Source organism: Hesperophylax consimilis, chromosome 19 (assembly GCF_061612785.1).
Source record: "Hesperophylax consimilis isolate HC1 chromosome 19, BYU_Hcon_1.0, whole genome shotgun sequence".
Classification (NCBI taxonomy): Eukaryota; Metazoa; Arthropoda; class Insecta; order Trichoptera; family Limnephilidae; genus Hesperophylax; species Hesperophylax consimilis.
In genome coordinates, this window is record NC_142854.1 from 13,466,767 (window position 1) to 13,602,561 (window position 135,795).

Here is a 135,795-nt window from a genome sequence, read left to right on the forward strand (position 1 = left end):
TACTAGAGTAACTGATAAGACAAATTCGTGTATTGATCACATATTTCTAAGAACAAAAAAAAATACCCAGGGGATTGTGTATCAATCAACCGTAACAGACCACTTTTCAGTAGCAATTGGCCTTATGCACAATAAACCCATTACCGCAACGTCACGTAATAATATAAAAATGAAAAAAATTAATTTCGAGAAGCTAACTTCTAAATTAGAAAATTGGCACTCCACTTTAAATTCCAACGATGTAGACGTCGCTTTTAATACTTTTTCTAATATCCTCTTGCAACATATATAGGATGTCATCGAAGAATCCCGTTTGAATAATTCAAAAAACTGAAACCATGGATCACAGATGGCCTAATTTTTTTGTATTAAAAAACGGGACAAGCTCCACAAAAACCTACTCAATAATCCGGACACTCAAGCCCAAATACTTCATAAAAAATACAGAAATATATGTAATAATCTCATTAAAACCTCAAAATAAAACTACTACAAAGAGAAATTGTCCAGAGCCAGTAATAATAACAAAAAATCTGGCATATTATCAAAGAAATATCTAATACCGATCACCCTGCACAACCACTCAATAAATTAAACATCAACGACCAGGACATCTCTAAATGACCATCAAAAGACATGAACCGATGAACATGCTCTTGCCGACATAATCAATCAGTCTACCAGTGAAACAGATAATATACTCACACTAGACCCAATTAACTTTTTTGTTATGTTTTATGTTTCATGTGAATTAGAACACCAGCAGTCTTACTCCAGAAGGTCCAATGCTCTGCCAGTGGTCTGAGGATTTGATTTTCTTCAAAGACTCAGTATGTCCAGGTGCCACCATTGCAGTTTGTTTCAGGTTAGTTTCTTTACTAATAGCAGACAGGTGGTTGTTTTAATTTGGTTTTTTATATTTTGCCCGACTCCAGAATTGCCACTTTAATGATAATTATGTTTGTAACGGGATAATAATGTTCCTTTGACCAGTTGTATAATTCTTACTTACAAATCTTCATGATTTCAGAGGAAATTTTGGTTTTGATCATTAGATACTTAAACACTTTAATCAAAATTTATAGCGTTAAGCATGATGTGTTTTTTTTAAATATAATTTAATGAAAATAGACCAAAGCCGAAAGAGACAACGAGGAAGCTCGGCGCGCCTCCGTGCCGTGCACTCCCGGGCCTTCGACATCGCCCTCAATGCGGTACTGCCCAGCCCCGATAAGGTTATGATGGAGTGGAGCGCAAGGAAGCCATCGAAGGTGAAGTATTTGTCTATATAACTCTGTGTTAGGGCCTTGGAAGCCCAATGCAAAGAATAAGATGCCTCATTGCCTACCTGGGGGATCTCTACGTGGCTTCCCCATAGTCATGATATGATCACGGTGAGGTCTGACTCCTATAGGCGCTGAAATACAAGCAACGTTTTTGGAAAATTTCTTGCCGGGTAGGTTTCCATATTGTCAGTCAAGATTGTCATGTGTATTGCCCATTCTTATCAATGTATTGCCCTGATATTGTCTTGACGGGAGTTCGCTCGGCTTCCGATATTTTGACAATGTTGCCGATCCAGATATATTTTCTTCTCGCTCCGTTACATATGTGTATGTTTAGAAATATTACACAATGTACACAAATTCTGACTTTCTGACACCTTCTTTAAGAAATATAACGAAACGAAAGATATTTTAAGGAAAATACATATGGTAGAATATATACCATTTTTTTAAATATACAAACATATTATCTAGCAAGACATACAATTCAAAAAAAAATCATTTTACGAAAAATAAGAAAGTTATTACGAAAATTGATGAGCAGGCGCACGGCAAAACGCAGTGTCAAAGAAGAAGGCGACGCGTCGTTAGAATTCAATGCAATGTGGAGCTGGATTTGACACTTCCATTCCAGCCAGCTTCCTTCTGTCTCCCTCCAGTTCCTTGAGCTCAAGGATGTTTTCTTGGTCTTCATACTGCTTAAGATAAATACTCTCCAATCATTGTGACGCAAGGAAAGTCAAAAGGTTGGAAGCCCAAGCAAAACAATTCGTAAAACAAATTATTTGTAATATTCAATTAATATAAAAAGTTTTTAACATTGCATGAGTACAGTAAAATGAATAATCTTTAGTGCGTTTTTATTTTGTTTTCTCGATTAATTAGTTTTATTTATTTATGTAGATTTTGTAGAACACATTCAATATATAAGTAAGTAAGTAATAATAATATATTAAATTGATGATTTATGTAGAAAATGTTTGGCTTTTCCGGAAACTATAAAACATATTATATCGGGATGTTTTATATTAGCACCGTCCGAGTATACATTTAGGCACAATCAAGTTTTAAAAATAATTCACCAAAGTTTGGTAATTAAACATAACTTGATTGACTGCCGTAATATAATACCATATTATGAATACGAACCAAATTCATTTTTAGAAAACGAATTTTATAAAATATATTGTGATAAAACTAACAGACCGAACGATTAGTCATAATAGACCCGATATAGTTTTATATGACAAAATTAAAAAAAAACTTATATCATGAAAAAATAAGAAAATACACTAATTTAGGAAATGAGATAAAAATAATTTGGCATTATCAGACTATAAAAATATTACCATTCGTTATTTCGGCTACTGGCATTATACCTAGCTCTCTCATTAAAAATTTAGGAGTATTAGATCTATCAAAAAATTTATATATAAAAATGCTAAAATCAGTTATTTTAAATACATGTAGGATAACGAAAGTTTTTTTAAATATTTATGTTGAGGGATCAGTAGGATTTATAGGCCCTGTTAGGAATTCTACGGAGCCGAACCCTCTGATATGAAAATATCTGAAGTCGGTGAATTATTTTCCCATTTGATCTCTGGTGAGTTGACGTGTTGTTCTTGTATTGTTTTGTATTTATTTTGCTTATATAATACACTCGCATAATTTTGATTGACTAGATGATCATTTGTGGAAAAGTGTATGGAAGAGTTTAGTTTTTCCTATGGGAAAGATTTAACCCGGACATAAAATCGGAAAAGTAACAAAAATTATAATATGTGACAATGTTTTTTACAAATAAAACTTAAATAATTAAAAATGGAGGTTTACAAATATATCTATAAACAGTATATATATTGAAATAATAGATAATAGTGTAATCTAATATATAATAAATTGATAGAAAGGTAACGATGTCAGTTTACATAAGATTTCAGGCAGTGAAATATCAAGAAAGTTTTTATTTATCTCTTCAGTAAATAGCAATGATTAGTTTTGAATTCTGAGTCTTTGTGATGTTTTTTTAAGACCCTAAATATAATAACAACGACTAAGGTGACCAAATTTCCATGCAAACAGATTGTAATTTTTGACATGTCATGACAAAGGACATGATCGTAATAATTATGCGCTGAGATATTATTCAATAATTGTCCTGCACAAAGGACAATTGGTTTTATTTTCTAGCCAACGGTCTAAGCAGGCGTTGTGGAACCCGTGTTTGCAAGAGATCGGCTTACACTTTGTATCTCTCTTAATTTGCTCAAAACAGATGGTACAGGTGACAGAGGTGGCGTTACTGATTCTGAGGCATGTGGCGCAATCGCTCTCGGTGATCTCGTGAGTTGAACATTTGGCGTGGTACTCGTGTCCACACTTTGGTTTGCGCTTAATCTGCGATGGTAGGACAGGCTTGGAGCAAACGGAGCAACCGTCTCGGCTGTAGATAGTCTCCTTGCATACGGGACAATCGTTGGTGGTGCACATCCACAGCTTGTGGCAGTTTTGGTGGCTCTTGTGGGCGCAAGGAAGATTAACGTACATGTCTCCATTCCAGTTGAATGACTTTAGACAGAAGACACATTTGTCGGTTACGTCTACCCAGTTGATGGCGTGGTCACAGACGGGACATTTCTTCTTCTCTGGTAGGTATCTATTCATGCACTGATTGTGCAGAAGATGTCCGCAGATCGTAACTGTTGTAGGCTGATGACTGCTTTCAAATCTTTCATCGCAGAACTTGCAAATGTCTTCGTCCTTGTTCCTGGGTTTCTCTGAATTCGCAGTTGGTACATCTAATTCATCTGTCATTTCAAATAATGGTCTGTGATCAATCGTGAGTTGTTCTTTAAAGAATTCCGAATCAAACGAATTGATCGATGTAGATATATTGTCAAAACTATCTGGTTCTAGAATGACTGGTTTTAATGCCATTCTTTCAGATCTTCTAATCATGGGTAGATCATTTAAGAATTCTGAATCAAATGAACTAAGCAATATAGCTATTTTTTTCAAAATTATCAATTTCAGAAATAGCTGGGTGTAATTTAATTTTTTCAGATGTCCCCCTTGAATCCACATCAGAACGATTTCTCGGTTTGGTATAAGCTCCCTTATTATCAGTTAAACTGTTGGACGAACTGGATGAAATGTGTCCACTTCGCATAAATTCTGGATGAGTTAAATGACGCATCTCAATTGTGGAGAATCGACAATCCTTATGCATCCACAGGTGATTTACATTGTTCCACAACAGCTCACTTTTATCGACTGTCTTACCACATGGAATATGACGTGCATTCCAACCATCTGATGCAGATGTTTGCTGGTGACATGTTGGACATTTGTCTGTTTTCTGCAGAAAGTTCAGAATGCACAAGATATGGAAAAAATGGCCACATTTCGTCTCGGCGAGCAGCGAGTCGTCCAAGTCTTTCTGGCAATCAGCGCAGGTGCTGGCGGAGATGGTTTGCGGAGTTGCTTCTTTTGCCGTAACCTGAAATTAAGGTTTTGATAGAGTTAAAAAAAAATTGCTAAAAAAACTACACCAGCATCATGGTGGGGTTGGGGTGTTTCAATCACTGTCAAATTTGACATTGTCACATTTTACATTCTCATATTTGACATTGTCACGTTTTATATTCTCATATTTGACATTGTTACATTTGACATCGTCACATTTGACATTGTTACAAATTAGAGACATTTTTCATTTATTTTGAATTTACTTTTGTCAGGAGGAGGAATTATATTGTATATAAGAAACAAATTTGAATTTAGACTAAAAACATTAAAATCAATACATTTTGAAAATATATCAGGAAAGCTCATACTCCAGGACAAAACTAAAGTCAATATAATAGCTATCTATAGACCTCCTAATTTCAGTAAATCTTCATTTCTGACGGAATTATCATCATATCTTGAGACAATTAATAGTAAGGAAAATATTATCTTACTTGGAGATATAAATCTTAATTTGCTTGATGAACAAGATAATATTGTAACTTCGTATGAAAACTTACTTACTAACCATTATTTAACTAAATGCATCAATGTAGTAACCAGAGAAGCTGTATCAAATGGACAAATTACTCGCACGTGTATTGACCATATATTTGTCAAATTTAGAGGCAAGAAAATAACAGCTTGCGTCTGTGAAAATAATATTGCCGATCATTTTATCACTGCTATTAATATAAAATGTCATAAACGTCAGGTAGACTTTGCAAATAAGTATATTCAAATCATCTCACAAAAGGATATTGATAGACATATCAGAGATTATAACTGGAATAAACTTATAGAGGATAAGGATTGTATTTCATTATATGAAAAAATAAAATCTTTATTTAATAAATTTTACAAGAGTAGTTCTAAAACGATAGTGCAAAACCCGAAAACACGACCTTATGCAATAAATGAATGGGTAAGCAGTGAATTATTATGTCAAATAAATAAAAGGGATAAACAATATAAAAAATGGAAAAGTACACCAACAAACAAAACATATGAAACAGAATACAAAAAATCACGAAACCTTGTCAATAAAATTATAAATAAAGATAAAACTAACTACTATAATAATAAATTTAAAAACTGTTTTAATGATACAAAAAAAACTTGGGATGTGATAAATAATATTTTAGGACGTAAACCCAAAAACGATTGTGATGAAACAATAACACGATATATGTTAAAAGATAGAACTGAGGATTCTGTGTCAAATGATTTTGTGAATTACTTCTCGGATAGCATCAGCAACATGTTACATAAATGCAATCACAAAGCTACTAATATTGTACTGGAAGAACTGCCTCACAGTTTATTTATACCAAGAGCTACTATAACTGATATTGAAAACATTGTTAAAAAAATGAAAAACTCTAAAAGCACAGGTATTGACAATATAAGAATGTTTGATTTAAAAAGAAATATAAAAACTCTTGGGCCAATAATTACTCATTTAATCAATACGATAATAAAGCAAGCAAAAATTCCACAAGAATTTAAATGTAGCATTACTAGACCAATATTTAAAGGTGGAAAACACATTGAACTGGGAAATTATAGGCCTATTAGTATACTACCTGCGTTAGAAAAAATTCTCGAAAAATTTTTATCAAATAAATTAAATAATTACATAGAAAAATTCGCTATCATAGATCCAAATCAATATGGCTTTCAAAGAAAAAAAAATACTGAAAAATTACTGCAAGATTTTTCCAATTACATAAATAATCAATTAAATAATAAATTACATGTTATTGTGTTATTTATCGATAACTCTAAAGCTTTTGACACAATTAACTTTAAAAAACTGCTAGAAACCTTAGAAAAAATTGGAATAAGAGGAAATGTGTTAAATTTATTTAAAGATTATCTTAGAAATAGAAAAATATGTACCAAAATAAATAATACTTTTAGTAAAACAAAGAATGTATCTGCAGGAGTTCCACAAGGTTCCATATTGGGACCTACACTATATATAATTTATGTAACTATAATGAAAAAACTTTTCTCTTTTGTTAAACATTTTGTATTTGCAGATGATACGGCATTGGTCATATCACATAAAGATCTAAAAATTGCAATTGAACTCATGCAAATTGACTTTAATCAACTTTGTAAATGGTCACATGATGCAGGACTATTAATAAATGCTAACAAAACCAAAGTTATGCATATAAGATCACCTAATGCCAGATTTCAATTCAATCCTAATATTATTTCTCATAGTTTTAATTGCATCCATAAAAATATCCCGACTAATTGTAAATGTGAAAGCTTAAAATTAGTTACAGAATATGTCTATCTTGGTGTTACAGTAGATTGCTTTTTCAAATGGGACAAACATATTAAAAAAACCTGTAAAAGACTCAGATCAATTGCTGGCAGAATGTACACATTAAATTTTTTCCTATCAATTGAAACACTTAAAATAATTTATATGTCAATGGCAGAATCTATTATAAGATATGGATTAACCATATGGGGAAATACTAGTACAACCAATCTGAAACAAGTCCAAGTTGTACAAAACGCAATTGTAAAATTACTAGTCGTCCCTAATATTTTTAAACAGAGACATAATACACCGTTGCTGTTTCAGAGTGCCAAAATTTTACCTGTTAAGGCTATACTATGGCAAAAAATCATAATTCAGTATATATTTACCCCGCAGCATAAAGAAAAATTAGAACATAAATACAGTACTAGATTCACGCGCAATGACGGGTTAATAGTTCCGAAATTTAATAATAAATACGGACAGAGAACGTTTGAATACAACATACCGAAGATATTTAATTTATTACCTGACACTATAAAGCAATGTAAATCTATGAATAAGGTTAAATATATGGTGAAAAATTGGCTATCGGAAAAAAAATATTTATTTTAATATGTATGAAATATTGTATGAAAAAATTGTTAATTCTGTAGATATAAGATGTAAATTATAACTTTAAAAAATGTATTTGAAACTAACTTTAAGCACCTGTTGACAAGCCAATTCAATCGGCTTAGCAGGACTTGTTTTTTGATATTATGTATTAACTATTTATTCAATAAAAAAAAAAAAAAAAAAAAAAAAAAAAAACTTCAATATGTGATTCAAGATGTGTTTTTGATGGTATGTGGCCCATACACCAAAAGCGTACTCTAATTTGACCTGTTGTAAATTTAAGTATAAACTCACTAAGTATTAAGTAGGTATACCATATTTTTTTTGCATTAAGAAACTTCAGTGAAAAACTCTTTCCACATGAATTACTCTTAAAAATAATCTTTATCATCCCTTTTCTGAATAAAGTATTTTACTTATCTACTTTAACTACTTACACTTATATCATATCTACCACACTGTAATGTACTTACACGTTATACCTATCATATTATTAATAACTACAATAATGTACTCTTTCAAACATAAGCTAACGGTTCTATGGAAGAGTAGTAATCAAATCTCTTAATATGTAGAAACCCAATGTTAATAGATTTCAGGTGTAATTACTTTATTTCTTTAAAAAAAAATAATTAAAAAATATGATGACTTATCTATATTCATCATTCGACTTATATTTTTCAGGTTATTAGGGTTTAGTTAGGGTTATTTTAATAATTTACCTTCAAACCTAACTTTGATTAATAAATGGAACTTTCATGCATCTTTTACCATCTCGTTACACGTGAATAGTTATTTCGTGTAGACATTAAGTTGAAACCAAGTGCTGTTTATATATTTATTGCGTATTAAGGGGGTGACAGATTACGCTCCACTATACGCATTAGAGCGGAATATCATTTCTTTGTATGGGTTCTGCCAACTTGACATCTATCATCCATATGTGAACCACTCACTAGATCGATATCTTCGGGACATACCACAGATATGGCGGTGATGATAGACAAGGTAAAACAAAATGTTTCTATTATGCCCATCACTAGGCCGAACACTCGAAACAAATAGGACGACTCAAAATACTAATTATTACAACGATGAATAATATGCTATCTAATCTTCTGGTGTTGAACTATGCTATCTAATGCTATTTAATTCGAACAACTAATTATTTTTATTATTTGTACCTTGTACCTAGTTGACAACATTACCGAGTAAACTGAAAGGTAATTTTTTAATTTTTCTAAGAAAATTTCTTCTGAAAGCTTATCACTTTGTGATGTCATTATTTATTATATTAAAACACAAATAACTTTGTTTATACTTGCTCCTGATGAGGTGAACTTTGTTCACGAAACATGTAGAGGTTATATGAAAATTAATCCCATAATATTTTTTTTTCGTTTCAATTATCATTTTTGCGTATTTTTTAAAAACTGAAATGAAAGATGTACCTACATTGAAATCGTAAAAACTTCTTTGAAACCTTTCTTTAAAACTTTCTTTTTTTTAGATTTACCTGATTTTTAATGCCATCACAGAGAGAGAAAAGACGAAGAAAGAAGTATAGTTAGATGTGGTAATAAGCGACTGTGCTATTTAACTTTCAGGTAATGAATAAGTGACTGCTATCTAATAGAAAATAATTTAACGTAACACCCTTATGAGGTTATAAATAAACAAACAATGAAAAAAAACAGTCGTATAAACAAATTCAAGTATGTAGGTAAGTCCCTAAAAACTGTGTTACCCGGTTTCAATAATTCATTAAAGATTTAAGTAACTGAACATTGTCGGGAGCAGAGCTTGCAAGCAATATTAAATCAAACGGTGATGCTAATTTAAACGTACAAAAATACGTCATTGGAACATTGGAAACCCGAGAAAATGAAGAACATACATCTTATTTCAATATGTGCATGACAATACATGATGGCACAAGTGCACAAACTTCAGGAAGTGATTCTACACGATAAAACAAGTGAGAAAGAGAAACCACTCTTTTCGAAATCTCAACGTTTTCAAAGGAAGCTACAAGACAAAAATGTGTATATTCTTGGTATTCCTTATACTGTAGGTAATAGGCATTCAAATCGCTTGACAAACGGAGTCTAAAAACTTTCGATTTCAAGCACAAAACTGGTTTTTATTTATTTTGTAAATAATTTTATAAGAAAGCAAAAAAGTTAATCTATTACAGATAATCTTAGTTATAATACTGTATTTTTTAAAGTTGTTTCCATTACGCGTTCATACATTTCTATTGAAAAAATATATTTTTTAGTAGTTCAATTTATATTTGTTATTGAGTAGTTTTTTTTATTTATATTCGACTCAAGCGAAACGATAGGAAAACCTTCAATTTATCTAAAGCTTATTTTCTTATTATCATAATGTACACCAATTCGCTATAAATATTAATCAAAATAGAGATTTAGCATTAAACTTCGCCTTAAGTTAGTTTTCAGGTACTAAAGTTGAATTGATTGTATTGAGAAAATAATACTCTTCTATGGAAAAATGTTTTTGTACGGGAAAAAAAACGAAATGTAGAAAAAAGTTATTTGTCTTTTTTAATTGTACTATCATGTAGAATCTCCTCCCGAATTTTGTGCACCATACCCGGACATCCTGTATACAAAAAAGGAAGGTGATAGTATTTATGATGCAACGTATTTAATACAAATACAGTCAACAGAGTATAATCTGAAAACCGTTAACCGTCTTCAAACCCCCTTTTTGTCGACAATCAGTTAACTCGTGAAGTAACGGTACAAGAAGGGAATTAAGTGAAAGAGCTTAGAAAGGTAATTAAGTGAATGCAATGCGTTACCTCTTTGGCCCCTGTGTCCTTTGATCCTGTGGCCATCTTCGATTCGACCTGCCTGTTGCTGTGTTGACGTGGATCACCTTGAAATTAAGAAGTGAAAACATTTATAATTCATTGCAAAAAACTACTCCGCGCCTTCTGGGGTCGAGTTGATTCTCTACCCGTTAGAGCTTGTAAATTGCTAGTACTGCCCCGGAGGAACAGTGTATACGAGTATTTTCCACATGTCCTGTATTGTAAAATGTTTTAATATTTTTGAGTAAGTAAGTACAGGCAAATCATTTCAAAGAGGTCACGTTTAAATTTATTTGTGCATGTAAACAGATGGTATGGAAATTTGCTGGACGCGTAGCAAAAAAATGTGCGTATCAAAAAAATGACAACGTTCTGTTTTATTTATTTTTTGTTTCATTCTTCAGATTCCTAACTAAACAAAATATTTTTTTAGTTAAGTATATTTTATGCATCCTGAACACCATGGATAAACAAACAAGGATCTCTTTAAAAACATTTATCTGTATTTGTAAAAACCTCTTCTAGCTGAAATAAAAAAAAAATAGCTAACGCAGAAAACAGCATTGTCCCTGAGACGCAAGATTGTGACAATTTAACTTATATAAATTCAATCTTTAACAATAAAATCTTCACAATGTTGAACATGAATATTAGAAGTATCCAGACAAACTACGATAAATTCTGTATCCTTTTAATACATTATCTTTCCAACTAGATCTGAAAACACTGCAACCCAAATGCTAGATGCTATGTTCTGCTTTCAGTTTACCTAATTTGAATATCTTTTCAATATCTTGCTATAATATGTATGTAGCCACTTTTAAATTCTTTACAATGATGCTCAATCTATTAAGTTTACTATCATTTGATACTCCTGCTCCATGTATTGTATTATTTGTTAAGTATATTCCCGGCGACAACTTTATTATTATTTTTTATATATTTATATTTGTGTTTTTACAATAAATATACAATGTTTACAAGTCATACTGGTTTAATTTATACTACACTTCCAGTATTTGCCTGTGGATGGAAGAGGAGTGTACATTTGCGAAAAAATAATATAACTAGGCTAAAAAGTAAAAAAAATACAAAATTAAAATCAATACAAATTATTGTATTTGGAAGGAAGAAAAAAATATGTATTATGGAGGATAAATAGAGTATAGTGGGAAATTTTGTGAGATTTTCAAGTGAAACTGGAATCAGTTTTTTTGTTAACGATTTCCCTAAAATATTTTTTTATAAAGTACAATATTTGTGTTTTATCACTAATGCTTCTAATTTCGTTTGGTAATTTATTGAAGAAATGTTTTCCTTGGTAGGTATAATGGGGCTGGGCAAAAGAAGTGTGTAGTTTAGGGCATGCAAAAAACTGTTTTTTATTTATTTTGTAAATAATTTTATAAGAAAGCAAAAAAAGTTAATCAAGTGAAACTGTTACAGATAATTTTAGCTATAGTGCTGTATTTTTTTAAAGTTGTTTGCTTTATGCGTTCACACATTTCTATTGAAATAATATATTTTTTAGTAGTTTACATTTATATTTTTTATTGAGTAATTAATTTTTTATTTGTATTCTACTCAAGCGAAACGATAGGAAAACCTTCAATTTATCTAAAGCATATTTTGTGGTATTCATAATGTACACCAATTCGTTATAAAGATTAATCAAAATAGTGATTTGGCATTAAGCTTCGCCTTAAATTGACTTAATTGTATAGTTTTATCAGAAACGCATTCATCGAGTGAAATTAATTATCAAATACCAGGGTTTTCGTACTACGCCACTTCAAATAAAATAAACAAGAAAACAGTGTTGCCATCATCATATCAAATGTTTACGCTGTCACCAGTAGAAAACATGTAGATAAGTTTTATGAATGAATTCTTTTAATATCTTTGGTATTTATCGCACGCATTCTTCGGAGATATAAATTTAAACATTGCCAATGACGTTTCCTCTAACAATAAAGATATTTATCTAAATCTGTTAGCGGAAATTAATTCTTACAAAAGAAACAAACATTCTCCGATAACGCCCTTCCTGCATCGATCAATTATTTACAAAAAATGACATCTGCCGTAATAAAAACATCCATTACAGATCATTTTGCATGCATATTTAAATACTACTACAAAAATCAGAACTTACTTCCACCAACTGCAATTACCCTAAATAAGAGTGATAAACACAAGTTCAGTATTAATATAAATTCTCTCAAAGTATTAAAAATGGCAAGATTTATATCAATGTAACGACGCAGAAGAATGCAGCAAAATATTCGATAACAATTGAGTTTACACATAAATGCCTGTAGAAATATTACAACAGAAAAAATATCATCAAAACTTTAACCAATTAAACCACGGATAATCCACGGATTAATCGTTTCAATTAGACACAAACAAACACTTTAAATCACACTAAGAAATGTACAAAAAAAAACCGGAAAACATAACATTACAAAAAACAAAGGCGTATTAAAAAAAACTTGCATATTTGATAAAAACACAAAAGATAATTGCTATAAACAAAAACTGGAACTAACCGAAAATGACAGTAAAGGGACTTGGTCCATCATAAATGAAATTATCGACAAAAAACTGGAATTTACTGAAAATGATAGTGAAAGGACTTGGTCTATCATTAATGTAATTATCGACAAAAAACTGGAACTAACTGAAAATGACAGTAAAAGGACTTGGTCCATCATAAATGAAATTATGGACAAAAAACTGGAACTAACTGAAAATTATAGTAAAAGGACTTGGTCCATAAATCAAATTATCGACCAAAAACCTTTGAAAAATAAAACAATCAACTACATAAACCTCCACAATTTTAAAATTTGTTACAAAGAAAAACCATTTGAAGCCGCTATTATATTTAACGATTTTGTAAAAATCGTTGGGAAAAAACCTCGCTAGCAAAATACAACAAAACGCGAGTCCCAATAAACCCAACTCTGTAGTAAATAATGAGGATAAAATTAACTAAAGTGAACTATTTCAAGCAACAACACCAGAAGAAATCGAACAAATCATCGCAGGTATGAAAGGAAGTTCTGCCCCTGGTTTTGACGGGGTTGCAGTACTAACACTGAAATGTATAAAATCACAAGTATCGAAACCTTTAACTCATATAATGGCGTACTTAGTTATTTAGTATATTTGTTGACCTCCAAAAAGCTTTCGACATGATATCTCATGTCAAACTAATACAAAAATTACGTGTAGTGTATGTGATGATTTGAAATTCCTCAAGCTAAAACCGGAAAAAACCCACCCCAACAATAGAACAAAACAAAATTTAGATGATAGTTATTAGATTGACAGAGATTTGTAATTAGATAGACTTATTGTACGATGTAACTACGAATGTCTTATTTACTGCGTGAAATATCATAGGGGCTCGTGGTGTAAGAAATGCGTACTTGGTATGCAAAAAGGGTTGGTGACATGAAGAAGAGTCATCCCCTAAATTAGACAGCAGAGGTTAGGATCATCACATTAGTGACGTGAACAAGAGGATGGGTGAGAAAGTTCTCCTACCGCGTTATTTAAGCTAGGTATAAGAGATAAGTATAATATAAATGAAAAAATATATAAATATTCAAAAACCACTACTCAAATTAATTTAGTCAAACCCAAATTTATTACATGTATTACTTTTAACTCCTACACCAAACTCAAGAGCTAGTTCTCTTAATTGGTGTGGAAATACTAAAAACATATTTTTTCTTCTTATGCATTTTTCACCGTGTATTTTTGTAACAATATTATAATTTTTTGTATATATGTTGTGTATTTTAAAATAATTAATTGTAAAATACTTATTTCCAAATAAAAAGTATTGTTTGCTGCAAGTATTGTTTTTTCATAAATTTCTTAATTTTAAACTATATTTTAAAATGAGTAAGTAGCTACCTAGCACAGATTATAAATGAGGGTTATTACAATGATAATACAAAACCTAGCGAAACATACAACATTAAATAAATCCTAGCGTAGAGGACAGTATAATTAATGAACAACTTAAATAAATAAGTAGCTACCTAGCACAGATTAAAATCGAGAGTTATTACAATGATAATACAAAACCTAGCGAAACACACAACATTAAACCAACCCTAGCGTGGAGGATAGTAAAATTAATGAACCACTTAAATAAATAAGTAGCTACCTAGCACAGATTATAATCGAGGGTTATTACAATGATAATACAAAACCTAGCGAAACACACAACATTAAACCAACCCTAGCGTGGAGGACAGTAAAATTAATGAACCACTTAAATAAATAAGTAGCTTTTTTTATAAAATTATACGTAACAAATGTACATTGTGAATAATAAAAACTCATTAAAAACAAAAAATGTCCAAAAATTGTTACATAGTGAATGCCAAAGAAATACAAAAAATAAGTAGCTACCTAGCACAGATTATAATCGAGGGTTATTACAATGATTATACAAAACCTAGCAAAACACACAACATTAAATAAATCCTAGCGTGGAGGACAGTATAATTGAGTAACTACTTAAATAAATAAATAGCTACTTAGCACAGATTATAATCGAGGGTTATTACAATGATAATACAAAACACAACATTAAACAAACCCTATCGTGGAGGGCAGTATAACTAATGAACTACTCAAATAAATAAAAATGTTATGCTTTTTACCTTTAAACATTTCAAGGGCTCTAGGTAATTTAACGTTATTAAAACTGTTCGCTGGTAAGGTCAAGTCAAAACTGAATGGACAATAGAAGGGAGGCTTGCTCTATACAAAATAATAATTAGAAAAGATAATCAGTTTCTTAGAAACATAAAAACCTACGTCATCGGTTTGTGATATTTCTGGATATAATGACAATTATTCTTATTTGATAAATTAATTCGTAGAAAGTTCTGAGAGTAGTTTATTAAAGAGGTTCCCAAAGTAGGTGCCGCGAGGAGCCCCTCATGTCTCTACTAGAAATCTAAATTGACATGAATACAAACATTTTATTGAAAATCACCCGCGTGGCAGGTCCGTGGCGTCGAGTCAGTACGGAATATTCTAGTGCTCAGGGAAGTCTCGAGGTCAAAGTATCTCGCTAACGCTCCCTGCATAGGCCAGAGTGGGTCTTGTTCTTATTGAAAAGCCAGCTGTTCCTACTCATATTTCCTAAAAACGGATAGATTTTTGATAAACAAAACCAATGGTGCAAGTACTGCTGATCATGCATCGACAAGTGGCGGGCGAGGATGGGCGGAAATGCCGCAAATACGACAGCCACTTGGATTTCGGCTTCACTTCGATAGAAGTCTACAATGAAGAGAGACCGCAGTATGTGCTCTGTTCAAAAGTTCTGTCATCCAACTGAAACCAACCTTTCTGAAGTCGAAGCGGCGCGGCACCTTGAAAAAACGCATCCTAACATGGTCGACAAGCCACATGATTTTTTCAGTAGAAAATTGAAAGATTTGCACCGACAAAAAAATGTCTTCACTAAGCAAGCGTCATGCCAAACAATGCCTTGCTGACGTCATTCAGGGTGGCATATAGAGTAGCGAAGTGTAAAAAACCCCACACTATTGCTAAGGATCTGGTTTTACCGGCTGCTGTGGATTTCGTTAATATAATGATCGGAGAATCTGCGGGGAAACTGCATTCAAAGATTCCCTTGTCGAACAACACCATCAATCGAAGAATTCAGCACATGGCTCAGGATCTGAATGAACAATTAATAGAAAAAATGAAAAAAGCGCATTTGGACTGCAACTAGATGAGGCCATTGATAGCAACAAGGATGCACATCTCATCTGCTATGTACGTTTCCTTGATGGTAGTACTATTGTTGAAGATCTTCCGTTCTATAAAAGCATTACTGGAGGTGCAAAGGCTCATGATCTGTTCGACATCCTTGACACATGTTTAATTTTGTCATTCACTAGGGCGAGACCTGGTATTACCGGTATACAATGGACGCCCGAAGTTTAAAACGTGTCTCAACAATGAAGGATCTTGGAATCATGTTCGATGGTAGGCTGACATTTCATGCTCATATTGAGACGGCATGTAGCACTTAACTGAGAATTCTGGGCTTTGTTCTACGCACTGCAAGGAAATTCAGAGATAACCGGGTGCTTATAGTTTTATTTAATTCCTTAGTAAGGAGTAGACTTGAAAGTGGGTCGGTGATTTGGAGTCCACACCAGGTCAAGTATTCTCTCATGTTGGAGAGAGTTCAGAAGAAATTCTTGAGATTTCTCTACATGGGGGAGTATGGCTCTATCCTACTGACTTTCTTTTGGGTATGCTCGCAATGAACTATTTACGGGTCAGGAGGGATGTGCGCATTGCTACACATTTCTTTAGACTGATTCGTGGATGGTTTGAAAACTCGGTCATCATGGAGAGCATTCATTTCTATGTTACCGATAGTTATCTCCGTCACCGACAACATAGACTATTCTATCTCCCGGCCTGCAGGACTAACTTGCCAAAGGTCATGCCTGTGGGGAGAGCAATCTTGCTGTTGAACAGAATCAATTCGGATATCGACATTTTTAGCATCAATCAAGCTTCCTTTATGAGGCAAGCTCTATTACTACAGGTATAGTTCATATACACACTGTTTATATTAATGTAACAATTCTTATTGCCAGATGTTTTTTAAAAACCCATTAAAATTAACAATTTTGTAATGTTTTTTAAAATGAATAAATTTTTTAAACTGAATTGAATTGAATTGACACGTTTATGACGGAAAATAATTTGGAGTGGAGAAAGTGCATCTGTATGTACACTGATGGTGCTCGATCAATGCCTGGTTGCTACGGAGGATTACAGGCAATTACAGACAATTACAGACAATTCGCAGTAAAACCCCTGATGCTCTGTGGACCCATTGCATCATCCACATAGAAGCACTCGCATCGAGTCCGCCACTGAATCTCGTCCTAGAATGTGTAGTAAATATAGTAAACTCATTGGTGTATTATGTTTTATTATAATTAGTCAATGTCTAAACCATATAAAAACTTCGACACTTAAAGCAAGATATTGATTTACGAGCCGAGTACGCGTCTCTTTTGTACTACGCGGCAATGAACTATCTCGTACGTTTGAACTGCGACAAGAAATTCACACTTTCCTGGAAGAAGATAATCGTGTGAACGCCAACAATTTCACGGATGAAGACTTTCTGCTGAAACTGACGTACTTGTGCGACGTATATGAAAAACTGAATGTCTTAAATCTGTCTCTGCGGGGCCATAACATGTACATAATTAAGCTTGTAGAGAAGATTCCATCATTCAGGAACTGTGGAAGAGAAAAATGAGTGATAATGGAGGCAAAGATTGTTTTCCAATATTGCAACAGTACACGGCACATAGTAGAGTTAAGGTTTCACATAACTTTTTTATTATTATTTTTATTTCTTTCTAGAGGAATCCAGGTGAATTACAAAATTGTAGGACGAGAGGAACTTACAATACATAGGTGGGAGTTAATAGGTACAATTTTAAATTGGTATTTTGATATCAGAATTATAAGTTTAACATACTTAACTGTACAAAAATAGAAAATATCGTATTTATAAGTTTCACATACAAAACAGGACACAAATAGAAAAACAAAAAAGAAAATAGACAGGGATGTACACACACATAAGCACAGAGCCAAGGTAGGAATTTAGAAGTACTTACCCACTTCTAAATTCAGAGAGAGAGACACAAAACAAAGTACAACTGACCCTGTTCATAGAGCACCTGTCACAGTTAATTGACTGGTTTACAAAGTTCTACGCTTAAAGACCAAGAGGAGAAGTTTGTTTGGATCCAAGATCCATTCCCTGCTGTAGTGCAAATTCTGTAAGGGTCCTCATTCCTTTTGCGACTTCATATCTGTGCTAAGCTGAATTTTCAGCGGAAAAAATGTGGAAAAAGAAATAACTATAATAGTAGCTGTATCAAGCCTTATTCCCCGACTCGAAAAATTGTGCAGTGAGTAGCAGGCTCACCCGTCGCACTAAACACACACACCTCGAGAGTAAGTGGAAGGTTTTTGTAATTATATTTGCATTTTCTTTGTATTTTCACCCATGTTTTCCTACCAATAAATGTACTTGTTCATTTTAAATACGAGTTGTATTAATTTCTTACCTGGTTTCTTCTTCATTGTCGCAAAAATATGAAATATGGCTACCACAGATAGATATTATATGACTTGGATGCCGTGAGAAAATTCAAATTTTCAAAGTGTGCCACGACTTTGGAACAGTTTGGGAACCACTGTATTAAGGTATTTATTATGAGTCGCATGCCACCGACACCTGAATTTGATTATCAAAAAATATTTATGCAATGTATCACAAAATGGATTATGTATTACAAAACTTATCTAATATCATTGGATTTACGATTATATTTCACAATAGTTTTTTGCAAGAAAATCTGTCCGACATTTCTCATTGCACAATCGTTTGTAAGTTCATACGAGATAATCTTTGATTTCCCGGAATCTTCGAGTTTCAAAATGGAACAAACAACATGGCGTACTGCCTTATTTTTATATGAATACAGCACAAGAGTTTTAACTGCTCCCAACCGTCTGGAGTCACTAGACTATGCCATCCCCAATTAGGGTATGTTGTGAGGCAGAAGGGAGATAGATTGGGAAGAGGGAGTTAAAGGAAGTACCTTGCTATTCAGATCTAGTTACGTTTCAATTCTGAATGGTGGTCTTTCGCCAGGGCGATACCGAGAGTATCGTACTCTCTGGAACGTGCCACAAACATATTATAAAGCGGGATCTCTTGCAACCGTTTCCACAAACATTAGCGCAAACATTATTTGTTTTCGTGCACATTCCATCTCCTACCTTCGTTGAAACAATTGGCGTACCTCACAATGAACTGCGCTGTAAACCGTTACCTTACTTCCGGACTTTACTTTTCTGCGCGGCGGCCTGATGCGGCGCGTGGTACCGCCGCTCCGGAGTGTACGACGTACGTGTGGCAGAGCCTATTTAAGCGCGGTGGGCGTGGTCACAAACATTTTATTTAATGTTCTGTGTTGGGTCTGTGGTTGGTGAAGGTGAAGGCGTATAAATAAATATATTATTTTATGGAAAGAGGGTGATCACTATCACTATAACGATGGCAAAGCTAAAATAATGTCCCTGCGCAAGCCTAGTTTTGCATAGGGGAACTTCAAATGCATTATTTACTCTACTGCTGTAGCGATTTTCGTTTTTTATAAAGTACACTTTTCGTAAAAATACATATTTCAGACATTGCATACGGTAATTTTTTCTTATTTCTAAGAGTTCAGCTTCTTGGAATAATTGCAAAGAGGGATGTGTAAAATTTTTATGCAACATTAATTTTTGAGTTATTTCTGGTGGCTTAATGTGGGTATTATAAATACCCACCCATCCAATTATTCCATAAGATATTGATGATTGCACCAATGCATGATAAACCAATTTCATTCTTTTGATATCAACTATGTTATTTAATCGTTTAAAAATTTAAGTTGAATGTCTAAGTTTATTTACAAGCGTTGTCTGTCTATTATAATTCCTAGGTATTTAAATGTGTTCCCCGAATTCATTTCTACACAGTTAGAACACAAAATAGGGTTGCAAAATAAGTATTGTTGTGAAACCTTATATTTAGGTGAGTTAAGGGTGCCACCCTTTTGTTATTATAGAATGGAATATAAATGGTTTTTTCACAGTTCATAGTTAGAAGGTTTTGGTTGAGCCATTCTTTGACAATGGATGTGCACTTATTTGAATTTTCAGAGACTTCTTTCCAAGATTTACCATGGACTTTGATTGCAGTATCATCAGCATACGAGAATAGATTTCCCGGGATACTAATATTACATAAGTCATTCATATAAATTAGTAACAATAACGGACCGATAACTGTTCCTTGCGGAACCCCATGTCTCGCAGATTCTGGGTTACTAATATTATCACCAGTTTTTTGTACATTCTCTGCGATCAAGTAAATATTTTTTTAATAGTGACAGACAGTTATTTTTGATTGCTATATTATTGAGTTTTCTAATCAGTTTACTATGATTAACGGTATCAAACGCTTTTTTCAGGTCTAAAAAATTTTTAAACTTTTCACATTTAAGTCAAGATTGGTGTATATATTTTTTGTTAGATTAAATAAAGCATTATCTGTACTAAGTACCTGTTCTGAAACCATATTGGTTTGGGGACAAAAACGCATTTGATTCTAGAAACTCTAATACTTGTATTTTAATATTTTTTCTAATATCTTTGCTAGTTGGGATATTAGCGATATTGGTCTATAATTATCTAGTTTAGATATTGATCCAGATTTATATATTGGTACAATATTGGAGAGTTGCGTTTGGGAAAACGTTTTTTTCAAAGCAGGAATTAAAAATGTGTTGTAAGGGCTTCGAAATATGTTGTTTAATAGACTTGATAGTTGATATCGATATAGCGAATCTATTTAACGAGTAGTTCCATGAAAAATTTTCAACAATTTTCCCTTATTTAAATAAATTAAAACAAAAATTAGGTACTTCAACACCTACATACTTATATAAACCATATAATTTTATTTAACATTTTTATTTATTTCAAATGAGGAATTTTACAATTTGTCCAAAGCCACGATGTTATCTCAATAAAAATTCTTTTTCAAACTTTCTTCTTGCAGGTAGGTAACATAATACTGACAAAATGCCAATTAAAAAGTCCAAATAAACACGACGATTTCACGTCTGAAAAAATAATCCTTACAGAACCATTAACACGACCACCATATTTTACTGGAAACGGAACGTACAAACAAAATTTACTGAGAGAAGAAATGTAAAACGGTCGATTTGAATCAGAACTTAGCTGCGCTTCGTCAAATTTATTTTTGTTTATTTATTTTTGTTTATTGCAGAAACAATTTATTGTTATAATTTTACTGGTCTTCCATTAAAAGCCTTAGCTTGTGGATGGAAGAAGAGTTAACATTTCACATATTATGTACAAATAAAGTCACGTGTACAGTTAATACAATGCAGTTGATACAGTTAATACATTTTATATAATTACAATTACTATTTACTATAATCATGTATTTCAATATATATGTATGTATAGGTAATATAGACACATGGCAATCAGACCCGTTAACTAAAATATGTAAATATATATGTATTCAGTAAGAAGAAAAACAAGTAAGATTTTTAGTGTGACATTCTCTAAAATACTTTTTGATGGAGTTCAACAATTGAATTTTGTTCCTATTATTATTATGTTATATTAGAAAGTAAATAAATAAATAAATTAACTGACGGGACTATATCAAAAGGCTTTACAGCCTATACATAATACTTTGACGCAAAATTCAGCCGCGCCTACATATAATGAGATATACGGATATATGAGGTCATGTTGTAAGTACGGTGTGAATATTTAAACGTCAATTTCTTATCTAAACACAAATACCAGACTTTAAGCAACACAAATACCCCGCAGCTACCCCTTATATTATTTGACGAGATAGATAACACAACATTATACACGGTATCCAGAAACTCGTAGTACAAGCGGGAAATTGGAGAATCTACACCACATGGGGAACCCAAATAAACATAAAGTTTTTTGATTTGAGTTCCGATCTCTAATTCAAAACACAAACACGTCAAATTATTTTAAATGTTCACCGTTAACTTCCAAGCACAGTTGGGTCCGTCTGATGATTGATTATTGCACTCTTTGAATCATGTCGGAGTTATTTTTTACCTCGTCGAAGGCATCGATGATAAGTCTCAAAATCAAAACATTAAAAACGTACAACTTTTACAAACACGCCGAGGGCATCGATGATAAATCTTAAAGTATCAATATCAAAACAATAATAACGCGTTTTAAAACGCACATATTTCGCCCACAATTCGCTTTTATGTTTAAATTAACGAGAAAATTTCTTAAAACAAAATACAATATGAACAATGTATACTGATCTCATAAATAAACCACCCACGGTGACCCATAAATCAACACTGACCTACTTACGATTTAACAGAAATGGGACATCTTCTTAGAATACTGTTCACTTTATGCCAAACGCTAGGATTATTATTTTTTAATTTATTTTAACTTTCCAAATTTGCAGTCGCGCCGTTTTGAGCTAACTTACAAAAAAGTTGCTTACGTTTTTTTAAATTCACTTCTGCTGTTTATTCACTCGTTTTTAAACAATAACTCAAAACAAGACAACAATACAATTAGTAACCAACTTTCTAGTTCAAATACAATACAACTTAATTTTGTCCTATAACTTATCACTTACACTTAGGCGGCCTTTACACTCCGAGGTTAAATGCACGGCTTATGTAAGTTTTTGATAAATTACTCACGAGTGCAACTGATGAAAATTAATAGTTTTTCGGAAGTTTAACTTACGGAAGCGCTCAATGAGACCAATACACCTGAAATTTTACTCTCTCCAAGATGGTTTCATGTCAACGTGTTGCCGTTAACATTGACCGACTATCTGTCAGATCGTATAAAAAGTCTACTAACTAGATTCATACAAGATGGCTTACCGCTAACAGCGTGTATTCGCTACTATATCTTAGCCTCCTGCAAACTTTTTGTCGCAAAACAACAAAATTTACACAAAAAAACTAAATTTTGGTGCGTAAACATAATAATTTCTTTTGCGGAAGGTGTAAAACTTTGTCGTGTGTTTTTGTGTAGGTGTGATTGTTGCAGAGTTAGTAAGTTAGTTATTGCGGACACCAATCAAAATGAGTGATACCTACCAATTTTAGGAAATCTATTTCACCGCTTGAAAAATAAACGTGACGCCGATATTGGTGGGGAACTTTGAAAGCTGATCCGTCAGTGCGTAAGTGACTAGAATTATTATCATGAAATAAATTGATGTAAATTTTAGATTCTCAGGTCCAAAAGTTTATTGGGGCAGTATGCTGTGTTGCGCTTTCTCTTTACGCGCTTTTTTTTTAGCCAACGTTTCGTACAGCATTGTAGTGTTCATCATCAGGGCAGATTTGTAGATTGTGGTGACACGTATCACGATATAAAAATCTTTTGGAAGATAGAATAGCTGTTGAACTTACGAAGTAGTCGTAGTGGGTTACGAAGTAGGTTTGACAGTTTCCAACAAGGTAACGCACCTTACCACAAATCAAAGACGGATCAATATTTTTTTAAATTATAGCAATATCACCTGTTTGGATTGCAATTCTTGTCCTTTAAATTCCTGAAATTGTCTGGGCAATTTGTAAGGCAACAATTGAAAAAACTCGTTGATTAGATTTCCAAATGAGTTCAAGAAGTTATTAAAGCCAATGTTGGACATATTTCATAAAATTTAATGTACTTTATACAAATAAATAAATTATTAAAAAAATAATATTAACCTTGTTCACGTTGGTTCGAGCACTACTGTATCTAGATATCTTAAGTTCCTTGACTAATCGTATTTTTGAAAACTATCGTGCGTCTCTTTCCTTCATATGTTAATAGAACCCAACATAATAGAGAAAGCTATATTTTGCGAATATGTCAGAGATCGATATGAATATTAGAAGAAAATATGTTTTTAACCCTGCAGAGCAGAAATATTTTATGATTGCACCGGATTAAATGAAGGGTGATTTCAAAATAATGCTTTAAATCCGGGTTTCTTTATTTGTTTTACTTTTAAATAATTTAATTATTTGGGTACTTTGATCTTCAGTAATAATTTATAAGATTTGATTAGAAAAAATCAACTTCTGCCTTGATTTACTCGAAAACGAAAGCTCAAATCAAGAAAATATATACCACAAAATCGACTCCAAATGTGATGTAGATTCACCAGTTTCCCGCTTGTACTACGAGTTTCCGGACACCGTGTATATACCTATATTATGATGTACCCAATGTAGACACAGTGTAATAGTACACATGCCAAACTCCGAATTGTGCCATCCGCTTTTTCAGTCATAATTTAAACAGATGAGAGGTTTAATCTTTATTAATTTATTAGATAAATAATGGTGCTCAATTCATCTGGACCATTAACTGTATTTGTGTTAAGTTTGTCAATGTGTTTTATTATTTCAGTTTCGGTAACATGTTTAAATTAAGATAAATTAGGACTATTTTCAGAGTGTACGTCCATTTGAGTGGGTTGATGTATATGGTTTTGAAATGAGGGATTGTTATTTATTAAATCTGAGGCAACATTTGTAAAAATTCATTGAATTTGTTTTCAATTTTTCTTATGTCCGTTATGACTCTTTTATCATCTGTAACAATTTTTTCAAGGATTGTTTTTACTTTATGATTTCTATTTGTTATTTCATGTATGACTTGCCAGGTTTTTTTAGAATCATTATCAGATTTTTGTAATTGTTTACTATAGAAATCATGTTTACATTTTTTAATAAGAATATTTAAAAAATTCCTATAAATAATGTATTGCTGTCGTAAATTTCCATTAGGTGGTATGTTTTTTGCCAAGCAATAATTCTCATGATTTTTGTAAATTTTGTACAAATGTGTTGGCTTGCAATTATCAATCCACGCGTGATCCAAGGTTTAATTTTTATGTGTTTTCTTCTAGATGTTGGTGTTGGTTCAAAACTATTATTTATTTATTTTGTAAGAAACAAACAGCTTTTACATAATATACAATGATAGATATAAATATACAAGTTAACTGAAGTCAAGCCACAGAAGTTTCTTATACTAAAGTTCATTGGAAATGAAGTTTTAATTTCTTAAAATTAATTTGGTGTTAAAGGAAGGGGAGAAGAAGAGAAAAATAGGAAGAGGATAGGAGATGCTCCCGATACATTCCATACTCTCATATTAATAATCGATCGTACTCATTACTTCATATCGATATTTCTTTAGGTTATTACCAAAAATGTCAATGCTGTAAAATTTTGTATTATATTGTTCACATATACGAGGAATTGGGGAATTTATTCGAATGTTTTTTCTACACGAGGGTAGATAAAATAAATCAGATTGTCGGGTTGATCTAGACGGAATATGAAGATTTATTAAATTGGTAAGTGAGTCCAAACCATTATTTAGGATTTTAAACAATAAGATTTGATCAATAATTAGACGTCGTGTTTGGAGGGAGTTAAAATTATGAAATTTAATGGATCCGGTATAATTTGAGAAGTGTAAGTTTAGTTTATAATTTATGTGTTTAAATTTTTTTAATTCTTTCTATTCTTTCGTTATGGGCTTGGTATAAAGAAGTCCAGATCGATGTACAGTGTTCCAGGTGCGGGCGAATATTAATTGATATTATCATTTAATATTGAGTAAAAGGAGTTTGTTTAGTGATTGGTTTGGGTCATCATTGGATAAAACTGTATTCCAAGTTTCTTTTTTTAGAGAATTTTTTAGGGTTTGGTAGTTAATTTAATTTTTTTCACACTTGTTGGTCTTTAATTTTATGATGATACTTTAAAGTATTGTGACCGAAAAAAGTTGGGAAATGATCGTTTATATCAATTTTTAGGACTGCTGACCTGGGTATAATTTTTTTATTGGTTTTGAGAAATATATGATCAAGACAAGAACCGTATCTGGTGGGGCTATTTATAACATTTAGATAATCATTTGCTATTGGGCTTAGGATAGAATGTTCTATGCTAATATTTATATCCACTAAGATAAACGTGAAATCTAATTGGTTGCAATTATTTTCGTTTATGAAATATTTTAGTTCTGTGATAAAAGCTTTAGAATCTAAGGAAGGGGAGCGATATGCAGCAATTATGGAGTATGTTTTATTTTTTAGCGTGAATTATAAATGTATGGCATTTGAAAACTTAAATTTAGGGATATTTATTATAACATCAATTATATTGTGAGCACTATAAAAAATCGTTAGACCGTCATGCGAAGTATTTTTAGAGGGAAGTGAGTATGTCTTATAATCAGAGATGGAGTAAGGATTGATTCACGCATTGCATCGCGGATTGCGTTTCCGTAAGTATAATCACATTTGGTTTAAATCCTAGAGAATTGAGGAAAATAAAAAATTCATAAAAGTTTTTATGAATACTCCGAATATTTAAAATTATTATGTTAACTCCGTATTTCCTTCACTTGTGTATTTATTTAATTCTATTGTGTTTTCACATACCTTTGTGTCTATTAACGTAAGATCGTAAGTGAGATCCATTTTCACAAAGAGAGTATAAAATTTATTCCTTTTTCTTGTCCCATAACATGATTAATGCAATGGTATGTCGTTTGCATCTTACATAGTTATAGGGGAGTCGTCGCTCTTCCTAAGTAAGATTTGTCCGTCCTTCTTCCATACATATTTGTATCCAAATGCTTTTGTAGACTTGGCTAACCATAGAAGCTGTTTATTTGCTGGCGTTAGTTTTTCGTTAATGAAGATTTTATCTGTTGACTTCATTTCGTTAGGGGTAAAAATTTCATTAATTTTTTTTGTGTTTAATTACCTTATCCTTTGTTTCTTTTGAATTGAATTGGATTGAAATGGTTTTCTTTGCCGGATTGTTATAGTAGCTTACCAAGGAATTATTTTTTAATACGTCGCTGCAGTGTAGGGCTGACATGAGTAGTTCAATGGTTTTTTTTTACGTTATCATTTTTCTTCACTTCGAAACCTTGTATTTCGATAGAAATTTCATCATCATTTGATTTGATCATTTGTTTTTTTTTAATTTCTTTTTCAAAGTCATCAATTTTGCTATAGCAGAATTCTACGCTCTTAACTAAGTCTTGTATTTCGTTTTGAATATCCACAAATAATTTATTTATGTCTTTCTTTATAAAATTTCTTAGTTGAAGATCGATCCTATCGCTCATTGTTTGTATTGATTGTTCTTTAAAGCTTTCAAATTTTTGATCCATTTCACTTTTTGGGGGATTTTTTTTAAGATGGCTTGTCTTAAAATTTAAATTAAAAATTTTACTAAATTTGCAATGCAGTGACATCTACCGGCTGAATTCTTATTTTAAACTGATATTGCTTGGTGGGTAACTGATTGCGCGTTGTCTACTGGTCGATAGATTTCTTAGAATAACAATAATATATCAAATGTTATCGATCAGTTTTAGGCAGTTAGATAACGTTTTTAATTGTTTTTTTTATGGAGTTGACACAAATTCACTGTATTGTTCACGAATGTATTGCATTTTATAATAGAATCAGTTGGACACATAATCACCAGTAATCTGATGGACGATTTTTTTTTTTTTTTTTTATAGTGAATACCTCACAAGAGTCCCAACTGCTCCCGTCTGGAGCCAGTGAGACTATGGCATCCCCAATTGGGGGGTGTTGTGAGGCTGAAGGTAAGTGGGGAAGGGAAAGAGGAAGGTGGGGAAGTACCTTGCTATTCAGATCTAGTCACTAAACACGGCTAAAGCCATTTGGAGCAACTTTTCAATTCTGAATGGTGGTCTTACACCAGGGCGATACTGGTAGTATCTTCCACTCTGGAACGTGCCGTAAATGTACTATATATTATTTTAATTAATTAATTATGAAATAACACAAATTAATCAAATAAAATTTATTTGCGCACGCCGGGTTCGAACCCGTGACCTTCGGAATGGCAGTCCAATGCGTTACCACTGGACTATGCCGGCCGTCGGACGATGATGATATCGATAGACAAAGACGAGCTCTCAGCGTTAAAGCAAAAATGCTCAGTAGAAGATTTCGTCTTTGCAGTACCGCAGTAAAAAGGATGCTCTTCATTTCCTTCTGCGCAACGTTGTACAAGTCCGAACCATGGGCAGACTACAAAAAGAGTAGTATAGAAAGACTACGGGTCCAATACAACAACGCCTTCCGTACAATGTTTTGTCTCCCCAAATTCTGCAGCGCTTCCCTTATGTTCACGGAGGGGCGAGTTCCCGGATATGCAGCCCTTATTAGATCCAGGGTGGCAGGAATGAGGGAAAGTATAAGAAGCTCTGGGAATATCCTCACGATGGAAGCCCGCCTCACTCCATCCTCCAGCATTGACGCACCCTGGAGAAAAATACTAGCGCCTAATATAGTCACGGCTCCCTAAAGGCTTCAACTTTCTATTATTTTATTAATTTTATCATTTTATTCTATTTTATTTTCAATTTATACTGTTTTTCTTTCGTTGTTTTTCTGTTCTATTTTTTTTGTTTTTGATCATATATTTTTTTTTGTATCTATACAGGGTGTCCGGAAACTCGTAGTACAAGCGGGAAACTGGTGAATCTACATCACATTTGGAGTCGATTTTGTAGTATATATTTTTTTATTTGAGCTTTCGTTATCGAGTAAATCGAGTTTGAAGTTGATTTTTTTTTTTTTTTTTTTTTCTTTTTTTTAATCAAATTCTTATAAATTATTACTGAAGATCAAAGTACCCAACTTATTAAAACTATTTGAAAGTAAAACAAACGAAGAAACTCGGATTTGAAGCATTATTTTGAAATCACCCTTCATTTAACCCGGTGTAATCATAAAATATTTCTGCTCTGCAGGGTTAAAACATCTGTTATTCAACCCTAAACACCAGAAAAAACTTTAACCCTAAAATAGCCGAAAAATATATTTTTTTGGTTTTTTTTTTTTTTTTTTGAAAATGCTCAAATCAAAAAACTTTATGTTTTTTTGGGTTCCCCATGTGGTGTAGATTCTCCAGTTTCCCGCTTGTACTACGAGTTTCCGGACACCGTGTATATGGAATGTGTGGGACTGCACTAACCTCCCCACGTACCGGAATAAACACCTTTATTATTTTTTATTATTATTATTAATTTCCCAGAGTCTGATTAATGCACTAAATAACGTATTATAATAGAAATTTCTAGGTTGTTTTAAAAGTTCTGTTCGGCAATAACAACAGAAAAATTAAAAACGTATTTTCGTGAGAAAGCCACAGAATTCACTATTTTATTACTTTCACAGAAAATCCAGACTGATTTAATGCACTTAATTTATTATTTTAATAGAAATTAATTAGGTTTTTTTTTTTGAAAAGTGACAGCTCAAGTTTCAGGTTAACTTCTTTTAGGTTTTTAAAACTGTATAATTACTTAAATTGTCTGAATAACACCACAGAGACACTCCAAATGGTTTTATTGTTAATTTAATAACGGTTTTGTTTAGAAATACATAGAATTAACTAGGTTTCTTGGCATTTTATTGCAGAGCTAGAGTTCTTTCCGTGGTAGTTTGAAACGTGAGACTGAATAGCTGCTTGTAACAAAAGAGGGATAATCTTAGTATGCATCGCCTTTTATAGCATCTCGCAAGCATGCTATCTCGCTTGCACATACACACATTCATACAGACATCACAGATATCTAGACTTAATGGTGCTGCCACACGCAAAGCTCACATCAACAGATAATATAAAGCACAATAGCGCTCGCCATACAATCCCATACAGACCCGACACACGTAAAAAGATAACGCGCTATAAGTGTGGTTCTGAACTTCGCTAACCGAATTTATTTTACGTAACCGCTCCCGACGCGATATTTGAAAAGTTATGCGTCCCCCTCTCCGCCGTAAAAAGGAGAGGGGGTCATTTTAATTGCGGAGCTACCGACTAAGTTCCGTGTTCCCTTTGACAGCCATGACATAAGCAGCCTAATAATGCATTTCTTATTTATTATGTTAGCTCATATCGTCATGTGTGCTAGTAAATTTAGAAACATAAAAAAAACTTTATTTGGCAAACATACTTAACATATATTTAAAATATAAATATAATCAATATTTGAATTTGAAGTAAACAAATTTTCGCCCTTTGACTTTGACTTGAGCTTATTTTACAATAATTTATTATATGTCGCTTTCGTCGATCGGCGTGCGAACTGCGAATTTCCTGATTCCACGGAGAGGTTATGTGAAAATGCGCTATTTACGCGCAGATTGTTTAAAATCTAAAAAGTTTATAAATAGCATTTATAATTATATAGTTGGCGGCATCATCATCTGAGGATGAGCTGTCCAACAGATCCAGCAATAGGCGACAAGTATCATCCATTTCGAAAGCGTGCTCAAGCTGTCAGTAAGTAAAGTTGTCACTTTGACAGATGAAATTATGTTCCTCGGCCGCTCTCGAATTCAACTGACCCCCTCTCCTACCATAGGAAAAAATATTTGATAGCGTCGTGTGTCGGTAGAAAAGATGATGCGCTGTACATTAACTTTTGATGTGAGCTTTGCGTCTGGCAGCACCATAAATCTGTCCAAAGAAAATTTACACGGATTTTGTCTTATCGATCACCTGATCGATTAGATAAAATCCGCCTACCTCTACTAGACGGTTATGAACAAAGACTTACATGTTTCAAATTAGAGAGTCTAGGTAAAAGACGAAACATAAATGACCTCTTAATGCTTTACAAAATAGTGAATAATCAAGTAGATAATAACTTAGTCCATCAAATCAAGTTAAACGCCAGGTCCAAATTCACTAGAAACCTTAACAAATTTTGGACCGAAATTTTTGCCAATAACACTGGATATTTTCATCCTATGTCTAGAATGTCTCGATCATAATAAAACGGCAAGGCTGATGGAGATCGACTATTCGACTGACGTTTATTAGTTCATATCGATACATCATAGATGGCGCTAGTAATTACATACATAAGAAATTTTGTTATATCATTCTAACACCCTCTCGTAACAAAGTAAACTAAATACAATTCTAACAAAACGGATTTATATTTCCGATATACCCATTGAACTTCAAAATTTGTCATATTTATTCGAACAAAGACTCTTTTTTAACAAGTCAGCTGGCATATTGGAAGTTGACACATATTTAGGGTTGCCATCCGTCCGGGTTTCCCCGGATTTGTCCTAGTTTAGAAGGCGTCCGGGGAGCGTCCGGGCGGGGTTTCATTTGTAGTCCGGGTTTAAAAATTTAAAGTCTTGGGCCTCTTGGGAAATAAATACAACAAAACTGAAAAGTAAAAAGGCAAGAGGCTGAGGAAAAATCTTTAATAGCTAGATAATCAAATAATGTACTTACAAGTGATATAATTTCTATTCATTTTTGTAGTTAAAGTTATGATTGTTTTTATTACGGAAAAGAAACGTAGAATTTTTATTTTTTGTTTTTATTATTTCATAGATTTCATGAAATTACAATTGTTATGTTTTTTTTTTACAACCATACTAAGCCCGTGTTAAGGTAATATGGCTGTTGATTTAAATTTAAGGTGATATAAATGAGAAAAGTTTTGGATATTTTATGTTTAAAAAAATTAATAATGTAACTTACATTCCAGTAAGTCTAAACTTTAAAAGGGTCAGTTTTGTTGCTTAAGATTTAAGAAGACTGAATTTAGTTCATATTATGCTAAGAGGTATTTTGTTGTGTAAATGGCTGCTGATACAAATTTAAAGAAGATAATTATTATTCAGTTAAAAGAGTTACCTCAAAAATTGTAAGACTGAATACTATAATGGTCTCAGTATTTTTAAGATTTTTGTTTAAAAAATTAATTGAATTTTGTTAAGTTTAATATTTTAATAAGGTTAAGTTTTCATAACAGAGTATATTAATAATTTTTGTTTTATTTTAAGAATGAAAAAATTCTAACTGATTATGAAAACAATGTGTAACAAACTGTAATAAGATTCTGTTTTGTTAGGTACATTTAAAATGATGATAAAATATGACAAAATTCAATTTTAAGGTCTGAAAATAAATAAAAAGGTGATTTATGACATTTTAAACTGTTTTTATTACACTTACTGTGTTTAAAAAAACCTGTTGACATGTCCGGGTTATGGGCTCTAAAATCCGGGGTTTTCACGCCTCTTGTCCTGGTTGCCAAATTTTAGAGATGGCAACCCTACACATATTCAAACTTAACTTTATTATCAAAACACATTCTCTGACAAAGTGATGTCATGCATCAATGTGTATGAAACAGTGGATTAACATACAAAGTAATAGATCTTTGACTGTCACTATATAAACATACTAGTGTATTTTTATGTATTTCTATCTTATCAGATAATAAGTTATTTAAGTAAATAGTCTCTTTTCAGGCTTCGGATAGAGCCATATATTCTGCTTCTGTACTAGATAAGGCAACTGTTCTTTTCTTTCTAGATTCATAAGATATAACAGATCCTGACAGTATGAAGCAGAACCAAGTATATTACCTTCTATCTAAGGTACATGATGCCCAATCAGCATCCACAAAACCATGTAAAGAATAATCATTTTTCTTAAACTAAACCATAGCTTTTATTTTTTTGTAGATATTTTAACAATCTTTTTAAGATATATCTCCACGATTTCAGCACCAAAAAAAAACAAATATTGCTGGCTGATTTTTTATGGTTTGATATTTTGTATTATATACCTAATGTAACATATTTTTAAAATTATTATGTCATTTAATTTTTTTAACTTTAAACTTTGGACCAGATGGGTCCCTCTCTCGGTTCTCACGTCAAGACTCTACTTTTCTTTAAATAAAGCTACTATTAAATTATTCTAAAAGCCTCCTACACGGCTTCACATACATTTATACATACCAAAAACGTTTAAATGTTCTTATCCAAGGCAGTTTGGTCTTGTTCTCGAAGCTAGTGGAGAGACAACATTTAGAAAAACATGTAAAAGAAAAAGAAATGAAAAGCATATTTAAACACATTCCCATGGCAGCGAACAACACAAGAACAGCCCTCGCTTCTGGATCACCACAGACAATCCCGACGAGAGACAAAGAGCATCGGCGAAGGTCATCATACGAACCCTTCATATCGTCCCCGGCAACACAGTGGACAGATGTGACCCCTATGAAGATGGTGGGAGAGTGGAGAAGAGACTTTTGAAGAACCCTGGAGATTAAGTAACTCACTAGAGCCGACAGGACCGCGAGAGAACTGGAGATCAGGATCGAAGAGAACCTTCCATTTCACTTCTGCCGCTATGTGAGGGGTGGCGCAGTAAACAGTGCACGAAACTAGTGCTTACTTAAGACTGAAAATAAAGGCACCACATGTGCAAGGCAGGGAAAAGAGGCTATTCCACCCCTTATGGGGAGGGTGTAACAATGCAGACAAAGAAACAGTACAGTTCTACCCAGTAAGATAAATCTAAAGCAAAGAAGTTCATAATGTTATAACATAGTTTATATAAAGTCAATAGAATGGTCATTCATAATACATTTCAAAAAAACGTGAAACAAAAAAAAATATTACTTTTCTAATTCACTAGGAGCAGCACACCTGATACCTAAAACGAAGTAATGATTTTATTCTATTTCAACGGCTGTAAGCGCAACCCATCTCTCCACCCACACGTACAATTGTTTTCAATTCGGCAGTGAAAATTACATAGTTGTGTAAAATTAGCTTATTTTGCACTAGAGCTTATTTGGCGATATTTTGGCCAATTTGCAAAACCCGCGAGCTTACGCTGTTCAAAATGTAGCCAATTTGAAGAGTCATTTGTTGAGCTAACAGTTTTACACAGCATACGGTTTTCCGTTTTTCAATAGATGTCTCTCATCTTTATACAGTGCAATAATATTATTTTTTTTATTTTTGTTGCGAAAAATTTTTGCGAATACTGTTTTGTCGTTCCATTCAAAATTCCCGTTAATGTTTCTTTTACACAAATTCTGTTATGTATATATAAATATGTGTTTGCCTTGTTTATTGTAGATCTACAATGTATTGTACATCAATGTATTCGTTATTTTTTTTTTGCTTATTTAAAGATATTTCAAAATACTAGATTTAAAAATAAAATTTAAGAGTGGAGTTTCAATTTAAGCTGAATATATTCGTTAAAGTAAATTATTCCTAGTTAGAGGTAGGTATTTTGAGTATGTTTAGTATTATATTTTGGAATTAAAACACTGGCGTAGCTATAGCATTCACATGGGGGAGGGATTCGACCCTAGTGGGAGGGGCAGGGGAGAAGGGGGGTTGAGGAAAATTTTATAAAGATTTTTAGGACCTCTATAAATAGAAGTAAACCACCATTTATCATTTACATCACTTTTATTAAGGCGATGCACGACGTCGTGTAATATTTAGCCGCTATCAATAACACACCTTACGTAGATGGCGATAAGGCTTAAATTTCCGCTTCACACCATCCACCTGTTTTGATTTATACAAGAAAAAAACATCGCCAAAAAGAGACATTTATTTTATTTTGTGGATGTTCAGGTACAAATATTTAAGTGTTTTTCGATCATTTTTTAAATAAATTAATTTCACACATTATACAATAAAACCATAACCGAAAATGGGTTCGTAAGAAGGAGATTTTGAACTTTAAAGCAGTTTTCATAGGCCTATCCTTTTTTTCTGGGCTTATAAAAAGACTTATCTAAAAAATACTCGATTATTTCAAAGGCCAGGATGTTCGCGGTATTTAATTAAAGCATCCGAAACATTTCTAGGCGACCAAATTTTCAAACCAAAAACACATGATTTTAAATTACTACGTAGTGCATCGCCGAGGAAGCTACAATATTATTTCTTCATATGAAGCGGTTACTTTGTGATGTGACATTATAATTTAAAATTACACAATAACTTTGTAAACATCACTTATAGGTAAATATAATACTGCCCAGTATTATACTGCCCTGATGAAGCTACGGTTGTAGCGAAACCCGGTCGGCATTAAGTATTTACCTATAAGATGATGTTTACAAAGTTATTGTTTAATTTTAAATTACAATATTATTGTATATATTCTTGCTATACTTTATATTGTAGGCAATAGGCATTAAAATCGCTTGACAAACGGAGTCTAGAAACGTTCGATTTCAAGCACAAAACTGGTTTTTATTTATTTTGTAAATAATTTTATAAGAAGGCAAAAAAGTTAGTCAAGTGAAACTGTCACAGATAATTTTAGTCATAACACTGTACTGTTTAAAAGTTGTTGCCTTTACGCGTTCATACATTTCTATTGAAAAATATTTTTTTTAGTAGTTTACATTTATATTTTTTTATTGAGTAATTTATTTTTTATTTGTATTCTACTCAAGCGAAACGATAGGAAAACCTTCAATTTATTTAAAGCATATTTTTTGGTATTCTTAATGTACACCAATTCGTTATAAAGATTAATCAAAATAGTGATTTAGCATTAAGCTTCGCCTTAAAGAGATAGTGCAAATAAATTGTTGAAATTTCCAGGAATTTAATTTATGGGTACTGTTATATTTTCTACGCAATACTGAGGCCGATGGGAGGTTGAACTCGAACTCGAACTAATGGGTATATTGTGGCACGTTCCATGGTGGAAGATACTCTCAATATCACCCTGGTGTAAGACCACTATTCAGAATTGAAACGTTGCTTTAAATCGCTTTGGCCGTGTTCTGTGACCTGATCTGAATAGCAAGGTATATCTTAACCTTCCTCTTTCCCATCTCCTTCCCCTTGCCACTACCTTTTTCATAAATAAACCATTCTCAGAAGACTCCTCTGTCGAATTGAGGGCGAAGCGCGGGTGTTTTTTTAAATTTTAGCGCCAAAATTAGACTTTCCGCAAAATATTCATATCTTATGATCTATTTGATATTTTTCGATGAAATTTTCAGTGTTTTACTTTCAAAAGATGTCTCTATTTATTTATTTAGCAATGTATGTGTAATTCCTTTTTTTATGAACAAAAACATTCAACTTTCTTGGGAATCATAGAAAAAACAGTATTTCACAATCGAAATAACATATCGAAATTTATTCCTACAAAATTACAAGATAATTTAGAAATTTTCAATACATATAAAAAAAAACTATAACCGTATAGTGCTTAAATAGCGTTCGAAACACTTTCCTTTATGCAGGGGCACATTGCAAAACTTGAACATGTACCGCATTTCACTGCGTAGTTTGTGAGCGGAACATACGGACAACGATTTTATTTTTTTGTTGTGTTTCAAACACATTGTATTGACAGGTAGATAGATCGGGTACCGCCGACAATAGAAAACACGTGACCCAGCACCCATTTAGAACCCCTTGTTTACAAGTTTCCCGCTCCTTACCTCTTTGCGCAACTAAACGAGTAAACTCGTCTCCCGCATCTTACTGTAAAATGGCGTATGGCGAGTTTTCTCGTTTCCCGCAAAGAATTTGTTAGTAATACCAGAAAAATATTTTTACATGTGAAAAAAATCAACGGAATTTCTAAAAACTAATTTATCTTTTTTACTTCTACCATAATATTGTAAAAAGGATTAGAGTAGAAAATGTTGATAGTTTTCCTAAAATAACTGTAATTATTAATTTTGAATTATTTTGTATAATATTACATCGCAGCTAAAAATTACATTGGACGACGATATAGACGTGAATAGTAATCTAATCACGTTTAGATAAATATACGCTTATCGCATTATCTGATAAGTTTCAGTCAGTCATCAGTTCGTATTAGACCTACCACCAAGTGTATCAGGACACAGAGTTTTCATAAAGTGATCTAGTTATATACGTACATAAATTATCATTGCCAAACGAAGCGATCAAAAGGATTTATGGGGGTAAGAACCTCATATATTATCTGGATAATATGGTCTAAACGTAGTTCACTTGTAGCAATGTGTTTCAGTTGAAGATAAATATAGTATATACTGTTATCATGTTACCACATTCGCCATTTTATTTGCCACGTATGTTCAAGTTGGAATAAAATTTACAGATTTTATTATGTTTTATAGTTTATTCTGGCGTAAATTACGCGTCAGTTTGGCAGTTATTTCGCAATCAAGATCGAAATACGTTAAATGGTTCATTAAAATGTGCTCCATACGAACGCTTTATGACTAAAAAAAATACTCTTCTTAATTCAATGACTTTCAAAATATATAAATGTTGTCTGTTACATTGAACTACTTCATTCATGACACTTATTTTTTTTTATCCTGTATTATATTATTGTTATGGTGAAATTAAAAATATTTAATCATGTAACAATGAGTTTTTTTTAATTTTTCTTATCAAAGACAAACAGAAAAATGTCAGAATATGACATACGTAGATAAGCACAATTTTCTTTTGTTTCATTAATGTGATTCTAGTTTTTGGACGTGGTGGAATTCGATTGTATTAGAATTGAAATTTAAACAACTTTTGTACTTTCTTCCACTTATTTATTTTCACCAGGACCGGTTTCATCCTACTACGGACAATTTCAGACTGGTAGTTGAAATTATTAGGCTACAGAATTTATACAAACTAAGGCAGGGGTACACAAAATTGTCTCTATATAATGTATGATTATTAATTTTTTGATAATTTAATGTATTATAAGTTATTTTGTTAATTTAAGGTACATATGGTAATTATAACATTTATTATTAAAATTACGAATGACATTACATAGTAAATAGGTATTTTTACTTCACATGAGTATAAATGAATTTATATAATTGAAAAGGTTTGTGATTACTGATATTTTACTCTGCTAATGTTGGGATATTCCCTCCTTGTTGTTTAGGGCTTAATTGACAAATATTGATACACTATGATTATTATTGTTATTAGGGTTCTCCTTATATTTAGGTTATTACGTTATCATATACATACTTAAATTACAATACTGTTCTCCGAAGTAAAATTATTCTAAGTGAATTTAATGATTATAGTGGTTATATTAATGGTGATTGAGCGTTATGTTCCAACTGTTTATTCATGACACATTTACGTTCTAATCTTAATTTTAATCTTATTGATTAGAAATTAATCGCCTAACAAAGAAAATTGAAATTTATAAAGATTAATCAAAATAGTGATTTAGCATTAAGCTTCGCCTTAAGGAAAGCATGAGTTCCTAACACTGTTTAAAAAATTTTTTTGAATTCTTTGAGTTTTTTTTTTATATCGCAAAATTCAAATGTGGCAATATGGCCGTAAATATGTCCATTTTTAGATAAGCAAGTACCACGATTAACCTGTGTTAAAGATTTAAAAAATGATATAAAATAATTTGTATAATTTTGCACGTATCTTATCTGTAATATTTTTATTTCCATTATCTTTTTATCAATGAGTTTAACGTTTATTTTTATTTCTAGTATGTATTTTTTAATATTTATTTTACCATAATATATCATTTTCCTTTAAGTTTTAATATTAGTTCTACAAAATATTATTTTGTTATTCTTACATAAATCATAAACGACTACCATAATACGGGAATAAGCCTAGTATGGCAGTTGAAATCACCAAAATTGTAATTCTTTAAAAATTAGAAAATATTTTTTTTTTTAAATTAAATAAAAACAACAAGTTAACTCTTGGAAATCCAATGCATATTGATTAATTTATATAAATATTAAAAAAAATATTAAAGTTGGCAGGTTGTATTGGATTTTCCCCGGATCGCCTCAAGTTGTTACGTCAGACATACTTAATGAATAATTACAACGGAAAAAATAAAGCATATCAAGTTGCTTTAAGGTGCAGCACTTCAAAGAAAACCATTTTCATGTTCTGTCTGCAGTATTCCCGAAATTCATGCTAACAGCTCACTCCAAAACCAAAATCGTATTTCGAAAGCAATTACAGGGATTTAGTCTCCACCAGTTAGAATTTTATAAACACGATGATTATTTTCATTCCGATCTCGTCTATGATAATCATTTACCTCCCCTTACTAATAAATACACTTAATTTTAACTAACCTACCCATTATATTGTGTTAATCTTCTGTTTGTTTGCAGATTGAGTCTGCTGGATACAGTCAAGATGGAGGAGGCAGAACTTAAAATAATGATGCTTAGACCGGACGACGAAAATTACTGTATATTATTATTCAACGATCGCCGTTCCGGAACAAAAAAGTAAGACCATTTATTTTTAAATTCTAACCGCATCATACAAGTGGAAATCAATAGTTTGCAAATCATCGATGTTTTCCGGGCGACAACTGTGTATTCTTTATTTACCCAGCGATACCACTCAACATGGTTTTGTTTATTCAGAGATAAGATATGTTAAAAAGCAGCCCACCCTTGCTTACACATAGTTAAACGATAAAAATAGATACCTTACCTCAATGTCCAGAAAAAAATGTATAGAGTAAATGGATTAAATGAAACTAAGTACTTCGTTTAAATGCGAAAAAAGGTCCACCCGAAGTTATAACTGTAATTACAACAAAGCAAATGATGACTGTGTACCCACACGCCCCTGTGGAAGCGAACCAGAGGAATAGGCGTATAGACTGAAGTGGAACAGCGATGACTTCTTAAAAACGGTAAAATTACTCAATAGAGATTAATAAATGGATCGTAACATAGAAGAAATAACCTAAATAATGATGATGCCTACCTGACCACCAAATGGAGGATTTGGCTATCGACAAATTTACTACTAAGGACTTTAAAAAAAAGTAAAATTACTCAATATAATTAATTAATGGATCGTAACATATATAGAAGACAAGAAAAGAACCTAAATAATGATGATGCCTACCTTACCACCAACTACCTCGGTCATATCTTGATACAGGAATGCCCTAGTGAGATGTGCAGAGTTTTAAAAACTGATTTTTGAATAAATAAATAAATAGTTGCGGAAATTTTAAAGCTATATCTCGAAACCAAGTCCCACGCCGATGTGATTCTTAACAAGATAATACAGATCAGAAAATATCCGATATTATGTCAATATTTATAAATAAAATACTACGACTAAGGACTTCTTAAAAATGGTTAAATTACTCAATGGAGATTTTAAAAGAAAGAAATGAGATCATAGCACATCTATAGAAGACAAGGGTGGCAACAATTTTCATAAACCATCGAAAATTGCCGATAAATAGATGGAGATTGTACCTACTGTGAAGATATATACCAAAGAGAAGATTAAATTGAAACTTGACCTTTTGGCCAATCTACTGGAAGAAATGATTTTGAGCACAACATCCTTTCAAAGTGAATTCCAGCAAGCCATCCACAAAACGGAAAACAATAAATAAATACGTACGGCTGGATCTCAGCCAACGTAATGAAGGTATCATAATTTATGTATTTGAATTTTTTACGCTCTACTGGTGGAGAAGCAGTAAACTAAATCTTTGTTAACTTAAAATTTTAAACTTAAAATTAAAAAATAGTGGATAGGATAGACCTCTCTGGGAATTCTCGCAAAGATTTTGCTCTGCAGGTAAAGTGATAATGAATTACAGTCATCTATGCATTAATCAGCTGGATTCATCCGAATTATATTTTATGACAAAAGAGGGCTCCACTTTTCCTGTTTGGTCGATTTAAGACTAAAGGCTTAAAATATTTTTGTCAGAATAATGTGGCAGTACTTTTGGAATTACAATGTGCTAATTCAAGATTATTCTAAATTCTACTCTCTTGAGAGCTGGTCGTGACAGATTATAATTTCATAGTGCGAATCCAAATATTATTGTGTCGATTGCCGTCCGCTGCCGAATTTGGAGATTTAAGGAATCGCTGTAAACTCAATGCGAGTGCTATATTTTGGTGAGTCTTCTGTTTTTATGTATTTGGTGGCTGGATTATAATTTGTTACCATTCCTGCAGAGTGAATTGTGTAATCAATCCATTTTTTCATAGGGAATTAATTATTCCCTGATGGTCTGTGTGACATACAAGCCAGATCATCACCAACTGGGTTTTTACATATTTATTTTTGTGCTCATAAAATTAACATTTTATGTGCACAATTAAAAATTAAATAAATATCGCCAGTTATTTACTAATGCAAGCTTGTGCTAAATAAATTTCTCTACAGAATTCTCTAAACCCGGGATGCATGCTCCCTAAAACTAGAACCACATTCGCTCAACGACAATTCTGGTTCATCGCTCCTAAAATATACAATGCATTGAACACCGAAATAAAGTCAATTAATTCTATATCCCTTTTTTCTTTCCGTGTTCAAATATTGGCTATTTGAAAGAATGCATGAGTTCCTAACACTGTTTTTACTATTTAGTATTTTATTTTTTTATATCGCCAAATACAAATGTGACCGTAAATAGGTACTTTTCCAGATAAGTACCACGATAAACCTGTATTGAAGATTTTTTAAAATAATGATATATTTTTATTTTTATTTCTATTTCCTTTGATATATCTTTTTATCAATCAGTTTAATCTTTTTTTTTATTTCTGATATGGTTTATATAATACAACATGTCATTTTTCCTTATGTTTTATTATTTCTTCTACAAATTTTTATTTTGTTATTCTTAACACAAATCATGTACGACTACCATAATACGGGTATGAGCATGATTGTTGAAAAAGTCACCAAAATTGTAACCTTTTAAAATTTATCAAACAAGAAATTTAAAAAAACTAAAAAATGCAATGCCAAAAATATTAGAAAAATAAAAACATTACTTTTTTGTACTAAATTCTAAAACACGATTGTATTTACCATACCATTGAAGATATAAGTCGATAGAAATATTTTGTTCGTTTGTCTGCCTACCCGAAATAATATTATTTTATTTTATTTTACATGGATTTAGTGAGCTATCAAAAATTTTACAAATAAAATAAAGCATGATGTAACAGTAAACTGATAAACTGAATATAAAACAATATTAGTAAAACATGTAACAGTAACATAAAATAATATTGAAACTAGAACAATACTACAGTAATCAATTTTATTGTCTTGTCTGGGGCCCAGGAGTCGAATGATCTTGTCGAAATAAATTGGAGACTTAAGTTTATCACTTTTTTATGTATGTAAAATTATACAGGTATCAGTCGCACAATAATTAAATAAAACAATCCAAACTAAGTTAGGTAGTAATTTTTATTGGATTAGTTGACGAAATAAGTTTAACTAAAATGTGTTTATATTTAGTGGATGATGTGTTAAATATCAATTTCAATTTCCTTTAAATTATTACCTAAATTCTGTATACTATAATAATTGTGATTTAGTGTTGGAGTTCATATGATAAAGTTTGTGCAGGTCTTCCGAATTGCACCGCAGTTGGAGAGATGGATAAATATGTCCCCATATATGAACCCCTAATATGATTTGATATTTGAGTACAAAATTATTAAGTATTGATTAATTTTTGGGTTACTATGCTGTGTTGCGCTACCTCCTTCATTAGCCAACGTTTCGGACAGCATTACACTGTCCATCATCAGGGCAGATGTGTGATGTTACAGTGTTCATCATCTTACATCTGCCTCGATTATGGACACCGTAATGATGTCCGAAACGTTGGCTAAAGACGGATGTAGCGTAATACGGCATAATACCCCAAAAATAAATCACTATAACACTGACCCCCAGATTCCTACCCGCACCTAATATATTTTTCCTTCCCAGAACTTCCTTTATTTCCGTTCCTTAGAAAAAGCCTCCACGCAGCATCACCATGGATGATATATTTTCTTCGTGGCCTCCTGTGTGAAATTATGTTTAAAAAAAGCAATAATACGGTGTTGGTTTGTGTTGAAAAGTCATATAAATTCATGAAAAGTGAAGAACCAAAACCTAGTTTAAATAGGTTACTGTAGATAAGGTTTACAGGCTAGTTTTTGTTTAAAATCACTTTTAATGGCTTTATATCACTTTTCCAAAAGTTGTTTTGTCTCTGTCCTCAATAGTCTTGGAACCTCATAATAATTGACATGTGGCAATCCTGCTGCAGACTCACAACTACTTGGCGACCCGGAGTCCAATCACTGGAGACTGGACGCCATGTTATTATCAACCCACGCAGCCCGTCTCTAAACTTTTAGATGGACGGCAATCCACGCCAGCATAACTGTGGAACTTCAGTGTACAATAATTGTAACTTCAGTAAATAAATACTGCCTTGTGTTCATCTAAACTTTTATTTAACAACATCTCTTCTACTACCAATAATACTTATATTTAACACTTTAAATACACCGCTAACAAAAGACAATTATTGGTAGAAAAGACACTCCCCGAGTATAAATTTTAAAGTGAGTGATTTTTCCACACCCTTGTGCATTGCAGATTGCTAGACGTCAGGACCGTAGGAGGGTTACACGAACATTTTTAAAAGAGCAAAGTGACAAAATTAATCCTAAATCCTCTGCGATATATGCTGCGGATCATTGCATCCACTGTGTGGCGCCAAGAATTCCAACATTTTACCCTGATGATCCCAAGATATTGTGCAGCATGGCTGAACGCAGTTTCGAAGTCAACATCAACACCTCCACAGTCCATCAAAGACAACCAAAGGCAACACAACAACTTGCACGTAGTCGAGAACAGCTCCAAAACTTCAATTGGAAGTAGTCGAGGACAACTCTTGCAAATCAACTGTCATCACAACAATTGGCAGCACAGTCGAGAACTCCTGCAACACTGAACGCTGTCTCTAGCCTGTCTAGAACTCAACAGCCTCTTCGCCGCGTGCAGAGCATGCACCAAACCGGTTCCGCAGTTCAGCAACCATCTCCTGCGACAACCAGTCAATTGCTAACTTCAACTAGCAGCGATTCAAACCCATGATTTACGATTTCTGCAATATTACAACGTACCGTAACTTGAAAACTTTAAAAAAATTACGCATACAATCAGAGGGACCGATATAACAAACCAGATAACATCAACCACAAGTATCTTCAACCAATTTCCAATAACCAGCTTCAATCACATGCTTCATCCACCAGTTCCTGCAACATGGATTGCCGTCTCAAAAAACAAATGGATGCAATATGGAGTTGAGAAGAGTTGATATAAATGGATGCAATATGGAGTTGAGAAGAGTTGATATAAATGGATGCAATATAGAGCTGAGAAGAGTTGATTTAACAAACCAGATAGCATCAACCACAAGTTTCTTCAACCAGTTTCCAATCACCAGCTTCAATCACATGCTTCATCCACCAGTTCCTGCAACACGGATTTCTGTATCACACAGCAAATGGATTCAATATGGAGTTGAGATGAGTTGATATAACAAACCAGATAGCATCAACCACAAGTTTCTTCAACTAGTTTCCAATCACCAGCTTCAATCACATACTTCATCCACCAGTTCCTGCAACTCGATTCAACAAATGAATTCAATATGGAGTTGAGATGAGTTGATATAAGAAAACATCAACCAAAAGTTTCTTCAACCAGTTTCCAATCACCAGCTTCAATTACATACTTCATCCACCAGTTCCTGCAACTCGATTCAACAAATGAATTCAATATGAAGTTGAGATGAGTTGATATAACAAACCAGATAACATCAACCAGAAGTTTCTTCAACCAGTTTCCAATCACCAGCTTCAATCACATGCTTCATCCACCAGTTCCTGCAACACGGATTTCTGTATCACACAATCAATGGATTTAATATGGAGTTGAGATGAGTTGATATAACAAACCAGATAGCATCAACCACAAGTTTCTTCAACTAGTTTCCAATCACCAGCTTCAATCACATACTTCATCCACCAGTTCCTGCAACTCGATTCAACAAATGAATTCAATATGGAGTTGAGATGAGTTGATATAAGAAAACATCAACCAAAAGTTTCTTCAACCAGTTTCCAATCACCAGCTTCAATCACATACTTCATCCACCAGTTCCTGCAACTCGATTCAACAAATGAATTCAATATGAAGTTGAGATGAGTTGATATAACAAACCAGATAACATCAACCAGAAGTTTCTTCAACCAGTTTCCAATAACCAGCTTCAATCACATGCTTCATCTACCAGTTCCTGCAACACGGATTGCTGTCTCACACAACGAAAGGATTCAATATGGAGTTGAGATGAGTTGATATAACAAACCAGATGGAAGGTAATTTTTTCGAATGTCAATCCATTTCACACATCACTGGTAGAACATCATCAAACCGGTCAAAGTTTGCTACAGAAATGGGCCTTAAATGTCATCTTCATCGGTGAATTTTCCCTCAGGCATATTTTTTTAAAGTTGAAAATAAATATCCGACGGGGTTAAATCTGGGCTCTGGGCAGAGTGAATAATTTATTTAATCCCTGAATGCCTCAAAGCACGCTACACGTAACTTGAAACGTGTGCACGGGTGCATTGTTTAGGAAAAGATGTATAATTTCGAGAAGTTTGATATGACGATTACATGTGAGGTTATGGTTAATTATGATTCCTAGGTATTTTATTTGGTCTGTTTTTTCTTGAGTAGGGCAATCGCAGAACTTGGTGTTTATACATTCGTGTATTTTTATGGTGTGTGTGTGGTTTTTTGGCTGTCCCTTGCTATTTATACTTTATGTTTGTGTCTAACCATGTTTTCACTCGCGTGCTTCCTAATTCCGCTTTTTTATAGACATTATTCCAGTCTTTTGATATAAAGAGTAAAACTTTGTAGTCTGCATAAATATTCCTCCGTCTATATATTGCTGGGTTAATTATGTAAAAAGTGAATAGAACGGGCCATCTTATGCTTCCTTGTGGAACTCCATATGTAATTGGCAGTGGCTTGCTATTATGGTGATTAATTTTAACTTGTGTTCTATTACACGTATGACTTTTAATTATTTTCATAAAGGCAAGGCTTTGATACCAATGTTTTCTAATTTTTTAAAAAGGGTTTTGTGGCAGATTGAATCAAAGGCTTTAGCTAAATCTAGATATATCGCCATGCGTTTATTCTCTCAATCTAGGTTACCATGTATATAATCTATAAAATATGCCAATTCTTCTTTTTTATCCAAATCCATATTGTTTATCCAAGATTAATTTGTTTTTTTCAGGGTATTTAGTAATTTTGATTTTCAACCATCTCTTCCATCTTTGATAGTGAGTTTAACAATGTGATTGGTCTATAGTTAGTTATTACAATTTTATCTCCAGCTTTATAAATAGGGACAATTCCTATTAACGTATTTATAAGTAAAGTACCACGAAGAATATTAATTTTAGATTTTTTGGCAACCCTGGGTAGCAGGAACAAGCCAAGCTCCCTCACGGGGCGGATTCCCGTTATTTGTCTTTAGCTACGGAATATACCTATCACACTCATTATTTTAGCTTTTCCATAGCGAGATATCCACGTAGCAATCTCAACACGGAATATACCTATCACCCTATTTTTACAAAATAACAAAAATATAATAATAATTCCTTAGCCAAGGAAAAAGAACGGGAATCCGCCTCTTGGTCTCAAAAAATTCGCAAAATGCCACCCTGAATTCATAGATATTATCTCTTTTATGGCACCCTCCTAAGCTTGTTACAGGTAGTACTCGGCGTCACGAAAATCGCACATATTGCAAAATCTTAGGAGACAATAAAGCGATCATCTCTATCGGATATGCAGCGTCGTGCGTCGTCGCCCTGATCCACGCCTCCGGCTGAAAAACCGGTTGGAAAACTCGTTGAACGGCTTAAGTTTAGCTGCCGAGCAACGTCACATTGTCGCATCCCTGATCGCAGTAGTGCCACCACTTGAGCCGCTTCTTCAGCAGTGGTGTCCATTTTAATTAGTTGTGTTCTAGCGCTAATTAATCACATGTGTCTTCTTCTACATTTGGATAGTGAATGACCTACATTTGACTTCTGCTCATTTTATAGCCAATAAAGTGACACAAGTTGTGGCACTTGGAAAGGAGTATATGTGCAATTTTTTTTAACGTCCCGTACTCATAAAATGGTAGGTATTTACCATATCAACCACTGTCTGTCATGATGGTAGGTATTTATCATATCAACCACTGTCTGTCATGATGGTAGGTATTTACATATATGTTTTACAAAAACAAATCGGTTTAGAATGCGTAACTAAACGTTAATGGCAATCAAACCAGCAGCGGGAACAAAAAACACATAGAAGCAACTTGACGTGAGGACGTTGTGACGTCACAATCTCGCCAGCCAATCATTTCTCGTTTATTGCTATTTGAATTTTCATACAACTTCAAAAGTGAAATAATTGATTAAATTAAATCTATTGAAATCACTAAATTACATACACTGCCTGTACCCTATTGAAAACAACATTGTTTGCCTTAGATGTATTGGCTCGGGAAAACTTTCTTTTGAATATGTGCGATTTGTGTGACGCCGAGTGTATATTACCCGTCTGTGAGTCTGTGACTACCGTATGAGATTTTGTGGTCACAATTTATATTCCTCATATATATGTAACGAGCTTGGGTATACTAACAATTTGTGTTGCAGACTTAACAGGATGGCCGTTGGTTCAGCGCATCGGGACCAGGAACACAACTTCAAATCATTGAATTACAACAAGAATAATTATGCAGGAATTGTTCCAATGGAGGTTAAAAGGCAGTATGTAAGTACCCGAATATCTTTAATTTACATTTATAAAGCTGAAAATTTGTTTTTATGTCTTCCTGAAAACTGTCGAGCCGTGAGTTCTAGTCTTATAACAACATACCTACAACTTACTGCCTGGAATTTCTGGATTACCTAACCTTGCTATTTTCAGCTGATAATTTCCTTCACTACCTTCTGGAACATTGACACATTCATTTAAATGTAAAATAAATCCTGAAGTAATTAAATTTTATTTAATTACATTTTTTATTTCACGATTAATTCATTTAAAATTAATCGTGAAATAATTCATTATAATTCGTTACATATTGTAACATCATTGTATAAAGGCCGGGCTCCTGCAATCGTTTCCGCAAACATTATAACAAACTTTTTGTTATATGTTTTTGGGGTGTTATGCCGTGTTGCGCTAACTCCTTCTTTAGCCAACGTTTCGGACAGCATTGCAGTGTCCATCATCAGGGCAGATGTGTTATTAATAACACATTACTAATAACACATCTGCCCTGATGATGGACACTGCAATGCTGTCCGAAACGTTGGCTAAAGAAGGAGTTAGCGCAACACGGCATAACACCCCAAAAACATAAAACAAAAATACTTTTGGCCGTGAAAAACTTAAATCATATTATAACAAACATTCAAAATGGGGGCGTTCCCTTACACATTTTTTTACGCACACGCAATTTTTGTGTTTTCCGTGGCTAATGGAAAGCATTATCCGCGCGGATGAACGGGGAAGGCAGAGGAGGGGATTATTTCAATTTGAGACAACCACCGCGCGGTGCGGTAGTCACGGAGCATAAATTGCACAAGTTTTTGAGATTAAGCGCACTGAGCGAGCTTAATAATTTGTAAATACATAATGTCGTAATGGATGATTGTTTCTATTATGAACTCACCTTGTTACTGTATTTTAGAAATTCTTAAACGGTACATTTAATTCGTGTACGAATCGTTATTAATGCCAATTCGCATTTCTGGAGAAATGTTTTTTTGCACATGTCGTATAATTAATACTAGTTTTTTGAAATTGCCCCATCCAAATCGGTTTCAGAGACACTGAAGAAATTTCCCTATTCAAAACGGTTTCATAGAAACTGAACAAATTGCCCCATCCAAATCGGTTTTAGACACACTGAAGAAATTGCCCCATCCAAATCGGTTTCAGAGACACTGAAGAAATTTCCCCATCCAAATCGGTTTCAGAGACACTGAAGAAATTTCCCCATCCAAATCGGTTTCAGAGACACTGAAGAAATTGCCACATCCAAATCGGTTTCAGAGACACAGAAGAAATTGCCCCATCCAAATTTATATTCTATTCTTAATTCTATAAACCTATTCAAATTTTGAAGTAGTAAGCACGGTCTAACTCGATATCTGTGTATCTACAATTTTGTCGTTAAAACCTTAAGCATCTCTTCCTCATTTTACGTAATTATTTACATATACGTCTTCACCTTCACCAACCATAGACCAATAAATAAAATGCGTGTGACCACCCCCACCACGCTCCAAAGAATATCGCGGAGGACAAATAATTCATTAACTGCAATAAATAAAAATGTTATTTGGAAAAAAATAGTAATACCCGATGTAATCGACTTCTAGATTTAAATTTATGCATTGTTTTACGGTGAGTGTTTAATTTACGATATTATGAATCACACAAACGAGATTCGAGAAGAATTTGATTACCAAAGATGATTTACGCAATTTCATTTCAATTACAAAACTTATCTAATATCATTAGATGACATTTCTTATTGCACAATCGTTTGTAAGTTCATACGAGCTAATCTTTGATCTTCCGGAATTTTCGGAAATACAATAACAATAACTGTTATCATAACCGGAACTATGAAAAACCAATGACTTAGTTTTTTATTTACCTTTCGTACTGATTATCTTTTTTAATTGTTATTTTGTATAAAGGAAGCTTCTCTTCTATTGTCCATTCAGTTTTGACTTGACTTTACCAGCGAACAGTTATAATTGAGTTGAATTACCTAGAGCCCTTGAAATGTCTGAAGGTAAAAAAGGCGAATTCCGTCGAGGTAATAACGCGACCGCGACATCTAAAAACAGTAGTGATATTGAAACTACTGTAGTGCGTTCCAAAATCCGAAAAGGTGTTTTTTCCTTGGAAGATAAACAGCGGTCCAAACAGTATTTGAAGACTGATGTTGACAAACTAGAGGCCATAATTGATGCAAAACTACGCACAGCACGTGACACTCTACTCGTAATGAATTCGCGGGAGTTTGAAGAATTATCGCGCCAACAAGACGACGACCTTTTGTTGCTGTCTACATCTCGGGCGATGAACTTAGACCAAGATAAACATTATATAGACAAAGCAATATCTAGACGTCGATTGCATCGGGTATTATTTTTTTTTTCTAAATAACATTTTTATTTATTTTAATCAGTTCATTAATCATGTGTATTGTCCTCCGCGATAGGATTTGTGTTATGTTGTGTGTTTCGCTAGGTTTTGTGTTATCATTGTAATAACCCCCGTTTATAATCTTTGCTAGGTACCTACTTATTTATTGCATTTTAAAATATAGTTAAAAGCAATACTTCCAGCAAAAAATACTGGTAAATCGTTTTAAAGAGATCCTTGCTTCTGTCGTGGTGTGTTGGATGAATAAAAAGTATTTAATTTAAAAATTATTCTCTGAAGAATAAAACAAAAAAGAACATTGACGATTTGAATCGCGAGTTAAAGTTTTTTTTAACGAAATTGATCCAATTACCTTCCATACAATCAGTGTAAATACACAAATAAATTTAAATGTGACTTCTTTGAAACGATTTGCCTGTACTCGCTTAAGGCGAAGCTTAATGCCAAATCACTATTCTGATTAATCTTTATAACGAATCGGTGTACATTATAAATACCAAAAAATGTGCTTTGGATATATTGAATGTTTTCCTATCGCTTTGCTTCAGTAGAATACAAATACAAAATTAAATTACTTTATATTTTAATTTAAATGTTAACTACAAAAAATTTTATTTTTTCAATAGATGAACGTATAAAGGAAACAACTTTTAAAAAATACACTATTATAGCTAAGATTATCTGTGACAGTTTCACTTGATTAACTTTTTTGCTTTATTGTAAAATTATTTAAAAAATAAATATAAAACAGTTTTGTGCTTGAAATCGAACGTTTCGAATCGATTTGAATGCCTATTACCAACGATATAAGGTACACTAAGAATATACACATTTTTGGCTTGTAGCTTCCTTTTAATAGTGTTAACAAATATAATTATACAGGACATGTGGAAAAGATACAATGTTTCTCCGGGGCAGTTCTAGCAATTTACAAGCACTAACGGGTAGAGAATCATCTCGACCCCAGAAGGCGCGGATGTAGTTTTTTTGCAATCAATTATAAATGTTTTCACATCTTAATTGCAGGATGATCCATGCCGAATTAATCACATGCTGTTCGAATCGACGATGGCCCCAAGAAATAGGAACACAAGAGCCAAAGAGGTAACACATTGCATTAACTTAATTACCTCCACATTTATAATTGTCACCAAAAAGGGGGGTTTGGGTTGAAGACGGTCGAAATTATTTTGTCGGATTATATATCTCTTATTTCTTGGGGTCACCACATATTAACTGATATGCACAAAATACAGTGCACCAAAAATAATATCAACTTCCTTTTTTGTAAATAAGGTGTCCGGGGTATATTGTACAAACTTAATGGAGATGATTCTACATGATAGTACAAGTTTTTTCTAAATTCCGTTGTTTTTTTCCCATTATAAGATTATTATTTTCTCTATACAAACAATTCAACTTTAGTACCTGAAAACAATGTTATTTATTTATTATTTTTAAGTTTTAATTTGTAGAACTCCATTATATTATATATATTCAATAATATTATTATTTAATTTATAAAAACAGTTTATTTATAAACAAGTTCTGCTATGTAATTATTATTACGTGTAACAGCTGTTTCGCCCTCTGAAGGCATTATCAAACTGAAAGTTTATTAGATAATCTTTATTTTTTTTCCAGGCTTATAAAAAGTCTTATCAAAAAAATTATCGTCTGCTGACAAGGTCAAGATGTGTTCTACTTGCAGTATTTAATTAAAGCATCTGTAGTATTTCTAAGCAATCAAATGTTCAAACCAAAAACACCTGATTTTGCATTTCTTGGTATTGGATCATCCGATTTCTCGTTAACGTTTTAATTTTTTAAGTTCCAATAAAAAATATATTTTTGAAGATAATAAATATCTATACATTTGTAATGCCGGAACGTAAATTATATGAAATTCCCTCGATAGAAAAAAATTGCAAAGTAAGCTCCGAAAATTATTAAAAACACGTTTTAATATTTATTTAATATGAAATAAAACAATATTTTTTGTAAAACCACGAATTTTTATTAATTTTAAGACCGACCGGTTTCGCTTCACTCGAGCATCGTCAGGGTACAAAATTAAACTAATCAATAATACAACTAAATACAAAATGTGTCATTATATTATTGATTAGTTTATTGATTAGTTGTATTATTGATTAGTTTAATTTTGTACACTGACGATGCTCGAGTGAAGCGAAACCGGTCGGTATTAAAATTAATAAAAAAATCGTGGTTTTAAACAAAAAATATTGTTTTATTTCATTAAAATGTTAAACCACAAAGTGATTGCTTTCTACGAAAAAATAAAAAATATTTATTTAATATGTTATAGGCATGAAAAAATTCACAGTGTATCTTTAAATGCAACTAAATCATTTATCAAGAGATTTTTGCTCTATTTCAAACGAGTCGTGTTTTATTAAATATTTTCACAATTTTCGCTTAATTTTTATCGATTTTTAATATTAGCGCGCTCCCTTTCAAACCATCTTTTTCAATCTTACTATGGAGAATGAATTATTGTCGATCCAAGGAACACAGTTCATTGGTACCTACCTACATACTTGAATTTGTTTATCAGGCGGGAATTTTTTCATTTTTTGTTTAATTATAACCTTTTATGGGTGTTTCGTTGATTTCGCTTTTATTGGATAGCACAGTGACTTATTAATTAGAAGAAAATTAGATAGAACAGTGACTTATTCATTATCAGAAAATTAGATAGTACAGTCACTTACTCATCACCAGAAAATCTCGCGACTAAATGTCAATAAAATTTCGTGAACGATACATTCTTCTTCTACTTTTCCCTCTCTGCGAAGGCATTAAAAATCAGCTAAATCTGAACACAATGAAACACTTGGAAAACATTAAAACTTATATTTATTATTGCTATTGGCAAGCCGGCCGGCATAGTCCAGTGGTAACGCATTGGACTGCCATTCCGAAGGTCGCGGGTTCGAACCCGGCGTGCGCAAATAAATTTTATTTGATTAATTTGTGTTATTTCACAATTAATTAATTAAAATTAAAATAATATATAGTATATTTGCGGCACGTTCCAGAGTGGAAGATACTACCAGTATCGCCCTGGTGTAAGACCACCATTCAGAATTGAAAAGTTGCTCCAAATGGCTTTAGCCGTGTTTAGTGACTAGATCTGAATAGCCAGGTACTTCCCCACCTTCCTCTTTCCCTTCCCCACTTACCTTCAGCCTCACAACATCCCCCAATTGGGGATGCCATAGTCTCACTGGCTCCAGACGGGAGCAGTTGGGACTCTTGTGAGGTATTCACTATAAAAATAAAAATAAATAAAAATAAAAAAAATCACTTTTTAACATATTTGGCACTATAATAGATGCTAAATAATGGTTTATTGTATAAAATTGTATCTTTAAATTCAGTGCAACTGACATTTAAATTGAAGAAAACATATAATTCGCTTTTTACGGTTTTTTTTTTTAATTGAATTAAAATCAAATTTAATAATATAATTATTAAGTTCTGCAAGTATTTTTTGGTTTTTGTTATTCTTACAGCTGTTTCGGCTTTCAAAGCCATTTTCAAACTGTGGTTAAGCCACGTTTTGACGACTTATTAATATGATTCTATTTTACCCCCTCCCAAGTTAAAATGATTTTTTACCGGTTGAACCAATTTACTGATAAAAATAATTGTGACAATACATTTCATATTCTGTGGGGGTATTTTGAAGTCTGTTTTCCCCACATTAATGTTATCTTAATTGTTTTATAATGATGTAGCAGTTATTAATTTATTTAAATGTGTTATATTGTTTAGGTTTTGTTAACATACTTAGAAGCGGGGAATAAATAATTTTCCTTACTTTATTAATTAATGTTATATTAGGGTCATTGGTTCTTTTATTGATTTCTAATTGTTCAAGTAAATTTAATCTAAGGCCCTTTCTTTCGATGTGCAAGGGTTTAAGTTTGTTGTTGTCAAGCGGGACGTGATTATTTACTAAGAGATGTTCTGCGAATTTTTGAAAATGTGCTCTTATTATTATAACATCTTATATATGTTCTTTGAATCTAGTTGAAAAAGCCCTTCCCGTCTGTCCGATATAAGTAGCGTTGCAATCGGCGTGGTCACATTTTAATTCATATATGCCACTATTATTAAGTTTAGGATTTCTACTTTTAGAGTTTTTAAGGTTTGTTCCTATGTTATTATTGGTTTTGAAAGCTATATTTAGACCGCATTTTTTTATTTCTTTTGCTATTTTTATGGATATTGGACCGATAAATTCGAGACATGCAAATTTGCTTTTTACGGTATTCACACATAGTAGATTTCTTTCGTCAGTCAGTCAAAAAAAGCATGTTTGTCCAACAGATGGCGCTGTTTTAAAAAACAAACATGTTTTTACCTGTCACAGATGACATTTATATAATGTAGATACACACGCGTATTCCAATGCAACGTTGTGTCAAAATTTCAAAAGAATCGATTAAGAATTTCGGAGATTTAATATTTTGATCAAACGAACGTTTATTTTTATATAGATCTATGATATGTACGAATTTGAATGCATTTCACTTCACGTAAAATTAACAGGATCTACATGTAAATATTATGATCGAGTGCGCTATACATGTAGAACTGAAACTGATATTGATTTGCTATATTGCGCTTCTCGTATCGTGGTCGAGCTTTTAAGTCACCCCAAAACGATAGATCGATAACGTCATCAAAACCGATCGCTAATTTGACAGTTTGACCGACAAACAATCGATAGAATCTGACATTATCGAAGAAACAGTAGACACATAAAACATTTTTTTAAAGAACTCTCCGGCTTGATCAAAAAACTATTTCTTACTAAATACATCACTCAAATAAAAGTATAAATTTAACGTAACAAAGTGTTCCCAACTCTCTCTTATATTATTATAGTATTTTCAATGATATTTGGACGCTTTGTAGTAAGTTTTCTGTTAAAAAACATATCTTTTAAATTGCATTTCGTACAAATAATAATACTTTCTGATTAGATGTTAATTTTAAAACAATTCAAAAGTGATGTGTAGTGAATTTTGTGATTTAAATCAATTAAATCGGCAGTGTTGTGTTCGTACAACTCTTGGAAACAGTAAATATTCAAAATAAATAATTCTTATTTTCAATGATATATAGGTATAACCTCCAATACTTAAAGAAAAGTTGTTCCAATAAAAATTGAATAATAAATTGGCGGCAAAAAATAGTAAGTATTCATTTTGGCTACTTTTAAGATTTCATTTATGGATTCCAGTATACAAATTAGAAACGTGAAAAAAAAGTATTTCCGCCTGATAGAAAAAAAGATAAAAATTCTTTTATAAAATATGGACGCCCGGTCATATATGACCCTGAAACGCTGGAGGGGTTAAAAAAACGATAATAGTTTGGCGAAAATGGTGAAAATATTTAAACACTACTCGTTTGAAATAGAGCAAAAATCTCTCGACAAATGCTTTAGTTGCATTTAAAGATAGACTGTGATTTTTTTCATACCTACAACATATTAAATAACAAAACAAAACGTGTTTATAATAATTTTCGGAGAATCTTTGCGATTTTTTTTTCTATCGAGGGAATTTCATATAATTACCGTTTTGGCTTTTATAGATATTTTCTTTAAAATTAACATATATTTTTGTAGGAACTTAAAACTTAAAGCATTAAATAGAAATATATCATAAATCGATAAAAATTCGGAATGCGGGGGCTGAAGTTTAATTTCGGTAGGTTTTCCTATTTATCGATAAACAAAGGGGACAACAATCGTCAAACTGTCATTGATGACAGATGTCAAGCCTAATATGCTCCGTGTAAAACAGTGTAATTAAGTGCAAAACTTGTTCCTAATCAAGATAAAACCTGGACAAAAGTAAAATCACAGTGTTACTGTAATATTGAAGCAAATACTATGTACGTACATGAACTCTATTAATTAGTAAAACTGATTTAAAAAAGGCAAATCACTGTGATTTTTGACAAACTTAAACAGTCTACCTACATCTTTTATTTATGTGTACTTGTCAATAGATGGCATCTAACGTAAATAAACTAATGATTTACGCTATTAAACAACAGATGTCAGTAAATAAAAACACCTAAACCGACACAGGATGTCACACATCATGGCATTAAAACTCCACAAATTCACTATAAAGAAAAAAAACCTATCTTTGGAGAAGATACGGGTCATCAAATAAAAAGAGATTTGGAAAGAAACTTTAAAAATGTAGATTGTTTCAGCTACATATACCCTGGAGCAACCCTCGACTGGTACATGGCAAACATTATGAAGGAAAGTAAGAATTTAAACAAAAGTTACTTTGTAATTTTAATAACAGGCGAAAATGAGATGTCCCCAAAAAACTTTTTAAGCAACCTGTACTATATTCTTCGACAACTAGACCACACAAATGTCATGATTCATCCAGTTCATAAAAACAACTACTTAAACATTTACAAACTTAATTCTGAGATCTCGGAATTAAAAAATTATTGTAAATTTACTGGGCCAGTATTTTACGAAACAATGAGTAATCGCACAGCTGTCAAAGTGATGAGTTTAACAATATCGCATATACAAAATGAGATCTACAAAATGTCACTCCATAATGTTGAGAATCAATATCGATTGGAACAAAACCCAAAACATAATCAGACATCCACTTCTACACAAACCCAAAAAAACTGGAACCCAGTTGACCAAGAAAGTAAACCAATTTTATAAGAATAATACAAACAGCCTTCCATCCAGAGTTTTTACAACCAAAAAATATTTCTTCAGAAAAACTAAAAAAACGCATCAGAATATTAAAAAATAATCGCGCCACACACATCCAAGTACATCTAAAGGAAAAACCCTACTCTATTTTATGTACCTAAATGCGAGAAGCTTGAGAGGTAAACTAGATGACATCAAATGCTTACTGAAATCCACTCGAACTCGAACTGCAATATCATCCTCTTGTGTGAGACCTGGCTAAAAGAAGCGGACCTGAAGTACTTCAACTTAGAAGGACATAAACACGAAGCACGAGCAGGAGCTGGACTTGGTGGCGGACTCTCTGTATTTATACAAGATTCTTTAGAACACAATGTGATTGATAACACGCGCGACTCTGATGATAACATTCTATGGAATCGTGTAAACAAATTCAATCTAAAAATAGGGTTAGTGTATACAAATCCAAATACTGTTTTTAAAGACTTCTTGGAGACACTTTCCTCTCAGCTAGAAACATATAAAAGATGAATTATATTTGGAGACTTTAATATAAATCTGCTTGATCCAACTAATACACACACTTGTAAATACACACATACAATTAGATTAAATAATTATACTAATATGAACAAAATAAACAAAAAAAACACGCCACACGCATCACAGAAAATACAAACACAATTATTGAACATATATTCACCGATACAGACGAACTGTGATAATTCAACATCCTACCACAATATTCTACTCCTTTATGTAATTCACACATATATTAAAAACGCATCTATAAAGTCGTCCCAAAAATATACACATATTAATTTTGACAATCTAAAAAATGATATCATTCATAAAAAGGTATTAAACTATGGCAATCTTGTAAACTACCTCACAAATAAAATTAATTATAATAGGAACCACTAAAATTAACACGGAAACAAATTACACCTGAAAATAAATTTAAAAAAAAAACAACCAAACAACACATTATTAAAAACAGAATTCCTAGAAGTAAGAAATAATATTGCTACAAAAAAAAAACTTAAAACAAACACACTTCAGCGATCTTTTTAAAAAATGCGAAAAAAACTTGGAAGTTAATTAACAACATCATACAGAACCAATCGAATACTTTTTGTAATAAATTAAACATTAATAACGAAATAATCACAAACAACATAGAGATATCCGACCACTTCAACAATTTCTTTTGTAACATTAGCTCCTCCTTATTTTATAATATACATAACAAAATCACATAGAATCTTGCCAATGAAATAACATTAATGCATGACTATATTGAATCTTTATATCTTCAACCTAGCTGGTTATGGATACACTCAAATGTAAGACAGTTCCCTCCGCGGAATTGGTTCATATTTTATCAAAGTTAATTAATCAGTGTCTTGAAGAGGGAACTTTTCCAGATAGTTTTAAAATTGCTAAGATAATACCAATTCACAAAGGTGGGTCCAAAACGAATACCTCAAACTACAGACCCATTCAATCATGTATTTTATACCCCACAAACCAATACCAAACTAATGCAAACTCACAGTAGCTTTATTGGACCTCGCACTTTTAATCTACTACCAAAAAAAATTCAAGTAACAACTAAACTAGCGCAATACCAAAAAGCAATACAAAAATCTAATGAATTAACTTATATTACCCACGCACAGGCTGCGCCTTAGTGGGTTCCCTTTCCTATTATTATAAAACTTGTAATGTGAAATATATAAATTGGGAAAAAATAAAGGAAATAAAAAAAAATAAAAAAAATTCTATCTTACCAATCTTATCTAAAATCCCTGAACATGTAATTTACGAAAGATTAAAAAAAAATTCTATCTAAAAATCATTCTTATATTTAAAAAAAACAACACGGTTTTAATAAATGACTTAATCAGTAAACTTAGAAGCAGCATTGATGGTGGATATTATATTTTATCTGTACTAATTGACCTTCAAAAAGCCTTCGATACAGTAAGCCATGACATACTTCTCTTCTTGCTCTTAATCTATTCAAATCACATCTTAGCAACAGACAGCAATTCGTTAGCATCTATAATCAAAATAGCAAACCACCTTCCAATAAACTATGGAGTCCCTCAGGGATCCATACTAGGACCACTACTGTTTCAAATTTATATAAATGACATCTCATAGTTAGATTTAAACGGTGAAAATTCTTTGATATGCATATGATACCGCAATGTTCTACTGGGGTAAAGATTTAGATATCTTACTAGAAAATGCACAAAGAGACCTAGAAAAATTTTACGATCTATTAAGATTCCGAAATATTTAACATTAGATTTATTATTTAGTTTAGCGCAGTCCGTATTACATGTAATGTCATTTATTCAATTTTTTTAATGAATAGTTATGTTAATTAATTTTTTTGCGCATCTTCTTGCAGAGAAAGGGGAATAAAATAAGTTATTTCTGTGTTGAATGATAATCGATTGTTATCGAACCATTTTTTGATAACATTCGTGTCTTGATTGGCTGCATTGGTAATCTCGTTCCATATATTTTTTTCGATAATTATTACAGTGTCGTCAGCAAAATATATGAGTTTTTCATGTGAGATACTATTAAATGCCTTAGGTAAATCTATGAAAATGAAAAGGCATTTTTTTATCCAATGCAATAGTTGAAGTTAGTTCTGCAATGGCATCATGAGCACCTAGTTTGTCTCTAAATCAAAATTGGCTAGGACTAAATAATTTATTATTTTCAATATAATGCATGAATTGTTTTTTTACAATCTTTTCAAAAATGTTATGATAGATTAGATTCGTCAGGGCTGCTGGATTTTAAAACAGGTGTTACGATAGATTTTGTAAATGAATTATAAATGTTTTCACATCTTAATTGCAGGATGATTCACGCCAAAAGAGCAACAGGCAGGTCGAATCGAAGATGACGGTCGATCAATCAAGGGACACAAGAGCCAAAGAGGTAACACATTGCATTCACTTAATTACCTTCCTATGTAAGAAAAGGGTACAGGTTACTTCCTTTTTTGTATACAAGGTGTCCGGGGTATAATGCACAAACTTCGGGAGGTGATTCTACATGATAATACACGTTTAAAACGTTGAGATTTCGAAAAGAGTGGTTTTTCTTTTTTACTTGTACTGTCGTGTTGAATCATTTCCCGAAGTTTGTGCACTTTACACCGGACACCGTGTATGTCTCGAGTTGCCATCATGGATCATAGCGCATATTGACATAATATGTATATTCTTCATTTTCTCGGGTTTCAAATGTTCCAATGATGTATTTTTGTACGTTTAAATTAACATCACCGTGAGATTTAATATCGCTTGCATGATCAGCTCCTACAATTTTCTCGCTAAGGTTTAAATTTTTAAGTTCCAAAAAGATTATGTTATTTTTGAAGATAATATCTATACATTTGTTATGCCAAAACGTTTATCATACGAAATTCCCTCGATAGAAAAAAATCTCAAAGTAAGCTCCGAAAATTATTAAAAACACGTTTTGCTCTGTTATTTAATATGTCATAGACAAAAAAATTCACAGTGTATCATTAAATGCAACTAAAGTTTTCGTCGAGAGATTTTTGCTCTATTTCAAACAAGTCGTGTTTTATTGAATACTTTCACCATTTTCGCTTTTTCTCGTTTTTTTAACACTGGCGCCCTCTAACATTTGTATTTACATATTTCCCTTCCAAACCATCTTTGCACGCTTACTACGGGGCCTTAAGGCGATACACTACGTAGTAATGCAAAACCACGTGTTTTTGTCTTATAATTTTGATCACGTTTTAGATACTTTGAGCAGAGAACATCTTGGCCTTTGATTTTTAAATCATAATATCTGTATGATTTAAGATTTTCACGGCCAAAAGTATTTTTGTTATTTTTTTTTTTTTTTTTTTTTTTTTTTTTTTTTTTTTTTTTTTTTTTTTTTTTTTTTTTTTTTTTTTTTTTTTAAAACAAATAACAAACATAATATCTGTGATTATAGCCTACAAAAAAAAATATGTATCAGGCTTATAAAAACTGCTTTAAAGTTCAAAATCTCCTACTTACGAACCCATTTATTATCGTTTTTTTAATACATTTGTATTTACACATCTCCCTTTCAAATCATATTTGAACGCTTACTCCGGGGAATGAATTATTGTAGATCCGGGTAACACAATTTTTAGGTACCTACCTACATACATACTTTTGGTTTATCATACGAGAATTTTTTCATCGTCTGTTTACTTCAACTTATAAGGGTGTTTCGTTAATTTCGCTTCTTTAGATAGCACAGTCACTTATTCATCGCCAGAAGATTAGATATCACAGTCACTTATTCATCACCAAAAGATTGGATAGCACAGTCACTTATTCATCTCCAGAAGATTGGATAGCACAGTCACTTATTCATTACCAGAAAATTAGATAGTCACTTTTTCATCACCAGAAGATTGGATAGCACATTCACTTATTCATCACCAGAAAATTTCGTGATTTTCCTTTTTTTATAATTTTAATTATGTCGAGTCGAGAATACTACATCTAACTATACTTTCTTCTTCTACTTTTCTAGAAATATTTGACATAATCAACATGGCTTTATACCGGAGAGATTTCTTTATAGGAAAAATTTATATCATGTTCAATTGAAAATAAAACCAAAGTCGACTCGAAGAAAGAAAGAAAGCAAAAACATTCGATAAAGTAAAACATAAAATTCTTATAAATAAAATTTCAATTGAAAAAAATCGGAATAGAGGGTAAATAATTAGGTTGGAAAGAGCTACCTAACTAATAGAATTCTTCGAGTTAGAAATAATTATAAACTGTCATAAATTCTTTTTAAGTGCAGCAATAATATCAGGACTGAGTAATTTAGATACTAGCTTGTACCTAGATTGAATGCAGTTGGCAACACTTTCGCAGAAATTGTAGATGTGTTTAACCGTAATAGTTTCAATAAGGCTATAATAACATATCTCAGTAATAATTACAATTGAGGTTACCATAATACTTTTCTTCTGCATGGGTTATATATAAGTCTGAAAGAAAATTATATTTTTGATTACCTACTGTTTCACTGAATTATCATGTACATGTTTGCAAAAGCTTATATTGGCGTATAATATATCTACATACATAAATATATCTCGAGCGGCTTAACAATCGAGATATATTTACTTACATTTTCAATGTTAATAGTTTTAAGTATTGATTTAGTTGCAAAATTACTTACCAACGGAAAAAATTATGTGAAGGGTGAAATAATATTTTAGGTTGCAATTTACGATTTCAGTATATGAATTTCACCTATGTAAAAGATGGCATTTCAACTGAATAAGTTGAAAAGGTTAACATGTGTCGTAGCTCAAAAGGTTACGTATGTATTTATTGTGAAAGGCTATATATTCGGGTTTAGTTTAGTGTCTAGGTATTTACGTCCGTGGGGATGAAATATTTTTTTTGTTCCTTGAAGTGTTGAAGACTGGTAGTTTTCTTCTTATCGAACAGTAGAAAAATTCTAAATCATATTTCCTCAGAACAGGATGTTAACATTTGAATCCTATTTATATAATTTATTATAATATTCACATGTAGATGCTGTCTCTGAACTCCGAGCGATTAAATCAGTTAATCGTTCGAATCTTTTGATATTTCGGTTAAAATATTTCGATCATGTAAAGGTTTCAATCCTGCCCATCACTACAAGTAAATATAGACCATAGATAAAAAATGTATTTATTGACAAAAATGACAGTTAATGTCGCAGTTCCGTTGACAACTATTAAACATGTATATCGAGGAGTCAGTTCAAAATGATACGTGTGAGTAGCTCCTATATAGTAATTTGAAGTACGTTTTGACATCTGCACAGAACGTGATGCACTACTCGCGATGTATTCACGACAGTTGGAAGAAATCCTGTGGGCGCATATAATGGCCATCTTTTGTTGTTGACCACAACTGTGGCAACGGCATGAACAATGATACGGAGAATACAAAATATTCTAAAAGACGTTGGGCATTACTAGTATTTTGCTAGGATGTAAAATTTTACTCACGACTACCATGCTTTACGAACATACACACACGCAATGACGTTATCGCAGATGGAAAATGATGCAATTTTTGGTAATGTGTTGAAATATAGGAACACGGTTAATACGCAGTTTTAATAGAAACAAACGCGATAAACTTGTCAAATTCCTCTATACGCTTCAAGGGGTGACAGATGACGCTATAAGTGCAAAGCGTTTTCTATAACTCCATATTGCACGCCATACAATCCCACACAGAAGTGTCACACCTAACAGATGACGTGTTATAAATGTGGGCGCGGCGACGATGATGCGCCGCGATCTGCTGCCAGGTTATATTTGAAAATTATGCGACCCCCTCATCTGCCGTAGGAGAGGGGGTCAGATGACAGATGTCAAGGTGACATCCCATGTAAACAAATTATGTTCTGCTCTAATGCGTATAGCGGAGCGTAATCTCAAGCAATAAATAGCGCTTGGTTTCAACTTAATTATTACAAGAAATAACTATTAATGTGTTACGAGATGGTAAAAGATGCACGAAAGTTCCATTTTTTCTCAATCAAAGTTAAATTGTAAGATTAGGAAATATGCATAAATTATTAAAATAACGCAAACTAAACCCTAAAAACCTATCTAGTGCGACTTAAATACTTGTACACATTTATCAGAACATCAAATCGAGTGTTGTTCTTTTAAAGAGCAAAGGTATGCAGCGGAATTCGACAAGTTTATCAAAAACACTTTGTATCAGTTAGATAACAAAGTTTGTATCAGTTAGATAACAAATTTTCCTTAAATTGAAAATACTTCATTTTAACAGCCATTTCGTTAAAAAGGGGATAATTTGCCTTCTCTTCCTCAAGTCATGTTTCAACATAATATTAAATTGGTTTTTTTAGGCTAGTTTTTTTTTTTTTTTTAATAAACCCAAACTAAAAACCTATGGTATTTTTTTTACTAACCGCTGCACTATTAGTCACTTATTATAGAAATTATTATTTATTCCAACAATTACTACAAGAAACAACTATTTACATATGTTACATCCAAAGTAATAAATCCGGATATTATACATATATACTATCTAGCCATTATTTATAACGTCTACCCAATTTAGACAAAGTGATAATTGACTCAGAATTAATCACATTAACTAGCAATTTTATATAATGTCTTCTAAGACTTGGATAAAGTAATAAAACAAGTAGGTAAGGTAAAGATTATAATATTATGTTTCATATTATATATAGCTTTATTAATTTATAAAGTAAATTTAAACTAGGTTGGGTTATTATAGGTTAGGTTGGGTTATTATGGGTTTGGTTAGGATAGGGGGGTAACAAGTCAGTTGGACCGTATTTATTACTTTGGCTAACTTTGACCTGATATTATGAATAATATCCGGATAAAGTGATTAATTTGTCTTAACAATTTTGTTATTATATATAATGACCAGCAGAGATGTGCTTTATTTCAAATAAATCCATTTCAAATGGAAATGCAAAATTCAAAATGGGTATTTTCCATTTTGCATTTTAAATGCTTTTCTAAAAACTATTTTGCATTTTAAATGCTTTTTTGCAACATTCTTCCTACTATATCCACTCATCTTTTTTTCATTAGTCCCAAATATCAGTCGGTCCTCAACCTCGCTATGAGAGATAATTTACATTTGTCAAGTTGCTCCCTGGTAGGAGCCCTGGCAATTGATTGATACCATTACAAAAAATACTGAACATGGGGCCATGACGCTGTAATATTAAATGTTAGATAACAGTTTCTATGTTTTTACGTTGGCTGCATTAGTCCCGCACAAATTTTTTGTGGTGTCATAATCTGTAGTCGCGGTGTTTTTGGATTTACCATCATGTAATATGTTTGTTCTACATTGATGTCCATTATTAAATAACAAAATTGTAAAATTCTATAATTATTCTAATTGTTTGACCTGAGAAACCATTTTGCATTTTCAATGCGTTTTGAAAATGGCTATTTTGCATTTGAAATGCTTTTCTAAAAACCATTTTGCATTTTCAAATGGAAAAGTTTTGACCCATTTCCATTTTGCATTTCAAATGGTTTTGGGTACCCATTTTGCACATCTCTGGTTATAATACAGTTTTAAAAAAATATTTCATTTTAAAAGCTATGATAAGGAATTCCAGTCCCGTTTTTATTTGTATTTTTTTATTTATAATTAATTTTAATAGTTAAAATGATTATCAAAGTTTAATTTTTCAAGTCTCCTAAAATCGCACCAAAAAACCTACATTTTTTTCAACCAGTGCTGTATTTTGTATGGGAGTTAGTTTACCCGCTTTTAACATTCAATAAAACTAGGTAAAACGTTAGCATCTCGTCACTAATGTTATTGTATTGAACCAAAGTGCAAAAATACGTCCTTGACTGCATCTGATAAACAATTTACCGGTGTTTAAAACCCTGCATTACTATGAAAGACCGTAGATATATTACTCACGTAAACTGGTTGTGATCAGAATCAGCAGATTCAATTGTACCAACCAAATGGTGTGTTTTAATGTGATGGTGTTTTATTATCTTTTAAATGACAATTTATAAATTGAAATAATATGTAATAAAACTTATGTATTTAGAATCAGCGTTTATTGATCTATATGAATATATATATTTTATGAAAGAAATGAAGTAATTACATATAAAATCATATTTACATTGGGTTTATACATATTAAGAGATTTGAATACTAGTCTTCCATAGAAGCATTAGCTTGTGTTTGGAAGAGGAGTGCACAGTACATTATTGTAGTTATTTATAAGTAATTAATAATATGATAGGTATTACGTGCAAGTACATTACAGTGTGGTAGATGTGATATAAGTGTAAGTAGTTAAAGTAGATAAGTAACATACTTTATACAGAAAATGGGTGATAAAGGTTATTTTTAAGAGTAATTCATGTGGAGAGTTTTTCACTGAAGTTCCTTATTGCAATAAAAATATCGCATACATATTTAATTTATTTATTTATTGCATCTCACTATACATAAATCACATTTTTTCTCATAAAAATTAACTTCACTAGGACTAAGCCTGTATCGAGGTTAACAATTTACATTTGAGTGAAGCAAACATAGAGTAATCACAAACATAAAGTAACACTACATACAAACACAAAATATTTCAAAAAGAAAGAAATGTATTTGATGTAACAATCAGAGATGTGCAAAATGGGTACCCAAAACCATTTGAAATGCAAAATGGAAATGGGTCAAAACTTTTCCATTTGAAAATGCAAAATGGTTTTTAGAAAAGCATTTGAAATGCAAAATACCTATTTTCAAAATGCATTGAAAATGCAAAATGGTTTCTGAGGTCAAACAATTAAAATAATTATAGAATTTTTTCATTTAATAATGGACATCAATGTAGAACAAACATATTACATGATGGTAAATCCAAAAACACCACGACCACAGATTATGAAACAACAAAAAAATTGCGAGGGACTAATGTTGCCAACTTAAAAACATCAAAACTGCTATCTAACATTTAATATTACAGCTTCAATGGCCCAGTATTTTATTATATTTTATTCAGTATTTTTTGTAATGGTATCACTCAATTGCCAGGCAGGGAGCAACTTGACAAATGTAAATTATCTCTCATAGCGAGGTTGGGGACCGACTGATATTTGGGGCTTATGAAAAAAAGATGAGTGGAGATAGTAGGAAGAATGTTGCTAAAAAGCATTTAAAATGGAAAATGCATTGAGAAAGGTATTTAAAATCCAAAATGCAAAATGGTTTTTAGAATAGCATTTAAAATGCAAAATGGAAAATACCCATTTTGCATTTCCATTTGAAATGGATTTATTTGAAATAAAGCACATCTCTGGTAACAATATTTAAACCATAACTACGTTTTAATCATTATTGCCAAGAATAATACTTAGAAAGTTCGTACTTAAATTTACCACAGTTCAAATTAGAGTGCGCTTTTGGTGTATGGGCTCCACACCAACAGAAAACACAGAATATATATTGAAGTAAATTCAGAATAAATCAATCTCTTCAATTTATGACAATGTCAAATGTGACAGTGATTGAAACACCCCAACCCCACCATGATGCTGGTGTAGTTTTTTTTAGCAATCTTTTTAACTCTATTAAAACCTCGATTTCAGGTAACGGCAAAAGAAGCAACTCCGCAAACCATCCCCGCCAGCACCTGCGCTGATTGCAAGAAAGACTTGGACGACTCGCTGCTCGCCGAGACGAAATGTGGCCATTTTTTCCATATCTTGTGCATTCTGAACATTCTGCAGAACACAGACAAATGTCCAACATGTCACCAGCAAATATCTGCATCAGAAGGTTGGAACGCACGTCATATTCCATGTGGTAAGACAGTCGATAAAAGTGAGCTGTTATGGAACGATGTATATCACCTGTGGACGCATAAGGAATGTCGATTCTCCACAATTGAGGTGCGTCATTTAACTCATCCAGAATTTATGCGAAGTGGACACATTTCATCCAGTTCGTCCAACAGTTTAACTGATAAGAATTGTGCTCATACCAAACCAAAAAATCGTTCTGATGTGGATTCAAGGGGGAAATCTGAAAAAATGAAATTAAACCCAGCTATTTCTGAAATTGAAAAATATGCGAAAATAGCTATGTTGCTCAGTTCATCTGATTCAGAAATCTTAAATGAACCTCCCATGATTGGGAGATCTGGAAGAATGGCATTAAAACCAGTCATTCGTGAACCAGATAGTTTTGACAATATATCTACATCGTTCAATTCGTTCGATTCAGACTTCTTTGAAAATCCACTCACGATTGAACACAGACCATTATTTGAAATGACAGATGAATTAGATGTACCAACTACGAATTCAGAGAAACCCAGGAACAAGGACGAAGACATTTGCAAGTTCTGCGATGAAAGATTTGATAGCAGTCATCAGCCTACAACAGTGACGATCTGCGGACATCTTCTGCACACTCAGTGCATGAATAGATATCTACCGGAGAAGAAGAAATGTCCCGTCTGTGACCACGCCATCAAATGGGTAGACGTAACCGACAAATGTGTCTTCTGTCTAAAGTCATTCAACTGGAATGGAGACATGTACGTTAATCTTCCTTGCGCCCACAAGAGCCACCAAAACTGCCACAAGCTGTGGATGTGCACCACCAACGATTGTCCCGTATGCAAGGAGACTATCTACAGCCGCGACGGTTGCTCTGTTTGCTCCAAGCCTGTCCTACCATCGCAGATTAAGCGCAAACCAAAGTGTGGACACGAGTACCACGCCAAATGTTCAACTGACGAGATCACCGAGAGCGATTGCGCCACATGCCTCAGAATCAGTAACGCCACCTCTGTCACCTGTACCATCTGTTTTGACCAAATTAAGAAAGATACAAAGTGTAAGCCGATCTCTTGTAAACACGAGTTCCACAACGCCTGCTTAGACCGTTGGCTAGAAAATAAAACCAATTGTCCTTTGTGCAGGACGAATATTGAATAATATCTCAGCGCTTAATTATTACAATCATGTCCTTGGTCATGACATGTCAAAACTTACAATCTGTTTGCCTGGAAATTTGGTCACCTCGGTCGCTGTTATTACATTGAGGGTCATTTAAAAAAACATCACAAAGACGCAGAATTCAAAACTAAACACTGCTATTCACTGAAGAGATAAATAAAAACTTCTGAAATCTTACGTAAACTGACATCGTTAGCTTTCTATCAAATAACTATATATTATACCACACTGTTATTTATTATTTGAACACAAATACTATTTTTTCAAAGATATTTTGTATACCTCCATTTTTTACTTTTTTTTTTTTAAATATATTGTCAAGTTTGTGACAAAAAAAAAATCAGAAAGAAAATTATTAAAAAATATGTACTGAATAAGTTCTACAAAATTTATTTATATAAATATAAGTAATTATCCTATTGAGGTGTAAAAAAAACAAAATAAATATGCACTAAAGATTATTCATTTTACTGTTCTCATTCAGTATTCAAAACTTTTTATATTAATAATATATTATAATTAATTTGTTTTACTTATTTTTACGTTTGGGCGTCCAACCTTTTGACTTTTCTTGCATCACAATTATTGAAGAGTAATTATCTAAATTATTTTCATCACCAAAGTAAACATTTATGATTGCCGTCTAGCTGCAATACATTTAAGGGATTGGATACGCCTGTTTTAATGCTTGATATTTAATTATTTTATCATATTTTACTACATTAATTAATATTAAATTAAAAAATAAACATAACATAGTTCAAGAATTGGCGGCGCACTACATTTGCACTTTGGCCGCCATGAACAACCTAAAAATGCTATAGTTCCTACATATTTCCAATTTAGGATTAAGGTTAAACGCAACGCTTGCAATATTCTGCGTCTTCATAGATGGCGTTAATTGATTTATTTTATTAAAATACGCTTTTTGTAAGGTATTGCTTTTCAATATTAAGACGAATTATTTGTTTGCGCTCGTACACACACAATATGAATTTATAGTTTTGTTCATTTTTAAACTCAATTCTTTCCAAAAAGGCATGCAAATACAATATTTTACCGATGATTCAATCCAATATTGTATTTGTATGCCTTTTTGGAAAGAATTGAGTTTTTTTACGGACAAAACTGTTTATTCATATTGCGTATGTACGGGCACAAACAAATAATTTGTCGTAATATTGTAAAGCAATACTATGCAAAAAGCATATTTTAACAAAATAAATTAATTAACGCTATTTATGAACACGTAGAATATAACAAGCGTTGCGTTTAACCTTAATCCTAGCTTGAAAATATGTAGGAACTTATGGCATTTTTAGGTTATTCATTATATTCTTACTTATATCAGGAAATAATCCAAACATTTATATACACAAAATATCTATGTAGTTTTACAAAATGTGTAGGTACATTAAGTGAAAATTTCTTAGAATAATGTCTTGGTTTATCCCAAAAATGGTCTGCACCCTTCCTCTATACCTTCTCTTCCTCCCATTATTTTAGCTACACACACTTTTCACTAAATTTGGATTGTCGTAGTTTCTGGCTATCACATAAAAAATATACTTAGGGCTAAAGAAGAAAAAAATTCATTATCACTTTTATAGAATACCTATAGATGAATATTTCTATTCCTTGATTCTTTTTTTTATGTAAAATGTTACCCAAATGCAGAGGGATTAATTGTGCCTCCAATATTAGATTTTGAGGTTATATATAGATGGGAAAGGGATATTATAGAAAGGATTTTTTATTTTTATTGTTGATACATTATTTTACAATATTTATATTCTAATTCAGTAATGTTGGCCTCACTGGGTAACTAGAATAATAGGTATATAGAATGGTGGGATAACCTCGCAATTACCTAGTAAAGTTCACAAATAAGTGTTTTTTTTGGTTTTACTGTTTTTAAACTTGTTTTTAATGTATTTTAAAATCTTGTTGTAAAAGAGTAAAATCTTTTTTTTTTTTTTTTAGTATTACTACTATTTTCATTTATTTTATTTGTATTGTATTTTGATGAATTAAAAATATCTGTATTTTTTTGTGGCTTATTTAATAAACGAAAAAAATATTACATTTTGTTCTTTTTGTATGTATAAGGCAATTCACCCTAAAAAGAGTTCTTTTTGACGTTAGAATTAAGATATATGGTTAAACTTTTGTGGATTATCAGGACTTATCATATATTAAAGTCATCCAAGACTATGAACTTATATAGAATTGAATATACGCAAGAGTTTTTGAGGGACAGCAAATATGGAATACTAAGGGGAGACTGGTGGGTGAGTTTTATAAGCAAGCAATACATGCCTTTGAAAGAAGAATGGTATTTACAATTGAAGAAGACGTGGTCAAGAGTCTCTTCCTCCACAACGCACTGGCAGAATGAACTCTCGAGTACCCGAATTTAAAACAAATGAGCTGCAATAGAGCAGTGGCCAATTCTCATTCTCGAGATACAGGAAATAAATATTTTGAATTTTTTTTGCCTTGGAACCAAGGTTTCATGGAATATGATTTTGTATTCCAGCATAGAAATATCAGTTCGAGTTTTCGTATCTGTCCAATTTTCTTCCCAGAAATGAAACACGTTGGATTTAAGAATAGAAAAGACGTCAGAGACAGGCATTCTAAAATCTAAAGGAATAGAACCAGAGACCGTTCCAAGTTTAGCGAGAGAATCAGCTTTCTCGTTACCCTCAATTCCTAGATGGCCAGGCACCCAAACCAACACTGTCTCAAACTTATTTTTGTTTAAAGAATTGAGGATGTTTTTAATATTACAAATAACATAGTCTCCTGGACAACAAACGACATTAGAGGAAATTTTTAATACTGCACTTAGAGAGTCAGTACACAGTAAGGCTCGACGAATATTGAGGAGCTGGATTTGAATTAAAGCTTGTTCAATGGCGAAGTATTCTGCAGTAGATATGGACATTTCTTTAGACAGATTTACATTGAATTCAGGAATATGTACCGATGCGACACATTCTTTGTGATCAGATTTGAAACCATCTGTGTTTATGAGGGAATATCCAGGAAACTTTGAAGAGATAACGTTTTAAAAATGTTCCTCAACATTTTTTAAGTTATTAGGGGAAGTTAAAATGTTCATCCGGAAGTCGGAAGTTATTACGTTAGGGATAAAATTGATAGCATCAAATGGGGTACTATAAATAGGAAAGATTGGATCATCTTGTAGATTTTGGAGGGAAGAAGACAGAGATCTGAATGAAAGAAAACTTTTTAGTAGGATAGCAAATCGATCTCTATATATTACTCTCGTTCTGTTGTTCAAATTACTGAACAAACGCTCGAGACTCTCTTCCAAAGAGTGACGCGACAAAGATATATCTATCCGGGAAGAATTGTCTTCTCAAAAATAAGGGAGGATCTATGCTTCCTACCTGGAGAGAATTAAATGGAGAAGATTTCATTGCCCCAGTAATCATTTTGAGCGCTTTTTATTGCATTGTTTCAAGTTTTTCAAGGACTTTAAACGAGGGAATTATACATTAGTTTAAGAGTAGTAGGATGGGATCCCCACCATACTCTGGAAACAGCTCGCATCATATTAAGCCCCCTTTCACACTTAACAGAAATGTTCTGAATATGCGGGAGCCAGGAAAGCTTATGGTCCAAAAGTAGGCCAAGAAATTTTATTTGCTTAACGATATGTAGAGGGACATTATCAAAAGAGACGGCTAAGTGGGGCAGTTTTCTTTTGCATGTAAAAGCCACTACCTTGGTTTTGGAGGTAGTTAAATTCATTCCATTTGTCAACAAACTCTAATATTATGCAAGGCCAAATTTAATTCCTTTGCAGCATGAGATAAATTTCTGTGATATATGAAAATATATAAGAAAATTGTCTGCAAAATAAAGTCGCTTGATAGATAAAGGGATTACAATGTCTAAATCATATAAATATTAAATAATAATGGACTGATTACAGACCCCTGTGGTAGCCCTTTCCATAGTTTGCGATTCGATATTTTTGAAGAAGAGTGGATAATAATAGATCTGTCTGTTAGCAAATTGATAATAAACTGAACTAATTTTATGGGGATTTATTTTTATTAATTTTTCTTTCAAAACATCAATTCATCGTTGTATTGCTCATTATAGCCGTGAACTCGCTATTGCCGTGATCGTTATAACCAAGTTCGACTGTATTCAATTACTAAAGCTATGGCATTCGTTGTTCCTAGATTTTTTCTGAACCCAAATTGTTTCTGTGATAATAGTTTGTTTCATTCTAGGTAATTGATGAGTTGATTTTTGATGTATTCATTTAAAAATAATTTCGCGGCCTGCCGGTACATCCACACCAAATACCTTTCGGCAGAGAAAGGGTTGAACATCAACAGTTTCTGATTCTTAGAGATCGGTTGAAATACCTCTCACTCGGCCTATTCTTGTGAGGTTGCATGTCGGAATAAAATATTTAATTTTATGGTGTGAAAGTGCACCAAATTTTTGTCAAATTCATTTGCAGATTTAAATTTTATGGATAATTTATAACGGCCTTCCCGTTTAATTGATCCATTAACTATGCCATGGTTACCGAGTTACAACTAAAAATGAGTTTCCCAAAATCCAGAGGATGAATCATTTTCCCTTGTTCAGTTCTTTGTACAATGAATGTAGCCGAAGAGGACAGGGAATAAGTTAATTCAGTAATTTTAATTTCTGGTATTACGGTATCCCTACGACTTCCCCGAGAGTTTGAGGTTTCATTGGATTGAGAAAGAGATTTAATTTTGGGTGGTACATCAAGACAGAACAATGGTTTTATCGAAGGGAGAGTTGTAGAAACATGACTAGCATCAGATTCATAGCCATTTGCAATATTAAATATGGTATCGGGATCAAGAGGACGATTTTCGTCTTTCTCCATTTTTATAATAAACAGGAAGCAGATAATTCGTCAAACACAGAGCATGACTATACACGTCCGTGGTTCGATGACTACATAATCCTATTATATATAACAAATTAACTTTTCTTGTGCTTACATTAGAACTTAGACCACCATTCAGAACCAAAAATTGCTCTGAATGGCTTTAGCTGTATTTGTGACCAGTTCTGAATAGCCAGGTACTTCCCAACCTTCCTCTTCTCTATCTCCTTCTCTTCCATCTCAAAACATACCCCAATCGGGGATACCATAGACTCACTAACTACGGAGAGTGGGGAGCAGTTAGAATTCTTGTGCAGAGGGATAGACAGGATCTGAGGCCTATTTCACGTCAAAGCCTTCCCCATCGACTCCTGGCAGGAACTTGTTTGGTATTCATTAAAAAAAGGATCATATTTTTAAAATCAGTTTATTATTTTCAGACTTACGTCTTTCTTAAGTAAAACAATTGACAAAATATCTTACAGTCCGACAAAAAATGTAGGCTAAAAGAGGGCTGTGTTGATTAATAAAGCTTTATATGACAACACCAAGAAGGTTCAAAGGAAGAAGATGTAACTCTTTAAAAGCACCATTGTCCAGGTGCATAATTATCACATTATGTATTTATACATGGTGTTCAGAAATTAGTGGTACTTTCCAAAAAGGGAGGTCTGCATTATATTCTAAGGTAACATTCAAACAATGAGATAAAAATTGCATGGTGGTGTTTTTTACTATTTCAGAAATTGTATTATATCAAAGAAGTCAGTTATTAGATACTAATCAAAATAAGAACCGTGTGAAAGAGAGATGCACTTAAAAATGACAGAATCAAAATAAGAACCGTGTGAAAGAGAGATGCACTTAAAAATGACAGAATCAAAATAAGAACCGTATGAAAGAGAGGCGCACTTAAAAATGGCATCATTTTTTTGCAAGTACATATGAACAAACTTCATTGGTGGGTAAGTCAGTGATGCCATAGATAGTAAATGTCTACATTTATTGCCAGAACTGTACATTAAAACATAAGAATAAGAAGTAACATGCAAAATAATAATAATTATAACTTCAATAAAAACTTAAATCTTTCTTGTTACTAACAAGTAAAACATTTGAACTAGAAATAATTCATAATTTATTATCCTTGTGGTTATCCATTAAAAATAAATTAAACAAATTATTGTGTTCGAGCCACTATATTTTTTTTATTTTAAAGCAGACTGGTTTTCGAACAGCCGTTCCTTTCTCAGGACAAAATATATATGAACTAACATAACATTACAAAGTAATGGGTGGATGAGTGGGTAATAATGCCATTTGCAGTTAATTCGTTCCTTTCCAGTAATTCGTGGTACGGTTTGCATTTCGGTTCGCAAATGTATATGTACCTTTAGATATTATCTTCCCATTAACTGTCCGTTCTATCTCATCCCCCCACTCTGCACTAATCCTTATCTATGCCTTCACCCCCACCTCAACACTTAATAATAAATGTTCACCCATAATTTAGTAATGTTATGTTAGTATATATTTGCCCTGAGTAAGGAACGGTTGTTCCGAAACCGGTTATCTTTAGTATAAAAATGATTTTCATTTAATTAATTATTAACTCATTTTCTGAACAATATTTTCAAAAGCTTCCAAGTGGATAACCTACACAAAATTTTACTGGTAATTTTTTTATTGATGCATTTCATCAAAGCGGCATTTTAAATTTTCAATTTTGTATGTCTTTTGTAAATTCTTTAATTCGATGCCATCATATTTCATATTAATTCGATGCCATCATATTTCATATCACACAAAAAATAATTTCGTTTATATACAATATGGTAATGTTTTATTTCGAGTAACTGAAACTTCTTGCAGTAACACATGGTAGGTAATGCTAGAAAAATATCATGCTTTAAAAATAATTCACTTTGTGCCATATAAAAGAAGACACAGTATATTATTAATACATATCGATATTGAGAATTGGGACATTTTGTACTCAAAGAATCCTTTTTTGATATTATGTAATTAACCCCTATTGTACAGCTGGCTGCATTTGCAGTCCAGACAAATTATGACTACCTTGAGGTACACTGCAGTGTGCAGTGTATGTATTGAGTTACGTTTTATAACGCATTTCGTTACCTCTCCATGAAAATTTCAATGAAAAAATTTTGTTTTTTGGAATCTTGTCTATTATTTCAAATCAAATTTTCAATATTAAATTTAGCTTCGAGATATTTACAAAATTCAACAAGTCTCATAGAGATTAAAAGAACATAATATATTATTTGGGCCCAGAATTGCTAAACATTTACAGCATAATAAAATATGTTGTCACAGCCTTTGGCTTAAATTAGTCACAATCTGTCTCCGCACAAGCAAAATTTGGCCACACTTTGAGATAAAACTAAATAACCACTTATTTATTATGGTATTTTCCACTTCCCGTGATAAAGATACGCTTCTTGCTTGTCATCATTATAAAAAATATATTGAATTCTGTAATATTAACAGTCTTAAATGTCATATGTCTGGAACAAATACATTACATGACGAGTCCATTTATTTCGTATTGCGATCACAATATTTGCTTGATAAAGATCAAACTACGCCAAGATGCCAGATAAAACATTCTACCAGCATCCCAACAGAAGATTTTCCAGAGAACTAGTAACATTGATCCCTTTGTATGCAGTCTGACACCCAAGCACTGCCGGCTTTTGTGTTGTCTCCCTCCTTGAAGAACCTGGGTCTTGTCTTTAAGACCCGGGTTCCCTTCTTTTAAAACACCCTCTACACGGCATCATCTAAACGGGCTGTAGCCTTACTAATAAACGTGTTTTAAATTCTACATAACTGAAAAACAACCATTTAAAATACATTAATTGTAAAAATTTAAAACTTGTTTATTAGTAAGGCCTTTAATATTTTGTTCTCCGATCTAAGATTAATTATTATAAAACTAAGAGAGGGTTAAACAGTTCCATAAAGTGGTATAATTAAGAAGATAACGTTTCGGAAAAACTATGGATTAATCCGTAGGGTCTGACAAAAATATTCAATAAATAAAAATATATTTTTGATAAAGCCAACATGTAGACAATACCATATTTGACAAAGTGAAATCTTTCTTTTTGTCTTTAGGTCGACACTGCAATTGCAGTGCTTCGTGACGTGCGAAGGCACGATTCTTCAACATTCCAAACGCATGTCTTCGGTCCCTGGGGGTTGAGATGAGACTCCCCGACACGGAGTAATATGACCATTGATGTAATAGTCAAGTTTAATTCATTCAGTTTTGTGGTACAATTTTCCTGCATAGTGGGCAAGTTTCCTCGCGAAGAAGCCACGAAGTAACGCATGTGTCGTGAAACTCGTGCAGGCAAGCCAACTTCATCAGAACGTCGGTGGAACGAATATCCTCCAGGCAGATCACGCACTCTTTCGTCAAGTTGATCTTACGCCTGCAGATGGGGCACTTCTTCTTGCTCAGCATCCACTGATTCAAGCACGAGGAATGGCACTGATGATCGCACGGCAACTGCTTGGTTTCTTCGGCATTCGACAGGGGATCTAAGCAGACCACGCATTTGTTACTTATGGCTTTCCATTTTACTGGCGTGCGACAAACTGGACACTTTTTATAGGTAGGCAAATTGCGGTCCATGCAGAGAACGTGCAGCTTATGACCGCATTTTATCCGTTTTGTCTTTTCATTGCTGTCAGAAAAATGCTTGTCACAGAATGTGCAGACAGTTTCAGCATTGACTTCTTCGTAGTTTTCATCATCGCAACTGTCATAATTGTAGTCACTATTGAATTCGTCGGCAAACTCGTTGTGGTCAACAGAGTAATCGTCGTCATCGCTCAAGTTCAATCGTTCTTGGTCTATTTCGTAAGCGTTACCCGAGTGCGAGTCAAAGTACTGTGTTTGAGGCATCGTAACCGCATCAGAATTACAAGTTGTTTTAAATGAGGTGATTTTCCGGCGGCAGATGGGACAGCGCTCTTTGATTTGCAGCAACTGTGTAATGCACTCATAATGGAACTTATGGCAGCAGCTAGCTTGGAAAACACCTTCGTTCGCATCCAGAGGGTCCAAGCAATGCACGCACTTGTTAGCTATATCTATCCATTTCACCGAGGTGTGGCAGACGGGGCAGCGCTTGGTGATGGGGAAGTGGCGGTTCATGCATTTGATGTGGAATCGGTGGCCGCACTTGGTGTTGCGGAAGAGATGCAGCTCTCGGGGGTCTGCGTTGAGATAGGGGAGTGTGGCGGGCGTGTGTTTGTTCAGAACGAATGGGTCATTGCATAAGACGCACACCTCTTCAGATAGGACCAGGTCAAACTGGAAACTAGATGAGCTGGCTACAGCATAGCCTGAAGTGGCAAACATCTTTCCACTCCAATCTGCAATAATTTTTTTATTTTTATTTCATATTTGATATGGTGCTAATAACTGTAACTACATTTTATTAATCACTAGCTGACGTGATGCTCGGGGTTATGAATAGTTTGGAGTAAACTTTTCATCTTGTGAATGCTAGTGTGTCTGAAAACTGGCTCTATTTTGAAGGTGGAGATAATATTATTCTAAAGAATTGAAAAGCTTTCTGTTTACAAGTTTTGGTTTCAATGGATTGTGCTACGTCTTCCTAACTACTGAATTTTATTCGACTCCATATCTCATTCCAGTGCAGAGAAGTCTTCCTCGTGCGTCCCCGACATATTCTACTATTCAAACCACTATCTAAACACTCCTGACACTAATAAGAACAAACTATGAAATTTTCAGAGAAAGGACAGCATGCTTACCTGTCGCCTGTGCTCTAAATATTGCAATCAATTAAATACGTCTTGGAAAGATAGTAAATATTACTTCGGGAGAGATGGTAAAAGATGCATTAAAATTCAAAGTTCAATATTTCCCTTATTTCGGTTCCTTTGCCGCCATTTTGGATTTTTTAGTATGGTTTGGTTTGCGAAAGTTTCGTTTCAATCAAATTTGTTTCTTTCTATTTAAAAGTTTCGTTTCAATCAAATTTGCATTAATTACTTAATTAACCCAAACTAAGAACATATTTTGTACATGTAAATAGTTGTTTCTTACCGGGTTTTACCCCGAATTGTAAGTACCCATGTACCTATATTTAACCTTCCAGCGAGCGCGTTGAGAAATTTCCCTTGAGCATTGTAAATTTTACGTCATCGAGTTTTCTCCATGTAAGTGGTGTTTTCTTTATACAAATGTTAGGGAATTTCTTTAAGGTTATGAAAAATGATAAAAGTACTTAAAAAAAACACTCTAAACGTGTTAGTATTTCAAAACAAAATATTTTATCGACTTATTTAGTCAGAATCAATATTCTCATCCTTACAATTGTTACAAACCGCCTCAACTGAAGAATGGTTCTTGCATGTAAAGGACTGGCAATGGCAACACTTCATTGATGCTGAGGATCTTTTCTTATCCAGTGCACATAACCGACAAACACCGCATTTTGGAAAGCTTCTGTTATCTTCTTCTGTTATCGGTTCAACTGCCCGACCGTCATTAACTTTGAGAAAAACACTTATATCTTGCGGTAAATGTTTGACATTTGATTTGACTCTAGCATAGCTCGAAGCTCGATGCTTACGACTAAGTGGTAAGAGTGGGTGAAGCGATATGGTGCCTCTGTCGTAAATTTTACGACAGCGCGCCCGCTGGAAGGTTAAAACAATGGAGATTGTAATAATTATAGAATTGAGTGGAGTTTCATCCTCTCTGCCTACTACTGCGGAGAAATCGCATGATCTTCAAGGAAACGATAAAAAAAATCTTTGCAAAACGATGCATAAAATTCAAGGATTTTCACATGGCAATAAGTTAATAACCGCCGATAATCAGAATACCAACAACAGACAATGATTAAAAAAGTGACATGTAGTCTTATTACATTGCAAGAATTCAGCAAAGGAGAATAATACCATTTGGTATCGCAAATCTTAATTGGTTTCATCTTTCGAAAAAATGAAAACAGAATCATAATATTATGACATTACGAGACTATCTAAAAGTCATCGGACGGGATGGAGGATGAAAAAGCAAAGGTCAAGCCAAAACACAAACGTGGGAGATCAGGTTGTTTCATGTCTGAATATCTCAGGATTGAACAATTTCGATATTTTGGTTGAAATTTTTTTTTTAAATGAATGACGTATTTTTAAAAATACCGAAAGTAATCACGTAGTGTCTCCATTTGCTATTACGAGCGGCAAATACAATCCAGATATTCTATATTAAATTAAAAATCGATTGATTATCATACTCACGTATCAGAAACAAAGTAAAATACTAGAATTTAATTGCGGGTAACAAGATTCAAGTCTTACCAAGTTCAACTGCATTCGAAAAAATTCGCTAAATTTACAAACATGCACATTCGCCTCCTGTCTCCACCCAAAAAAATCTATGGAATTAAAAATAAAATTTTAAGACCATAGATGAAGATTGGGATTATAAAAATTATCACACACACAGTGCCTAAAAATAACTAGAAAAATATAATGAATTTGAAAAGCCGGACAGAGCATTAGTTCGTTTTTGTATGAATGACATTGAAGCCAAATATAAGAATGAAATTGAAATAGCCATCTTGTATCTTAAACTTCTGAAGTGACGTGTGTGCGAAGTGATATGAAATGAACTATTTTAATTTTATTTCATCTGGCTTATGATTTTTTGACATGTCAGTAGGTAAAGGCATCTCCCCCCTCACCCGGGCTTCTAATTGTTCTCGAATTGCTCCGTCCAGGGCCTTTTAACAATGTTACAATAAATATGCATGTACAGCTTGACACACTTAACTTCACAGGGAGCCAAAGGACAAACTTATTTTTTTTATTATATTTAAACCGTCATCTTAATTATGTACATATCTACATTATGAATACCACCGACTGCAAATCAATGTGTTAAATTGCAATAAATTTAATATTAGTTTCATGAGTTTATTTATTATACTGTTATACGTGGTGGAATTATATAGTATTAAAATAGAAAATAAGTGTAAATAAGAATAAATAATAATATAATAAATAATAATTAAACAAGTGGAAATGAGTTAAAAAATGTTTTATTTTCTATTTTAATATTAGTTTCGGTTTCCATTCCCGATTTAGTCCACAAAATTATTTAACCATTTTATTTTCAAGGATTTTAAGGGAACACAATATAATATTTTGAAACAGATTGTCTTTGAAAACGTAAGGTTCTTAAATGGGGTAAAAATTTAACGTTCTCAAATTTAAACTAAATTACAACTACGCTAAGAAGTTTCTTACGAATTTAAAAAAAAAGCTTTTATGCAATAATATTATACTTATATCTTTGCGCTGACAAATCAGTGGTCGGAATTTTAGAGCAAAACATAATACAGCACTGATAAATCGGTGGTATAGGAGTAAAAAGGAACTAAAATTACATAAAGTATGGTTAAAAAAGTGACATCCTTTCGTGGGGGGGGGGGGGTAATTACGACAACTAGGCAACTCTGAAATAGGATTTTTCTTGTTAGACACAAAACCATAAATTTATTTCCTAGCTCATCTTTTTTCTGTTTGTGGCATTTATAGGCGAGGAAATATAGGCACGGTTGTGTATAACTCGAAGAAGCAGATTTCGCAGTTACCTAGTATAGTAATTACCCCTCGATATTTATTTTACTTTTACATGATATATGAACATTATTGTGGGATAATCAGGTGACCAATCAATAAGGTTACATAATATCAGAATATTTTTTTATAGTAGTAGTTAAAAATAAATTATTTCACTAGATATTACAGTTTTCTTTTAGTAAGTAGTAAGAATTTTAATGTATGCGATTTCAAAGCCCCCTTATGACTGCTTCATACCATATATTTGCATACCGATCACCATATAACACATTTTCTTTTCGCTTTACACGATCATTATTTTCATACTTACGATTTCATATAGATACTTGCCGTTAGAGAAGAAATAATATTTTGAGGCGGCACTAGTCAAAACGGCAACACCTTGAACATAACCATAGATCACAATCATGAAATTATCTGTCACCGTCATTTACGAGTTTTGTCACGTGCCTTGACATTGATGGTTTTATCTACTCGTTCGTCTTTGAACCTTTGTAATAGTGATTTTATATGTATTTATGCCTTGGGAAAAATGCCCACATGATCATCGTATCTCAATGGTATGATACTCGTATAATTTGTGAGGTGGAACTACCAAAACACAGCAGCGCAGAAGCCAAAGCTCAGTCTCAGTCTCACAACCCTGTCTCCACAAATAAACCGCTCACCCTGTTTCTATTAATTAATTAAAAAGTATGTTAGAATATCATGTTAAAACAAAAAGATATTATTTATTCTATGAGTTAACTTTACGCATGTAAAGTTATTGTGTATTATTTCCTCAAAACAAAATGTCAAATCATCAAACATACACGCGAAATTTACAACATCGAACAGTAATACATATTCACAATCAGTAATAAATACATATTGTATACTGAAACTTTTTATTAATATTTTAAATATAAAATGCAACATTTTCATGTAGATGATTAGGAGATGGCAGAAATAAAACGTCAATCATCAAACATAGGTGCGAAATTCACAATACCTAACAGTAATACATATTCACGATCAGTAATAAGTAGATATTGTTGTCTTTTTACAAATATTTTAAATATAAAATATGAATTAACATGCAACATTTTCACGTAATATAGTTACGTAAAACAGTGATGGTAGCAGCCGTCAATCAATGTCCGCTATCTTAAAAAATACGAAAATCAGTAATACCAACAAACGTCTTTCACGGCACCAACTACCAAAATAGATCACGTACCTTTTTTCATCCCAATTAGATAAACTGGATGAAAAAAATTGTAGTGTAAAACGGCCATTAGAACCAAGGTCAGAGCAATATTTCAACGGATGAAGTAAAAATATTTTGTGAATGTGAATAAATAATTAAACACGTTCTCAGAATATATAATTTTTGCACAAGCAGCTGCAAAATAAAGCAACGCAAGAGTTTCACGTGAATAGCCTCCCTTATTATTTTATTTTCCGGTACTTTTAAGATAAAGTACCTAATTACAGCAACGGCAAATGGCAACATCGCTGGGGAACCCTGTTAGCTGTCAAATGTCAAAACTTGCAATGTTTTTTACGTTCCGACTGCACAGGGCATTTATTATGACTTTCATTAATTTTCAACAATAAGTGCTGTAGATACTAAATATGTGAATCTACCTTAAGAATTTTTATAAAATTATTGTCAAAATATGCACGTAGGTAGATGAAAATTTGCTACATACGAAAATAATGTACTTGGTTGATTTCGAGCTTGTCAAACTGATTGTTACTCTGGCCACCGAGTGTAGATACAAGTTTATGAACTTCGTGGACGATATTCACGGCTTCTTTATGCCCGTGAAGAAAGACCCCGGCCTGTTTCCTGACTTTTTCAACTTTGTGGATAAAATTCATGGATATTTTGTGCCTGTGAAGAAAACCCCCGGTTGGCTTCCGACGATAAGCAGTTATATTTGTGGTGAGAACGAATTCCTACTTATCTTTATTGTCAATCAAACAATGGTTCATATCTTTCCGTTATCAATTCTCAGTGATGCAGATGCGAGTCATTTACATTCATGCAGTGACCTTGTGAGGCAACTAATGCAATATTTTATAGGTTTGATCTTTGGAAGTTGATTAAAAAATATTTTGAATTTTCCAAAAATATGTTCATCGTTCCATATTTTTACTCTCAGAATTAATAAATCCTTCTTGAAAAGTGATTTAAAAGCTGTACTCTACAAACACTCACATGTTTGTTCCAACGAGATCTGACGTCCAATTTACTTTGTGGCAAATTTTGTACAATGTAATAACTAACCATCGCTTTCTGTTGCATGCCGTACTTTGCGAATAAACGGGTAAGGTTGCCATGCAGTTTTGTGTTGTGTAGTTTCGTATTTTATATTTGTATGATATGAGGTTGTGAAATGATTTTTTGTGGTTGTGTTTTTAGTTTTATCGGTGGTTTGATTGATCTTCATAAGTGTCCATTAATACACATAATTACACGGATTGCCACGGATAATACGAAATATTTTTAAACAAAACCTTCTGATTTACCTTAATTACTATAAAAGGAAACTGACTGCATTTGGGAAATTTTTAAAACCAAACCTATAATAACCCAACCTTACCTAACCTAACCTTTAATAACCCAACCAAACCTAACATATAATAACCCAACCAAACCTAACCTATAATAACCCAACGGTTCCAAGATAACTCAACACAGTGAAAATTCAACACACTTTTAAAAAGTGACATAAAGTCATTAGAAACGATGAAATTTTTTTTTTATCCTAACCTACTTAACCCAGTTAATAAAGTTTTTGTTTTATCACTTTCTATGACTTTATATAACTTTTTAAAGATGTGATGAATTTTCATTGTGATGATTTATCCGGCCACCTAACCCAACCTAATAACAATCCTAACCTATAATAACCCAACCTAACCTAACCTATAATAACCCAACCTTAGGTTAGGTTGGGTTTCATAACCCAACCTTACATATCCTAACCTAACCTACAATAACCAAACATAACCTACAATAACCTAACCTAACCCACAATAACCTATAATAACCCTATCTGTTTTAAATATTTCTTTATTTATAAAATATACCTAAATACTTTTATTTTATTTGTGGGACTACTTTAACTCATCCCACATATGATAACACTAAAATAATTACTCCGCCGCCTGAAGCCCCGGAGGTGCTAGGCGCGGACGGGAAGACGGCTCTCCGTCATTCTAGTTTCAACTTTCGACCAGACCACCACTCTCCACTACCACCGTCTCTGCGTTCGCATAACTTGTAAATTCATTTTCGCAAATAAATTCAACAAAGATCGCAGACCTTTATCTTTCGATCATCCGAATTCCTTGAACACAGATTTACGATACCGGCAGCCATCGTAAATTACACTCCACACATCGCTATCATACTGGCGACTCCACGCTGCCATATATTTTTCGAGTTCGGCCAAAATAGTACCTACCTAGTATTTGCATAGAGTAAACGATTAAAATTTTAGCCACTCATATCAGGAATACCAACAAAAGAAAATGTCATCAAGAGAAATTATTCTGGCTGTCATCCCATACAACGAAAGCGAATTTTCATTTTACGTAATTAAAAATTAAAATGCTAAAATTAAAAATTTCCCAAATGCCGTCAATTTCCTTTTATAGTAATTAAGATAAATCAGAAGGTTTTATTTTAAAATATTTCGTATTATCCGTGGCCAGCGATTCCGAAATAATTACCCATAATATATCATTGAAAACTCCCCTGAACATTGATAAATTGCATTCATACATTGATACATTGATGAAGGCGATTTCTGAAGTTTTCGGCAGCACTTTGGCAAATCTCGACGGGTATAGTGGCGATTCCCTCCCAAATTCGATCCTTGAGTTCTTGAAGTGTGAGGCCGATGTTTAAAATTTTTGTTATAAATCAGTACCTATACATACAGGCTGTCCCAAAGACAAGTTATCCTATGGAGGACTGATAGACCAACACATAATGAACTGGAATATCGAAATATTACTTTAGTAAATTCATAAAAGTGCCAATATTTCGAAAATTAACCATTTTTACTAAAGTGATAATTAGATATTCTGACCCATCATTAGTTGGCCTGTCAGCCCTCCAATAGAAAACGTTGACTTTCGGAACACCCTGTATAATATTCAGACTTAACTTCGATAAATAGTTTTTGGTATTTGGTCATGCTGCTTCAGTTGAGTAGTAAAGTCACCACTGACTGTGGAAATTCTACAAATTTATGATGACATATTTTCTGCTTAAAGAATTTAAATAAAATAATATGTCGTGTTGTATTTGCAACCCGTTCCAGATACACTCAGTGTCGCCTTGGCGAGATACCACCATTCAGAAACGAGACTGCTAATGGTTAGGTTAGTTTAAAAAGAGCACTCAATGCGATTGTGAGCATGTCGATACAGCCGTCGAGTTCAGTCGAGCACCAGTTTCGAATTCAGAGTTGCTAAATGAAGGAATTTTATTTCAGATAACATGGAGTATCCCTTAAAGTGGGCGGAGTGGATGATTTCTACAAAGACTGGGCTTTGCGTCACTGCCGGCCTTTCACTGTACTTTGTGTATCGGAAAAACAGAACTGAGAAATGTATCGTGTCCGGGAGCCTGGTTGCCTACGCAATGAAAGGTGAGTCTTTATGAGATATAACTTGACCAAATAAACCCTTGACAGAAACGGGCTGCCCGTTTGGTTGACCGGGTATGTCATCAAAATGACAATTCAACACACCTTCAAAATGTGATATAAAGTAATGAAAAGTGATGAAACTCAAACTAGGTTAAATACGATAGATAGGTAACTATTAAACGTAGTTTCTGTTTTATCACTTTTAATGATTCTGTATCACTTTTTAAAGGTGTGTTGAATTTTCATTTTGATGAATAAGTTTGATATATTCCCCATTTTAACAGATTGCAATCTTTGGAGGACAGACGTCAGGTGAGAATGCTGTCCTTATTCTACCTGTATTTTAATGGAAGATGCTCCGAGGAACTAGCATCATTGATCCCTTCGGCACCAGTACAGCCGGGAAACACATCAAATACACGCTCTACATTTGTACACGGTTCACATTCATCACATGAGAACGGGTCGCGCCTACGACTCGTCATCGTGTTCAACAGATTGGCTGTGGAATCATTTGCCGTCCTCTGTGTTCCTCCCTCGTACAACACAAGTCTCTTCAAGAACTGGATTCACCGATACCCAGCGCATTCTTAAAGATGACATGAATGAAATTATTTCCTCGTGGCTTCCTATGTGCAGTTAATGAAAAGAAGTTCACTTCTCCAAATACCACACAAGTTGCCTTAACACTTTCAAATCTAAGTTGTACCACGATGATAAAAACCAAGAGAAATACGGCATGGAAGCAAGGAATATATTGTGGCTAAGGTTAGGTTGGCGAAACAATTATTGCTGAGATTTATTTTGATTTTGTTTTTATCATTTTCAGACTCCCCGTTGGTCCAGGACTCTATTCGACATATCAACCAATTGTTGACTACGCATTCTTTGCTGGATGTGGGATCTGCAATGTGTATAGCGACAGGACTAACTTTGTACTTTGTCAAAAGGCGAAACAGATCTGAAAAAACTTTTGTGGGAGGCTGCATACTCGCCTTTCTAATGAGAAGTACGTTTTATAATATGTATTATATACAAGCAGTGCCCTGCTACGCATTGCTGTGGCACAGTCTGTCTGTGCAGATACAAAAATGATAGCGTGTGTTGCTTTTACCTCCATGTTTGTCCAACAGATGGTGCTGTTTTTAAAAAAATGCATATTTTGACCTGTCACAGATGACAACTGTATAATATAGGTATATAAAAACACACGCATATTCAAATGCATCGTTGTGTCAAAATTTCAAAGCAATCGGGGAAGAACTTTTGGAGATTTAAGGTTTTGAACAAAAGAACATTTACATTTTTATTATATATATATTTATTGCAATTTGGAATTTGTATTCAAAATGTTCAATGAATGAATTGCAGTCTTTAGAACATGTCACGTGAGAATGCTGTCCTTGTTCTGCCGGTATTTTAATAAAAGGTGCTCCGGAGAAATAGGGTCATTGATCTCTTCTGCAGCGGTGCACAGCTGGAAGACACGCCGAATGCATGCCCAGAATTTGTATACTGTTAACATTTGCCACTTGAAAACGGGTCAATTTTACAACTCGTTTGTGCTCAGCAGTTTTACTGTGGATGATATGCCGGCCTCTGTGCTTCCTCCTCCACACAGTAACCCCAAAGATGACCCTACCATACAGAGAATTGTGCATAATGAAACAGTTATAAAAACCTCTCTGAAATGACTATCCTAAAACTCGAAAATCTTCCTAGTTGATCAGTCAAAACGTTTTTTAAACAATTGTAAATATTACAATAGAAATTACAGAATTTCAACTTTTTAGTTAATTTCTATCGTCTATCCTGAAAGTGAGAATGCTATCCCTGTTATACTGGTATTTCGATGGACGCTGTAATGAACGAGGGTCATTAATTCCTTTGGCACCGGTGCATTTGTAAACGATTGACATTTGTCACATGAGAACATGTAATTTCTACGACTTGTTCTCGAGTTCAACAGCTCGGGTGTGGAACGATTTGCTGGCCTCTGTGCTTCCTCCCTCCTACACCACGGGTCTCTTTCAGTGTTCAAAGCCATGTCCATAGTCCTCCTGTGTGGAGTTAATGTTAAAAAAATACCTTTTTTGTTTTGTGTAGTTTGTGGATATTTGATTTTTTTATGTTAATTTTCAGACACATCGATGATGCAGGGCCCCATAAGATATATCGACTCATTCCTTCCTTTAACAGGATTCGAGTTAAGTGTAGTAACTGGATTGATATTGTATTTTCTGTATAGAAATAATAACAGGGAAAAACTCTACGTTGCCGGAAGCTTTCTCGTCTTTATCTTCAGAGGTCAGGCCAATCATTATTTATTACTCATACTGTTTGCAGATCACTAAATAGTATAAAATAATGTTCGCTGCCGACTGGCTAACTGCTGGCACAAACACAGCTGTGCGGTCGTAGGTATCGATGGTCTAAATCAAAAGACAAATGCAGACGTGTGGATGTCTCATGTTCCCGCATAGCGAATTAAAGCGGGCCATCAATAGCGTGTCATTTTCTCGCACACTCTTCGCGTATTAGTATCACACGGTTAATTGTATTGGTGTATTTGTTCCCGATTTTTAACAAAAATCTGATTTTTAATTGAATTTGAAAACTATGTAAAATATTATTTTTTAATTCAGTGCATAAATGTACAACGGAGGAATACCTAAAATCTGAACCCAGAATTTATTATATTTATAGAGTTATTAAAGTTATTAGAAGCAATGTGTAGTAAATACACACCACAGATAAGGAAATGTTAAAGAGTTTTGCGCATATTTGGATTTCCAGTGTGGTGTTCTAAATAAGTCTTTCGATCTGGTGTTGTGTTCAGGGCAACGAAATGCTATCTTTTCTAACGGAAATGATGAATCAATAAGATTATACAATCTTTATAATAATTAATTATGTATCATTAATACAAACGAATATAGTAAAATCCAAAATCGAAAGGAATTACAACATGAAATTACGGAAAAAACCATCGATTACGTCTTATGAAACGAGGGTCACAAAAAGCTCGGATGAACTCGTAAAATCATTTACCAACCATTAACAAACTATTCATAATAAATCCCAATTTCAATGTACTGGATTATTTACGTGGTAAACTGTGAAAACAGAATTTTAACCTTGAATATCTTTAATCAATGATTAATTATTACACCATTGATACAACATATCTAAAAGAAACATGAGATAGCATGACTTTTATGAGTTCGTGTATGTCTGGGAGAAATATCTCCCAAAATCGCTGTAGGGGTTAATACAGGGTTATCCAATAAGAGGTGTTATTTTGATATTCAATCGTAAAAGATCAATGGTTTCGTTGCTTGTGTGGCACGTAGCTCCGTCTTGTTGAAAGTAAACGCTGTCCAGATCAATACCATCCAATTCCGGCCATAAAAAATCATTAATCATCTCTCGATAGCGCAATCCATTCACCGTAACTGTGGCTCCAGCCTCATTTTCGATAAAGTAAGGTCCAATGACTCCGCCGTACCATAAACCGCACCAAACAGTCAGAGAATAGAGAGGCTTTTCAACAATAACTCTTGGGTTTTCCGAGCCCCAGATGCGACAATTTTGCTCGTTGACGAAGCCACCGAGGTGGAAATGGGCCTCATCACTCAAGATGATTTGCATATGATTCACTTAAGTGAATTTTAATAATTTCAATGCGTTGTTGAAGCGTGTATCATTCCATTTTTATTAATGGCGTAGTTTCTACTTGTCAAATGTCAAAAAATGACAGCTTCAAAAGTAACATCTACCGAAATAGCGGGCTATTCAAAATAACACCTCTTATTGGAAAACCCTGTATTTTGAATTTGATGAATCTTGTCTGTAAACTGACAGATTAGAAAGCTAATTTATGTGTTTTTTTCAGACTCAGCAGTGGTTCAGGTCCCAATAATTTGCGGATTACTTTTGCTTTCTGCTTTAATCCAGTTTGTTGTAGTGGTGGTAGTTACGGGATGTGGAATATGCTCCATCGGTGGATTGACAATGTATTTTTACCAACGGGAAAGTAACGTGGAAAAAAGCTGTGTTGCTGGCAGTTTGCTGGCTCTCGCCTATTGGTTCAGAGGTGAGGCTTATATCATTATTTTAATGCTGTTATTCCCAAAAAAACTTCGCAACCTTAACTCTGACTTCTAACACCTATGTTTGGGAAATCATTTGCTAGGATTAAATTGGTTATTGACATGAGAGTTTTGCTTAAATAATCTCTTTTAAAACTAATTATCTTATGTCTCAGGCTGGAAATAGACTGACGAGTAAGTCGGTCGCGTACTGTAATACGTAGGTGAATAAATGAAGAGACGAAGTGCAACGCTGACGGTCGCTATGTCGCTATGTGCCGCGACCATCAAACCAGCTTCGTCAGTACTTCACCGTTGATCGACTGATGCGCTTATTATCTGTATGAGAGCATTTAGTGTGGCTCTGTTTGAATGAACTGATGGAATTGCACGTGTATAGTCTTATTAATGAATGTTGACAGAGCGTGTTATTTTTGAGGTGCTTTTTCACCCTACTCTTTGGGACTTAACGGGATGCTAAGTTAAAATATTAGCTTGAAGTGTTTGCGGAATGGTTTCCAGTCCTTGATGAATACCTTGATGAATTGTCTTGATGAAGACGATTGTATTTGGGCGCCATCGGTGCAACATTATGGCATCATCTCCTAACTGATGGTCAGAGACCAACGTATGTGTTGCACAATATCCAGCTTTACACTTCACTTTAGATGTCATATTTTACTTCAATTTTCTAGGGAACATTTTTCGAAATGAATCGAAACGTACTTGAAATAGCTTTATTTGTGTTCAGTCGAGAGACATTGAATCTATGAAAACGTACTTCCCTGCCTTCCTCTTCTATATCACTTCAGCCTAATAACCTACCTCTATTGGGGAAGCCACAATTTCACTGGATGTGGGTAATTGGGAATTTTATATGTAATTATTAACACATTGTAGTCGGGCGCTTCAAACAATAGACTCTAGCCTATAGCGGGTGTTTTTCGCGATTAGCGCAAAAATATATCGCTTTCTTAAAATTGATACAATTTCTAAACCAAATAATATTTTCGATTGAAATTTTCAAAGAAATCACATATGACATTTGATCATCAAAAATAAATTATAATTGCTTTGATTACATCATAATTTCACCACATTTCAAAGCTGAATATAAAAACCTGATATTAATTCAGTAAATAGCATTCTCAATATTTAATATTTGAAAATTCCATGTAAAAGATAACATGTTTACTTATATCATATAGTTATATAATAAATAATAATATATATTTGCCATGCCTGCAATTTTACAATCTCTGGATGTATGAAATCTGATCGCGTAAATATTGAACAGTGTCACCTAAGGTCGAAGGCGAACACTGAATAACTCATAAGTTTAATTGCTTCTTGTCAAAAAATAGTCGGTTGCCTCGACTAATTGAAGAGCCCATTCCACTTATGAATGATAGTATTTATTCTTTCAAGGAATCAGTACACTTCATATGTTGATAATCCATCACAGACCATAAGTGCATGTATCATTGGCTTGTAAAGACATTTTTGTAGGGATAAAGTCCTATACAATGCTAATATATTCAAATAATAAAATACCAAACAGTGCGAGCGGTATGAAAAATAGTCCAATACGTGAAATGACTCAAACTAAACTTGAGATTGAGATCGCATAAAAACTGTAGATTTCTGGCGACGCCTTTACAAGCGGCACACTAGCCAATCTGGACAAGGCATCTCAAATAACGTCGAAAGACTGTCGCTTAGCACCCAGGTAGCAAATTACCCTTCAAGGCGTTTTATTTCACGCTGATAACAAACCCGTATAATGCCGTTTTCCGTCAAAAACCGACAGTCGACAAAAACGTCATTTGCCGTGTCCCGACGACAATGTGTTAACAAGCTAAGTTCATTATATATTAGGGATACAATAAATTAGATTTGACAGAAGGGTCGTACATCATTCGACATGTTGTCATTTCTTCACTGATTGGAATCGCTGATGTCAGCTAATTCTTCAGCTTCGTACGGAACCACGACTAACAGTGTCACTCCTACACGTGTATTGTCGGGCCTAATGAATAATTGTTTATTTCCAGACACGCCACCGATTCAGTGGGTGACATCGGTGCTGTTCTCAAAATCCGGAATGTTTATAGTGATCACGGCCGGGGTGGCAATTTACATTATATTCTTTAGGAAGAAGAAATTGACACCCGACTACATTCATCCACAGCGGTAACTTTTTACTTTTACAAGCTTAATTTTTTTTTCACACTTGCCGGACGTAGCTGGGTAGCCAAACAGTAGTAAATAACAAACCTTTCCTACTTACCCAGTTTGCACTCAAAAGCTTCCGTTGTGTTCCATACCCCACTACACGAAAATCGCCGGCTATCTGGTACCAGATGGTATTGGCTGGCACGAGTGAAAAAATACACACTAGCCCATACAACTCGGAGCCCTGAAGCTGGCAGAGCTGGGTTCGTATAAATATTCGGGGGGAAAGTCTTACGATATAAACATGAAATATTAATATGAATAATAAATATAATTAGGAAATTAGATAAAAAGAATTTGGCATTCTCAGACTATAAAAATATTACCATTCGTTATTTTGGCTACTGGCATTATACCTAGCGCTCTCATCAAAAATTTAGGCGTATTAGATCTATCAAAAAATTTACATATAAAAATGCAAAAATCAGTCATTTTGAATACATGTAGGATAACGAAAGATTTTTTAAATATTTATGTTGAGGGATCAGTAGGATTTATAGGCCCTGTTAGAAGTTCTACCGAGCCGAACCCTCTGATATGAAAATATCTGGAGTCGGTGAATTATTTTCCCATTTGATCTCTGGTGAGTTGACTTGTTGTTCTTGTATTGTTTTGTATTTATTTTGCTTATATAATGCACTTGCATAATGTTGATTGACTAGATGATCATTTGTGGAAAAGTGTGTGGAAGGGTTTAGTTTTTCCTATGGGGAAGATTTAACCCGGACATAAAATCGGAAAAGTAAAAATAAAAAGTTAAATAGAAAACGATCGCATTCCAATATTTGAACAAAATTGAAATTCTCAGCTGACAGTTGGGGGTATTTTGAGTATTTTCTTCTTTGAAATTCAAGAGGTTAAACTCAAGCAAATGCACCGGTATTGCCGGGCGGCACCCGGCTGGTTATTTCAACGAGGCGACACGCATCTGCTACTTGGCATTTTTCACCATAGGTACCATGTTACCATGAATGTTGTATGTTATTTCTAACAGAATCAATCAATGGAGATCATACTAAATTGTTTTCGCATTGATAAAATTAATTGTTTATCTTTGAACGGAATATTAATTCTTTTACTACCTATCAGATTGTTATAATTTATTATCTTATTTTTTAACGAGCTTATGGATAAAAAAATAATGCCACCTTATCATTTTGAATAACATTTTATATTTTTAAGCAATTGTTTTTAAATTAATTACCATTTTGTCCTCTGTTTTGTATATTGCCGAGACTCCCAGGGTGGGTGGGTGCTGGTCTAAGTGTGCAACGTTGCGCTTATTGCCGTACAAATCAGTACCGGCTGAAGAAAATTGTCCGGTAAAGCCGGCGCGGTCTCAGTATCTTACATTCTATTTTTTGAAAATCATGTTTTTATTAAAATACTATTTCATATTTTTTTCTGACAATTATCGTGTCCAAGTTTCACGTAAAATATTTTTAATTGTAGGAAATAATATGAACAACTCTCAAACAAAAAATGTGAAACATAAAAATCGGAAAAAGATTTAGTCGCATCTGGGAATTGAACCACTAGAGCTAATCCGACCCTATAACTGTATCATACTTCGACTAAGAACTACCAAAATTATCTTCATTTTCCTAATGCATATTTTTTGGCTGCTATCTTTATACATGATGGCAAAATTCTGCCCGAATTTAATTGCAATCTAGATAGTGTCTTGATTAAATCTGTCCACTTTTATTTTTAATATGCAACATCTATTGACTTTCTTACAAGCATAGGATAAATATTCAATATATAGTGGAATACCTTATCGAGTAAACCTCAAATTGAATCAATGAAGTTGATATTAACCATTTTTAGAAAATGTGAAACAAAAAAATCAGAAAAGATCAGCAATATTTTGATTCAATAGTCGTCTAATTTGAATATCTGGTTTGATACTGTCTCACTTAGCTTACCAATCTACCAAGGATTTGTCAAAGATGATAAATAAAATAAAATAATTTAGTTATTAGTTTTTGACTTTATTGTATTTATTTTACAGATCCTTATACGAGTACCAACCATATGATTACGAAGAATATTATCAGGAGGAATTAGATGTTTATCACAATAGAAACTATTACAGAAATGACTCGGATGATGATATTATTATCCCACCAGTAAAGATCGTGCCTTTCCAGCCAACTGTCACTTACTCCTCACAAATACAAGATGGATTGAAGCACGAAGTTCCCAGGGCGTGGGCAGATGAAACACCTTATGAGTCCAAACCCAAAAAGAAAAGGGGAGGTAAGAAGAAGAAGGTAGAGACTTTGGAAGTATTCTCTGGTGCTTCCAACACTCCAAAACAGTCGCAAAACCGTTTCAAGGCTAACAGAAACGAAGAAACTAGAATTGTTAACACCCCTGGTCCATCGAACATCGACCACAGCAATAATTGTCAGTGTAATACTACAAAACGGAAAAAGGGAAAAGGTAATAATGTTGCTGTCGATTGGCCGGCGAAAACAATGGTTATCGAAAGTAATGATAATCAGGTAAAAACTAACGCGGAATGCATATTAAAACAATTATTATTGAAAAACACTGGCAAGGCTTCTGTACCGTCAAGTGGTGAAGGAAAACAGGGTGGATCCAATGGTCAGAAACAGCAAATCAACCAGCCAAATATCCAGAAACAGCAAATCAACCAGCCAAATATCCAGAAACAGCAAATCAACCAGCCAAACCTCCAGAAACACCAAAACAACCAGCAAAACAATCAATTAGATACAACTACTAGTGTTGCAGGACCATCAAATGGTAGAGAAATACACAATAGTGGCAACATGTCTCCTTCACCAAAACAGCGAACTTACCAACCGGGATCCCAAAAACCTCAAAATGAACAAAACAATCAATTATTGGATAGCAATGTTCCTTTGCGACGACCAAATAATCAACAACCAAGTACGAATGTCGCACCTAATGAAAAATTTGTTGTGAGAGTAAGGCTTGACTAAAGTTAAATGACTGCCACTATTTCTGTGTGCGAAAAGAAAAAAGAGATGAGTCAAATTTAGCTCGTAAAGAAATGAGTACAAATGACACTTTTTCTCAGACAAACTACAATATTATATCATAATATTACTATGTCCTTTGCGTCATATGTATTTTGAATTGTCTCATTTTGCCATAAAACGTACATTATGTAACCAAGGGGCGATATTGCTCTCTTCATTTACAACTTCTTTCTTAGACTAGTCCCTTTTTCCTTTCTTATATAGATTTTAACGTACAAGTTTATGATTAATTTCAAAGACATATCAATTGAAAAGCTGCCGAACATTTTTGTTTGTGATAGACAATCTCGACCCCTCAGGACTCTGGCATATTCTGTCACAAAGTCGGAGTATTTCCGCTTTGCAATAACATTCAAATACATAAATGGAATGGATTTCCGAACGTTTCCGAAAACTAAAAACTGTTTTTGAAAGGCGATGAAATATGCTTACTAATTTTATTATTAGAAATAAACACGATCTTTGAAGTATCAATTTTTTTAATGCAAACCTAAAAGTTTTAAAAGTGGCTCACCTTACGTTTTCTTTTTAACACTGAACTAAAATTACTAAACTCACAAATTTTATTTTACAAATGTATTATAAACATTATTATCATCTCATTTTCTTTTCAAATTGCAGTCGGAACTTTTAGTTTCATAAAAGTGTACATTTTAATTCCTCTGTAGTTAACTTTTAGATTTGATTATAAAGCTTGGTGTTTTCTCTTTCTAACTCTGTTTAGATCATATTTCTCACCATTACAGTAAGGGAGACAGAACAATGTCAATGAGACCATATGAGCGGTTCCCAGAATCGTACATATTAGCAACATTAATTACACCAATAACTTTTATTTCATTAATTTAATCAAATTGATGTTTTCCTAGTTTGAGTGTAAATGAGGTATTCTTTAGAATTTTCTCTCTATCTTTTTCACTCATTATACTTTTGTAGATAATTAATTCAGCTGTTTTTTTTACTGTTGTGTGTTTACAGGACACAATAATCCTACTGACCAGAACTTAGATTCTATTGCAACTAAGCTGCATTTTGTGACTTTCATTTAAGTGATATTAAGTAAGTTGAGGGTTAAGAAACGACAACTCGTAAATGTATTTGAGAAAAAAGTATGTATCTATTTTATTAAAAATTCTTATTTAAACTTTTTCACATAACATATGATATTGTATTTTAATTCTTAATATGTATTTTTACGCAATGACTATCATTGAACCTGTGATTTTCCAATTGTACAGCCCCTTACGGGCAAGACTGCATGTGATGCCTTTAAATATAATTATTTTAAGAATGTATGTTTATTAATTATTCAATGTCAACAATATTTAAATAATGTCAAATAGAAGAAGTGAGAGGAAAGAAAAATGATTTGGTTGTGTCCATAGATAATGGAAACAGAGGGAGATATGTCATGGAAGCGTGCCGACTCTCTCTGAGTTACGACCTATGACCTATGAAAATAGCTATGCAATCAAAAGGTGACAGGATAACTCATCAAAATGCAAATTCAAAAGTGCTATAAAGTTATAAGTGATGAAACAAAAACTAGGTTTATCATGTAACTATTTAACCTAGTTTTTGTTACATCACTTTTCGTAGGTGTGTTGAATTGTCATTTTGATGCGTCATCATGGATCCCAATCAAAATTATACTTTTACCGTCTTACTAATTAGACACGCCCATTCAACGTTGGTGTGGTAAAACAGGCCTCAAGCTTAGTTTAAGATCGTTTTAACCAAACAAACGCCATGGTCATAAGACAAATTTGCGCTGTTCTGACTCTACGCGCTGCATAAAAAGCCACATCAAAAGATATGGCCTATCAATATAAAATAAAATGAAAACAATAGGAGTAACAATAAAACACATTTAAAACAACCATAAAGAATAACACCTCGACTAGCAAACACTTCTTAAACACATCAAACCATCTACTTCTCTCTAGACACTTGAGGATATGAACCTTTCACTGTTTGTTTACAAAGTTCTTCCCGACTATATACAAACAACTATACCAAAAAACTAATGACAACATAAAGTTTCCAAAGTATCAGGATAGGGAATTCATATGGGCATTGTAATAATTGTCCCCAATTGGAAAACATTAACCATGTAACTTATCTAGGTGTAAAAATTGATCAAAATTTAAAATGGACTGAGCACATTAACTATTTCAATAATAAATTTTTTTTAAACTAAGTTATTTCTTCAAAACTGTTGTGTTCGTACAAACAGGTCTCCAACTCGTCTTGGAAGGAGTTTAATAATAAAATGGTTCTTTTATATTAATCAGGTATTTATTAATACTCCACGTATTATAATGGTGACTCGATAGTCGACCTAACTAGTAGCTGGCTAATTGGAATCTGAAACAGTAAGTTTCTCTGGGATCCTTCCCACTGGCCCTGGTGACTACTGGCCACTGGCTCCATCTTGCGGACTTCCACGCAAGCTCTATGCACTGCCATCTGTGCGTGCATCTATAAAGCTCTTACTTCCCAACAAAATCCATCAAGAATGTCCTTAGTAAAGATCTACATGGCTCTTTGCCAATAGCTCTTAGAATGCGGTATTATTGGATGGAAAAGTGCAAAGGACAATATCCTAAAATCACTCATTAAAACCCAAAAAACCATAGTGAAAATTATTCTGAGAGTCCCTGTAAGAACTAGCACTAACGAAATCTTCAACAAACTTAACAACATGTCACTTAAACAACTCTATTCTAAAACAATACTCCTTTACATTCATAAATACAAAACACAAGAAATAACAACTAACATATATATTACAAAATACTAGATTTCAAGGTCAAAAACATATCCAACAAGCAACTACCAACACAACATTTGGTAAAAAAGCTTTCTATATTATGGTACTAAACTCTACAACAAAATCCCACTCATTCAAAACTCACAACAATATTTTAACATTTAAATCTCAAATAGAGGAGCTGGATGCAAAACATAGGGAGATCAGAAATAGATTATTGACACCAAATACAGACTGAAACCGATACCACTCAACTGAACAAAAAAACACCTTGTCATTTATTTATAACTATTTCAGAAAAAACACTATTAAATATATTTATAATTACTTTATATTATCCATACTACTAAATTTTAATCATATGTAAATGAAATCCTCAGCACCCGAGATCCCAGTGAGGATATTATCATATCGATTTATTACAAAAAAAGAAAATAAAACACTTAGTATTATTATACCTACCACTTCAGTTTAACTCTTTGCACGCGGCCATATCAACTGTTGTTACGGCAGAAAGTCTATACTCACACGCGGCTGTATCAACAGTTGATACGGAAACTTTGACGGCCGATATTCCAGCGCTCTTTCGTCATAAATGTATTTCTTGCTCACTTGGACATTCGTAGAACTATCACGATACTGACATCTACAAGATTTTCTCAAAAATAAAATTGTATTTCATAAAAAAAGATCGATAATCAAGTGCGCCTCTTCGCGCCTTTTAGTCCTTTAGTTTACATTTTTGTCAACGGATGGCGTTAGTACTAGTATGTCATTCACAACTTTTCATAACTAAAAATGATAAGTGATCATGGTGTCCCACTTGTGTCTATCAACGCAGTGGCCTAAGTACACACACGCCGAGTGAATGGCGGGACCACATTCAAAAGATACCTTACGTCTTTGTATGAAATTTTATGTTTTTGTTTTTATAAACATCTAAGAGTGTTCACACACGAGGATTTGTTATCATATTGTGGAGAATAATCTGTTCTGTCTATATAGTCCAATAAATCGTGCCAGAATGCTATAATTTGACATTTAATTGCGTGCATAGGCATTTGAAAATATGTACCGTTTACGGGTATAGATAAAACGGAGCAAATTAACACGTTCAAAAGGTTAATCTCCCATCAGCACTGCTGGTATGTCTGAAGTATAATAGAATTCTATACTTACATAGCTCATTATCAATACACGTTGATCATTCAAACCTAAACCTTAGTTGTAACCTTTACTAAACATATTTTTTGCAAAAGAGGTCATTACTACTAATCTTTATTCACTCCTCTTTTACCTAAATCTATAAACGCCTACTTCGTCGATAACAAAAACAAGAAATCTGGCGTACATACATAGTACATCTGAAATGAAATGGATGAAAAAATATGATTACATAGTAGTAATCATATTTTTTTGTTTTGACGCGATACACAATGTAAAATTGAGCACCAGGTAGTAAATTAAGCGGAGAAACCACCAAAGCCGGATACTCTGTCTCTCATTCGACTGCTTTTAAGATGCAAGATCAACAACAATCACTTTCACGTCGTCTTCATCATCTGAGACTGTACCATCTTCATCCTTTGACCCTCCAACGGAGCTACTGGCTTTAATTCTCCTTTTCTGCTTTCTCATGCAGGTCCTTCAACCTCTTTGTGAAGCTCGTGTTATCTTCAGATGTTGTGATGAGCTTCCAGATTCTGTTCCGATGGTGGTTGCCTCTATAAAACCACCCCCCACCAGTCCATATGCCTTCATGTAGTTGTTCCTGGCTGACTGGTTGTAATGTCTGCAAAGTGCAAGCGAGATAGCATGCTTGCAAGATGCTATAAAAGGTGATGCATACTAGGATCGTGTTTCTGGTGTTACAAGCAGCTCCCCAATTATTACCAGGACATAGATCACCTAAGAGTATCATTATTGTGTACGACCTTCACCAGCTAAAATACTCCATACATCACACTGGTCAAGCGTTCCCTGGCTAAATGCTACGTCTACAAAGGATCTTGTAGCATCTATCTTGATTGGTGGCTCTTCTTGCTGTTCTTGTTAATCACTCGATCCACAGGAATAACACAGCTCACAATCAACCTTCTCCGTTAATATTCCTGGTAGTCCGCCATCAATAGGTTAAGGTGCTCCCATAGCCGCTGTGCCCATACGATGCACAGATGGGGCCTTAAAGAGTCGGCGATGTGTGAACATGTGGTCAATGAATGCCCGCTCCATTCATTCCCCGGCGGGATTGATGAGGTTCACATGGCGACGCCTGAGGCCCTAGAATGGCTCGCAGACCTAGATGTTCCCCTCTGACCCCCCTCCACCATACGAAAGAAGAAGAAAATTCCTGGTAGTAAGGTGGTGAACATAGCAGGAGGAATTGGAGTTTTTGCCAGATTTGTATAGATACTTGGGCTTATTATGTGTCTACAAATTCCTTCCATGACCAAGGGAATGGCTATTTGTGGGCAACAAGAAACCAATCTTCCAATAGTCACAGTAACCCTACCTAGTTTGCCTTGCAACTTATCCTTAGTTAAGGAGTATTACTGATAACTGGGACCCATTTAGGATCAACACTGCTGAGTATGCGTTTTATGCTGTTTCCCCTGATTATAAATAGCACAATTAGGAATGCTCTGTCCTGGTTGAAATCACCTTTCTTACTAATGGTAATTATGTTGCCTCTAGCAAGTTTCACCTCAAAATCCCCTTCAGTTTTCGCATCATCACACAGTGACTTGAACTTCAGCAGCACTGCCCTCTGGCATCCTCTGATCAAACCCAGTGTATGCCAGACTATCACCAAGTTCTTGGATGCATTCATTAACATCTTTAAGAGAAGAACCCCTAATAATATCTCCAGCTAAGGGTCTCGGAGATATGTGAAGCTTTTCCTTCAGATTGTGAACTATGTATACCCATTGCTTCTTTTCCCAAGGTGGTCTTTTAGCCTGTAATTTCTAAACGAATTAAACGACTTTTTTTTTCTCTATCAGTGTGACGAGACCCTCTTATTGATGGTTAGTACGCCTTGCAAGTTCCGCATTTCCTTACATACTTTTTAATATCTCTGTACATCCCTGGCCAATGAAATCGCAGTCGGGCTTTTTGGAATGTTTTAAATACTCCCGGGTGACACATTGTAGGAGAATCATGACATTTTCTGATCGCTTCTTCTCGTTTGGCACCCTTTTTCATTCAAAATTATGTGAAATTAATGATTTTTCAGTTTTTGTTTTTTCTCCCTCCTATAAACCTGTGAAGTTAATGTAAATAATCTTTTTATTGTATAAATTACTAACTGTAATTTATACAATAAAACGTCACAACGGTTGTGAATGATTTTGAGTAAAGTTTTGAGGTTGTGAATTCTAGGATAAACATCGACTTTTCTCTACTTTCTATAAATATGATATGCATGTATTATATATATAAACCTTCCGGAAGAAATTCTTTGAATGATAGTGAAAAGTTGCGTAGGTTAGAAGAACTAAGCGCACAAACAGACAGACTATTAGAGATTATAAAACACAATATTATCAGTTTCAATCAATGACATTAGAAAACTTATAGACATGTTGAAGAGATCTCAAAGTGGCAAGAAAAGATACGGCAATTGTTGTCCTTTCGATTTAGCACTAAACTTTCAAGTGACGTGTGACGTCTATCTCAAATCAAATTGCGTAAATGAAATTGAGAAAGTCATTTCATTTAATACAATTATTTTGATTGTTTTCCGAAAATTTTAAGCTGCATTAGAGAAAGTGAGATAACAAACGCAATAACACATAAGTATAAGAAGGACAACCTACTGGCAGTAGGTCGTCTCATACAGCATTCCGTATTAATCTTTGTGTAGTATTCAACGCAACTTTTAAGTATAAAAAGTCTTCCCGGTCCTATTTCTGTCTCGTTCTTGCAAACACATTCTTTGAATGTCTATCTTGTCATACACGAATGAACGTTTGATTAAGGAATTTACTGGAGAAATAAGTGTGTTTGATACTTGCCACATTTTCTGTTCTTTTTGTGTCCATTGGTTTCAATAGTTAAAATTTTTAACTTAAAATGATTTATTTTCTTTGATTTTTATTAATTAGCTATTTAAAAAGGAAAAAAAATAATTTCTTTAACATTTTTTTATTTTTTAGTAAAATATAAAACATGTAATACCAGATGTATTTCTACAATTCCTAATAAATTAATATCTTACTACAAACATATTACGTGTGCTATATTTAACATGTGCAGAAAGTACATACATATTATTATCTATACCAAGGATTAGTGATATTGTGAAATTTTTAAAAGACCAGTACATGAAACCCTTTTATAAGGCTTCTTACGTGGGATTATTTAGGCCATCTTTTTGGATTTCGATTTTGTTTTCGTGAATCTTGAAAGTGGAAATTTACCCACTTCCCAACATCCGATTGAGCTTAAACTCGGCAGACAGACTCGTTATTCATGACAATGCATTCTATCAACTTTTGGTGGCAATCGCGCATGTACACACGGATATATACACATTTCTCCGAAATTGGATGACATTACAGAATTGGTTACAGGTTTGGTTCTGTCTACTGTATTTAATCAATAATAATCGTGTCCTTTCACTAATTTCAATGTAGAAATTTTACTTAACCCTTCATGCTTTGGAAGGACATTACTAGCCACAAGCATCATATTCCATTACAGGCTCTTGAGGACAGATCTGACCGGGGCGTCCATACATTATTTAAATATTTTTTTCTATAATCCCTAGATATGTGATTTGTTCATCATTGGACAGATGCATAATTATTCTTCTCGGTTTGTCTAAAATATTTATACTTTATGAGACGGATAAAATAAAAAAAAATTGTCAAACATTATTACGAATTGGCGGGATTTTTTCATTGACAGTTGAAAGTTAAAAAATTATTTATATTTTTTATTGTACAAGTGGCATAAAAAATGAAGTAACCATTTTCTTACTAATTAGTATTACCTACACAAAATGAATTTGGTTTATAAATATTGAATTCTTTCAAAATTATGGACGTTTCCAGTCAAAATGTCCCGTTTGATGTTTGATATTAAGTATTTATTTTTTTATAAATACCAATGTAAATTTCAAACACAAAATTTCGAAGATAATTTAAATAAGTTTATAAAATGGTGTGATTGGTATTTTGAAGGGTTGAATGTAAAAACTTGAAAGGTTAAATGTAAATAAATAATTGTGATACATTTCTTAATAAATTGGTACTTATTAAATCTTTAATTAGCTGCATCAAAGTATAATACATAAATGTAATAATCATACACACAAAACTCATAAATGCACTGTTTTGACTATAGCTATTTCTTTGCAAAATTTTCAGATTTATAGTATAGAATGGTTCTGATTAACTTGGTGCATATTTTTTTCAATAGTTTCAAGATGCCAGAGGTCACCATTCAAGTTCTGCTGCTTCATAAAGTAAATATCTCATACACAATATCTTATTATATGATTACCATACGATAAATTTTGTAAAATTCAAAATTGTTAAAGAAATACACAAAGAAAATTAAATATATACAGGGTTTTCCAATAAGAGGTGTTATTTTGATATTTTTCCTGTAAAATATCAATGGTTTCGTTGCTTGTGCGGCACGTAGCGCCGTCTTGTTGAAAGTAAACGCTGTCCAGATCAATACCACCCAATTCCGGCCATAAAAAATCATTAATCATCTCTCGATAGCGCAATCCATTCACCGTAACTGTTGCTCCAACCTCATTTTCGAAAAAGTAAGGTCCAATGACTCCGCCGGACCATAAACCGCACCAAACAGTCACACGTTGAGGATAGAGAGGCTTTTCAACAATAGCTCTTGGGTTTTCCGAACCCCAGATGCGACAATTTTGCTTGTTGACGAAGCCACCGAGGTGGAAATGGGCCTCATCACTCAAGATGATTTGCATTTGATTCACTCAAGTGAATTTTAATAATTTCAATGCGTTGTTGACGCGTGTATCGTTCCATTTTTATTAATGGCGTAGTTTCTACTTGTCAAATGTCAAAAAATGACAGCTTCAAAAGTAACATCTACCGAAATAGCGGGCTATTCAAAATAACACGTCTTATTGGAAAACCCTGTAGTTGTCACCTGTGACAGGTAAAAACAGGCTTTTTTATTTAAACAGCACTATCTGTTGGACGTTAAAGCAACACGCTCTATTGTTTCTCTATCTGCAGACAGACCGAGCAACAGCAACGAGTGGCGGGGTACAGCTAGTTGATAAATAAATTTTAAATACTTAAAAAATTTTAATACAGTCTATATTATTTAATATCTCATCCGTCTTCTACAGAAGTGTCCTTGAGACAATTTTATTGCAATATGAAAATAATAATATTGTTGAATTATAAAATGTGACATTGACAGGACAAACAAAACGTGAACAGGAATGCTTAAAAAATGAAAGAATGAAAAAAAAAAAAACGTTTAAAAGATTCACTCAAATTAAAATAATAATACAAGCTATCACTAAATTATAATACAAGATGCCTTCACAACAAAATAATACATAATATGATTCAAAATCAAACTACAAACAATGTGTTTGTCCTAAATTTTTGTATCGAAACTAAGGTATATTTACAGTGGTTTATCCTTCAAAGCAATGTGTTTGTATCTTTCAAAGCAAATTGAAAATAATATGTTTAGGTAAAAGTGTTTAGTGGCAGTGAATTACATAGGCTGGAACATCAATTACAAGATAACTTGTACAGTGACTGGAACACCAATTATAATATATCTTGTACAGTGACTGGAACATCAACTACAAGATAATTTGTACATTGCAACACTAATACAAGATGATCTGTACCGGTGAACCATGCTGGCATCTATTACAAGATAACTTGCAACAGTAGCTGAAATTAATATTGGTTATAAGATAACCTGTACCAGTGGAACACCAATTACAAGATAAATAATTGTAACAATGGTGGAAACACTAATTATGTACAAGATAACGCATAGTGAACTATACCGGAACATCAATTACGAGTTAACTTGAACCAGTGGAACACTAATTACGAGATAACTATGTTCAATTGCCGGTTATACGATAACTTATAGCAGTGAACTTGGACTGGAACACCAATAACGAGATAACCTGTATAAGGGGCCGTTCGAGTATTACGTAAGCAGATTTATTACCCCCTCTTCACCCTTGTCACCAAAAGTAAGCAAAGCTCTTACCCCCCCCCCCCCCTCCCATGCTTACGTAAAAATTGGTACCTATATGCATTTTTCTGTTAATGTATTCTGCTTTTTAAGCGAGTACCTAAACATATTAATTATTTGTGAGAATCCCCGAATATGTATTCGGTTTTCAAACATAGACAATGTGTGGGTTGTCAATGTGTAAAAAAAAAATAACCACTGCTGAGCAGTGCTGACGTAATCACTATCTCGACCCCCCCACCCCCCCATGTCATCAAAAATAAGCAAAGCAAAGACCCCCCTGCCCCCCTATAGTGCTTACATAATACTTGAACGGCCCCTAAGTACACTAGACTAGACTGGAATAACAATTATGAAATACATAACTTGTATCGTAGCACAACAGCGATTACGAGATAACTTTTACCAGTGAACTATGCTGGAATCCTAACTTCAGAAGTGGTGAATGGTTGTACATATTTAGTTTGAAATTGTATGTATGTAATATGCCGGTGATATTTTAAATCTGTTCAAAAGAAACCAACCCTAAAAAGATAGTTCAGAAATATTGCAATCTGAATACTCGTAAATAAAGGGAAAAAAAATTGATTGTCATTTTTAAAATTTTATCTAATATGAAGATAAATTTTTTTGAAACCTACTTTAAAACTTAATTTTCACACAGATTACAAGGCAGTTCTGGTAACCTGTATTTTAGGGAAAGTTTAAATAGGTTTTCCAGCTGCAATCAACTTTTCGCTGACAGCCCACAGTTTGTCTTCCGTGTCTTTGTCGAAGGTGATCTTGGATTTGTAGGGAGCGCAATTGCGGAAGAATCCGGTGTGACCCTCCAAAGATTTTTCAGTTGCGCAGTGCAGGACAGTTTGAGAACCCTTGAAGAAGAAAAAAACATTTATAATATCAAATTTAAGAGGAAGAATAAATCAATCAATGACCGGTCCATGGCTGAGTTGACATCGCGTTTGGGTCCCACCCAGGCGTAGTGTTTTCAATTCCTCGGCTAGCTAAGTCCTCCATCACAAAACAAGCAACATTTTCCGCTGACTGTGGCGTTAGTAGGAAATTTTTAAATATTGTTACGTTATTTGTCACCTGAGAATGTTTGTCTTTCTTTTAAGGAAAAAGAAGATGGTGAAAGAGAAGGTACGAAAACAGTGTACAATATAGTTGTGAATGATGAATAATTGGAGCACGTTTGTGTATTTGGGAAGTATATTTACGAGATGGAAAGGCTACGTAATATTGAAATACGGGTAAATGCAGTAAACTCCATTAATGGAGGACTGAACGCCGTTGGCGCTAACAAAAAATTGTCCAAAGAAGCGAAGCTAGCAGTTCACAATGGAGTGGTGGTACCTACCCTGATGTATGGCAGAGAGTCATGGAACTGGCAGAGAAAGGATGAAAGTCGACTGAATGCTATAGAAATGAGATCCCTCAGGCGTATGTGTGATAAAATCATGCATGATTGTGTCAGGAGAAATGTGGAGATTCGCAAACGATGCAAGGTTGATGTAAGCGTAATGAGTAGGATTAAGAAAGGGACATTTAGATGGTTTGGGAAAGTAGAGTGAATGAAGGAAGAAAGAATATAGAATATGAATAGTAGAAGTCAGGGACGCTCGATGAATACATGGCACGATCAAGTGAACCAAATACTTTAGTCGAGCCACGTCAAGAGTCTGTATGAATGTAAACTAAAGAGTGTGTGGCGAGACCAAGTTGTTTTGCGGTCCGTCTTCTCTGACTACCCCTGCGGAGAAACGGCGTGATGCTTAGTTAGTTTGACAGACTCTTGCCGGCAAACAGAAGTTCGTGAAACAACAAATGTTGCATTTCTAAATAGTATAAAACATAGTCGTAGTGGTATAATATCTCAAAAACGACACTAACAGACATGTCCGTGAATGTGTTAATGTTCGAAAGTACCAACTGACCGAAGCCAGTGACTTTAAATTACTGAAAATACCAATCCATGACCTCTGGGTCCGGAGCCAAGGAGCTTGCCGCTCTACCAAGGAGGTTGTCAATAGAATGCACACAGCGACAAATGGATAATTAGTTATTATTTATCTTTGGTTATCTTTTCAGCCTGTACGACAACTGTGGAACTTAATCTCACTTTAACAAGAATAATATCTTACATATTTATAATCTGTAATCCTACAGTTGTTTTGATTTCATTTTTATAATATGTAGTTATAAATCTTTTTTATCAAAGATAGAAGAAATCACAACAAACTCTGATTTTATTAAGTTATCTTGTAAAGATAGCACGGCTTGAAATATGTACATATTATTATTTGATGATGGAATTAATTAAAACAAGAATTACTACTTACTTAATACTTTTACTGTTATAAACAAGTATTATATTTTCCAGTTATACAAGCGTTCTTCACAATAAAAAATAAATCGTACGAGTCTGTTATTCTGACTGTTGAGATGTCAGGACTCAAGTATTTGATTTACTTTACCTTGCCATGTATTTCTCAGGCATCTCGACTTTTTCTTCTTTCGTATGGTGGAGGAGTCAGAGGAGAACATCGAGGTCAGTGAGCCAGTCTAGTGCCTCACACGTCGCCCTGTGAACCACATCAATCCCCGAAATGAATGCAGCGAGCAATCTTTAACCACATGTTCGGTGGTCTGCGCTGCACTGCATTCACACATCGCGGACTCTTTAAGGCCCCACTTGTGCGTCATGTGAGCACAGCGCTTGTGGGAGGACCTTATCCTATTGATGGCGGACCAGAGTTTACGAGTAAGCGGGACTTTGAAATCTACACCTCTCCCTTTGCTACTTGCAAATATAACCCCGTCAAACATCAGGCGAGAGATTGCAATACTGAGCGAATACAAAGCACTCCAAAAAAGCGCAATATCTTCATATCGCACCTCCGGTGCTAAACTGTCACTTATGCAAGTTTTGTCAAAATTGATCTAAGTATGAGAAAAAATAACTAATGTACCTCTTTACTTGGTGTGTCATCGTCGTTTGTGTAGTGCGTATAATTTCCGCGTGAGGGTAGTTATGTCGTTATGGTTTTGGTGCAAATCTAACCTCCACTGGGAGAAACAACGTTTGATTGGTTAGTTGCGCGCGGCACCCCGCACGAATAGCAGTCTCCTGGAGCTACAACGCCACTAAGGTAATTATGACAATTCATTTTTATGATTTTGGAGCAATAACAACACTTAAGTTGGTTGTGACATGAAATAATAAAGATACTTGTGTACGTAGTGACATTGTTTCCCCAACCCTTATGTTTTATGGTATAAAGTTTTCGTTCGATTAACAATTGTGACAATGTTCCTGATTCGTGGGGCGAAGAAGACTGGTAAACCATTTGTGGTAAAAGAAATGAATTACGATGATTTCTTTGATTTGAAGTCACTTGAGGAAAACATGAAGTTCAATATAGCAAAAATTTAAACGGAGATGTAATCAAAACTGGTGATATTAAATGCATTAAATTCACAAAGAATTGTGAAAATTACCAATATCGAACAACTTACAAAACTGAAAACTGGGAGGAAGCAAAAGCTATAATTCAACCAAGAGGAAAAAATTTACGCGGAAGTAGAGGCAACGCCCAAAGAATAGATGACATTCCCTTCAAGCAAGCATACACTTCAAAAATACCAATTACAGAACGCAAAAAGCGTGATTTATTGCAATTAGTGGAGGCAAATATCATACCAAGATACTATGAAAGTTTCTATAATGATATCATTTAATTTTTTGTGCTTCTAACATTCTATAAAGTCACATTTCCACTTGCAGGGAAAACAAGTTTATTGAAACCACATCGTTAAAGACTCCCTGATTTTCCTGGGAATGTGACAATAACTTTAAGGTTTTTGTTTTTTTAAGAGTACCCAATTAGTACAAAATTAATGCTAATTAAAATAATACTAATAAGTAAAAGAAATTGTATTTGTTTGATACTGTTGTTAATTGCGTAATTATAGTATTTAAATAGGAACCATACGTGACCAATGACTGATTTAATATGAAACGTCGCTGAAAACCGTTCGTAAAATGGTAAGAAGACTGAGATTAAAAAGTCTGATTAATAGTAAAGTTCCATATGTAGAATTAAGAAAGTTTGTTATACTGCTTTGATATTTTAATTAATAAAACTTTAGAAAAGTATGATATTGTGTTTTGATTGTTATGACATAATTGCCTGGTAAATTGTTTTCTAGTGCCATAATGTCACTTCTGGGAGGGTTGTATATTTAAAATGTTTATATTTTTTTATTACAAAGTTGTGAGACGTTTGCTTTTACTTTGATATGAAGTTTAAAGTTGTAGTTTAAATAATTACCAGTTCATTTTTTAGACAAGAAGAACTATACATTATAATAGGATGTCGAATTTTCAAACGCTTCTCCTGAAAAATTACATTATTTGCATAAGTGACAGTTTAGCACCGGAGGTGCGATATGCTGCTTGAGGTCCCGAAAATCCTTCTGGATGGAAAGAGAGGCTCCTTTGATTATCTCTCACTGCTGAAGATAGGAGAAACTTGAGTGGCAATCGACCGATGTGAGAAATGCCCATCTCGTGCACGACCCCACTGACAGACAGCTTGGATTCTCACTGCCTCGTAAACTCTGGTCTCTGACTTCTTATACCTTTCACTTCCGTGTCATACATACTACAAATAAAAATATAATTTACCTGTTTGGCGGATCTCATGTAGAAGAGAATGATTGGAGCCATTAAGAGGAGGTTGTACCATTTGAATACTTGTCTGAAAACAAAATATTTAAATTATTTTTAATGGTTCGTCATGAGAAATGCTTCTACATAGGAGGTCGAAGTGCTCAATATTCCGCACTTGCAGAATATCATTTAGCCTTTCTTCATACAACAATACAAAAAGAAGATTGTAAATTATCCGTTAAAAGCAATGACATTATAGTACAAATAGATACATTATTGTCTCACAAAATTAACTCAAAATGTGGAACATAACAAACACTCTTATGTTTCTAGTAAATTCTATGTATGACAAAGATAGACATTCAAAGAATATGTGAGTATGAACGAAATAGATACAGGACTGGACAGCGTTTAAGTACTTAAAAAGTTGCTGTGAATATGTACTAAATTTTACATCACAGGAGTGACTGAGATGACAAGATATGCTAAATCGCTTCCACTTACGGCAGTTGTTCCCAATACTACTGATCAACTGTTGAGCCGAAATTTTGGCTCAACACTGCTCAAATGCACAACTACGCTCTTTCCAACAATCAACCAATTTAAGGAAGCCAAAATACTGGATTAACTAGCCTCAGTAAATGACTAGTTATAAAAAGTGTCGACAGAGTGAAAAATATTTGTGAAATTTTTTGTATATTTCTGTTTTGCAATAAAATCTAAATAAATGGAATATTCCATTATATAATATTCCATAATACGCTTTCAAATTTTAATATTAGAAATAAACATATCATTTTTTAAATAATTTTTTTGAATGTTAACATAAATGGTTTTAAAATTGACTCACCTTGCGTTTTTTTTTAACAATGAACAAAAATTACTGTTAAAAAAACACACATTTTACTAGAGAAACGTATTATTGCAATAAAATTACTGTTAATGAAAAAAAAAAAAATTATTTGACAATTGTGTATAAACATTTATTATTTTCATGTCACTTTTTTGTCGTTTCATATAAAAATTCGCAAAATTTCAAATTTTTCTCAATATGCTGTCAGTACCTTTGGTTTCACAGAGGTATAAATTTTAATTCTTTTGTGGTTAACTTCTAGATTTGAATAAAATGTGTGGTGTTTTCTCATTCTAACACGGTTTAGATCATATTTTTCTCACCGTAAGGGAGAAGCGATTTCTATGAGAACATATTATGAACTGTTCCCAAAAGTGAACAAATTGACTCCACGGTCTGCTTATTCCCAAAACCGAACAAGAGATGGTGCAAATAATATTGTTGAATTATCCAGGAATGTAATTTATGAGTACTATTCTGTTTTATTCTTATGCAATAATGAGGCCAATGGGGGGGTGTGTTCGAACCCCCTAAACCCCCCCTTATTACACCCTTGGCTTAACCACTTCAGGTTTATTATAGATGGGCATAACACGTGATAAACTAACCTGAAAAGATTGGTGTAGGTGAATCCCGGACAAACCATGAATACATCGATTCCCATTCCCTTAGTTCTTTCGGCCAGCGCTCTTCCAAAGTAGACGTTCATCAGTTTGGAGTTGCAGTAGCCGGGGTTCATGCGCTTCGTCTTCTTTATGAGCGCCTTGTCACCGCTCTTCACCGCCGCTATCAACTTCGTCATGTTCAGATCGTCAAAGTCAATGACCCCTCGCTCGTGCAGCATGGAAGACAGGATTACCACTCTGAAATGCAAAGATAGAATAATTAGTATGCGATCACTTTAATTAAAGAAATCTACTGTTAATTTACTAGTAGTTCACCGCCTCGATTTCGTGGTATTTTGAACCTTAAAAAATGCTCCCAGCATACTAAAATACATTTTATTCGCTTGGCAAGGAAATAATGTATCTTAATATTATTCTAGCTTGTCGTTTCATCACTTGCAAACATGTTTATTTTATTTGTGAAAAATGGCATAATACTGATTTTCAAAATTCATATACAGGGTTTTCCAATAAGAGGTGTTATTTTGAATAGCCCGCTATTTCGGTAGATGTTACTTTTGAAGCTGTCATTTTTTGACATTTGACAAGTAGAAACTACGCCATTAATAAAAATGGAACGATACACGCTTCAACAACGCATTGAAATTATTAAAATTCACTTGAGTGAATCAAATGCAAATCATCTTGAGTGATGAGGCCCATTTCCACCTCGGTGGCTTCGTCAACAAGCAAAATTGTCGCATCTGGGGCTCGGAAAACCCAACACTTATTGTTGAAAAGCCTCTCTATCCTCAACGTGTGACTGTTTGGTGCGGTTTATGGTCCGGCAGAGTCATTGGACCTTACTTTTTCGAAAATGAGGCTGGAGCAACAGTTACAGTAACAAGATGGCGCTACGTGCCACACAAGCAACGAAACCAGTGATCTTTTACGATTGAATATCAAAATAACACCTCTTATTGGAAAACCTGTATGTAGTACTGTATTTACAGAAAATCCAGATATAACTTATTTTCATTATTAAAAACACTTATTTAGCTGGAAAATACAATAAGACTCGAGAATATTTTTGTATTTCTTCATTATGTATATATATTTTTTTATAACATTAGAGAGAAAAAACCTATTCCTCTAAATTTAATTAGCTATCCTGTGGAAATTACAAAAAAAAATTATTTGGTAAAACGGTACAGTTTACAATAACATCCTTTTATAAAAAATCAAGTAAAGTTATTATGAAAATAGTGTCAGCAGGCGTACGGCAGGTGATTGGCATTTTACTCCTAACATTCTAAGGGTTAATTTAACTAACTAATTAACCATCACAACATTTAGCACAGGGGTAGGCAGAGAGGGTAGACCGCCACACAACTCTATCTCGCTATATATTCAAATACATATTGTAGCGGTAGGAACTGTCCGCTTACATAGCAAAACTTCTAGACACGCGTTGGCATCAAATTTCAGCCGCCACTCGTTGAATTCAAGTAGCTGAGCGTTGAATTCCAGAGAAGCCGGAGTTGGTTTTCGAGGCAGGAGGGAAGCACATCGCAGGACATCGTGAGACAATTTTATTAATCCACATGAATTAGACACATAATTTCTTAGATATCACCATGGTTATAAATTCGTTTAGAAGAGTTTTCTAGACTGGCGCTCAGTGGTGATGTCTTATTTTTTTAGCTTTATAGTTAATATAATCATACAAGTAAATGTCGTGGCCGAATTCAAATTACGTTGTGCTAATTAAATAGCCAACCACCCTTGATTTTCTAAATTTAAAGTATTGCTCTTGTAATCAAGTTTAACTCAAATATACTTCATGTTGTTTTATCACAATTGATATCGCTGTGTCATCATTTCATTCCCCTTATTGCTGCAAGCATGGTGGAGCATATAACCGGTATACGGTAAGTTTTTATTAATATGTGGTAACCTACGTTACAATATATCCCATACACACTCTTCTGTTATTCTGCCTCTCGACGTAACCCAACGTAAAGTATTTGATTGACTTGATCATGCCATGTCTGTCTCAGGTAACCCCAACTACTTCTACCATTTGGTTTCTCCGTTCATAAGCTCTACACATGCAAACCATCTAATCCTCAAATCTTATCTCGAAAAACATAACAGCAAAATATTCAATACATAAATAACATATATTAACAATGAAATTTTAAACAGTCACGCATTAAGACTTCACTTCAATATTGATTGTTGAGATAATTCTTACCTGAACGTATTTTAGTCAAATCACTACTTGATTAGATTACATTGATAGAAATACCTTTAATTAGAGAGATAAGCCGTTAACTCCAAATCAAAGTCCAGCCAATAGAAAATATCGACATTTAGAGCAAATAATTATTAACATATTTTTAAATGGTGACATTGAAATTTTGCAATTTATTGAACACGCTTCAATTACTATCACCAGTGACGGCTCGTGGCTTTTGAGTGCTTATATTGAAAAAAAATAATGGCATTATTGATGTTGTTGTAGCCGACAATGTTTTTTTTTTTCGAAACTTCATTTTTTTTTGTGATTTTTAGGAAATCGGTGCAGCTAAAATTTTCATAAAAAAAACAGAATTTTCGAAAAAATAAAGTCGAAATTTTTAAATCTGCACTCAATTAATCAGTTGCCATGAAGCGGTTATTTTGGCATAATAATTATGTATTCCTAGCCAATAGCAGGCAAAGATTATCATGAGAACATATTGAAAAAAAAAACTGATCGTGCTTACTAACTGTGCAAGATATTAATTAGAACTTCAAGCGGTCATTTTTGCATTCTTTACGGGACATATTTCATTAATTCCCTAGTCAACAAACGAAATATGTAATAATCTCCTAAATACGTATGAGCTAGAAATTGGTAAATCTAGATGACATAGAGAACCTAAAAAACTCCTTTTTTTCAGTTTGAGCATTTAATTTTTTTTTTTTCTTTTCGGAATAACTTTTATTGAGTAAAACCTCAAATTGTAATATTTTTAATTATTGAGGACAATATTAGCAATTTCTAAACGAAAATCTGAAACAGAAAAATCACAAAAGAATACGTCACATTTAGGACTAGATGTGACTGTATCCTTTTCTGATTTTTCTGTTTCAGATTTTCGTTTAGAAATCGCTAATATTGTCTTCAATAATTATAAATTAAATTTTTTTCTTTTCCATATTTTTGATAAGTAAAGGGTTAAAAAAAAAGTCGGTTCTACAATTCGACACATTTAAAAAGACAGATAAAGCCTGCTGATAGTAACACCCTTGCGTCTGATTTTTTTCAAATTCGTCCAAAACAATTCCAACTTCGGACCCTATTTACTCGAAAATTAAAGCTCAAATCAAAAAGTTATCCCACAAAATCGGTTCCAAATGTGATGTAGATTCACCAGTTTCCCGCTTGTACCACTAATTTCCGGACACCATGTATATACATTGCAATTACCGTAGAAACTTTAAAGTGTTTCAAAATATGTATATCAACAGTTTGTGTGATTTAAAACTGAGAATGTTAATAAAATTGAGGCAGTCGATAGCTCGGTAGGTAAAATGATCAGCTAGCAGTCAGATAGGCCGAGTTGGATACACACAGCGGGTAACTGACTTACTCCCTTGACAACCCAAGTTATACTTAGGTTGGGATGTTTAACAGAAATTCAAATAACGTTTTCTTTAAATAAATGCCCAATCAATTTTCTGTTTTCAGCATTTTAAAGGACTCTGTGAAACGCCTATTCTAGGTCCATTTCAGCTTTTGAAGATAATTTTAATGAGCAGAAAAACACATTACGTTAGATTGAAATTTGATGATTTGACAAAAGACTGACATTTAACGGAGAATATAAAAACAAAAAACAAAATGTCTCTGTTTAGTCTTTTGACGACAATGTTACATAATATGAATTTCAGTGATAAGCCCCAACTTTGGTGAATAGCTTACCGGCTGGGAGCGGCACGTTCAAGTAAATCGAGCAGCAGATTCGTCAGCATGAAGTGCCCCAAGTGATTGACTCCAAAATGTGCTTCGAATCCATCCTTGGTCTTGGCATCCTGCTCAATAGGGAGATAGACTCCAGCGTTATCGATGAGAACATCTATCTTGTTGAAACCAGTTCGCACAATGTTGGCAAAAGATTTGATGGACTCCAGCGAGGAGAGATCCACCTGCATAATTATCTGAAAAAAAAAAAAAGGATTAAGAGAACCTGGCATTTTAAATACAGTCACTGAACACGGCAAAAAATATTTGGTTTATGTGAATACTGCTCCCCGATATTCGGACCCGGTGGAACCATGGCATCCCCAATTGGGGTATGCTGTGAGGCTTATGTCGAGAAAGGAAGGAGATATGATAGAGGGAGGTTGGCAAGTACCTTGTTATTCAAATCTGGTCACCAAACAATGCTAAAAATATTGCAAACATCTTTTTTTTTCTGAATTGTGATCGATACTGAGAGGGTCTATGTACTAATCTGGAACGAGCTGCAAATTTACCATATTAATTATATGTGGCGTAACATATAAATTAAACAAATTTCATTTGGGCAAGCCGGGTTTAAAACCGCAACCTTCTGGGTTTACGAGCTTTTGATAACCATGATATATAACTCAGTTTCCCGCTTGTACTACGAGTTTCCGGACACCCTGTACATAACTGTCTGCTAAATTGTAATTGCCACCCCTTTGAAAGTGTAGATTGTATCATGTATCTAGGTGTAAAGATTGATAAATTTTTAAGATGGAATTACCATATCGATATGTTAACAAAGAATATCAGGAGACTTACATTTATTTTTAAAGAACTGCGACACATATTGGACAAAGAGAAATTAAAAACTGTCTATTTTGCCTTAGTCCAATCTCGACTTTCTTATAACATAGTATGCTGGGGATCATGTCTAAAGTCCAATGTTCAACCACTAAATATTACTCAAAAATTGATCCTTAAAGTGATGTACAAAAAAAATATTCTGTTATCCATCCAACCTACTTTATAAGGAATGTAATGTTATGTGCATAAAACAGCTATATATCACTCAAATACTTTGTCGATTTTTTATCAATATTAAATTTGCTGAAAGAACACAACAAATGCGGACAACTAGAATTAGCTCTACATTGAACTTTGTGGCGGTACATACTAAAACTTCTTTTGGTCAAAGAAATTATTTATATCAGGCACCACTTATGTTTAATATTCTTCCAAATCATATTAAGTCTACCGATTCCTTAGTTAAATTTAAAAATTTAATTAAGATTATTGAATTGACAGACAATTGTCTTAATATTTTTTCATCCTTGTCCTTTCTTAAATAATAAGATTTTATATAAGTCCCATTTACTAAAAACTGAATGTCACCCTATCTGTCTTTATTATCTACTTTGCTTCTTGTTTTAACACATTGTAATCGGATCACGTATTAATACGTTTTTAGCAAATTAATGCTACGTTTTTGATAGATTGTTAGTGGAGCGCGGGTCACGTTAAAATACGGGTTCCAATATACTTGAGTTTTCGCTATATAGCGTCTGTAGGGTTGTAGCCATGCAATTATAATTTTTATTTTACATTTAGAAATAATTTGTAAAATAAAGGATGTTATGTAAAAAAATATTATTTTTTTCAAAACTTTCCTACTTTATGTGAAATTCTGCACTAGTTTAACGATGAAGAATACATTTCTAAATATAATAAAATAAAATGAAATAAAATAAATAATTTTCAAAAAGAATTATTGAAATCAAACAAATATTTTTGAAGTTATCGCAATTTTTCTATAGGTCTACGTTAGCGCGAAATTACGCGAAAAATCACCCGTTACCAGCACTAGTAATGATTAATGATTAGTTATGGTTCAAATATTGTTACAATATACTGTCAAATTACCCATCTGGTAACACATCTAATACTTATTTTTTTCTTTAATTTTGAAATATTTTGTGTTTGTATGTAGAATTACTTTATGTTTGTGATTACTCTTATGTTTGCTTCACTATAATGTAAATTGTTAACCTCGATACAGGCTCAGTGCTAGTGAGGTTAATTTTTATGAGAAAAAAAATGTGTTTTATGTATAGTGAGATGCAATAAATAAATGGTAGAACATTTGCCAAGCCTCGATAAGCATTCACAAATTCAAATATGTGGTGCGGGCATTTGGCCTGGCTTGCATAGACTTGCAAGCGCTTGCCGCCGATCGAGCCAGTGTCGATATTTTGTGCAGAAGTCAAAGAACCTTTGCCGCAAACGTTTGCTAGGCATCCATAAGATCGCACGTACGTGAGTAGAACTTCCGAACTGGCGATGGACGGACGCCAATTTTACTCCGTGTGGTTTGTAGTAAATTGTTTTGAGATGGAATACACAATTATTATGTTACATAATTTTAATGCACTAATGTAATTTATTAAGAAAGTCCTAAGGGAGTAAATAAATAAATAATATTTTATTAAGTAATAATTTACATCATCATTTATAACAATAAAAACCACTAAAATTATATTTTTTAATTTCCTTTCCTTTTGTTTTGTTTCACATTAAAATAGGTTAAAGTAAGCGCCTGTGTAGTTGCATCGACGTTCGCCACGCCACAAGCGACTTGTGACAAACGTGCAGACGTAGCATTGGGTATTCGAACTATGTTCTCTAAAAAATTTGTTGTACTATTTGAATTATTTTATGTATAAATAATGGTTTAAAACCGTAGAATCATTTTGCAAGGACTGATAATATATTTTATCAAAATATATTATTTAAATGATTTGAGATTTTCACAGCCAAAAATAATCATGATTTAATTTTATGGTATTATGCCATACTACCTCCTTCTCTAGTCAACGTTTCGTACAGCATTAGAGTGTCCACCCACATCTGCCCTACCCTGATGATGTACACTGTAATGCTGTCCAAAACGCTGCTTAAACAAAGAGGTAGCGCAACGCAGCACAATAACACAAAAATAAAATAATTTTAATATTATGTAAATGTATACATTTTTTTATCAATTTGGCATTGTGTCTTTAATAAGATAAATATTTAAAAAAAAGACAATTGTACCTTGTACAAGGCCATATCTAATAAATTATAACTTGAAATCAAGATTACCTGCGACTTTGACCTTTTTTACAATATAAAACTGATAATGAACGTCTGTTTACGTATATTACATAAATTATTACTTTTAAACCCGCAGGCTAATTTGTTCGCTTTTGGAAAAAAAAATCTGTTACACGTAGAGACAATTTGTTCACTTTTGGAAATAGCTTATGTGGGGTCTCATAGAAATCATTGTGTATCCGTTATTGTCATAGTATGAAATATGAACTAACCAGTTTTAGAAAGAGAAAACACCAAGCTTTATATTCAAATCTAAAAGATAACCACAGAATAATTAAAATGTACAACCCTACAAAACCAAAGGTTCCGAACGTCATTTGAGAAAAATTTGTGAAACTTTGTGAATTATTTTTAAATGAAGGTCACAAAAGTGAGGAATAATGTTTATAATACATTTATTTTAAAAAAGTTAATTTTATGATTGTCATCAATTTTAGTTCAGTGTTTAGATCAAGTAGTAGCAGTTCTACAAATTAGCTTCTAAGCATTCAAATTAAAATATGATTCACGATCTTTTTCCGCTAATTCTCTCAATAATATATTTGAAGATCCCAACACAGTTCTCCATGGACGCACCCACCACCCTCAACGTTTTATTTGCTTCTTTTTAGTAAAATTCTTCGATCAAATGGTCAAATCAAATCAAACATATTCCAAAACGATTTTTCTGTTTCATATTTTCGTTCTTAATCGCTAATATTGTCTTCAATAATTAAATATTACAATTTGAGGTTTTACTCACTATGTTATTCCAAAAAAATAAATATTCATCCTAGACTTGCAGAAAAGTCAATAGATGTCGCTCACTAAAATTAAAATAAGATTTGTGTATCTAAAGACGCTGTCTAGATTGCATTTAGTTTTAATTGAATCTTGTGATCATACATAAACATAGTTGCCAATAAAAATGTGCGGTGAGAAAAATGAAGACAATGTTGGTAGTTCTTATACGAAGTATGATACAGTTAAATATGACCGAAGGAGATAGGGTCTCATTAGCTCGGTTGGTAGAGCGGTGCCCCGGCAAAGCAAGGGTCCTGGGTTCAAGTCCTAGATGTTACCGTATCTTTTTCTGATTTTTCTGTTTCAGATGTTCGATTAGGAATCGCTAATATTGTCTTCAAAAATTAAAGATTTAAGCTGTAAATTTGTAGTTTAAAGTAGGAGGTTTTGTTTGACAAGCCCCCAAAGGGCACACAAACTCCAATAGCTCTGAGGACTTCGATAAGGAAAGAAAACGTTGTTGAATCTGATGTTTCAAAGACATTATCATGACTGATTACGACTAAAGAGAATTTAAATGACAATAATCTAGTCTTCTTCAACTTCGGAAGCAATCTTCCCTATAAACCTTTCATTGATATGCTCGGTGTAACTTTAAGCGACAAGCTCAAGCACGGGGATGGGGACTTCATTGAAGCCCGAGTTAAATTAGCCGCAGTGATTTCTGATCACCGTAATAATCGTTATCTGTCATTATGATTGAAAGTAATTCAATAAATTAATTGATTGATTGATGGGATTAATAGAATGATGCTTGAGCATACATTGCTATTTTGCTGTCACTTTTCACAAACATAATCTTGAACACTTCATGAAATATATATATTTTTTTAAATGAAATACCAACTTTCCCGGGTTACAAATAAATTTCCTACGACCACCACAGTAAGCGGAAAATGTTGCTTGTGTTGTGATGGAGGACTTAGCCAGCCGAGGAATTGAACAGACTACGTCTGGGTGGGACCCAAACGCGATGTCAACTCAGCCATTGACCGGTCGATATAAAAAATTAAATTATTCTTGTAATAATAATAATAATAAACATCCTTTCTAAGTTTTTGACTAGATCTGAATACTAGGTCGACCTCCGTGGTCAAGGGGTAAGGCTCTCGATTAGCAATCCTGAGGTTGCAGGTTCAAATCATATTTTATTTAATTAATTTGTGTTATTTCACAATTTATTAATTTTAAAATATTATATTTGCGGCACGTTCTCCGGAGTGGAAGATACTCTCAGTATCGCCCCGGTGTAAGACCACCAATCAGAACTGAAACTCATTTGAAATGGCTTTAGCCATGTTTGGTGACCAGATTTAAATAGTCAGGTACTTCCCACCTTCCTTTTCCTCATCTCCTTCCCATCCCCACAACCTTCAGCCTCACAACATACCCCAATTTGAGATTCCGTAATCTCACTGGCTTCAGACGGTTGGGAGCAGTTGGGACTCTTGTGCGGTATTCACATTAAAAAAATACATATGCAGATATCGTTGATCTAGCTGTCACCTACTTCTTCCCCTCCTATGATACTTTGAAATATAAATATCGAAAACATTAATAATCCTAATTATATTTGTTACATGTGGGCAATTTCAATTGATTGTATATTTTTGTAACTCGTTTCCAGCGTGGTAGGTACCTCCCTGGTTGGAGACCACCATTCGGAAAATAAATGGTTGTTCGAAATGACTTGGTAAACTTGTCGAATTCCGCTGCATGACAAGGCTCTATAAAAAACAACACATTATTTCAACGACAACTATTTAAGTCAGCGGAACTCGACAAGATTATCAATGACTTCAACTATGTTTGTAATTAACTAAATAGCCAGGTAATCCCCAACTTCAGTCTTGTGATTTCCAGTCCAACTCTGCAGTCATAGGCATTTAAAATGCATGATTTATATAGGTCCCACTGCACAAGCGCCGTGTTTATTTTTACATTTTATTTTAGAATGAGTACGTACCATTTCTCCGCCCGTTCGCTGCTCTTTCCTAATATCCGCGATGGCTTTCTTGGCATTTTCTACATCGCGGCAAGCAAATATAACCCTGGCGTTTCTCTTGACGAGTGCTTTGGCCGTCTCAAAACCAATCCCGCAATTCGCGCCGGTGATCAGAAAAGTTTTGCCCCTCAGTGATTCGGTGCTCTTGCAATGGCCCCAAACGTAATCAAGGTACTTTCTGATGATTCCGACCGTTAATAATATCGGCAGAGCGACGCACGCCACTTTTCCAAACATTTTACAAGAACTTCCAAAGTCCAATATTAAAATTACCGCGATTCGCTTGTGAAGGAAAATTCCAAGGAAATTCTAAGTTACGTCAAAACTCAGCCACTGCGAAAACCGAAGTGCCGGCCGGCCATAGATACACCACAGAATAGAGTTGGTGTCTCGGTGACATTGATCGACTGATCGCGCGATACCAATTTTCCGAGAAACCGGTTATTTTTGGAACCGGTTCCATTTTTTTTTATTATGGGCTCTTTCGCACATCCGCTTTGATATGAGCATTCTGTGCACCAGTAAAGTATGGTAACAGTTTAAGCGCACTCCATTGTGGGTCTTTTCTGCGCGGCAGCCTGAACTGGCCGTTAAACGCTTTTTAAAATAAGTGCTCTTGAGTCAATGTCAATGGCACTTTACAATGCGTTCAACCAACATACCAGTCAATAAGTCAATAGTCAATAAAGCGCACCGGCAGGGACAAATCTGTACAGGTACAATCGGAGTAATCCGCTCCGAACGCTGACTTACCAAGGCGCTGATAATAACAAAACCTAACACAGCGCCCTTGAGGTATTTACTAACACCAAACGCCATTTGGCCTAGGGCGGACCCTGCGCCCCGAAAATGGTCAACTTATGTTTATTGTCAATGGTTACGTCAATTTACGTAATAAATTAACCCATAATTTAAACTCACGATGAAAGAGAAAGGGGCCTTTTTGGCCCGGAGCTCTATATGCCACTATATCAAAAATTAATAAATTAATGTGATTGACTATTACTAATTGATATTTTACAGAAGCGATTGACAACTCTGACTTCCCTTTGGCGGTAGAATAATGGGTATTTTGATCGAACGCATTGATATAATAAACGGCGCTTGAAATTAATCCGAAAATAATCAAAAATAAAAACTTTCTGATTTTATTACACATGAACCGGTTCCGTTTCGGTCCACGGTACTGGGACTGCAGTGACAACCCATTTCAAATATCAACCATCTCTAATTTTACTGTCGGGAAAGTTTCATAAATAATAATAGCCAATACAGTAGTTGTGAGTGGTTTATTTATGGAAGTTGCCATTGAATTGGAATATGACTGGAATCTTGTTGGGGAAATTATAATAAAAAAGCTAAAATGTGCAAATAGTGGAAATAAGAGGCTAGTAGATTACTTAGATTTGGCCTTTAATTCTTATTAAATTTTTATTATTAAATTTAATCACTCCATTGAAATTAAATCGTGTGCTTTAATTGATTTTTTTAGCATCGTCATTAAAAAATCGACTGATTTAAAATTTTCCGATCCCCTGTTCAATAAATGTGTTGGATGCGTTTAAGGAATCGACAACTCTACGAGATGCCGTAGTTCGATCTACTAGTCTGCATGGGTGGATATGAAATGGTGGGGGGTTCTTCCAAGAGTGGTGGTACCTCCAAGAGTGGTGGGCCTCCAAGAGCAGTGCCAGCAGTGGTGCCTCAACTATACCGGGAGACTGCTAGCTGCTGCAGCCAGCAACAGGTTGTGATCCTCCGAAGCAAGAAAATTCGAAGCTCATCTCTGATTCTGCAACTTCCGCATGGCCCATTATCAAAACTGAATTGTAGAATCATCTCGTTAGTTGCATTAAGTTTGGCTGCTGGCGCCGATGGTTCACCTCCAGTCCCGGCTGCATGCTGTCTAAAGGCGGCGCACATTGGGCTGAAAATCGCCTTTCACAGACATAGAGACTTGAATTTTCAAGGGTATTTTTTTGGCTAGAAATGGATTCTGCTGATCATTACTATGCTATAAAATTTCGTATGAAGCAATTGCGTGTACAAATGAAGGAGTTATCAATTTTTTAAGAAAAATTTGTATGGCAATGACATTAAAAAATGAGGCTATCTCTGGAATCATAAGGTGAGCCATTATATCCTTACACACAGATATACTACTATTTATTTGTATTTTTTCGACATACTTCGTATTGTGGCGGAACCTGCGCTTTTTTTTTAAATCATCAAAGTTGAAAAAAAACTTTTTTATGTTGTTGATTCATTTTAATGCTTAATGCTTTACATATGAGTATGCTTTGTCTAGTTTACAATATTTTATTGACACTATTAACCAAAACAGTTTAATAACTAATAACAATAACGAAAGTTTTTTTACCAATGTGGCGATATATCTACTATTCATAGTAGGTATTTGGAACTTTTAATTGTATTGGATTGTATGATTAAAACACACACATTTGATTTGTATTAAAAATATCATCATCAATAAAATCAGTAACTAAATCAAATTTTAAATACTGAATTAGTAGAAAAAAGGAAAAAATACAATATTTAAGAATCAATAAACAATAATAGTTAAACATATTTTAAACGTCTTCGTCACCATCAGAATACACTTCAGAATCAGGCTCTACAATTGACATTACATCTAAGAACTCGGAGCTTCCTGATCCTGAAGTTTAAGCAGGTCTAAAGTTTCCTTAAAGTATGTCTGCCTCTTATGGGCATCCATTTTTGGTCTTATTGAAGTAATAAGAGGATCAGAAGAGACTATAAGCATATTGAGGACATCCTCATTTGATGCTTGTCTGCTCTTCTTCCTCGAATGGTGTTCTCTGAACCTTCTAAAATCTTTGTTTCGGGCATCAGAAGCTTCTTCCGTAAGACTCGCAATTGGCACAATATCATTTTCTGCGATTAGGTCCCCTCCATGAATTAATAATTAGTGTACGGTCGACGACATGTAGTACCAATTATACAGTTCAACGTATTTTTCCGCGGTTACTTTGGAGTATTCTTTAAATTGAGGCACGTCTATAAGCTCTCCAGAGGTGATATATTGCAGAATCACAACAAACCTGCGGATCAGGTCTTCATCTAGTCCAGTTATCGTTCTTTAATTTGGCCTTTGACCTGAAATCTTGCAGTCTGAAAACAATTTTGAATAATATTAATTATTTTAAGTAAATATAACAGTAAAGTAGAAGGAAAATAGTAAATTACTATTCAAATGAAGTTTATAATTTTATGTTAAATAAAAAAGAGAAAAGTGCGAGAATATGCCTGTCCTTAAGAATAATTCACCCGGTAATATTTATTTATTTATTTATTTATTTTTCATGTTCTCCGTAAAACGGTTATTCACCAATACATTATGGAGAAGATTACAAATTAGACAAAAAGTATAGCAAAACACATAAAAAGGTCAGTTTCACTACTTTGTGACATACGTCAAAAGATAATTGTTAAACTGCCTGTAGGTTACGTTAAAAATGTCGATGGTCAATGCAGACTCGTTGAGCAGTTCAGTCGCTCTGTTGACTGGGGCGTTCTGATAGGCAGAAGTCCTCGCTTTTGGAGCATAAAAAAGGGTATGGGACCTTCCACGAGTATACTTGTCTGGGACATATAAGTTAATCTCTTTCAAAATAGGTGGATTATGTATAGTTCCAGAGATTATCTTAAAAAAATGTTTTCCTAAAAATATTTTTCGGCGGGCTTCTAATGTATTAAGATCGAGCATTCCTGCTAAGAATAAGGATGGATACAGGAAAGGGTAGTACATATATTCCCTCATATATAGGTAACGCATGAATCTCTTTTGTACTTTTTCTATTTCGAGAATATGGTTTTGCTCAGAAGGGGCCCAAATAATGGAGCTATATTCCAAGATACTGCGAACAAGTGCTTCATACGTTCTTCGGATAGCGATTCCGTTGGTAAATGGTCTTGAATTACGAAGAACAAATCCAAGCATTTTGTTGGCACGGGAGACAATATCAGATATATGGGATTTGAAAGAGAGATTTGCTTCAAAAATTACGCCAAGGTCTCGAATCTCATTTTTACGTGTTAATTCATGTTTATTAATGTGGTAGGGGAACAGGAATGTATCTTTGGACCTTGTAAATGTAACGACACTGCATTTCTGAATACTGAAGGGTAAGTTGTTCAGTTCCGACCATTTGACAAGAGAATCAAGATCGTTCTGCAGAAGAATGGAATCGATGTAACTTTTGATTGCTTTGAAAAGTTTTATATCGTCAGCAAAAAGGAGATATTTTGAGTGGTTTATAGTGTTGCCAATGTCATTGATGAATAGGAGAAAGAGAAGGGGTCCTAGATTCGATCCCTGGGGAATCCCGGAGTTAGTTTTGTATTCGTGAGAGATATGGTGTCCGTAACTGACATACTGACGACGATTGCGTAAGTAGCTAGCCACAAAAGCGAGGAAATTCTGAGAGAATCCGATGTCACTTAATTTTTTTAATAAAATATCATGGTCGACTTTATCAAATGCTTTCTCGAAGTCTGTATAAATCACATCAACAGGTACAAAATTTTCAAATGAATTATTAATATAGGTAATGAGATTCATAAGATTCGTTGAAGGTGACAGTGTGGGACGAAATCCGTGCTGATTTTCGGTGAGTGCGTGTTTTGTTTGGTTATATATCTGTGAATAAATTATGGTTTCTAAAAGTTTTGCGGGTGCTGACAACACAGCTACAGGTCTGTAATTATCTATTTCTGACTTTTTTCCTTTTTTATGTATAGGCGTTACTTTCGTTAGTTTCCACATTTCCGGAAAGATATTTTTGCGAAGTGATAGGTTAAAAATATGTTTTAGAGGTTGAACAAAATAACTTGCATATCTTTTAAGGATTATAGGTGGAATACAGTCTGGGCCGACGGAGTATTTAGGTTTTAGCTTATGGAAAGCTGTAATAATATCGTCATCGTTAATTTCATGAATTTGTACAGGTAAAGAGTTAAATGACGATGAAGCTATAGAGGATATGTCAAGTTTGGGGATATTGTCGCTAAATACTGATTGAAAATAGTGTGCGAAACCTGCGGCGATCTCAGACGATCCATCATATTTATTGTCTTTGTAGTCCATGTGGTTAAGTTTGTCACAGCCGCGGCGTTTATCGTTAGTGTAAGACCAAAATCGAGTTGGGTCTGTTATTATACTGTTCTCGGCCTCACGTGTAAAGTCAGTGTAGGCCTGACCAATTAACCGTTTGATTGATTTTCGCAAAGTTTTAAAGTTAGCTAAGGCATGTTCGGATTTTGTTTTTTTCCAAAGATAGTGCATTTTAGTTTTTTCTCGTATGAGGTGAATGATTTCCCCATTAAACCATTTCGGATATTGTCTAACATCTTTGAGCATACGTGTAGATCTTTTCTTAAAACAAATGTTGAAAATATTATTGAGCTGTTCATAAAACATTTCGACAGCTAGATTTACGTCAAGGCAATCGTAATGATTCCAGTGATGTTGTTCTAAGGCATTCTTAAGTGTGTTATCTGAGCTTTCGTGGAAAATCCAACCCATGTTTATGTCTGGAGGCAATGTGTCTGTTTGTATATGTGATTGAGTTGTGTAATCGAATGTGAATGAAAGTGAAGGGTGATGAATATCCTCTCTGACTAATGGGGAGTCATGGCGGCAGATAACAGCATTTTTAGAATTTACATTACTTAATACTAGGTCTAACATGTGTGCATTTATGTTATAAACAGTGTTGAATTGTGTTAAATTATAAAAAGAACAAAAGTAATCGAAAACGTCAATTGGGTTTTTCCCTGAGGGAAAGTTAAAATCACCGAAAATAATAATATTTTTTGATTGTAACTTTACACTTTCACTTATAGTTTTGTCGTAAAATAATTGATACTGTTCAGATGTTGTATTTGGATACAATTTTATTTGGATAATATACTCGATAATATATTCTTAGTTAGTTAGTGTATTATTTACACAATTTATATTCTTAGTAGGTAATATTGAGAGGAAAGTAATACAGTTCCTTAATTAATATAGTTCCAATTCCTTCGATATTGGTGGAGATCAGTGAAGATTAAAATCATATTAAAATGTAAATGTATTAAGATAACGTTACGTAACAAAACTCCACTCTAAAGATTAAAGATTCCTCAATACTAATTAGCCAATAATAAATACCCTGCCTATGAAAAAAGGGCATTATTTTAATGCAAAATGTAGAGGCTGTAAACTCTCTTTTTTGTTATGATTGAGTTCTTCAATCTATAAAAAAGTTAATGGTTTTCCTTGTTCATTATAATTTAAACAGTGCCGGCAAATTTTAAGTAGGTAACGTAGAAAGACACTTAATAATATCGTAAAATATTTTAGAGGACAACGTCAAGACATTTTAAACGTACGATATACACAAATAAATTTAAATTAACAAATTTCAAACAAAACTAACCAGTGCTTGAAGCATAAATGATATAGCCCATATATGTATAGCCGACGGAGCGGTGACAATAGACAAGATAGAAAAACTCAAGGCGATTTAAAAAAAGGTGCGACCATAAACAACACAATTGCACTTAATTTTTTAGCCCATAAAACTATTTTAAAAATAAAAATGTCCTTGATGAAGAAAATATTGAAACGTTTCCAGAGGGCATAGTTCATCTCACTAAAAAAATTCAAAAAACTTTTCAGCTAATTTTCTCAAGAGGAAACTTTTTCAGTAAATCTGAGACGAAAAAACCCAAAATTACTTGAAATTTTAATTTCTTTATATAATGAACAAGAAATTTGAATTAATGAAAAATCAAATATTAGTGAAGAAAATTTGCAAAATGTGATTGTGATTATCTACGACAGATGAATTCCGACATTTTTCTGCTAATTTTCAATAGAAAAATGGGAAAAACTCATAGTTATGTATGTTTTTTTTCACCAAAACAATATAATCATTAATCAATAATATAAATAAGTTGGTCAATGAAATAAATAACATTTATACGTTGTGGATGAAGACATATGCCAAGAAGGCGTTGGTATGAAGTACTTTTTAACGAGCCATCGTCTTTTGCGACTGCAAAATAACAAACTGACGCGTAATTTACGTCGGAATAACCTAAAATCTATCAATTCACACTTGAACTTACTTTGGTAGTACATTTAGGTGAAGATGAATATATGTTTGTAACTCGCTAACATATTTTAGACACGAAATGATAGTAGGTATTTCAAGGCATCCGAAAATTGTTTTTTGCGAGTTACTTAATTTACTATCGTTCTTTACCTATTGAGTTCTTTCCGAGAGGTAGTCATCAAACCATGCGAGTAGGATACCTCTCACACCCATCATTTCTAGTTTCCTCAATAGAATTTTTTTGTGATTTTGAGTCAAACGCTTTCTGTAAATCTAGAAAGATTCCCACGCATACCTGCATCTAATTTCATCGGCAGATATTCTGTCATCTCTGTAATCGCATTTTCGGTAGATTTTTACTGTTGGAAGCCCAATTGTCGTGGCGAGATTAGTTTGTGCTTATTGAAGAAATTCATTAATCTTACTTTAATGAGCTTTTCAAGAATTTTAGAAAGAATACTAAATAGTGACATCGGTCTGTAATTACTCGGAGAGCAGGGATCTCCTCATTTGAATATTGGACAAATAATAGATTTTCTGAGACAATTTGGGAATACTCCGGTTAGCATGCTCAAATTACAAATGTGTGTTAAAGGTGTTATTAAACCTTCTTTGCATTTCTTTAAGACATTTGCAGTGATTCCATCTATTCCAAACGCTGAGTTGGGTTTCAGTTCAGAGATGTTCCTATTAATTTTTTCTTTGATGGTTGATAGAAGGAAAAGAGAATTTTGTTGGCTTCTTTCTGCTCTGTAGTTTAAAGTCTGCTGCTTTCATTTTATTTAGGGACGTATTGGCAAGTGTCTGTCCTATTGTTGCAAAGTATTTGTTTAGAGTGTTAAGTCTATTTATATCATGGTGGGTGTCATTTGTTAAAATTTTCTCCGTTTTGATTTGCGAGATGTTTGTGATTTATTTTATTACGTTCCAAATTATTTTCGATTTTCCTTTTGTAATGTTCCTCTTTCGCACAATGAATGTTTTTTTTTGCACATATAACATAACATACATTCTATATCTAATATAATTAAGTTTCATGGTCACATCTTGTGGCTGTGTTTTACATTGCATGTGCATCTTATCTCGTTTGTTAATACATTTTATTAAGCCTGTATTAATCCATGTTATTTTATAGTTCCAAGTTTTTTATTGTATTTTGGAGAGTTTGAACAAAAATTTATCGTCTGATGATGTCCAGTTTTCTACTAACATGTTTTCATTATTTTTTTCAAAATTTAGAAGTGTTTCGCTATTTTTTCGGATTTTATCTAACAATTTTCATCCATATGGGGAGCATTGTGGGGAAATTATCTGTGATAGCAATTTTGCAGACAAAAGCATTGCTTCTTTTACGAGATCTTACCTTAATGTGATCTATGCAGGCTTTTTCCCGTGTTGTAAAAGGTAAATTTTTACATCTCTCCAATTTGTCAAAATACCGTAGTAAACTTAAAAAATCGCCTGGGAAAAATATAAACAAAAGAAACAGTCATTTCAAATGTTAAAGAACTATGTCTAATCTCTTATTAGTATAAAATTAAGTCGCTGTCCGCGTCTGTCGCAACTACGCAACGGAATATGGTGGGGTTTTCATATAAAACATGCATATTATATTTGTTGAAAATAAAGAAAAGTCAATCTCAGTCAGCTAGTTAATTCACAATATCGAGCAGGGGCATTTAACTAAGCTTTGGCCTCGAAACTCATTTGAAACCGCCACGCCCACCTCAAAATTCTTATAGAAAACGAATAATATGGCTAAAAGCTCAGATCTCATTGGTGAGAACAGAAGGATTGGTTTGATCTCTCGCTCTCTACCATAATGACTCGTGTAACAGAAAGAGATGACGGAATTTTGACAGTTTCAAATCATTCAAACAAAATGACAGTGGTTTATTTATACACGCGGGTTGTCATTTTCTGCCGAAATACTATCATTTCCGTCGAAAATATTGCGTGTTAATGTTGTTCGTGATAAAAATACAATATAAGCCAGTATAGTGTTAGCGAGTTACAAACATATTATATTCAACCTACCTACGTAAGTTCAAGTTTAAAGTGAATTAACAGTTTTAGGTTATTCGTTCGGTTTTTTGAACAATGCTTCATACTTGACATTATGTCTTCCTCCACAACGTATAAATGTTATTTATTATATCGATAAACTTATTCATGTTATTGATTAGTGTTATCCTGTATTATCTTATTGTTTTGGTGAAATTAAAGATTTTTTAACATATGTAACCATGAGTTCATGAGGCTGAAAAATGTCGGAATTCTTCGTCATACTGTCGGACAATCATGTTTTGGAAATTTTCTTCAGTGTTTTTGCAAATTTCTTGTCATTTTGGGTTTCTTCTTCTCAGATTTACAAGTTTCATCTCAAGGAAATGCACTGTAAAAGTTTATTTTCTTAGTCAGGCCCTTGGAAAACATTTCGACATTTTTCTGCTTCAAGGACATTTTTATTTTTAAAATATTTTTTTTGGGCTAGTGAATGAATGGAGTAGGCCGAGAGCAATTATATTGTCTATGGTTGCATCTTACTTTTAGATGACCTTGAGTTTTTTCTATCTTGTCTACTGCTCTTTTCCGCACGGTAGGTACTGCTTGTATATCTGTGGTTAAGTACTGTATAATTCTGTTGTATACAAAAAGCCCGAAGATATCGATCTAGAGAGTGGTATATTTATGATATCGAGCGACGCCACGTGACGGGTACACGTCAGCTCGTTAATAGTAAAACCTACTTTATCGCTTATTTGAATTCACACAATCATCAGTTCAGATTTTGAAAATTTCAGAGGAAATTTGAGTTCATTACGCAGGAACATTTCACATCACAGACAAACGGAATTATTGTGTAATTAATATCTAATTATGTGTTTATATATTAAACGCCCAATGGGCTTTTACACGCATGTGATTATATTTACATAATCATTCAATGGAACAGTAATCAAAAGAAAATTTTGCATTTAAAAATATATTGAACCCATGTAGAAAAATATGCTAACTTTATTTTTGTTATTATTTTAGAGGTATGTAATTATAGCTTGGAGGTATGTTATTAAAATCATGTAATATTGCAGACTGCCTTCTGGTAGTGGTGGATTAAAAACTTAAATAATAAAAAATAAAAGCTGACAGCTCCGGGATAGCCATATCCTGTCAGACCTGGACTGCTGGCTGTACGGATCCTCGCTGTTTGGTTTCAACGAAGACGAGTCCGACATAGACTTGTGTGTGGGTGACAAAGACTCTGACTTGGAAGTCACTCTCCAAATCATCAAGCGCGCAGACCCGGCAGCCCGCCAACATACGATGCCAACGGGTGGAATTCACCCTGGATAAGTTCGCATTCGAGGCGACCCTCTTCGGAGAAGAGGTGGTGAAGTCTAATCCTATGCCTGCGGGTACTGACGCAATGGGCGCGTGCCGTGCGTATCCTGAAATCGCATGGAAGCGGGGGTCTCATGTCTCTGGTGGCTTTCGTGTGGCTGTACATCTTCAACCTGGAGCGTCATGAGGAAGAAGCTCCTGGGCCACAGCGGAAGCCGGTACCCCACACCATCTCCCACTGGGTGAGGTGGCTGATGGTACCAACCACCGGCCACTGGGGAGCGCACTTGCTAGACTTTCTGCACTTCCTTGGTAACGATACCTCGGTGCAGTGGATAGCCGTTCTAGTAGATCCCGTCAGCGGGGACTCCTTGCTCGAGAGAGAGCTCACCCTCGAGCTCGCTACTCAGGCGCAAGTAGCTTTGTTCATCCTCGCCGTGCACGAAGGCTGCATTGAGAAACTCTTCGAACTCTTTTCTAAAAAAAGACTGTTCAAGATAGATTATCGTACGTCGTCTGACAATCCGCAAGTTAGAGAGCAGTACATCCAGCATATAATTGAAATGAGCGGTCCCAACAAAGAATTGAAAATGGAGTTTGTGAAGAAGATTGAGACCTTGTTCCTGGAGGTTTCGGGCGACCCCAAGATGTTTGAGTCTGTGGAGAGATGCCTCCGAGTGATGTTCTCGCGAATGCGCAGCACCGAGCTGCTGATAATCAACATAGCTTCTCTTACCAGACAGATTACCAGCGAGAAATTTGTTCGCCGATTCTAAAATTCGTTTTGCAGACAGAGTACAAGTAAACGTAAACAACATAGCTTCTCTTATCAAACAGATTCAGAGAGGTTCCAAAACTAACGAGGTGACTTCTTTTTTTACGCTTTCCAAACTCAATCATAATCTTAGTTCTCTCAGAAGACGAATGCAGCGGTAGTGCATACGTTCCGTATATTTACAATCTACATTTATAAAAATGTAAATGTTCGTTTGTTCTAAATCTTAAATCTCAGAAAGATCTTCACAGATTGCTTTGAAATTTTGACACAACTTTGCATTTGAATACGCGTATGTGTTTATATTATATAGATTTTAGCAATGACATGCTGTTTAAAAAAAAACGGCGCCATCCGTTGGACGTAAAAGCATAACGCGATATTGTTTCTCTATCTGCACAGACAGACTGAGCCACAGCAACGCGTGGCGGGGTACAGCTAGTAAATAATGACAATCGTGTAAACAGCGCCCTCTCACAACGCTGACCAACCGTGTGGCCACATAGCTCCCCTGCAAGGCTTATGATAATAATATAAAATTAAAAGAATTATTTGTTGTAAAGGTAATTATTTCCCTAATCGCCGCACTTTTAGGCACAGATTATGGAAATTAGACTTCGTTTCTACAATTTACTACAAGAAACAACTGTTTACATGCACAAAATAGATTATTAGTTTCTTAGTTTGGGTTAATTAACACAATTCAAGCGGGTGAAAAAAGGGTCCTTTTCGATAAAATAGATTTTGTTTGAAACAGCTATCTATGAAACTTTATCCATCTACGAGTATATAAATAAAAATGTAAATGTTTGTTTGTTCAAAATCTTAAATTTCCCAAAGTTCTTCACTGATTGCTTTGAAATTTTGATGCAACGTTGCATTTGAATATGCGTGTGTTTTTAAATAGATGTCACTAAATAGATGTCATTAAATAGATGTCACCCGTGACAGACAAACAAATATTTTGTTTATAAAAACTGTGTCATTTGTTCGACAAACCTGCTTTTTGTAAAACGTTTGTAGGACGTAAAAGCAACACCCGCTATTGTTTCTCTATCTGCACAGACAGACTGAGCTACAGCAACGCGTGGCAGGGTACAACTAGTAATAATACTCACCACACCTCAACTATAAAATTATTGTATGAAATTAAGGTCTACTTTTGTTATACGACTCCATAAACTGAAGTTAAAGTCAGTGGTAGGCCCAGAGGCGGATTTGCCCTTAGGCCTGTGTAGGCCCGGGCCTAGGGCGGCCAGATATTAGGGGCGGCCAATCGTGACAAAAAAGTCACAGATGATAACAAGAAATTACTTCCTAAGTACCTAAATATTCGTTTTTTTAACGTTTTAATTTGTATTTTAATTTTAGTTATTATATTCGAATATGTACCTTAAGTTGATTTTTATTTAAAAGAGGTGCTGATTTCTTTTATTTGTTTGGAGACTTAATAATAACTTTTTATCCAGCCCGTATCTGGCAACCCTAATTGTAACTGTGAAACACTTATATATTTGTGTATAAGAATAAACCTGAAACTAGTTAAATAAATTAAACCTAAAACTGTTTTAAATGTTTTATTCAAATCCTTGAAACCTTAGAAAGTATTACAAACTAGCAACTATTATAGTTAACTAAATTTCTGAATCGATTTCGATAAAAGTTGTCAATAAAGTAAATTCATTATGTAGTCTATAGTCTATATCAGGGGTCTCCAAACAACGGCCCGCCAATGTCATCAATCCGGCCTGCGACAATCGACAATTATACAGTAATTGAACTAGCGAATTTAGCAAGCGTATTTTTTTACATTAATTCCACACAGGAGACTTTGAGAAAAATATTTTCCCTCACGACCTATGTCATAGGTGATGCTGTGTGGAGGGTCTTTTTAAGGAAGGGAAGGATAGGAGGTTCTGAAAAGGAAAATGTATGAGGGGTGGGTAGGAATCTGGGGATTAGTGTGTCCAGGAGTGACATACGTATGAATACATCCCTCCAACTGCGGTGCAAGGCGATGGGTCAAGATAGTCCGGCTGGAAAGGTCAAAAGGCATCCCTCACCCAGTCTCTCTCGATCCGGCCCCCCACGCAGCAGGTGGGCAGACGTATCCGCCGCCAAGACCTGGACAAATCTCACCCCATGAACCGTGAATGATAATGGCAGGAAAATTAAAACGGTTTTGACCCTAGGAACTTACTGAAAAGTTTGGATACTCCTGGTCAATATGATGGGTACTGAGAAAGGGGCGGCTACATGCTCTGGGGCCTAGGGCGGCCAAGACTGCAAATCCGCCTCTGGGTAGGCCATTTAGTGATGTTTTATTCCTACAAAAGTAAGGTCTACTTTTGTAATACGACTTCATGAAGTTAAAATCAGTGGTTTTGACTTTTTGAAATAATGGCAAACAGAGCTCCGGGCCAAAAAGGCCCTTTTCTCTTACATCATGAGTTTAGAATTGGTGGTAAATGGGCCATTTATTGATGTTTTATTTGTAACTTTTATTTATAGGCCTCCTCACCGTACACAGGGCTGCAGTGGCGTATTAGGGAATTTCAAGTCCAGAACGGAGAAATATGCCGAAAAATCCAAACAAATCAGCCGGGTCGTTTAAAATAACCAGAGATGTGCTTTATTTCAAATAAATCCATTTCAAATGGAAATGCAAAATGCAAAATGGGTATTTTCCATTTTGCATTCTAAATGCTTTTCTAAAAACCATTTTGCATTTTGCATTTTAAATGCTTTTCTCAATGCATTTTCCATTTTAAATGCTTTTTTGCAACATTCTTCCTACTATCTCCACTCATCTTTTTTTCATAAGCCCCAAATATCAGTCGGTCCTCAACCTCGCTAGATAATTTACATTTGTCAAGTTGCTCCCTGGTAGGAGCCCTGGCAATTGAGTGATACAATTACAAAAAATACTGATTCAAATACTGAACATGGGGCCATGACGCTGTAATATTAAATGGTTTCTATGTTTTCAATATAGTTAACATGTCAACATTAGTCCCGCGCAAATTTTTTGTGGTTTCATAATCTGTAGTCGTGGTGTTTTTGGATTTACCATCATGTAATATGTTTGTTCTACATTGATGTCCATTATTAAATCACAAAATTGTTTAAAAATTCTATAATTATTTTAATTGTTTGACCTGAGAAACCATTTTGCATTTTCAATGCATTTTGAAAATAGGTATTTTGCATTTTGCATTTGAAATGCTTTTCTAAAAACCATTTTGCATTTTCAAATGGAAAAATTTTGACCCATTTCCATTTTGCATTTAAAATGGTTTT

At 33.7% G+C, this 135,795-nt stretch overlaps 4 protein-coding genes across 7 annotated transcripts; 2 read left to right on the forward strand and 2 right to left on the reverse strand.

Moving 5' to 3' along the window:
• The first annotated feature begins 45,157 nt into the window (after positions 1-45,157).
• Positions 45,158-70,652, forward strand: LOC149414845 (uncharacterized). Of its 3 annotated transcripts, XM_089643052.1 has the most exons (5): positions 45,158-45,340; positions 47,702-47,819; positions 51,264-51,341; positions 59,869-59,949; positions 67,193-70,652. In XM_089643052.1, exons 2-5 carry the CDS (start codon positions 47,712-47,714, stop codon positions 68,546-68,548), a joined length of 1,623 nt encoding a protein of 540 aa, XP_089499178.1. In that variant the 5' UTR covers positions 45,158-45,340; positions 47,702-47,711; the 3' UTR covers positions 68,549-70,652. The 3 variants fall into 3 exon arrangements, with proteins under 3 accessions (XP_089499178.1, XP_089499177.1, XP_089499179.1); XM_089643051.1 differs by lacking the exon at positions 45,158-45,340 and having other exon boundaries at positions 47,697-47,819; XM_089643053.1 differs by lacking the exons at positions 45,158-45,340; positions 47,702-47,819; positions 51,264-51,341; positions 59,869-59,949 and adding an exon at positions 62,703-62,812.
• Positions 70,653-73,913: 3,261 nt separating this feature from the next.
• On the reverse strand, positions 73,914-79,939 carry LOC149414846 (uncharacterized). The gene is made up of 2 exons (XM_089643575.1): positions 79,863-79,939; positions 73,914-77,897 (listed from the first exon to the last, which is right to left on the reverse strand). The coding sequence occupies exon 2, from the start codon at positions 77,881-77,883 to the stop codon at positions 76,777-76,779; it is 1,107 nt and encodes a 368-aa protein (XP_089499701.1). The 5' UTR covers positions 77,884-77,897; positions 79,863-79,939; the 3' UTR covers positions 73,914-76,776.
• Positions 79,940-82,678: 2,739 nt separating this feature from the next.
• LOC149414847 (uncharacterized) lies at positions 82,679-97,892 on the forward strand. Of its 2 annotated transcripts, none has more exons than XM_089643566.1 (8): positions 82,679-83,079; positions 85,646-85,801; positions 86,631-86,810; positions 87,944-88,108; positions 89,697-89,897; positions 91,947-92,085; positions 94,142-95,049; positions 96,141-97,892. In XM_089643566.1, exons 1-8 carry the CDS (start codon positions 82,851-82,853, stop codon positions 96,209-96,211), a joined length of 2,049 nt encoding a protein of 682 aa, XP_089499692.1. In that variant the 5' UTR covers positions 82,679-82,850; the 3' UTR covers positions 96,212-97,892. The 2 variants fall into 2 exon arrangements, with proteins under 2 accessions (XP_089499692.1, XP_089499693.1); XM_089643567.1 differs by lacking the exon at positions 82,679-83,079 and adding an exon at positions 83,335-83,464.
• A 7,572-nt stretch (positions 97,893-105,464) lies between these two features.
• On the reverse strand, positions 105,465-121,586 carry LOC149414848 (retinol dehydrogenase 12-like). Its single transcript, XM_089642900.1, has 5 exons — positions 121,195-121,586; positions 115,269-115,504; positions 111,299-111,553; positions 109,853-109,925; positions 105,465-106,034 (listed from the first exon to the last, which is right to left on the reverse strand). Exons 1-5 carry the CDS (start codon positions 121,468-121,470, stop codon positions 105,867-105,869), a joined length of 1,008 nt encoding a protein of 335 aa, XP_089499026.1. The 5' UTR covers positions 121,471-121,586; the 3' UTR covers positions 105,465-105,866.
• Between the last annotated feature and the right edge of the window lie 14,209 nt (positions 121,587-135,795).

Coding starts and splice junctions, on each gene's coding strand:
- LOC149414845 (XM_089643052.1), top strand. CDS start 47,712: ATGGCCGTTGGTTCAGCGCATCGGGACCAGGAACACAACTTCAAATCA. Junction 51,342..59,868: donor GGAACACAAGAGCCAAAGAG/GTAACACATTGC, acceptor TCTTAATTGCAG/GATGATTCACGCCAAAAGAG. Junction 59,950..67,192: donor GGGACACAAGAGCCAAAGAG/GTAACACATTGC, acceptor CCTCGATTTCAG/GTAACGGCAAAAGAAGCAAC.
- LOC149414848 (XM_089642900.1), bottom strand. CDS start 121,470: ATGTTTGGAAAAGTGGCGTGCGTCGCTCTGCCGATATTATTAACGGTC. Junction 115,505..121,194: donor AGCGAACGGGCGGAGAAATG/GTACGTACTCAT, acceptor TTTTTTTTTCAG/ATAATTATGCAGGTGGATCT. Junction 111,554..115,268: donor GAACGTGCCGCTCCCAGCCG/GTAAGCTATTCA, acceptor TTTGCATTTCAG/AGTGGTAATCCTGTCTTCCA.
- LOC149414847 (XM_089643566.1), top strand. CDS start 82,851: ATGTACTTGGTTGATTTCGAGCTTGTCAAACTGATTGTTACTCTGGCC. Junction 83,080..85,645: donor GATAAGCAGTTATATTTGTG/GTGAGAACGAAT, acceptor ATTTTATTTCAG/ATAACATGGAGTATCCCTTA. Junction 85,802..86,630: donor GGTTGCCTACGCAATGAAAG/GTGAGTCTTTAT, acceptor TATCATTTTCAG/ACTCCCCGTTGGTCCAGGAC.
- LOC149414846 (XM_089643575.1), bottom strand. CDS start 77,883: ATGTTTGCCACTTCAGGCTATGCTGTAGCCAGCTCATCTAGTTTCCAG.